The sequence below is a fragment of the Mobula hypostoma genome, chromosome 18 (assembly GCF_963921235.1).
Source record: "Mobula hypostoma chromosome 18, sMobHyp1.1, whole genome shotgun sequence".
NCBI classification, from domain to species: Eukaryota; Metazoa; Chordata; class Chondrichthyes; order Myliobatiformes; family Myliobatidae; genus Mobula; species Mobula hypostoma.
In genome coordinates this window covers 24738225-24882403 of record NC_086114.1, presented here as the reverse complement: position 1 = coordinate 24882403, position 144179 = coordinate 24738225, and positions in this window count along the sequence as shown.

Genomic DNA, 144179 nt, shown 5'->3' with positions numbered 1-144179 from the left:
GCTCGACGCGTACCCTCTACCCCGCATCGCGGATATGGTCAATCAGATAGCACAGTGCAAGGTGTACTCGACCATAACTCTAAAATTCGCTTACCATCAGCTCCCCATCCGCCGGGAGGACCGCCCTTACACTGCCTTCGAGGCGGACGGCAGGCTTTATCAATTCCTGCGCGTCCCCTTTGGTGTCACGAATGGTGTATCTGTCTTCCAGAGGGCAATGGACTGGATGGTGGACCAGTGCCAACTGAAGGCCACGTTCCCATATCTGGATAACATCACCATCTGCGGTCACAACCGGCAGGATCATGAGAACAACCTCCAAAAATTTCTCCAAGCGGCCAAATCTTTCAACCTCACCTATAAGAAGGACAAGTGTGTATTTGGGACCACCCGACTTTCTATCCTTGGGTGCGTCGTGGAGAATGGAGTCATTGGCCCTGACCCCGACCGTATGCGCCCTTTGTTGGAACTCCCTCTTCCCAATACGCTCAGAGCCCTCAAAAGGTGCCTGGGCTTCTTTTCATATTATGCCCAATGGGTCTCTAACTATGCAGACAAGGCACGCCCCCTGGTCAAGTCCACCACATTCCCCCTCTCTGCCGAGGCCCTCGCGGCCTTCAACCGCATAAAAGGGGACATTGCCAAAGCAGCAATGCATGCGGTGGATGAGGCCATTCCCTTCCAAGTAGAGAGTGACGCCTCCGACTTTGCGCTGGCTGCTACCCTCAACCAGGCAGGAAGACCAGTGGCGTTCTTCTCCCGTACCCTTCAAGGCCCTGAAATTCAGCACTCTGCGGTAGAGAAAGAGGCCCAGGCCATAGTGAAAGCTATAAGGCACTGGAGGCACTATCTTGCTGGCAAAAGGTTCACCTTGTTAACTGACCAGCGCTCAGTCGCATTCATGTTTAATAATCAGCAGTGGAGCAAAATCAAAAATGATAAAATTCTGAGGTGGAGAATCGAACTCTCCACCTACAACTATGACATCATGTACAGGCCTGGGAAGCTCAACGAGCCCTCCGATGCCCTATCCCGGGGAACATGCGCCAGCGCGCAGATCGACCGGCTATATGCCCTACATGTAGACCTTTGCCACCCGGGGCTCACCCAGCTTTTCCACTTCGTGAAAGCCCGGAACCTGCCTTACTCCCTTGAGGAGATCAGGATGATGACCAGGGACTGCCAAGTCTGTGCAGAGTGCAAACCGCACTTCTACCGACCCGAAAAGGCACCACTCATCAAGGCCACCCGCCCTTTGAGCGACTGAGTGTTGACTTTAAGGGCCCCCTTCCCTCCATCGACCGCAATGTGTACTTTCTTAACGTAATTGACGAGTACTCACGGTTCCCCTTCGCCATCCCCTGCCCCGACACCACTACCATGTCAGTTATAAAAGCCCTGCGCAAGCTCTTCACTCTGTTTGGATACCCATGCTATATCCACAGTGACAGAGGGTCCTTGTTTATGTGTGACGAGCTGCGCCAATATCTACTGGCTAGGGGAATTGCAACCAGTAGGACCACGAGGTATAATCCCCGGGGGAATGGACAGGTAGAGAAGGAGAATGGCACAGTGTGGAAAGCCACACTCTTAGCCCTCAGGTCAAAGGGACTGCCGGTCTCCCGCTGGCAGGAGGTCCTTCCCGAGGCACTCCACTCCATCCGCTCCCTGTTATGCACAGCCACCAATGCCACCCCTCATGAGCGGCTCTTTTCTTTTCCCAGAAAATTGACCACTGGAACCACCCTACCATCTTGGCTGACGCCCTCGGGGCCAGTGCTGCTCCGGAAACATGCGAGGAGCAATAAATACTCCCCGATAGTCGAGAGGGTTCACTTACTTCATGCGAACCACTAGTATGCCTACGTGGTTTTACCTGATGGGCGGGAGGACACGGTCTCCATCTGCGACCTGGCGCCCGCAGGAGCTCCGGGCCCCTACCCTGAACACTCCGTGGTGACTATTGACCCCGTACCCACCAATGTATGTACCTACGAGACACCGTGCGCCCCAAACCCTATACAGACACCACACGACACTCCTATACCGGGCGCGACGCACACGCACGAGGGATTACCGATGCCAAACGTGCTGGCACCTGAAGTCAGGCCGGAGCCAGCACAACCGCCATCGCCAGTGCAATCACCGCCGGTGCTACGTAGGTCACAGCGACGGACTCGACCGCCTGATAGACTTAACCTGTAAATATACTTCTTGTAAATATTGTCAGTCACTTCACCCCGCGGGACTCTTTTTAAAAATAGGAGGGGTGAATGTGGTAAACCATGTATATATGTTGTAACTCGGTCACCTGTCTGGACACACCCGTCTGCTGACTGCCCCTGTGGCTCCTCCCACAGAGTCCTGTATAAAGGTGTTCACCTTGCCCCTCCCCCTCAGTCCGGGGGCAGACACTCACTGTGGAGGTCGTATTGTACAGCGAATAAAAGCCTTTCAGTACTTTACCAAACCTCAGTCTTTTGGAGTAATTGAAGGTGCTTCAAGGAGACAAACCTTTGCTGCCAGCTCCTCCTATCGCAGGTTGTCAGAATGCCCTATGGAGAGCGATGGGGGGTGAGGACCGGTGTCTTCGTACTATAGCAGGTCATCTTGTCATCCGTACTTGCCTCTCGACTCCAACTAGGTCTACCCTGTGTACCATATCCAGGTCAGTGCAGGCATGCTCTGTGGAGGACTGAATCCACTGCTTATCAGCTTACAAAGGGCAGTCATAAAACAGTTGGATCCTCATACCAGTTCTGCCATTGAAGCAGGTACGAGGATCCAATCTCGAATATATTCCAGCCAATTCCCCCACTTGCTTATGGACAATTTAACTATCTTATTCTTTAAAATATTTAAGGATTCTGCTTCTAGTACCTTCCAGAATGAGGTCATAGGTTAATAGCAAAAGGTGAAATACTTAAGGGGAACCTGAGGGGGAACTTCTCCATTCTTGTGGGTGGTGACAGCGTGGAATGAGTTGTTGGTGGAAGTGGTGGAAGTGGTGGGTGCGGGCTTGATTTCAACACTCAGGGGAAGTTTGTGTGAGTGCATGGGTTGGAAGGTATGGATGGCTATGGTCCAGGTGCAGAATGACATAACTTAACAGAATAACAATTCCGCATAGTCCACAGGGCCTGTTTCAGTGCTATTGTCCTCTATTACTCTAACCTTTGAGGAAAAGAGTTGCCAAGGCTCACATCTCTGAGTCATAATGTCATTGAATCTTACAACCTCCCCACCCAGCTATGTAAGAGGCAGTCCAAGATTCTCATCTAAGCTGGTCTCATATGTCTGCATTTGGCCCATATCCCCTAAACTTTTCCAAACCATGTACTTTTTTGTAAGTACCTTTTACTTGATTAATGATATAACGTACCTGCCTCAACCACTTACTCAGGCAGCTCATTCCATGTACTGACTATCCTCTGGGTGAAAAAGTTGCCCCTCAAGGTGCAATTCAATCTTTCTCATTGCAGTTTAAAACTTTTCCTAGTGGTTCTTGATTCCCCAGCCATAAGAAAAGGATGCATTCCCCCTATCTATGTCTCTCATAAGCTTATACTGTTCTGTAAGATTACCCTCCAATCTCCATTGTTTCAAATGGACAAAAGTCCTAGCCTCCTCAACCCCTCTCCATATCTCAGTCCCCCAAGTCAAGGCAAAACTTAATAGCTTTGAGAGAAAATTACTCCCTCATCTGCATGTTTTATTATTGATGCCCGCCCAAGAGATTCCAAGTACTAGATTTTCCCAACAATTAAACAGCACCACATCCATACTGTTGGGAGCCTACAGATCTTTTATATTTCAATCATGTGTCCTCCCTCTCTTCAAAATTTCAACCTGCGATCTGACTCTTTTAGGTGCTCTCAAAAGTTCAGAGATTTGCATAAGATAGGATTGTGTAGGAGTTGTTATCAAAAGCCTAAGTTAAGTGAAATTACAGAATCCCACTTCTCATTATAAGACTATAAGATCACAAGACATCAGAGCAGAATTAGGCCATTCGGCCCATTGAGTCTTTTCCACCATTCCATCATGACTGATTTATTATCTCTCTCAACCCCATTCTCCTGCCTTCTCCCCATAATCTTTGACATCCTTACTAATCAAGAACCTATCAACCTCTTCTTTACATGGAGTGCCACGGTAGTGTAGCAGTTATTACAGCTCAGGGCATTGGAGTGCAGAGTTCAAACCAGGCATCCCCCGTAAGGAGTCCCTGTGTAATTTGTGGATTTTCTCCCAGTTTCATTCCACCTCCCAAAGACGTACCAGGTAGGTGAATTGGTCATAGTAAACTGTCCTGTGAGTAGATTAGGGATAAATCGGGTTTGCTGGAGATTCCTGGGAAGTGAGGATCAAAGGGCTGGAAGGGCCTATTCCTGCTGTATCTCTAAATAAACAAACAAACAAATAAATAAATAAATAAATATCCCAAATGACTTGACCTCCATTGCCATGTAGCATGAATTCCAGAGATTCACCATGCTCTAGCTAAGGAAATTATCATGCTATCTTTACCCATATAGTAGTGAGACCATGAACCAAAGATAATGGGAGATTGAAGTGGCTTTGATTCAAACTCAAATTTGGAGTCAAAGTGAAGTTTGACACAAGCACAAGTAAATATATGCACAGGTGCAATGAAAATATTACTCGCAGTAGCATCACAGGCACATGGCATTAAAGACAGAGCATTCACAAGGAAGACATAAATTAAGCATAAATTATACAAAATTACACAAGAAAGGAAACAGTGAAAACAAAAAAAAATCTATTGTAGTGATCAAAGTGTTTATTGTGTTGCTACACAGAGGAAGTGGTAACCGTTGTACAGGAGGGTTTAATAACCCAATGTTTTAAGGGAAGTAGATGTTCTTGACCTTGAATCTGGTTGTCGGGGACAAAGCTTTTGTTGCTACTGGTTGATGGCAGCTGCAAGAAGATGGTGGCAATCATTGATGATAGATGTACCTCAGTAGAAGCTTTGGGGAGTTAGGAAATGATCCACCCATCAGACCATCCAGACTCTGACCTGCTTTTGCAACCGGTGATTTAGATAGATTGAATGTTAAAGGGTCTTAAAGAAGGTGTAGTTGAGCATAATGCAATAAAAGCTGTAGAGAGTGGAGTCACTACTCTAGCCTTTGAATCATAAATTGATAATATATTATTGTGCATTAGGGGTAAAATAAGCCTGCCAATAAATGTACTTTTCTCCTTGTCTTCCCTCATAACACAGAACATCTGGTACCAATTATATGCAGTTAATTTAGTTTAAGTTTTGCCTACAGAAAAGAATACTCACTCATCAAGCTTGTTCCAATGTCATTTCATTGAGATAACCACATAAGTAAATGGGAAATTTAATTTTATCAAACATTGTACATTAGGGAAGATTGAAATATTCTTCTAGGCTCTGTGCACAACCCATCAACATTCAAGGAGATTAATATTTCATTAAAATTAAATTTCTATGATGGTTTTAAAAGACCTTTTTTAGAAGATAATATTGGATTTAAAGTAAAAATTATACTGCATCAACTCTTAGCAATTCCCATATCTTTCAGCCAAGTTCACACTGGTGAGATTCACTTAATTCTTTTTCAAGGTGGCTGGAAGCAATGAACAGCCTTTCTGATTTTGTTCTCATTACGCGTTTTTATTAAGAAGAAAAATTTCTTACTCAAATTGTTAGCTGACCAATCAAAGACTGTAATTTAAAAAGAAAATCCTTGCTCCTGTGCCCAGGTATCATGTGCAAGGCTGCACACCAGCGGTCAGAAGCCATTGAGTTCTACCAGGTCTAATTGGGATCTTAATCCATACTCTCTGGACCTAAAAATTAACTTTAGGCACGAGTATGTAATTCCTCCTTGCAAATATTTCAAGATACATTTTTATTTTTTAAAGTTTTTGATATTTTAACTTCTTGTACATGTTCTGATTTTTTTTGGCTTGCTAATTAACTGAATTATTTGTTTTTCCTTCCTGCTTTGCAGTCTACTGGAATTCTCCAACGTGATTGACTGTTCAGCCAGGCTAATTATGTCATTATTGTTGGAGTTCAAGGCTTCTTTCGACCTAGATCCTTAAAGCAGCAGACAAGGAGAAAGGGAAGTCCACATCAAAGTGGTGGCTACTTCATCATGAGCAATTTTCTTTATGATCAATGGGAAGCATAATCACTTAGCTATTCCTGCAGAATTCAGAGCATGAATTTCCCAGAGATGGATTAGTTAGATGGTTTAATATTATCACATGTACTAAGATGGGTGGTGGGGTGGAGGTACATCTCTACCAAAGGAGGTGTAAGGTGCTCCTTCCCTCCACTAGTCTTCAGGTCACCCTTGGGCAAGGTGTAGCATCTGCTTAGCCCCCCAGTCAGGGCCACATGAAGCCATGGGAGCAGGTAGTGGAGCAGGTCTGAACAGCTTGTGCAGCTCACAAGTCCTGGTTATGTGACCACTGACGCCAGGCAGACAATCTCTGAAGAGTATTGATAATGGCCGGAGTCACCCGTCCTGTAAAGACACTGCCCGGAAGAAGGCAATGGCAAACCACTTCTGTCAAAAAAGTTTGTCAAAAACAATCATGGTCATGGATAAAGAAAAGGATAAGATCAACAGCATGAAGGGGGTCTTCCCACAGGCAAGGCTCAGGTTAAAGACAAATGGAAGACCATGATTGCCCACGTCATACAACATGGCACATTATGATGATGATGATGATGACCAAGATACAATGAAATGTTTGTGTTATGTACTGTTCATACAGATCAAATTGCTACACAATCCATTGAAGCAGAACAACACCGAACAAAAACAAAGCCGAATAAAGTGTAAAAGCCACCAAAAAAGTGCAGTGCATGTAAGTGATCATAATAAGTTAGATTGTGGGGTCAAGAGTCCATTTAATCATACAAGAATCTGATAAGAATGGGATAGATGTTGTGCTTGAGTCTGGTGACATGTGCTTTCAGACTTTTGTATCTTCTGCCCAATGGGAGAGAGGAGGAAAGAGAACATTCTGGGTGGGAGGGCTCTTTGATGCCTTTCTGTCACTTATCCTCGCAAGTGGAACAAGTGCCACACCTGTCTCTACACCTCCTCCCTCACTACCATTCTTGGCCCCAAATAGTCCTTCCAGGTGAAGCGACACTTCACCTGCTAGCCTGCTGGGGTCATATACTGTATCCGGTGCTCCTGGTGTGGCCTCTTTGATATCGGGGAGACCCGACGTAGATTGGGAGACCGCTTCGCCAAGCACCTATGCTTCGTCCGCCAGACAAAGCGGGATCTCCCAGTAGCCACCCATTTTAATTCCTCTTCCCTTTCCCATTCCGTCATGGTAGTCCATGTCCTCCTCTTCTGTTGCGAAGAGGCCACACTCAGGTTGGAGGAGCAATATCTGGGTAGCCTCTAACCTGATGGCATGAACATTGATTTCTCAAACTTCCGGTACTGCCCCCACCAGCCCCCTCCTTCACCATTCCCCATCCCCTTTTCCCTCTCTCACCTCACCTCCTTACCTGCCTACCTCTTCCCTCGGCGCTTCTCCTCCTTTTCTTTCTTCCATGGCCTTCTGTCCTCTCCTATCAGATTCCCCCTTCTCCAGCCCTGTATCTCTTTCACCAATCGACTTCCCAGCTCTTTACTTCACCACTTCCCCTCCACCGGTTTCACCAATCACCTTGTTGTTCTTCCCCTCCTCCCCCCACTTTCTTACTCTGACTCCTGTTAAAAACAGTACATACAACAGTGAAACCAGTGGCCTGATTTCTGCAGCAGTAGCTACGTGACAGTGCTACCCCTGACCTAGAGGAAAATTGCCCATAAAGATCTAGCCACCTCTGAGTTGTGGGCTTCCCTTTTTCATTCCCTTGAGGATCCAGCTTGAAAGGAGCTCTGAACTCAAATAACAATGATGTAATCAGCCTGGCTGAATTCATGTTATCCAAATATGTATGTCCGAATTAAATGTTAATGCTAACATTACTTCAATGCTAGACCTGTGGAAAATGCACTTTGCATTGGGAAATATTATTGAAAATTGGGTATGTGACAGCAGAAAAGGTCATTGGCTGCATTCTACCATCATTACTTGTATGTGTCCAGGACAAAGAAGCGGGCAGGAAAATCATTGCAAGCACTATCCATCAAGCAAACTGCCTTTTCCAAAAGCTCCATTCTGGGAAGTGATATAGGACTATTAAAACAAAATCCACACCATCTTAAGAGTTTCTTCCCCCATGTGCTCAACCATTCTAGTTAGCCCCTCCCCCCATACCCTATCTATTACCTCAGTCACTGTACTGCAGTGTAACCATATTAAACATCTTTTTATAATGTTGTTTACATTGTAAATATATGCTGGTATTTATGTATTTATAAACATTTTATTCCATTGCTTATTTCTAAACTTATTTTTATATAATTCTTCACTCTTTATAATAGTTGAAAGTTGTTATTTTTTGTTGCATGTCATGCCAACACACCACAACAAATTCCTAACACATGTAAGTGCACATGGCAAATAAAGTTAATCCTTCAGCTTGATACTTAATCCTTACTGCATACATATTCATACAGCACCTTTGATATCATTTAAACACCCGAAGGTGGTTCATAGATTTTGGAGTTGCAACCAAAAATGAGGAGGGTTTTAAAAATCATCTTTTTGAAGTTGAAGAAAGAAGCAGTAAAATTTAGCGAGGGAATTTCTGACTATTGGGTCTTGGCAGCCGATGGCCTATGGTGAAGCATTATCATTGACTAAGAGCTCGAAGAGCAGAATGCAGATCTCAGGTAGTCATGGAGGGCTTCAGATACAAAAATGACCAAGACCACAGGATCAGGGAATTCAGATAAACACCAATGTGAACATGAGAAATGTGTCTTTTTTTTCAAATTTATTTCTCTAAGTGTCAAGGACAAGAACGACACCTATTGCCATCTCTGATTGCTCTTTGAGAAGGAGACTACTGTTACTTGTTAAGCCATTTCAGAGTTGTTTTTGAGAGTGAAGCATGGAGGGTGGGTGAGGGGTCATATCGTCCAGACAAGATGTGGATAGAAAATTTCCTCCACCAGAAGGTATTAGTGAAACAGAGAGGTTCTTAATAATAAATCATAAACACAAGAGATTTTGCAGATGCTGGAAATCCAGAGTAACACATACAAAAGGCTAGAGGGACTCAGCAGGTCAGGAGAAGTTAAATTCCTCAGATGCTGTGATTGGAATTGGACTTGGGTCCCTAGGTTGCTTCTCCAGGCTTCTCAGTCATTAGCCCAGTGATTGACCATTGGCCAAACCACATCTTTTAGAAAGCATAGAATGACACAGCACAGGAGCATGCATTTTAGACCATGATAATATTATTTGGCTCTGGTGTATTATGTCGGATGTGGCTGCTTAGTTGAGAGTTCCCATGTCAATAAGAGATGTTCTCCTTACAATTCTTTTACTCTTGTTTTTGATCAGTTGAATCTAAAGAAACCCATAGATGTTACACAAATAGAATGTCATAACGGTAGCCCATTATTCATGACTTTCACCAATAAGAATCACTGTTCTGCTATTCCTCCTGCCTTACACATGAGATGGAAGGAGCCACTTAGTCCATCGAGTCTATGCCAACCCTCAGAGCAATCCCATCATTCCCCATTGATTTCTCATTGTTCATTCTCTCACACATTGTCTGACGCTCCTGTCTCTGCCCGACACCATGGATATTTCACACCAGATATTAATCCTTCAGCATGTCTTTGAGGAATGGAAGGAAACCATAGCATCCATGTTAAAAACACATGGTCACAGGGAGAAAATGCAAATTCCACAATGTAAACCATAATGGTACTATATGCCTTGCAGCTAAATATCGATGAAATACGATGGATTAATACGTCTCAAGTACAACAGGTTATTGAGAGAAAATAAATGAAATAGTACTAAGGTGGCTAGCAAAGGGTTAATTAAGGCCATTTCAGAACAGAAAAGATGACAGGGTTTTCAGTTTGAACAGTCTGGGGGGCCATGGTAGCTTAGTGGTTAGCACGACCTCTATTACAGCTCAAGCGTTCTGGAGTTCGGAGTTCAATTCTGGCGCCAATCTGTAAGGAGTCTCTGAACTTTCTCGCCTTGGAATGTGTGGGTTTTCCGCAGAAGCTCCGGTTTCCATCTTCAGTCTACAAACATACAGGGTAGGTTAGTTGGTCATTGTAAATTGTCCCATGACAAGGTTAGGGGTAATCGGGGTTGTGGAGTTGCTGGGGTGGTGCAGCTCGAAGGGCTGGAAAGACCTACTCTGTGCTAAATCACTAAATAAACAAACAAATAAATAATCTTAATGATGCTTAATGGTCTGTGAAGTTTTCTGAGAACATTAACAGAATATAAGTAAACACATTGATAATAACTTAATTAGAAGCATATTCTCCAGTATTAAGATTAGCGAGCTATCAATCAGGAATTGTTTTGAGAAGCTATCTATCTCTGGCAACTAAATTGTGAAGTACAAACTGAAACTGGACTTGCTTAAGATTTAAGAAACAAAGTTGCAAAGTAGGTTTCTCTAAGTCAGGAGGGAGTTGCCTGGCTTTGAAGGGACCCAGGGTCTTAGACCTAATAAATTGAAAACAACAAGACAGCAGCCATTTGTGGGAGAGAGATAAGAAACAATGGGTCCACTCTAGAACATCTCCCTTGGCATCCAAGGCCTCATCAGTAGGCAGCAGAACTAGTTGTTGCTATGGTAATAATAGATAACTAGATGCCTGGGTTAAAGCAGTGAAATACCTGTCAAAAGACTCACGTGGGAAATCGGTCAGGCAGCAATCAATTTCACTCCACTTTCTATCTCAGTGGCTCAGTTGGAATGTGAGGAATCTCAGCATTCTGAAAGGTTGTTTATAAGCACATAAAGGAAGAAGTATCGACTACGTTGGCAGTGACAACTCTTGAGACCAACAGTCAACTGTGAAGAAGAAAAACCTTGGTTCTGGGAACACGAGCAACAGTTAGAACCAATGAATTACTGAGCCTGCATGGCTTGCAAATAAGTGGGAAATATTTAACCCTAAGGTACACCACTGACAGACTACAGTTACTATTTTTTTAAACAAAGAACATAACTTTCCAGAGCTTGGAGTAAACTGATTGCATAAAGTGTTTGTTTTACTCTCATTGACCAAAAGATTCAGATTTATGGAAAATAAGACATAGGAGCTGAATTGGGCCATTTGGCCCATTGAGTCTGCATCACAGCTCCAACATGGCTGACTTATTATCCCTCTCAACCCCATTCTCCTACTTTTCCTTCATAACCTTTGATTCCCTCACTAATAAACCTATCAACTTCCATTTTAAATGTACCCAATGACTTAGCCTTCACAGCATCTGTGGCAATGAATTCCATGGATTCACTACCCTCTGACTCCCCATCTCTGTTTTAAAGGGACATCCTACTTCTAAAATAACAGACAGCGTCAAAGGTTAGGATTGAACCTGGGTCGTCAGAGCAGTGAGGCACTTACACTACCTGCTGTGCCACTTTTGTTTTTAAGAAAGCTGATGTGTGAGGAAACCGGAGCACCCAGAGGAAACCAATGTAGATATGGGGAGAACATACAAACTCCTTACAGATAATGGCAGGAATTAAACCCAGGCCACTGGTGTTGTAACAGTATTATGCTGAACACCATGCCAATGAAGTCAATGCTTCATTGTAACAGCTCAGCTACGAGCAGAGTCCAAACCTGCGTGGATAAACTCCACTGGACTGGACAAGCAGAACCTGGTTGTATGGACCATGGCCATTATGTGCAGTGCAGTGAAAGTCATTGAGTACCAGTAATATGTTAGACCTTGTGATGCCTTTGGACCAGAAATCCATTCCAAGTCTTAAGCCCATGCTCGTTCAACCTCAGTAACTTTGCCCCTATGTCAGTCCACCTACTGCTAAAAGCCTCAGTCAGGCTTTGTTGCCTTTGCACCGTCAATCTATAAGTTTCTTACCTCCCTCAATCCACCCTCTGTAAGCTTGCAGTAATCCAAAAATCTGCTGATCTTTGTCCAAGATCCTTTCAAGTCCTCACTACCCATCACACTTGTGCTTACTTAGATTGTTTTCTAAATGCCCAGATATTAGAATACCTGTTCTTGGAGGGATACTGGAGGAAATAAATACTTCATTACACAATTCATCCCAACCATCAAGCACCTTTTAATTTATATTTATTTAGAGATACAGTATGGTAACATGTTTTACTGACCCATGGTAACAGGATCTTCCAGCCCAATTACACTCATATGACCAAATAACCTACAAACCTGTATGTCTTTGGAATAGACCAGGAAACTGGAGCATCTGGACAAAACCCACGGGATCATGGGGAGAACATACAAACTCCTTACCGACAGTGGTGGAATTGAATGAGGGTCGCTGGTTTTGTAATAGTGTTACATTAACCTCTACACAATCATACACTAATTTTAGCCTAACTCATTTTATTCTTACAGCACGCTGGAAGAGCTCAGCAGGTCGGGCAGCATCAGTGGAAACGATGAGTCGACGTTTCGGGCCGGAACCCTTCATCAGGACTTTTCTTCCTGACTAAGGGTTCCAGCCCGAAACATTGGCCGATCTTTTCCACGGATGCTGCCCAACCTGCTGAGTTCCTCCAGCATGTTGTGAGTGTTGCTTTGATCCCAGCATCTGCAGATTATTTTGTGTTTGTAGGTAAATGGTACCAGCTCAGGAAGGCACCTTGGACGGTATGGACGCCAGACCAAACGGTCTCTTTCAATGCTGCATAATTCTATGACTCTGTAACTAGGAGTGGCAAGGTAGCATAGGAGTTAGCCTAACTCTGTAACAGTGCCAATCATCAGCAATTGAAGTTCAATTGCAGCCACCGTCTAGAAGGAGTTTGTATGTTCTTCCCAGGATAGTATTGGTGTCCTCTGGGTGCTCTGGTTTCCTTACACATTCCAGAGATGTACGGGTTAGGGTTAGTAAGTTGTGGGTATTCTATGTTGGTGCCAGAAACATGGTGACAGCTGTAGGCTACCCCCACCACATATTTGGACTGTGCTGACCGTTGACACAAATGGTGCTTTTCACTGTATGTTTCTATGTTTCGATGTGCAAGTGACTAATAAGGCTTTAACTATTTTTTAACTATTGTAATTGAGGTGAACAAGTTCGACCAGCCTAGCGACTCACTCCTAACTCCAGCTCACAAATGTGGGAGCCACTCAAACTCTCACCCTTGCCTTTTGAATGGGAGTGGAATAATGGAACTTGTAATTTTGAAATTATATATTCTCCTCCCAACGAGATGGACCAAAGAAGAAAAACCCTGGAGCCAGTACCTGACGAGTTCTAAGGGTCATACAGTTATCAAATAATTCTCCTTAATGTTTTACTAGCTGGGGTAGACAGAGCAATGAGAAAAGAAGGAAACCATAAAGATTTAGATTCATTTACTGGAATATGCTTCCTTAATAGCAAGGGAAATCATTGTTGTATTGACTAACCGTGCCACTAATAAAACATTTATATTTCCATGTAATGTTGCAATATCATTATCCACCTGTTAACAAACCTTAACTCGTAATGCCTCATGTCCCTGTGCAATAAAATCATTGAAACGAAAGTTAAGCTGTCCCCGTTCCAGAAAACTGAGAACAAAAATTACTGCCAACACTCCAGCACCATTCGCGGGGACGTGGCACTGATGGAGGTGCTGGTTCTCAGAAGGGTATAAATCTGTAACATTATCTGCTCTCCCCCATGACTATAAAAATCGGCTGCTGTGTTTTCTCAGTACAACAGTGACTGCACCTCAATGTGTGCTGAGCTGATCCGAAAGTCAAAGTTCGTGATTGCTTGCTGAGTTCTGCGTTGTTCTGCCATGCGTTGCGGGCGTGCTATGATGCCTCTGCAATGTGTGGTGATACTTGCAGTCTAACCCAACACTCCCTCAGGGTGTAACCGTGACAAATAAGCTTTAACCTTGAACCTTGAAAAGTCAGGTTTATTGTCATATGCACAAGTAAACGTGCGTGCTCAGGTGCAGTGAAAAACTTGGAGCAGCACCACAGACACATAGCATCAGATGCACAACATCCGCAGAGATAACATAACTATAACAGCAATTAGCATTATTGTCACATGCTTATTGAAACAATGTGTTCATTTATGTCAAATTAAAGCAGCAAGTTCTGTGCTGGGCAGCCCGCATATTAAACATAATTACATACTCTTAAAAGAAAAATACACAAGTAAAGCAAAAAAAAAAGTTATTTGTTGTACAAAGTGTTTAAAGTGGTCAGTGTTGCTGTACTCTGAACACTGCCACGGATGAAGGACCTCCATTGCTGCTCTAACCACCAGCGGTGTAACAGGCAGTAGTAAATATGCTCGTTCTTGTCCAATAAGAGCTATTGAGATTAATGTTACTTACCAACTCAGCCTGTGTATTTCACCAAGTCAGTTGCTCGTTCATGTACATTCCAAGTATGATGGGAGTTCCTGTCTTCTCTGCTCTTTCAGGCATAAGAACATTAACTACAGCTGGAATTAGTAATGTGGCCCCCAAAATTTAACCTGCCATTCCATAAAATCCAGGTTAACTGTTAGCTCAGCTTTACATTCCTGGGTGATCTTCATAACCTGTCAGTCATTTCCCAGCAGGACAAAAATCTACTTACTGCAGCCATGAATGTTCTCAGTTACCCAGCAGCCATGACTATCTGGGGATAGAGAACACCAAAGCTTTACAATCCTTATAGAGAAGAAATCCCTCCTGGAATGTCTGATTTATTTTCGTGAGAAACTTCCATTGGTTCTGGATTCCCTTACTGGAACAAACATCCTCGCAGCATCTATTCTGTAGTCTCCCCATAATCTTATCAGTCTCAGTGAGATCCACTCTTACTTTTTTAAACTCCACAGAGCGCGTACCAATTCCCCGCCATATTTCCTCAGCCTCATTACCACAGGAATCTATCTCATTAAAATATGTTGTGTTACCTCAAGTCAAGTATATTCTCATGCACTGGTTCAGGTGCAGTCTATCATTGTGGCAATACTTCCTTTGTCTTGTTTTTGCAATAATAGCTAACATTTTATTTGCTTTCAAATTGACTTGTTACATGCTAACTTTCTGTTTTGTGTGAGGACATCAGGTATTACCATTATCTTTGTTCTTCTATCTTTGTACCTTTAAATCTAATCTACCTTAATCATATTGTTCATCATCGCCATGCTTTTTTCTTGCTGCTCCCATCAGGTAGAAGGTACAGGTGCCCCAGGATTCGCACCACCAGATTCAAGAACAGTTACTATCCCTCAACCATCAGGCTTTTGAACAAAAAGGGATAACTACATTCATTCTATTTCTGGTGTTCCCACAACCAATGTACTCACTTTAAGGACTCTTTATCATGTAGTTTCATGCTTGTTATTTATTGCTATTTATTTATATTTGTGTTTGCACAGATTATTTACAGTTACTGTTCTATAGATTTGCTAAGTACGCCTGCAGAAAAAGAATCTCAGGGTTGTATCTGGTGTCACGTATATACTCTGATAACAAATTTTACATTGAACTTTGATGTAATTTGCTTTATTTAATTTCAGGAGTTAAATTTATCATGCTCAAACTGAATGTGAAGTTATGTAGGTTCAGTTTTGGTTGTCTCATTACAGGAGGGAAGTGGATACGTTAGAGAGGAACTTTGGAGAGGAGTTTTACCACGATGCTATCTGGCTCAGAGAGCACTTCTAATGAGGAAAGGTTGATTGAGCTCGGACTTTACTCTTCCGAGCAAGAGAGGATGACAGGTGACATGATAGAGGTGTATAAAAAGATAAAAGGCATTGATAGAGTGAATAGCCAGCATCTTTTTCGCAGGAAAGGAATGGCTAATATGAGAGGGCATAATTATAAGGTGATTGGAGGAAAGCATTAGATTAGATTATGAGAACACTCAGTCCTCTTTTATTGTCATTTAGAAATGTACACATGCATTAAGAAATGATACAATGTTTCTCCGGAGTGATCTCACAGAAAACAGGATACACCAAAGACTAAAACTGACAGAACCACACAATTATAGTGCAAAGCAATACCATAATTTGATGAAGAACAAACCATGGGCACAGTAAAAAAAAAGTCTCAAAGTCCCCGAGTTGATCGACGCCGAGTCCCCGATAGCAGGCGGCAAAAGGGAGAAACTTCCTGCCATAAACCTCTAGGCACCGTCAACTTGCCGATGCCTTGGAAGCAGCCGACCACAGCTAACACTGAGTCTGTCCGTCCGTTCAAAAACTTCGAGCCTCCGACCAGCCTCTCCGATACAGCCTCCCGAACGCCATCCTCTGCCGAGTGCCTTCGACCTAGCCCCGGCCGCTGAAACAAGCAAAGCCGAGGATTCGGGGCCTTCTGCTCCGGAGATTCCAGTTACCACACAGTAGCAGCGGCAGTGAAGTGGGCATTTCAGAAGTTTTCCAGATGTTCCTCCGTACTCTCACGTTCGTCTCCATCAAATCAGAATTGTGCACGGTTCCCTACTTGACAGATTACAGATATCATTCACCGGAGGATGTCAGAGGTGGTTGTTTTATACGGAGAGCTTTGACTGTGGGAACATGCTACCAAGGTTGGTGGTAGAGCAAGATACATTAGGGGCATTTAAAATACTTCAGATAGGCAGATGGATGAAAGAAAAATGAGGGTTATGTGGTAGGAAGGGTTAGATTGATCTTGGAGTAGCTGAAAAGGTTGGCACAAAATTGTGGGCCTAATAGCCTACACTGTTCTACGTTCCCTGGAATATCCTTCACTAAGCGGTTCAGTTCGAATTTAGGATTGGAAATAGGGGACCAGATGTAGGTGTTTGTTGTTGTGGATGGTGGCGCTGAAAGTTCTGACAAGTCCAACAGTCCATTGGGAAGGGGTCTGGAGGTATAGCAGAAAGGGGAACTGTCAGCCTGTCAGGAATGGGATATGGATCTTGAGGTGAGGGGATCCTGAGAATAGCAGGTTGGGGACAGGCTGCAGATCAGACAGTGCTGGTGGTAGGCTTGTTTCTGGACAGGTGTTGGTCAGTTGAGAAAAAAAGGCCGGTACAAGGACTTAATACGTCATCTCCTACCCTTCTGACTCCTTGTTTAGAATTGATGCAAGTAAGATTGCATTGTTTCCAGCACCAAACTTGAATAGAAGACTAGTGATTGCAATAAAAATACATGTACCAGGAATCTTTGGAACTCAACTCATCTTTTAAACACAAATTGCCGTAATTCTTTGTGTACGTTCAGTGAAGCACAATATTTGAAATAAAAAAATAGTCAAAATGCATAATTCATACTTTAAGCCGAGGTATTCCAGTGCACAAGGAGTAGTGTGTTATTTATTATCATAAAATGTAACTTTGCAAATTTCAGAGTCAATGATGTTATGATGTCAATTGGAAACTTGTTACTGAAACATCAGTCAGATCTATGTGGTGTGATCTACTGTCTGCTGGAGACTTTGAAATGGTGTAGCCTACGTTGGAGCTTGAAACCACTTTATTAGAAAAGCCATAGCCAGACAGAGATACAGCATGTAACAAGACCCTTCAGTCTGTCCCAATCTTCCATCACCTATTCACACTCGTCTCATTTTTTATCCTCCCCATATCAATTCCTCTCAGCTTCTATCACCCATTCATACACTAAGGGTGGTTTACAGTAGCCATTTCATTAATCAACTCATGCCTTTGGGCTGTGTGAGGACACCGCAGCACTGAAAAGGAAACCCATGTGGTAACGAGAAGAACATACAAGCACAACACAGAGAATACCTCAGGTCAAGACTGAACCTGGGTCATTGACTCTACGAGTCAGTACTTCAACCAGCTATGCCACAAAGAACTAAAATTGTCAATATTGTGAGAAATGATGGGATTACTTTCATTTAGTCCCCGGAGGCAAATTAAAAGGCATTTGCATAGATCAGTGTTTAGCTGCTTCTTCTATATCCTGTCTGGAGTTCTCACTGCCTCAGTAAAGTAGCCAGTATAATCAAATGCTCCACCCACCCCAGACATCCTCGCTTCTTCCCTCTCCCATCAGACAGAAGATGCAAAAGCCTGTAAGTACCATCAAGTTCAAGGACAGTTTCTATCCCACTGTATCAGACTCTTAAATGGACCTCTCGTACGATAAGATGGACTCTGCCATCATGATCTTGTACTTCATTGTTTACCTGTACTGCACTTTCTGGTGCCTTTTTACACTTTATTCTGCATTGTTATTGTTTTACCTTATTCGAGCTCAATGCACTGTGTAAGAATTTGATCTTTATAAATAGTATGCAAGACAAGCTTTTCACTCTATCTTGGTACATTTGGCAATAATAAACCAATACCAATACTATATTAAACGTAAGAGAACCAATACTATCTTGCCTTTTCTTCTTTGCAAAAGTTTGATGAAAAATGGCAGCAATTTTGTGATCTACCATTGCTGAAATACTAACACCGCTTAACTCATTTGTCCTTTCATAGTTTGTAAAATATTCTGGAATTAATTCAAAATAAGGGATGTCAGTGCTGTTCCATTATGAGCAAATTATAAAACTTCAAGGTTCTCTGTTGAAGTATAAATTCAAAGTGAGTGAGGGTTTTATGGCACTGGTGCAAGATATAGTTTGACTCTTATGGAGTATGGACTGCACTTTTGGCAATCTAACTTTTAGCTTCCCTAGGTATTTTCTGTAGCTTTCTAAGTTTTTTTAAAAATTCATTTTTCAGGATCTGGATGTGACTGGCACCCATCAGCCCATTTATTGTCTTTCCATTATTGCTTTTGAGCAGGCAATGGTGAGCCAGCTTCTTAAACCATGTCACAGAAGCCAATCTTTAGCCAATTTGATTTACTCAATGCGATATCAGAAAATGGCTGAAGGAATTGGATGCAGCAAAGGCAATAGGACCTGACAACATCTCAGTTCCAGTACTGAATCTCTGCACTCCAGAATGAGTTGAGCTTCTAGCCAAGCTCTTCTAACATCTATAAGATGATGAGAGGCATTGATCATGTGGATAGCCAGAGGCTTTTTCCCAGGGCTGAAAAGGCTAACATGAGGGGGCATAGTGTTAAGGCCCTGGGAAGTAGGTACAAGGGGGAATTCAGAGGTAGGTTTTTCACACTGATAGTGGTGGGTGCGTGGAATGCACTGCTAGTGAAGGTGGTAGAGGCGGATACAATAGGGTCTTCTAAGAGACTCTTAGATAGATACATGGAGTTCAGAAAAATAGAGGGCTATGCGATACGGAAATTCTAGGTAGTTTCTAGAGTAGGTTACATGGTCGGCACAACATTGTGGACTGAAGGGCCTGTAATGTGCTACAGAGTCCTACATAATGTTTTGATGTTTGGTAATCCTACTGTTGGGTCAGGAGTTCTACAACTTAGAATCAGCAGTGATATTTGTCCATCAGGATTGTGTGCAACCTGGACACAAAGTGGTGCTTCTTTGCATTGGTGACCCTTATTCCTCTTGATTGTGAAGATCATAGGTGAAGGTGAATGGGTGTAGCATGTATTTGGTACATGATGTATACCACAGCCACGGGCCACCAGTAGCAAAGGGAACAAACATTTAGCATGCTAGACAGGTTGCCAATTAAGCTGGCTACTTAGTCCGAATGATATTGAACACCTTGATGACTGCTAGCATGGTGCTCTGTCAGACGAGTGGAGAGTGCTGAATGATAGATGAGCTGAATGCCCTTTATGCATACTTTGAAAGGGAGAATAAAACCATACCTGTGTGAATCCCCGTAGCATCTGGCAACCCTGTAATAGCTCTATCTGAGGACAACGTCAGAACATCTTTCAAGAGAGTAAACCTTGCAAGGGATCAGGCCCTGATGGTGTTCCAGGCAGAGTACTGAAAACCTGCCAGCAAGCTGGCTGGAATGTTTAAGGACATCCTCAATCCCTCACTGCTTCAATTGGAGGTTCCTACCTGCTTCAGAAAAGCATCAATTATACTGGTATCCAAGAAGAGCAGGATGAGCTGCCTCAAAGACTATCACCCAATGGCCTCACACCTACTCTGATGCCGTACGTTGAGAGGTTGGTCAAGGCTAGAATTAACTCCTGCCTAAGCAAAGACCTGGACCCACTGCAATTTGCCTGCCACCATGATAAGTCTACAATGGATGCAGTCTCACTGACTCTGCTGTTAGCCTTGGACCACCTGGACAAATGCAATACCTACATCAGGTTGCTGTTTATTGATTACAATTCAGCATTCAACACCATCATCCCCTCAGTGCTAATCTGCAAACTTCAAAACCTAGGCTTCTATAACTCAACCGGCGGACTCCCTCTGCAAATGGATCCTTGGCTTCCTCATCTATAGACTACAGTCAGTGGAGATCAGAAATAACATCTCCTCCTCACTGACAGTAACAGAAGAGCAGCTCAGGAATATGTGCTTAGCCCACTGCTCTGCTCTCTCTACAGTTATGAATGTGTGGTTAGGTACAACTCAAACACCATCCATAAATAGGCAGATGACACAAATTTTGTTGGCGGAATCTCAGATGATAGTGAGGAGGCATATGGGAGTACGATAGATCGGCTAGTTAAGTGGTGTCACAATAACAACCTTACATTTAATGACAGCAAGACCAAGGAATTGATAGGGCACTTCAGGAAGGAGAAGTTGGGAGACCACAATACAGTTCTCATTGAGAGGATGGCAGTGGAAAAGGTAAGCAGCTTCAATTTCCTGAGTGTCAACATCTTTAAAGATCTGTCCTGCGACAAACATATTGACGCCATTCCGATGAAGGCACAGCAACGACTATATTTCATTTGAAGTTTCAGGAGATTTGATATGGCACCAAAGACTCTAGCAAATTTCTACAGATGCACCATGAAGAACATTCTAACTGGTTGCATCACCAACAGGTATGAAGGCAACATTTCACAGGATTGATAAAAGCTGCAGAGGGTTGCAAAGTCAGCCAGGTCCATCATGGGCACCAGCCTCCCCAGCAGTGAGGACATCTCCAGTAGAGACTCTTACCATCCAGGAAATATCCTTTTCTCATCGCTACCATCAGAGAGGAGATACAGGAGCCTGTGAGCACATACTCAGTATTTTAGGAAGAGTTTTGATGTGTGAAATCAGGTTTGTGGGTTCAGTGAATGGCAATAGAAGACATTCACCACTGGTAAGTAAGTTAACTGTTTATTTACAGGACAATATGGATACTATATATTCAGTAAACACTTTAAGCTAGACTCAGTACAATACTAATCTGTAATTTCACCCAAAGTGGCAGGACAAGACAAACACTGAATGTACGCACAGTGGCAAATACTTAACTAACCTAAGCATCCGGGCCCTCTTTAGTGCTGCACACCTTCACTGTTTACTGTTTCCATGGCACTGCAACCCACAGCCCATTAAAGATCCAGAGAGCGCGTGCTTTGCGCACGCTAGACTTAAACTCTACCGGCACTGTGATGTCATCACCTAAATGGCAGCCGGTGGGAGGGGCTGCAATGCTCCTTAAACAGGCCATTCACTAGCCTGCACAGGGATAGCGGTTTTTGATGAACAGGTAAGATGGACACTTAATGCAACAAGTTTCTCCCCCTTCACCATCCGACTTATTATTGGTCCATAAACCTATGAACACTACCTCACTATTTTACCCTATTTTTGTCCTTCTTATTTATTTCTATCTTATCCTTATTACAAATTATAGTATCTTTTATGTATTGCATTTTATTGCTGCCACAAAACAAGTAATTTCACAACATATGTCAGTGTTATTCTGATGCTGATTCTGACTCCAAGATAAAGGCTGCAGACCTTATCTGATGTTTCATCATATCTACAAAACTTGAGGAATAGCAACAGACAGGATATAGGAGGAGCTCTCAGCAGCTCAGGCAATATTTGTGGAGAGATATGGACAGTTGACATTTGGGATCAATGGCAATTGTTCATTTCCTTCTGGAGATATTGTCTGACCCTCTGATTTCCTCCAGCATCTTGCATGTTGCTCCAGATTCCAACATCTGCAGTCTGTTGTGTCTCTAATTTGGCCAATAACCTAATTGCCTCTTGCAAAGGGACCAATCCATGGTCACCTTCCAGCTCCTTTTGGATTAAACCCCACATGAAGCTAACTCACGGATGGAATAGTTTTGTTGTTATGGATTGAGCTCAGAGTAACTTCTGCCATTCAGACTGAGAAAGATCCTAACAATCCAGCTGATTGCAATAATGATCACTAAGTCAAAGGTGGTGACGAATCAGCATATAGGAGGGAGATGGAATATCCAGCTGTGTCATAACAACTGTTACTCGATGTCAGCAAATTCAAGGAGCTGATCATTGACTTCAGAAAAAGGAAACCAGAGGTTCATGAGCCATTCCCCATTGGAGGATCAGGGGAGGAGAGGATCAGCAACTTTAAATTCCTCGGTGTTATTATTTCAGAGGTCCTGTCCTGGGCCCAGCAAGTAAGTGCAATTATGAAGAAAGCACGGAAGCTCCTCGACTTCCTTAGAAGTTTGCGAAGATTCGGCATGACATCTAAAATTTGACAAATTCCTATAGATGCGCGGTGGAGAATATGTTGACAGGCTGCATCACAGCTTGGTATGGAAACACCAATGCCCTTGAATGGAAAATCCTACAAAAATTAATGGATATGGCTCAGTCCATCACAGATAAAACCCTACCCACCATTGAGCACATCTGCATGAAACGTTATCACAGGAAAGCAACATCCATCATCAGGGACCCCCATCACCCAAGACATGCCCTCTTCACACCAGCAGATTCTCACACCATCAGGATTCTCACCACCAGGTTCAGGAACAGTTACTACCCCTCAACCATCAGGCTCTTGAACCAAAAGGGACAACTTCACTTGCCCACCAGTGAAACGTTCCCACAACCTAAGGATTCACATTCAAGGACTCTTCATCTCATTTTCTCAATATATATTGCTTATTTATTTATTTATTATTATTTCTTTCTCTTTGTACTTGCACAGTTTATTGTCTCTTGCATGCTAGTTGAACACCCAACTTGGTGCAGTCTTGCATTGATTTTGTTATGGTTATTATTCTATTATGGATTTATTGAGTATGCTTGCAAGAAAATGAATCTCTAGATTGTATATGATGATATATACTTTGATAATAAATTTACTTAGAACTTTTTGAACTTTGATGCCTTTGATATTTCACATTCTGTTTGGCTTGATTGACAACGCAATGGTATCTTGCTGCATTGATCCCTGCTGGCTTAGAACCATCACCTGCAGCAAATAAAAGCACAACCCATCTTGTAGAGATATTATGGGTTAGCTTCTCTGATTTATCAATTAACTTAAATGTTTAAAGACTTTCTTATTACTCTGCAAGATCTAGTTTAAGAAAGGACAACGATTAAGAGCTGGCCTCATTGCCTTTAGCTGTTTCACAGTCAAAGGTCTCAGAAATAACTCACTGCCAGTGGATGGTGCAAGCTGGCTTCAACCATAAACAACAATAATTAGGGCTCTTCAAAAAAAAACACAACTCTTTTCCAAGGCATGAAGCTAGCTTGCCAAAGTTCCCTTGGTAGCAGTGAGAAAACTCTCCCCAATATCTTAACCGGTACCTATCCCTAAACAAATGCCACATAAATATTATTCTATTGCCATATCCTTGTGCACATTGGTGGCTATATTCTCAACTCTGCAATGCTGACTGCACTTCAAGAGTAGCTGAATATCGTAATAGAAATGCAAAGCTCTCTTATTTTTCTGTGCAACTTCACGAAGGAGAAAAGTCTGTGGAACCCTTTATTCAAGCACCAGGCAACAGAACTAAAAGTGTATAAATCCTTTGATTCTAATGCGCGTTAATTACTGTAAAGGTGCTGTTATCTGACAGTATCCTAAACCACCACAAGATTCAAACTTGGAATGGGTGGTGAAGAACATGGTGTATTATGGGATCTTTAGGACATTGTTTCTTCTGATTGGTTGGATCATCAGCACTCAATCACTATAATAGGATATAGTATGTGCTTATTGAGCTTCAGAATGACTCTCTACTCAAATACATTATTCATAAGTTTCATTGGTACACCCAATGTATAAACAAGTTAATTCTTAAATCACTTCACAACTTCATTGCTGTCTATCTTTAGAACTTATTCTACTTTTGGAGACAAAGGAAGACTTGAATTTCCACTGTATCATGCGATGTTCCAAACTAATTCACAGGTTTTGAAACAGCTTTGAACTGTGGTAACTTTTGTAATGCACAGCAGCCATTTTGTACACAGCAAATTATCTGGAATATTGTTTGCAGTTCTTTTCACCTGGTACAAGGTGAAAGCGAGTCATTACGCTGAAAAGATCCAGGAGGACCTGAGCTGCAAGAACAGATGGGATAGGTTGGGACATTCTTTCTCCTGGAATGCAGGAGGCTGAGGGATGACCTCAGAGGATTAGAAAATCATGAGAGGTATAAATAACGTGAATAGCTGCAGGATTTATCCTTGCGCGAGGGGGTCTAAAACTAGGTTTAAAGAGAGAGGAGAAAGATTTGAAGGGACTTAAGGGGCAACTTTGTGTCATATAAAGGGTGGTGGGTCAAGGAAATGAACTCTTAGAGGAAGTGGTAGTGGCAGGTACAATTACGATGTTTAAAAGGCATTCGGACAAAAACATGGACAGGAAAGATTTGGAGGGTTATGGGACAAACACAGACATATGGGTTATCATGATCAAGTGCTCTCTACAGGAGGTTGTACAGCAACTCACCAAGGCTCCTAAAGTAGAAATCCTAGGTCTGTGGCCTCTACCATCTCATATTTGAGCAGCAGATTTATGGGATAAATTCTAACCACAAGTTACTCTCCCTGTCTACCTGCTGTGGAGACACATCACCATTTCTTTAAGGAACATTGGACAAAGTCCTGCAACTCTAAAACCAAGAGCCACGATGACCAGATTCCATAAACACAAGAAATTCTGTGGCGTTGGAAATCCAGAGTAAAACACACAAAATGCAAGAGGAACTCAGCAGGTCAGGCAGCATCTATGGAGAGGAATAAATAGTCGATGTTTTTGGGCAAGAACCCTTCATTGTGCCTTGGTGAAGGATCTCAGCCCAAAACATTAATTGTTTATTCCTTTCCATAGATGCAGCCTGATCTGCTGAATTCCTCCAGCATTTTGAGTGTGTTGCCCAGACCCCATGCTTGAATAATAAAAAAATCAACCATGCATACTGATGCTGCTCAATATTGCTGGAAAATTATGGTTCATGTTTGGAATTGGGATAAAATTAGGACTCTAGATTCCAGCGAAGAATGTGTACTCCTCTTGGAAATCTCCTTAATGCTGTTCTTGGGCATGGGCATTGATGTTATAACTTCCACACACAGCAGAAGCTCCTCTCAGTGACGTACACACATCTGGGTGTGAGCTGCTCCATAACTTCTGGATCGTCCATCTCTTAGAACATGAACTGCGACATGATGGTGACATGAAGGTAAACCTAGATAGACATTGTGAAGAGGAAGCTGTTGGATTCAGCAAAATTAATTTCCCAACAACTGTACATAAACCCTTTCATGACCACACTGTCAGAGTTTTCTGAATCGTTATCGACAGTTCTCTGAGATTTCTGCCCTCCCCCAGTATTGGCTTCTTCTTCTCCCCTTTCTTCTGCATTTGCAATCATGTGTTCCGATGAATTAAACTCAAGCCTTTGAATCCACCCCCCCTCAATTTCGCTCCCTGAAGGTGACATCTTTGACCAAACGTTTATTGCCTTTCATGCCAACCATTTCCTTTTCCCTAACTCAAATGTAGTCTGATTGCCAATCACTTTGACATGCTTTACTTTTCTGAGGGATAAATTCTAATCTGAAGGGAGTTTAAGGTGAATTCTCATCCTTTCTTGTTCCCCTGCTTCCTATTCTTGCAAAGATCAAGAAAATGTGTAAAACAGATAAACCTTCAGGGGAATTAGCGTTGCCGGAACTTGAGGGTGTGGGTTACAGGGAGAAGTTGGTTAGGCTAGTATTTTATTCCTTGGAAAATAGAACACTGAAGGATGAATTTAGAGAGGAATATAAAACTATTAGAGGGATAGGCAAGTGAATTCACAAAGTCTTTTTCCCAGGGAAAGGGAACCAAAAACTAGAGGGCATAGATTTAAGGTAAGCGGAGAAAAATTAAAAGGGCCCTGAGGGACTAGTTCTTTCAGTGTGGTATGGCAGTTGTCTCGTATCGGACCGCAAAGCACTCTAGCGTGTGGTGAAAACTGTCCAGCGGATTATTGGCACCCAATTGCCCACCATTGAGAACATCTACCATAAAGACTGCCTGGGCAGGGTGAAAAGCGTTATCAAGGATGCATGTCAACCTAACCATGGACTTTTTACTCTCCTCCAATCTGGTAGGTGCTACAGGAGCCTCCGCTCCCGCACCAGCAGGCACAGGAAGAGCTTCTTCCCTGATGAACCTCATATCACAACACTAAGCAGTATTGCACCCATATTGTACTGTCTCAGTACTTTTATATTTGTGTGCTGTAGCACTTACGTTTTATTGCAGTTATTTTGTAAATAACACTATTCTTTGCATTTCTGGTCAGATGCTAATTGCATTTCATTGGCTTTGTATCTGTACTCGGCACAATGACAACAAAGTTGAATCTAATCTAATCTAATCTAAAATAGCTGGTTGCGTATATATGGAATGGGCTGCCAGAGAAAGTAATGGAGGCAGGTACAATAATAATATTTGAAAGATGTTTGGATAAGTAGATGGATAGGAAAGGTTTAGAGGGATAAGGGCTAATTACAAGCAAATAAGACCAATTTAGGCGGACACTTTGGTCAGCATGGACGAGTTGGACTAAGGACCTGTCTTCCCCTGTTGGACCAAGGACTGTATTTCCCTGTGACCCTGTGACTCCAGCAGAGGACCAGGATCGCTCGATGAGCTGCCATAGGTTCAAAGATTCGAATTGCCCTTTCTATGTCACTTGGAAACATGTCTGACCATTTTATATGTTTATAAATGTCATGTGGTACATGCTTATAGTCCTTACAGTAAAAATACCCTTTGATAATGACATAATATATTGTACACAAAATATGCCAATTTTCTGCGGGTCCAATTTAGAGAAGATTGTTTTCGCAGTGAAGGAATGTGCATTGGCATGGCACTTCGTCACATTTCCAAGAAGCCGTCTCTCATGTACCGTGAAACAATCTGAGGTGCTGTCTCCATCTCATGTGGAAAACTGTGACAGCTGTTTATCACACAGCAAGATTTCACGAACAGCAATGGGCTGAATGAGCAGCTAATCAGTCGCAGAAACAGAAAATGCTGGAAGTAGACAGCAGATCCATCAGCACAAGGAAAGTAAGAGTAGGTTAATGTTTCAGACACATTGGAACTGCTTTCTCAGAATCTTGTTCGAGGTGATGAATCCCTTTTGGTCACAGGCAATGGAAGAGTTATGAGATTGCTTATCGGTTACAAGAGTCTCCTGAGTTCCCACAATGTCTATGTTTGTCACTGAAGTACGGCTTCCGAATGAACAACCATTACAGAAGCATGTTACTACTGACTCTCTGAATCATCAATAACCCACACAGGACTCTTCACGTTAGAAAAATAAGGGGGGATCTCATTGAAACCTATCAAATATCGAAAGACTGAGATAAAGTGGATATGAATAGGATGTTTCCAATAGTGGAGGGAGTCTAGGACCAGAGGGCACAGCCCCTGACTAGAAGGATATGCCATTAGATCAAAGATAAGGAGGAATTTCTTTAGCCAGAGGGATGGGAATCTGTGGAATACATTACTACAGACAGCTATGGAGGCCAAGTCATTGGATATATTTAAAGCAGAGGTTGATAGGTTCTTGATTAGTAAGGTGTCAAAGGTTATGAGGAGAAGGCATCAGAATTGGATTGAAAGGGATAATAAATCAGCAACGATGGAATAGCAGAGCAGACTCAGTGGGCTGATTGGCCTATTTCTGCTCCTAAGTCTTATGGTCATGGTTGTAAATCATTGTCCTCGAATCCAGAGGTAGAAGCAGCCCATATCTAAGAGAAGGCCATCATGACCTGTGGACATTGTCGGTTCTATTGCTTCTTATTGTCATAGACTCTACAGCTTAGAGTCCCTTCAACCCCTTGAAACAGACCCTTTGACCCATCGAGTTTTTACATCCTACAATATATATCCTACATTCATTTATGCATCCTACAATAATTTTATCCATTCCACATTCCACAGCCATGGAGGAATATAGCATTCAGGTCATTGAGTACAGATCAAACTCCAAAGTTAAAAGTAAATATATTATCAATGCTACCATATACTACTCTGAGTTTCATTTTCTTGCAGGCACTCACAGTAAATTCAAAGAAACACAATTGAATCAATGAAATACTGCCCATAGTCAAATGCGGACAAAACGTCAATGTGAAAAAGACAACAAGTTGTACAAAAATATTTTAAGGAAAAACTAAATAATAATAATAAATGAATAAATAATAGATATCGAGAACATGAGTTGTACAGTTCTTCAAAGTGAGTCCATAGATTGTGGAATAATTTCAGTGCCAGGGTGAGTGAAGTTATCCACACTGGTTCAGGGGCCTGATAGTTGAATGGTAATAAGTGTTCATGGTGGGGTACAGGGGGCTCTGGATAGAGGTAGTACCTCTGATGTCTGTCACGCTGCTCCCTACCAGACAGGGTGAACGGGCATCACCAGTCCTCATCCATCTCCTAAATCTCTCACGTGTTGGCTCCAAGCGCCATACCCCCGGTGAACCGCTTCAGCTGTCGGGCTAAACCACATGAGGGGGTGGTGTTAACACGGCAACACTGGGCGAAACACTTCCATGATGAAGTCACCAGCCGGGGCGGAAAGGTTCTCAGATAAACTATAATGGCCACGTGTTCACGACCAAGGCGAGCCACCTAGTTGGAGGAAATCGGCTGTGGTCAAACCTGGAGAGGGGTGGGCTCCACCAGGTTTCTGATGCCCAAGACACGCTGCATGATGAGCACACCGAAAAGCTGGTGCAAAGCTTGTCGTGATGGCACCCCAACGACTGCACCAGGAGTTAAGGGCACAAGTAGAAGAAGAAGTCTTCATGGTGGTGTGCAGCTTAAGGCTCCTGTACCTCCTTCCTGATGACAGCAGCGAGATGAGTACATGGCCTGGAAGACGGGGGTTCCTGATGATGAATGCTGCTTTCCTGCAACAGCACTCCTTGTAGATGTGGTCAATCCACCACCAAGTACCCATTTTAATACTAATCCTACTGTGACTAATTTTGCCCTCCCAATATTTTAATCAACTACCTCCATGTTCTACACTCATCTACGTATAAGGGACAATATAGAGTGGCCAATTAACCCACCAAGCCATGCACTTTTGGGATGAGGGAGGAAACTAGAGCACCCAGAGGAAACCCACACTGTCACAGGAAGAATATACAAACTCCACACAGACCTTTTGTTCAAAGATTCAAGATTCAAGGTACATTTATTATCAAAGTATGTATGCAGTAAACAACCTTGAGGTTCATCTTCCTCACAGACAGCCAAGAAACTAAGAAAAACCATGGAAACAAAGAAAATCTGCAGATGCTGGAAATCGAAGCAACGCACACACAATGCTGAAGGAACTCAGCAGGCCCGGCAGCATCTACAGAAAAGAGTACAGTCGACGTTTTGGGCTAAGACTCTTTGGCAGGACTGACCATAGAGCCCATTCAAAGAAAATAACATCACCCCCCGCGCAAAAAAATAACACATTGTGCAAATGGCAACAAAAGCATACAAGTAAAAAAACAGAGAATATGAAGCACAAGATTGGAAGAGTCCAGACGTATTCAGTTCAGCTCAGTGTTCATTATCTGCAGGCTGCCATGATTCAAAATCACCAAAATAGTGTCATAAAAAGGATCAACCAGAAAACAGAAACACATCATAATGTGAAGGACAGAATCCAAACCATTTAACTGGACGCTGAATCACAAACTGCTCTTATCATTCAGGCCTGTGCTCGCCTTATCCAGTAATATTATCACCATGCTACAAGGGTAAATTACTTCATTAGCCTTGGTGGGTTGTGGGAGCTTCAGAGGGAGGTTGACAGGTCTATGGAAGTGAATAGGTTACTGGGCAGTATGCTGCACAGTGGTTAGTGCAATGCCTCAGTAATCACTGATCAGGGTTCATTTCCTATCGCTGCCTGTAAGGAGTTTGTACAATCTCCCTGTGACCACTTGAGTTTCCTTTGGGTGCTCCGGTTTCCTCCCACATTTCAAAGATGTACGGGTTAGGGTTAGTGAGTTGTGGGCATGTTACGCTGGTGCAGTGTTTTCTTTGTACTTGTCAGCTTCCATCACAAACGCAGTCATTGTGCTTGAACCCACCATCCTCTGGGTGAGAAAGAGAGAACAGAGCGGTGCATCAGCCCTGTCAAATAAGCAACAGCAAGCAGACAATTAATATTGGCACCTTACTCCAGTGAGGCACTGTCTTAATCGTTATGTGTTGAAATCTATCATATAACCTATTTTCACATTCAAGTTTCCCAATAGATTACAAAAAAAAGCCTTTTAATGCTTATATTCTTTCACAGATCACAGCAAAATTTATGTGATGTCTCTCACATGATAGCTTCTTTTGTGATAAAAACAGAAATACTGGAAATACTCAAGTGGATCAGGCTGCATCTATAGGAAGAGAAACAAAGCTAATGTTACCAGTTCAACAGACCTCATCTGAAGCTTCTTTGATTTTCAGCTTCTTCTGCATTCCATTGAAGGATAAGATACTGGTCTTACCAAATTTATGCAAATTGAGGCAAGTGCATGAAAGCCCATTGTTCAAAGACAGCAGGGCCTGTTTCCGTGTCTATGACCCTATGAGATAATGGTTTGCTGTTGCCAGTACGATCTTCTATCTGGTGGTGTGCTGGAGCAGTGGCATCAATGTGGGTGATGCCAACAGGTCAATAAATTGGTTAGAAAGGCTGGCTCTGTTATAGGAGTCAAACTGGAGATTGTGAACAAAGGACCCTACAGAAAATTCTGGCAATTCTGGACAATGTTTCTCACCCTCTGCATTCCACCTTGGCTGAACAGAGAAGTACCTTTAGTGATAGACTAAGACAACTGTGCTACTCCAAAGAGCCCTATATTAGGTCATTCTTACCCTCAGACACTAGGCTCTATAATGAGTCAACCTGTAGCCGGGGAAGTGATGAACCCCTCCTGTTAGACTGTTTGAAGTGATTTTTTTTAATTCTTTCTTACTTCTCTTCTAATATTTGTATATCTGTGCACTTGTAATGCTACTGTGACACTGTGATTTCCTTTAGGATCAATAAAGTAACTATCTATCTAATGGGGCCACAATAGTAAACATGGATGGAGTTGTGGCCACACAAAAGATTCTCCAGATGATGGAAAGTTTGAGCAACACACAATTTGCTGGACAAACTCAGGAGGTTAGGCAACATCAATGAACAGACAAAACATTAATTGTTCATTCCTCCGCCATAGATGCTACCTGACCCGCTGAGTTCCTCCAGCATTTTCTGTGTGGAGTTGTGGCTTCTAAGTGCTAATATTCGCAGTAACAATGGATGCTTTCTTTCATAACCTGGAGTATAATTAATCTGCAAATTTATGAATGGTGATTTAGTATTGGGTAGAGTCCCAGTCTAGATACTGGAATACTGACATGGTGAAACATTATCAGGATGCTACACCATGCTAATGCAGCCGCAGATGGGAAATGGAGGCCATTAGAAAAGGATCATGAAGATAAAGGAGTGTAAACTGTTACAAAACATAGTAGAACATTAGCCCTGGCTACAAGGTGGTACTCGTCAGTTAGCTGGACAAATGCAGCTCCAACAGCACTCTAACATAGAATGGTAGCAGACACCAACAGAATCAACAAACTCATTCGTAAGGCCAGTGATGTTGTGGGGATGGAACTGGACTCTCTCACGGTGGTGTCTGAAAAGAGGATGCTGTCCAAGTTGCATGCCATCTTGGACAATGTCTCCCATCCACTACATAATGTAATGGTTGGACACAGGAGTACATTCAGCCAGGGACTCATTCCTCCGAGATGCAGTACAGAGCGTCATAGGAAGTCATTCCTGCCTGTGGCCATCAAACTTTACAACTCCTCCCTTGGAGGGTCAGACACCCTGAGACAATAGGCTGGTCCTGGACTTATTTCATAATTTACTGGCATAATTTGCATATTACTATTTAACTATTTATGGTTCTATTAATATTTATTATTTATGGTGCAACTGTAACGAAAACCAATTTCCCCCGGGATCAATAAAGTATGACTATGAGTATGACTATATATAGCACGGGAAAGGCCATATAATCAACAATCTTGGGTTGACCTTTTCTCTCCTCTCCCACAGGGCAAGAGATATGAAAATTTGAGCGGTCATACCACCAGGCTCAAGGACGGCTTAGATCCTGCCAGTATCAGACTCTTGAATAGACCATTTCATATATGAAAAATTAAGCTCTTGATCTCCCATTCTGCTTCATCATGGTTCTTGTAAATTTACTTGTTTACCTGCACTGCACTTAGTTTGTAACTATAACACTATTATTTTAGATTTATTTGACAAATGCACATCGAAACATGTACATTCCACCCTTGTCAACATCTTTTTATCAATCTATCTATATATAAGCTATCTTAGGTACTTATATTTATTATGTTTACTTATTATTATTGTGTTCTTTATCTTATTGTGTTTATTTTTGCGCTGCATCGGTGCAGATAAACAGCTATTTCATTCTCCTTTACACTTGTGTACTGGAAATGACATTAAACAATCTTTGATCTTGAAATATACAGTGAAATGCATCGCTTACACCGGGACGTGCTGGGGGCAGCCTGCAAGTGTCGTCCTGCTTCCAGCGCCAACATCGCATGCCCACGGCGTACTAACCCTAACCGGTACGTCTTTGGAACGTGGGAGGAAACCGGGTCACCTGGAGGAAACCCACGCAGTCACGGGAAGAACGTACAAACGCCTTACATCGGCAGGAACAAAGCCCCAATCTTGCAGCTGCCGCTGTAAAGCATTGCGCTGACTGCCATGTTTCTGTGCTGTTCTCTGCATTCTGTTTTTTCCTTACTTTGAAATGCTGATGGATGCAAATGATGGCACACAAACAAAAGCTTTTCACTATATTCATCTGACAATAATAAGCCAATTCCAATTTTCTGACTCATCAACAGAGCTACCATTCTGAGGCTGTTATCCAGGTGGAGGATGAGGTGCTGGATAGCCCTCTGCCTCCTCTGACTGTTCACATTAGATTTTGGCTTCCAGTTAAGGAGATAGAATTGTACTGGTTAATAAAAGTGACAGAGTAGAACCTATAGGCAACTGGGCCATTCAAAGTTAGCCGCGATTCTTTATATATAATTTTCAAGGATATTAAAAGGGAATTAATTCTGCCTGGTAAGCTGGACTGCATGTGCCAAGAGACATACTGATTCTGCGCTGTTGATATTAATAATGAACAAGTTATGGAATTTGTTAGAAATTCTTCTAGCCATTAATTTAACTCAGGCCTTGATTAAGATCACAAAAATAAAAATCATGCAAATATATTAATAATTCATGCTGTGCAGCAGAATTTCAATCCAACAATCTTGTAAAACAGCAGAATTTCTGGTCACTAAACAGAACACAACCCAAGGCACAGACGCTCAATGCTGGGAAGGGGGAGGAATATGTTGTGATATGGATGATAACTTAACGAGCTGGAAAAGGTAACAGTCGGAGAAATGGTTTACTTCCTAAGCTATTTCATTGTTTGGACACTCAATAAAACAAGAGCACAACACAAGTCAGTTTCTAACCGAGAGGCTGTATCTCTTAATTTATTTTTGAAATCCGTGAAGTACTAAAAGAGTTTTTCAACTAGTTAGGATATAGCTTAAGTAATCCTGTGCAGGTCTTGTCACTATGTTGCAGAAAGGATCTGACAGGAGTGGAGAAGAGAGTGAGAAAAGAATATGTCATGGCTGGAAGAGCTTAATGATGAGGAAATGATAGGATGGGTACAAATAGTCATAGTCATAGTCATACTTTATTGATCCTGGGGGAAATTGGTTTTCGTTACAGTTGCACCATAAATAATAAATAGTAATAGAAATAGTAATAGTAATATTATTATTAGTAAATAGTAAATAGTAATAGTCATAGAAATAATAAATAGTAATAGAATAGTAATAGAAAATAGTAATAAATAGTTAAATAGTAATATGTAAATTATGAAATAAGTCCAGGACCAGCCTATCGGCTCAGGGTGTCTGACCCTCCAAGGGAGGAGTTGTAAAGTTTGATGGCCACAGGCAGGAATGACTTCCTATGACGCTCTGTGCTGCATCTCGGAGGAATGAGTCTCTGGCTGAATGTACTCCTGTGCCCACTCAGTACAAGAGGGAGTTAGATATGGCCCTTGTGGCTACAGAGGTCAGGGGGTATGGAGGGAAGGCTGGGGCGGGGTTCTGAGTTGGATGATCAGCCATGATCATAATAAATGGCGGTGCAGGCTCGAAGGGCCGAATGGCCTACTCCTGCACCTATTTTCTATTTTCTATGTTTCTATTATGGAGTGGATGGGAGACATTGACCAAGATAGCATGCAACCTCTTTTCAGACACCACCGTGAGAGAGTCCAGTTCCATCCCCACAACATCACTGGCCTTACGAATGAGTTTGTTGATTCTGTTGGTGTCTGCTACCCTCAGCCTGCTGCCCCAGCACACAACAGCAAACATGATAGCACTGGCCACTACAGACTCGTAGAACGTCCTCAGCATCGTCCGGCAGATGTTAAAGGACCTCAGTCTCCTCAGGAAATAGAGACAGCTCTGACCCTTCTTGTAGACAGCCTCAGTGTTCTTAGACCAGTCCAGTTTATTGTCAATTCGTATCCCTCCTCCACCACGTCCACACTGACTCCCTGGATGGAAACAGGGGTCACCAGTACCTTCGCTCTCCTCAGGTCTACCACCAGCTGCTTAGTCTTTTTCACATTAAGCTGCAGATAATTCTGCTCACACCATGTGACAAAGTGCAACACAAGAGATTCTGTAGGACTTTTTACAGGGGGACAATTGAGAGCATCCTGACTGGTTGCATCACTGCTTGGTATGGGAACTGTACTTCCCTCAACCGCAGGACTCTGCAGAGATTGATGCGGACAGCCCAGTGCATCTGTGGATGTGAACTTCCCACTGTTCAGGACATTTACAGTGACAGTGCATAAAAAGGGACCAAAGGATCATTGGGGACCTGAGTCACCCCAACCACAAACAGTTCCAGCTGCTACCATTGGGGAAATGGTACCGCAGCCTTAAAGCCGAGACCAACAGGCTCCAGAGCAGCTTCTTCCACCAGGCCATCAGACTGATTAATTCATACTGACACAATAGTATTTCTAAGCTATATTGATTGTTCTGTTGTATCTCTTACTGTACATACTATTTATCACAAATTACTATAATTTGCACATTGCACATTCAGACAGAGATGTAGCGTACAGATTTTTAGTCCTCACGTATGTGAAGAATGTAAGAAATAAAGTCCATTCAATTCAATTCAATTCATTTCTGGAGATGCTGGAAATGTTGGGCAACACACACAAAATGTTGAAGGAAGTCAGCATCTCTGGAGGAGCAAATCGTAAACATGAGAAATTCTGCAGATGCTGGAACGCCACAGTACTCACACAAAATGCTGGAGGAACTCAGCAGGTCAGGCAGCATCCACGGAAATGAACAGTCAATGTTTTGGGCTGAGACCCTTCTTCAGGACTGGAAAGGAAGAGGGAAGATGTCAGAACAAAAAGATGGGGGGAGAGGAAGGAGGCTAGCTAGAAGGTGATAGGTGAAGCCAGGTGGGTGGGAAAGGTAAAGGGCTGGAGAGGAAGGAATCTGACAGGAGGGGAGAGGAGACCACAGGAGAAAGGAAAAGAGAAGGGGCACCAGGGGTAGGTAATAGGTAGGTGAGAAGAGGTAAGAGGCCAGAGTGAGGAATAGAAAAAGAGGGGAGGGGGAGGGAATTTTTTTTACAGGAAGGAGAAATTGATATTCATGCCACAGATTGGTGGTTATCCAGATGGAATATAAGATGTGGCTCCTCCACCCTGAGGGTGTTTTCATCATAGCAGAAGAGGAGGCCATGTACCGACATGTTGGAATGGAAATGGAAATCAGAATTTTATGTTTGGCCACCGGGAAGCTCTGCTTTTGGCAGCTTGACCGGAGGTGCCCGCTGTAGTGGTGCCCCAATTTATGACAGGTGTCACCGATGTAGTGGAAGCCGCATTGGGAGTACCAGATACAATAGGTTATCCCAGCGGATTCACAGGTGAAGTGTTGCCTCATCTGGAAGGACTGTTTGAGGCCCTGAATGGAGCTGAGGGAGGAGGTAAATGGACAGGTGTAGCACTTTGGCTGCTAACAGGGACAAGAGCTGGAAGGGAGATTCATTGGGAAGGACGAATGGACAAGTGTAGCACAGAACGATCAATCCCTGCAGAAAGTAGGATCCCTTTGGAGATGGCGGAAGTTGTGGAGAATGATGCGTCGGATGTGGAGGCTCGTGGGGTGGTAGGTAAGGTCAAAAGGAACACGGTCACTGTTTAGGCGGGGTGAAGATGGGTGAGCGCAGATGTTCAGGAAATGGAGGAGATGCAGGTGAGGGTAACATCAGTGGTGGTGGAAGGGAAACATCCCTTATGTCCTGGAAAGGAAAGCCTCATCCTGGGAACAGATCTGATGGAGACAAAGGAACTGAGAAAGGGAAATAGCATTTTTACAGAAGATAGGTTGGGAAGAGGATAGCAGTGGGAATCAGGTTTATAATAAATGTTGGTTGACAGTTTGTCTCCAGGGATGGAGACAGAGAGATTGAGAAAGTGAAAGAGGTGTCAGAAATAAACTAAGTGAATTTAAGGGCAGTATGGAAGTTCAGGCAAAGCTGATGAGATTGATGGGCTCAGCACAGATGCATGATGGAGCACCGATGCAGTCATCGATGTAGCGGAGGACGAATTGGGGAGTATTACCAGGGAAGGCTTCCAATATGGCCACGAAGGAGAATACAATCGACATTTCAAGTAGAGGCCCTTAAACAGGACTGGAGAGGAAGGAGGAAGAAGCCAGAATAAGAAGGTGTGAGGGGAGAGGAAGGAGTATAAACTAACAGGTGATAGATGAGATCAGTAAGCTGGCAGGTGAAAGGTGAGACCAAGTGAGGGGGGAATGTGATTGGGTGGAGGAGGGAGGGTGAAGTATGAAACCAGGAGAGGGTAGGTGGAGGCGTTAAGGATAGATGAAGTGAGACATTGAACAGAGCAAAGATACTTGTCTAAGAGATCTACAATTTGCATCTGGTCTCATTCATTGATGTAGTAGAGACTGCACCAGGAGCACAGGTTACAGTAGGTAACCCCAACAGACTCGCAGGTGAAGTGTCACCTCACCTGGACAACTGTTAGGCACCGTGAATGGCACTGAGGGTAGAGGTGTAAGGGCAGGTGTAGCACTTGTCATGTTTGCCAGAATAAATTCCAGGAAGGAGATCGATGGGGAGGGCTGAGTGGACAAGAGAGTTATGTGGCGAATGATCCATGAGGATATGTTTGGGGGGAGTGGGGTGAAGGGAGAGGGAAAGTTGTGATAAGTAGTAAGATCCCATTGGAGATGACAGAAGTTAGGGAGAATAATCTGATAGATATGGAGATCATGGGGTGGTAGGTAAGAACAAGGGGACACCTGTTATGATGGTTGTTGGATGGAATAAGAGCAAATGTGCAATATATGAGAAATGGTAGAGATGCTGGTGAGAGCAGCATCGCTGGGCCAAAAGCTTAGTAGTGAGGCACCTCCTCAGCTGCCCTGAGTAAGTTGTTCTGAGTGATGGCTTTCTACACCATTTACATCTTTGAATCAATACTTTCTTCACAAAACCACCGCAGCTTGGTCATTCCCTGAGTCTCCCTCTGCCTCCCCACTGCCAAGTAATCAGGCTGAGATTGCACACTGACCCACACCAGCGTTTCAATGCTTAATACAAAGCTTCTTTCTATTCCAGTTTAAACATCGTGGAATCCGCATTCCAAGATCAGAGTATTCAGAGACCAAATTCACCTCAGGAAGTCTTGGCATTGAAGATCTTCAAAAAGCCCTCAGGTGACTCACAATCCTAGTCATTTTGTCTTGATAGGAAAATGAATACCTTTTCATTTTTGTAAAATTCAGAACTACTAGATAACTTGGATTGCAGAGATTTGAATGAAATGTTTATTCTAATTCCCACCATCAAACCAGTTCCACTGGAATAATCCCTGTCACAATGTTTTCACTCGCACATCTTTTCTTTTTGCTGACTGAAATCTTTTTGTTTTTGCTGCAAATCAATCTGATTATTTGTAACAAGCAACTTCATAAAATATGCAACAAGATTTGTAATCAAGTTAACAACAAAAATCTCAATTCTTCATTTATGTAACCCTTAGGCATTTTTCCTTCTCATTTTATTGATAAATATTAATGCCATTCTTTGTCTCCCCACAGTATTATCTTGAAGTGCAAAAACATTCACACTAATTGCAACTCTTCTTTTCCACATGGATCTTTAGCCCCCGATCTCCCCTATCGCCCTCTCTCTTTCGCATTCAAATCTCTTTTCCCCTGATACTTCTACAGGTACCCAATTAAAAAAAAGAAGCACATACATGTTTCTCTTCCAAAAAAAAGTCTTCTAAGTTATCACCTTCTGGCTAGAATGCCGACTTATGCGTTAATGCCCTTTTGAGTCTGCTTGAGTTGGTCTTCAGGATGGAAGGTAATGGTATCATACAGACATACTGAGTGAGCACAGTGTTAAAGAACAAAGAGCATGCACTTATACAGAGAGTTTACTAACCCAGGATGTCCTTATAGAACGTAAGAAAAGCAGTAACCAAATTTTGCACAGAGATATAACAAAGCAATACGATAATGATCAGAATATATCATGGTAATGACCCTTCACACCCCCATGCACTGCTATTTTACACTTGCACCTCATAACAACACCGACACAATCACTGTCCTACTGTGAGTTCATAGGCCCTGCTGCTACCGAGAAGAGTTCCTCCTGCCAAGAGTTACTTTGTCACTTTATAATTTCCTGTCAGTGTCATTTAATGTTCAGACACTTCTGCACCTAGATTCACTTGATGTGCATACAATCAGTCTATGTACATAAGATAATCCTAAGTGCAGTATATACTCAACAATTACTTGTTTGTTGTGCTTTATAGGATTATGTTTATATTTATATTTGTTGAGCTTTAACGCTTATTATGTTTTTTTAGGCTGCATTGGATCCAGAATAACAATCATTTTGTTCTCCTTTACACTCGTGTACTGAAGAATGGCAATAAACAATCTTGAATCTTGCATTTGATCTCGAATCTCATATACCTTAGCTATATTCATGAAGAGTAAATTATTGACCAAAACAGTAGGGACATCTCTCCAGCCCATCGCTAGATTGCACTGCTGGATTCTTTAAAACTGCCAGAGAGGGGAGATGTATCCTGGGTTGAACATCTCTCCTAAAAAAAATAACATTTTCTGACAGTGCAGCAAGTGCTCCCTAGCTTTTCAGTACAGAGTCAAAGTGGGACTTGAACTTCCATGTTTCTGATTTAGGAGTCATTGCTGCCAACTACTGTACAGGGAGTAGGGTTTATGCTTTTGACGTAAGTGTTCAACCCAGAAATCCCATCACACTATTCATAGTTCATGCATGCCACATAGTTCGTGGCAAAATACTCTCCAAGGGATATGCAGGGGAAAGCCAGCAATATTCAACAAGCTTGTTTTAAGATGACTAACTCATTATTTGAAAGTCAATGGATGTTTTACTACAAATGTATAGAATGAATTCAAATTCCACTCCCAACACTTGTGGTCCAAGGACGGCTGACACATGGGAGCAGAAAAACCACAAGATATAGGAGCAGAATTGGACTATTTGATCCATTGAGTTTGCTCTGTCATTCGATCACAGCTGATTTTGTTTCAACTCCATACTTCCACTCTTTCCCCGTAACTCTTAACCCCCTTACCAATCAAGATCCTAGCCTATCTCTGCCTTAAATACAGCTCAATCACTTGGCCTCCACAGCTCTCTACGGTAATGGTTTCCACAGATTTCCACCCTCTATCTGAAGAAATTTCTCCTCAACTCAGTGTTAAAGGAGTGTCTCTTAATTCTGAGGCTGCGCCTTAACTCTGAGATGGTCCTTGCAATGGAAGTATCTTCTGCACATCCATTCTATAAATGCCTTTCAGTATTCTTTAGGTTTCAATGGGATTCCCCCTCCTTCTTCTGAATTCTATCAACTATAGGCTTAAAGCCATGGAACACTTCTGATACATTCAGCTTTTCACTTCCAGAATCATTCTTGTGATCCTTCTCCAGAAGCAGTACATCTTTCCTCAGATGCGGGACCAAAAATATATTGCCTTTCCTTCATTTGGCGCTCGATCAAAAACCCAGGGCTTCTGACCATGGAGGTAGTGCTATTTATATTACTGGTCTAGTAATCTAGAGGTCTGGGCTAATGGTCCAAGACCCACAAGAACACAGGAGCAGAAGTAAATGACTCACCATTCCCACCACAAGCCTGTCCCTGCATGCAATATGATCTTGGCTGATCTACCCCAGATATTTCTCTTTTGTGCCATATCTCTATAGCTCTCAATTTTCAGATTTTTCAAAAATGTATCTACAGTATGTACACTTTAAATACATACTATAGCCTGCAAAATTTTGTAGAGCAGAGAATTACAGAGAATCGCTGCAAGGTGAAACCTCTACATACTTTGGATTTAAATAGCTGATTCCTTATCTTAAAACTATGCCCCCTCATTCAAAACCAAACATACATCCTGTCGTGGCCTTCAAGGATGTTTCAATAAGATTACCCCTTATTTTTGTAAATGCCAATGAATACTGTACCAGCACGTTCAGTCCAAACTCACATCATCTTCAAGTGAAGCATATGATCCTAATGGTGTACCTGACAGGGTAAGGAAGATCCGCATTCGAATGACCGGCTGGAGGGTCCAATGACATTTTCAGCCCATCACTGTTGAAGTCAGAGCTTCCACCAGTTTCAAAAGGGCATCTGTCATAATAGTGCCCAGGAAGAGCAGGGTAAGCTGCCTCAACTACTATTTACTGGTTAACACTCATGTCTTCTGTGATGAAGTGCTTTGAGAGTTTAGTCATGGCTACAACTAACTTCTGCCTGAGCAAGATCCAGGACCTGAGGCAATGTGCTTACCACCACAGCAGGTCTACTGCAGGCTTTATATTTGTAACTTGTTTTTTTTATATGTCTTGCTCTGTACTTGTGTAGCAACAACACATTTCATGAGTGTGAATGTGAAACAACACATTTCACGAGTAATGTTAGTGACAATAAACCCGATCTGATTCTAAGCTCCTAGTCTTCACAATAATGGACAAAAGGCAATTTTCCCTGCTAAATACTTGCTGCACTTTCTAGCTAACTTTCTGTGATTTATGCATAAGAATAACTAGATTCCTCTGTTCTTCACTCATTTGTAATCTCTTTCCATTTAGATAATAGATAGTTTATAAATGTATTGCACAAAGGCAGCTGGAGAATTTAAAGTCTGGTAATTTAATGATCTGGAAAATAAATTGATATCACTAATGATAATTACTCTTCACAGGGTGGAGGAGGACTTTCACATAAACAATTGTGCTTACTACCATCTTCTTAAGGGGCAACTTAGAATGGAAAAGTGTTCAGCAATGCCTCAATCCAAAATGAAAAATTAAACACTAATTAGAAGAATGGAGGTTCAGAAAACAATACTATTATTGGTACAACAATTGAATACAAATTTTGTGGGGAATGGAAATATTTACTCTCAGCTAATATCAAAACAGTGTGATAAATTAATCTTTGAGTGTTCAGTAACTATATTTCCCATAGGAAGACCCCAGGCTTCAAAATAAAAGAATTAGCAAACACTTGTAGCCAGTTCACAGTTCAAAGTAAATTGATTATCAAAGTACATATATGTCACCATATACTACCCTGAGATTCATCTCCTTGCGGACATTCACAGCAGATACAAAGAAACACAATGGAATCAATGAAAAACTACACACAGCCAAAGACAGGCAAACAATTATTGCAATGAAGACATATTGTGCAACTACAAAATAAATAAATAAATATTGAGAACATGAGTTGAAATGTCCTTGAAAGTGAGTCCATAGGTTGTGGACTCAGTTCAGTATTAATGTGAGTGAAGTTACCCATGCTGGTTTCGGCATCGAGGAGGATTAAACCATGGAGGTGAATGCGAAGGAGCCCAGGTCAGCAGTCGGTCTTAATGGGTCAAGCCAGTGGTTGAGAGGCTGCGTCAGGCCGAAGGTCACTCCCCACGGGGGTCCACGTCGAGCTGGAGGTCAGGAGGCCACACAGAAGGACTGAGTTCGAGCTGTTGCTGTCTTCAATGCTGACAGAGGATTTTTTCAAAATTCTGAGACATATGCGATTATTGGTGTGGACTTCAGTTTATATTGGTCTCCTGCAGTTTATCTGTGCTTTCTTTCCTGTTGCCAACTGATGGGTGGGCAATATGTTACTTGTTTTGGGTGAGAGAGGTTTTGGGTGTTTGATGTTATTGTCTCTGTCTTTTTGGGTGAGGGAAGGGTTGGATGATTGATGCTATTGTCACTGTTTTTTTTGGATTGGGGGGAGTTGGGTGTTTTATGTTATTGTCCATGTTTTGCTGTTAAGGGAGGGTTTGGGTGCTTGATGTTATTTTCACTGTTTTTTGTGTATGAGGAGCTTGGGGGTTAGGGGTTTGATGCTTTAGCTACCATATCCACGTGAGTGATCTGTTAGTATTGTGTGAGTGAGGGAGAGTTTGGGGAGAGATTGGGTTTTGCAAATTTTGTTTCTTTTTCTTTTTCATGTGGGAAGTGGACCTCAATGACTTCCGTGTTTTTTCTGTATTTTATGGCTATCTGGAGAAGACAAATCTCAGAATTCTGTGTACATACTTTGATAATAAAATGAACCTTTGAACTTCGAACTTTTGACACTTTGGTGGTTGATGGTTGCACCTGAACCTGGTCATGAGTGATCTAAGGCTCCTCCCGTACCTTCTTCCCAATGGCAGCAGTGAGAACAGAACATGGCCTGGATGGTGGGGGTCCTCGAAGATGTACTGTATGCAACTTCCTTGTGGCAGAGCTCCTTGCAGATGTGCTCAACAGTGAAGAAAAATTAATTGCTCAGTGTCTGAAATGCACAGATGGATTAAAAAAGGGAAAATCTCTCCTTAGTTTAACAAACAAGTAATAATGACCACATTAAAAGCAACCTTTGAAGATGCTTTAAGGAAAGGAAAAGTTTATTTGTAATTTCAGTTCATGCATCAATGTCCTTATGCAAAGAGCATGTATGAACACAACTTCAATTAAGATGTTACATTATTAATTTTATCTGGCTTGTCAGTTCACACATCTGTGTTGATGGAATAGCAGGGAGGTACCTGAAAAAGTGTCAAAATTGGTACTGTAAGGCAAAAGACTTGAAAGTCATGGAGTGATTAGACTAGTCGTTATCATCATCTACATGTCTAAAGACATTCCCTGGTTATTTTATATTAATGTGTCAATTTCCTATGGAAATTTGCCATTGATTTCTAATTGCAATAGTATTTTTGTTGGAAAAAGCCACAGTGAAAAAACGGTATTTTGCATGCCATCCATGCAAATCACTTCATCACATCTGTATATTGAGCTAGTTTGAGTGAAATTCATAAAAGACTGCAGAATAGAGTGTTACAGTTACAAAAGAAGTGCATTTCAGGCAGACAATAAGGGGCAAGTCGATGATGAGGTAGATAGAGAAGTCAAGAATCCATTCTGTTGTACAAGTGGTCCATCTTATAGTCTAATGGCAAAGGGATAAAAGCTGTCTTTTTGAGTCCAATATTGCGTGCTTTCAGGCTTTTATATCTTCTACCCAATGGAAGATGTAGGAGAAAGAATTCCCAGGGCAGGAGGGGTCTTTTGATTATACTGGCTGCTTTACCAAGGCAGCAAGAAGTAGAGGCAAAGTCCACAGGAAGAAGACTGATTTTGGTGATGTTCTGGGGAGTGTCCATAACTCTGCATTTTCTTGTGGACTCAGACACAGCAGTTGCCATAGCAAGCTGTGATGCATCTGATAAAGTAGGAAATTTCCCACAGTGCAATGTTTCAGTGTAGGCCAATTAGCCCACTATAATCTGCCAGCTTTCTGAAAAAGGCTTCTTTTGCTCTGATCTGTGAACATTTTTCTCTTCAAATACTCATCTGATTGCTTTTGGAAGAATAATACTACATCTGCTTTTGCAACTCTTCTATAGAATTCTCCAATTTAATTTAACTAAAACATCTCCTCAAGTCACCTCTGTTCCCACTCTTTGCCTTAAATTTGTGACTTCTACTTATGGACCCTTCTACCACAGGAATAACTTTTCTTTCATTTACTACATCAAAACTCTTCATGATTTTGAATGTCTCTATCAAGTTTCCTTTTCACCATAAAAAGTCAGAAGAACACAATGGGTTAGGTAGAATTTATGGAGGATACTTCAGCTTGAGATCTTCAAGTTTCATCGTTGCAGATGATTTTTTCTTGACCAAAAATATTGACTGCCCATTTCCCTTTGTTTGTCCAGCCACTTCTTATAGCCTCTAATCCAGGCCACATCCCAGTAACACTCTTCTGCAATCTCCCTGCAGCCTCCACATCTTTCTTAAAATGGAGTGACCAGAATAAAATGCAATGCTCCAGATGCGGCCTAACCAGAGGTTTAGAAAACTGCAGTCCAGCTTCCCGAATCTCAAACGCATTCCCTTGACTAATAAAGACAAGTACGTCATGCACTTTCTTTACCACCTTATCAACTTCTGCAGCCTCCTTTTGGGAGCTATGCACTTTGACCCCAGAGTCCACCAGGACATCAACACGGTTAAGGGTCCTGACAGTAACTGTGTACTTTCCGTTTTCCAAAGTGGAACATAAGACATGGGAGCAGTATTAGGCCATTCAACCCATTGAGTCTGCTCACCATTTGACCATGGTTGATAAATTTTCCCTCTTAACCCCATTGTCCTGCCTTCTTCCCATAACCTTCAACACCGTTACTAATCAAGAACCAATCAACCTCCACTTTGAATATACCTAATTACTTGACCTCCACAGATTCACCACCTTCTGGCTAAAGAACTACTGCTACTACGTCGACTCAGGCCTAGGGGAGCGGTGTTGGGCACGATGATGGACTCTCCACTTCTCCCTCTCCCTCATCAGTGTGTTCAGTTCATCTACATTAGCCGTGCCGCTGTGTTCTAGGAGCGCCCAGGGTTCATCCTCCCGTGCTTGGGCTCCCATATGATGACTAGGCTGGCAGGTAGCTCAGGGTGGCGTAGACAGTGCCCCGCTAGTTGCAGCCTTCTCGCCTCGATTTTAGTGGTGAGCATCGGTATGTCATCATAGAGTTCGACGTTCATCATGTGCTGTTGCCAACTCACATCAAGAGCCATCCGGAGCATTCGTGTATAGCAACCATCTAGAGGCTTTCACATAGTCTTGGTGAGTGTCCACGACTCGCATCCATACGTGAGAATGGAGTCTATGACTGCTATGAAGATCCTGTTTTTTAAGCCCTCTGGTCAGGTTCGACTTCCAGATTTCCTTCATGTCGTTCATAACCCTCCACGCCAGCACCTTCTGTATCTTTATGTCCTTCTCTGAACTCATCATTCTTGACCCGAGGTACTTGAAATCAAAGACTTTCTTAATAGTATCATTCTTTACGGTCTTGAGAGTACCTTCGTCGCAATTAAATGCCATGTACTCTGTCTTTTTAGCGTTTAGGTGAAGTCCAACTTTATTGCACTCAATTTCCACTTTTGTCACCAGATGTCCTGAAGAACTGTGACATGGACGACATCTTGCTGGACATTTGTAATACGGCACTGATGAAAGGTGACAAACCAGAACAGTGGTCACTCTCAAACACTATCCCAGTCCCCAAGTCTGGATCCCTCACGAAGACAGATAACTACCACGGTATCAGCTTGACATGCATCTTAGCAAAGTTATGCAATCGGATGACCTTGAACAGGATTCGCACCACCATTGACCCTAAGCTAAGATTCAATCAGAATGGTTTTCGGCAGAAGTGCACAACAGTAATGCAAATACTTGTTCTCTGTAGAATCATCGAGGAAGTCAAGAAGAACAACTTACCAGCCGTGCTTACTTTCATCAATTTTCGCAAAGCTCTTGACTCCATTCACAGATCCTGAAAGCTTACGGAGTGCCAGACCATCTACTGAGAGCAATAGAGTCCAGCTATACCAAAACCATGGCGAAAGTTGTATCACCAGATGGAGAAACAGCAGTGTTCAAGCTCCTAGCTTGTGTGCTGCAAGGAGACACTCTGGCACCCTACATCTTTATAATTGTCCTTGATTACGCTCTACGTCAAGCTACCAAAGATCACGACAAGCTTGGTTTTACCATAAGACCAGGACGAACCAAAAGGGTCAGACCAGTTACGCTCACAGATCTCGATTTTGCAGATAACATAGTCCTGCTCTCTGACCAGATGGAGGAAGCATAGCAGCTACTGACAAAAGTGGAAATTGAGTGCAGTAAAGTTGGACTTCACCTGACTAAAGAAATACCTCCTCATTTCTGCTTTAGAGGGTCGTCCTTCTATTCTGAGGCAGTGCGTTCTGGTCATAGACTCTCCCCCAGTGGAAAAATTCTCAGGTGTGCCCACCCTGTCTGGCCTTTCAATATTCAGTCGGTTTCAATGAAATTCCCCTTCCTTCTTCTAAGCTCCATGAATACAGGCCTGGCGCTGTCAAATGATTCTCATACATTAACTTTTTCTTTCCTGTAATCACTCACATAAACCTCCTCTGTGCCCTTACTGCTGCTCCGCGAGGTTTACTCGTCTCTGCACTGAACTGAGGCTGTGGCCTGCAACTAATGGGACTCTGAGTCATGAACTTCAGTTCTGAATGCTATTTTCATACTTCTATTGTTTGCATGACTTGTTTTTTTTTCTCTTTAGGTTTCTTTGTTTTGTGACTCCCTGTAAGGAGATGAATTTCAAGGTTATATAAGGCATACATGTTTTGATAATAAAATTTACTGTGAAGTTTAAACTTTATACTTTTTGTACTTTGAAGCAGGACATCCTTTCCAAGTTAAAGGGCCCAAAATTGCTTGCAATACTCCAATGTGATCTGCACAATTCTTTATAAAACCTCAGCCTTATGAACCTTATAAATACATCACATAAGCCTGGATTAAACTCCATCTACAATTTCTTGTGATAGGATCTTCTTCTTTCTTGTTAAGGCTACATTCATCGAACTTGGTGGCAAAGGCTAAATTTTCCTCTGATAATTCAACAAAAATCATTACCTTATGTGACAGAAGTCAAAACAGTTTTAAATCAATCTGCTGTATTGCTGAATATGAGAAAGTCCATTTCATTTGGTGGGTTTATTTCTGCTGTTTATTTCTCCTAATACATCCAACTCTTTGGATTCATTGACTTGATAAAAACTCAAAAGATACCCTCAGAGGCAAAGTCAATAGTGCCACATTGCTGGAGTAGACTGTGCTAGACAGAAATGCACATCAGTGGGGAGTGCTGGCGTTTAAGTTTGAATTCTCACTGGCAACCAGTAAATTCATGCTTCAGGAGTGGTGCAGTTTATTTCCCAAGACTATATCAGTTCCAGGGCCATCTTGAATTTTTCAAATCAAATAAAGGTATCTTTATACGTGTAGACATTAAGGAACTAATCATCATCAAAATAATTATGGCGATCAGCTTCAGACCGCTTGTTTCAAGTGGGTCCCTGCTGAGGGCTATTTTATTGGTGAGTGATTTTTGCTTGCACAGCTGAACCTTGTGATTTCAAAACCAGCTTGCAAGTTTCAGTGGAAGTAGTTTTTTTTAGCTAATATCATACCTTTTATGGTATTTACACAATTCGATGTGTTTATTAATGTATAATGACGCTTTAAAACATCATAATACGTTTATTTGGAGGAGTATGTTAAGTGCAAAGGAATGGATTTCAGTGTTGTTTGGAGAAAGATTATGCCCCTATCATTCTCTGATAAGAAGGATGGTGTACTTTCATATTTTAATAAAATAAATATCAGCTTATATTATACAAACATTCCTTATTTTGGTCACATGTATCACCCTGTAATATTATATCATTAAGGAACTGTAAATAAAATGGTGGATCAGAAGCAGGTTTAATATCATCAGCATATGCTGTGAAATTTGTCAACTTTGCAGCAGCAATACAATGCCATACATGATAGTATAGAAAGAAATAGCTATACGAACTACAGTAGGTATAGATACATATATTAAATAGTTATGTTTAAAATTAGTAGTGCAAAAACAGGTCTTTGTATGTTCTCCTCAATATCATGTGGGTTTCCTCTGAGTGCTCTGATTTCCTCCCACATTCATTAGTGAGCTTTGGGCGTGCCATGTTGGCACTGGAAACGTGGAAGCACTTGCGGGCTGCCCTGCACAATTCTTGCTGACTTGATCTGATGCAAATGATGCATTTCACTTATGTTTTGATGTACATGTGACAAGTAAAGCTAACCTTCTTCAGTGATAGTGCCTCATCGTTTTCATTGGACAATGTTGTTCTACTGAGAATAAAGAAGGAATTCGCCAAGAAGAGCAGTTGGCACTGGCCTGTAGATGTCCACCCTGTACGGTCTGCACAGAAAGAAGCCCTTCAGCCCTTCACACTAGTTCTCACTCTTGAATAATAGTGGTGATTGCACCTTCATTCATTCACCTGGCTTAAAATCCTTACATTGCCAACCTCGACAACACAAAGTCTGAAAAGGCGGAGTAAGTGGAAACCATTCGACTGTTGATGCCTGAAATCTCTTCAGAGCAATCCACAAACTGTCACAACGGTGATTGAATTATGCAGCTTGGATGATGAGGTAACTACTGCTAAGAAACTCTCAGTGGAGCTCCCTTTATTGTCCATTACAGCAGTATAATAGTTTTCACAATAAAAGCACTTAGGAAGCACTTGTGTTGTGGTAAACTCCCAGAAGAATTGTGTTAGGAAATACAAATGCGTTAGACTCATTCTGCAAAACGATGTTAACTCTCTGAGTGATTTTATTAGCCTAGTTAACCCTTTAATATTAATTTATTGAATAGTCTTCCAGCTCATAGAAAAGAAAGCCTGTGAAATTCACTCTGATACACAAATTTAGACAATTACTTCCTGAACACACATTTCCCTCTGCGCAGGCTTTATTTATACTGTAAGCAAATTGCCTTCAATGCTTCACACTAAGTAAGTTTTTGAATTTGGCAGGGCCTTTGTTCACTTTTCGATGCTGAAGGCATGATATTAATGGAAGAAGTGTAATTGAAAAGACAACTGAAATTGAAGAAGGGATTTTATGTGTGATTTCCTGAGCCGAGGACCAGTTAAAATGAAAGAGTGGTAGGGTTGGGAGGGGTTCCACTGACAGTGAGAAGGCAAAACTGTGAACTGTTTTGAAAACAGATGCAGGAATTTTCAATGGCTGGAATAAGAGATGATAAGCAGGTGATAAGTGAATACAGAGCACCACAGTCTGAGCATCCATCATCAAGGACCCCCACCATCTTAGCCATGTTTTCTTCTCTCTGCTACAGAAGGCGCAGCAACCTTGGGTCCCAAAGCACTAGGCTCAAGAACAGATATTACCCTTCAACCATCAAGCTCCTGAACCAGCATGGACATCTTCACTCATTGCAACACTGAACTGATTATTGAACACACCCTCTGGACTCACTTTCAAGGGCTTTACAACTCATGTTCACAATATATTTATTTGTTTGCTTGTTTGTTTGTTTATATTTACAGTGCTCGTTCCTTTTTGTATTTGCACAATTTGTCAGTCTTCGTATGTAGTTTCTCATTGATTTAATTGTACTTCTTTGCCCTACTGTGAATTGTCTGCAAGAAAATGAATCTCAGGGGAGTATTTCTTGACATATATCTACTTTGAAAATAAATTTACTTTCAAATTTGAACTTTGAATGATCAGCCATGTTTCGGATGAGGTGGTCAGAGTATTAGGGTGAGTGTTGATATACAATAGGTGGCAATTCAGAAGAATGTTGAAATCACCAGGTCTGGAGGCTGTAACACAAATGCCCAAAGTAAAACGGCACTCTTAAATGCAGAAACAAATGCTTGGATGCATGGATTGCCTCTAGAAAGAACCAGCCATCTGTGATGCACAGGAAATCCCATAGCGAACTAGGGAAGACTTTCAAAGATGGGTGGTAGCGTTAAAGACACTCCCTGTGGATGCTGAGTGGATGGGGGTAATCAGACGGCGATGTAATCCTATTGCACTGTTTCACGCTGATAGCACAGCACCTGTCGTTCTCCAACCTTGGCAGTTTTGATAATCGAGCATTTTAATATTAAAGAACTGTCCACTGCACTTCAGTCACTTGTACTCTGCAGAGGTAATTATCTTTCCTGTTCTGCTGCAGACTGCCTCAGCATGGACCCACTGCTCCATCCATTAGCTGTATTATCTGTGATCATTTGTCTTGGCTCTGTGATAAACCCACCTCAGGGAGCCTGGACGAGCAGCGAGCTGTCCAGGCACCACGATAAGGGGGCTCAGTGTGGAGTGCACAGCCCTAAACGTGGATCTTTAACGCATCTTCACATTCAGCACTGTCAAAATCACAGCAAAAGTCAGGTTAGTCAGCTAGCAAAGACAAGTTATTTAATCAATGCCAGAAGTAGCAGTGTAACGAATCCCAGAAGGAATTCAGTATCAATACCTGCTTAGAATCAGTGGTGTATGTAGACATTCTTACTTTCTGTCTTATTCTCCTTTTGCAAGATATAAGAGAGCTTTCCAGATAAGGGGTGTGTGTGTGTGCGTGTGTATATCAGTCCCTGTGTCTATCTGTGTGTGCACGTGTATGTGTCTGTTTGTGTGTGTGCATGTGTGTTTGCATGTGTGTGTGAGTGTGCTTGTGTGTGTGTGTGTGTGTGTGTGTGTGTGTGTGTGTGTGTGTGTGCATGTGTGAATTGTGATCTGTGTGGGGATTGATCCATGTTCCTTTACATTTACATTACAGAACATAGAACAGTACACTTCAGTCCACAATGTTGTGCCGAACTTTTAACCTGCTCCAACATCAATCTCACCCTTCCTTCCCACATAGCCTTCCATTTTTTGTTCATCCATGTGCCTATCAAAGAGTCTCTTAAACCTCCCTAATGTATCTCCCACTACCACCACTCCTGACAGTGCATTTAATGCACTTATCGCTTTCTGTGTAAAAAGCTATCTCTGATATCCCACCTACACTTTCCTCCAATCATCTTAGAATTGTGCCCTCTCGTATTAGCCATTTCCAGCCTGGATAAAAAGCACTGGTTGCCCACTCTATCTATTTCTTTTATCATTTTGTACACCTTCATTAATTCACCTCTCATCCTCCTTTGCTCCAAAGAGAAGAGCCCTAACTCGTTCAGCCTATCCTCACAAGACATGCACTCTAATCCAGGCAACATCCTGGTAAATCCCCCCTGCACATTCTCCAAAGCTTCCATATCCTTTCTATAATGAGGCAAATCAGAACTGAACACAATACTTCAAGCTTGAATAGAATTACAACAGCCGCTCTTCTTCATCAACTATATAAAAGCATAATTGATAATACATTCACATTTCAAAGATCAAAGTTCAAATATAATATCAAAGTAAATTATGTATATGTTATCATATTCTTCCTTGAGATCAATCTTCTTGTGGGCATTCACAGTAGGTACAAAATACAATAGAATGAATGTGAAACTACACACAAAGATGGACAAGTAACAAAAGTGCAGAAGTAGACAAACTCTGCAAATATAGGAAACACATTTAATACATTTGTATTTAATGTATCAACACACTGTGAGATGTATTAACACAGTTAATACATTTAACATTCCAACAAAGGATTGCGTACTTTTCACAAAACTTCTATTGATTGAGCTTTTTTTAAAAGAGGGTTCCATGCTTTGAAATCTCTGCTGAAGACATAGACCACCTATTTTGTAATTGAATGAGACATCTTTGGTGTGAAAGGATTTACCCAGAACAGGAAGAGCACAGGGAGACAAGGAAATAGTTCCTCCACCTCATCATTCTTCCTATCTCCTGACAAGCAAGCATTGATTTTTCTGTTAGCATCTCTCTTAGTCTCTTTCATCTGTTGTTACGACAGCAAGAAACTGACACATCCTCCACAAATAGTCAATTAGAAGAGAATTTTATTCCTACATGACAGATGCCTCAAGTCAAAACTTTTAAAGTGATTTTTAATAAGTTAATGGCAAAGAAAGACTGCAGATGCTGGAAATATGAAATAAAAGCAGAAATTTTGGAAATATTCAGCAGATTAGAAGCACAGGTAAGAGAAGGACAGATAACATCTCGGGGTGAAGACTTTTTTTATCATGTATAGAATAGAGAAGAAATAATTGTTCAAAGTAAATGTATTATCAAAGTATTTGCTGTATATATCAACATATACCACCCTGAGATTCATTGTCTTGCAGGCATTCACAGTAGAACAAAGAAATATAATAGAATCAAGGGAAAACTACAAATAAAGGCTGTCATAAAACAAATGCGTAAAAGTGTCATGGTCCAGATCGGGGTCCCTTTAAATTTACCTTGTTTATGTTACGATCCGGACCATTGATTCCCTGTTTTCCCGTGACCCTCGACTTTGGTGATTAGAGGCAATTAACACTCAGCTGAACTGGTAGTTTATAGTCTCCAGCTTTTAGCCGGTCGGTGCAGGAGCGTCTGCAAAGTCACAGCGTGCCAATGTCATCTGGCTGGAGCAAGCCTAGTCTCCGCCCAAAGTGAGTGCCGGTAACTCACTTCTCCTCACCGGAGCAACCCTGTCCAGTTACCTCGTCAAAGGGAGCCTGCAAAGTTTCCTCGCGGAGGTGGGTCCGTCAGTTAACCCGCTGGAGGGAATCAAGAATCGCTGTCTACTGTTCCCGGGCCGAGTCAAGAGCTCGCCACTACCCAGAGGCTCCAAGTCAAGTCCTGGCTCCAGCGGCATTCAAGTTCCAAGTCAAGTCCTGGCCCCAGCGGTGTTCAAGCACCAAGTCAAGTCCTGACCCTGGCGGCTTCCCAGTTCTGAGTCAAGTCCTGGCCCTGGCAGTCTGTGATTCCTGTCATACCCCCTTGTCTGAATCCCTTCTCTGCCCCTTTCGCCTCTAGCCCTCATCTGCAGCCCCCACCTGCACTTCGGTCTAGTTCCATTGCTGGAGCTAGATAGGTACTGTCTGGTGTTCATTCATGTTGGTCTTGTCTTGTCTTGTCCTCGCCTCCATGAGGATAAGTCAGGCCGTCTTGCCGTTGCCCCGCGGGGAGTCATGTCTTGTCTTGTTCTGTCCTCGCCTCCGTGGGGTAAGTCAGGCCGTCTTGCCATTGCCCCGCGGAGGGTCATGAGTCCCGGCCCTATGTCCTGTACCCAAGGAGGGGTTCCGACTCTGTGTTCTGTGTATGTGTCCATGGTTCCATGTACCTGCTCCCCGAGACCGAGGCCCTGTGTTCCCACATTCCTCCTCTCCCTAGCCCATGACATGTCCTTGCCTGGTTCTGGGGTCTGAGCCCGAAGCAAGACCCAGGTACTGGGTCCTTGCCCAGTCTCTGGCTCAGAGTCCATACCCTAGCCTCTTCATGTCTCCTCTAGTTCTGGGAGCCAATTCCGAGTCCAAGCCCAGACCCTTGGTCCCAGCCTAGTCCTAGTCCTTGTCCAGTTCGCTATTTCCTGCTCCTGCCTTGCTCTCCTGGTATCGAACAATAAACGAAATCTAAGTAACCTCACAAGATGTGTCTTGCATTTGGGTCCACCCCTGCTCCCAAAGCCCCCGCCATTGTGACAAAAAGAAGTCAAACTGTACAAATACAATAACAAACTACATAAATAAATACAGAACGTGAGTCATGGAGTCCTTGAAAGTGAGTCCATTGGTTGTGGAAGAAGTCCAGTGTTGAAGTGTGTGAAGTTATCCACACTGGTTCAAGAGCAAAACTCTTCTAATCTCATTCCTAAATGGCTGACCCATTTTCAGAGACTCTCGTCTGTCATTGTGATCTCTTCAGTCAGGAGCATAAAACTCTTCCAGGTTGTCAAAAAGACCCAACAGAAAATGAGTTGAGGTCACTGGCAGATCACCTATGGTTGTGAGGCATGGTTAACTCTTCCTGAACTTAGTGGTGTGGTTGAGAGAACTGAGGGAGAGACTCTGATAGGATGGAGAACACCTTATAGAATGCAGACATATGCTAAGGAAGGAAAGTAGCTGTGGAAGAGAGTGTTGGTCAGCATTTTATCAAAGACAAGAAGTGGAAACTGATGACTGAGTGAGCAAGATCAAAGCAACTGGGAGGAATTCCATTAGAAAGGGGCCAAGTTTATTCCAGTGTCATTTCTGCAGTATATATCATGTCTGACGAATCTCATAGAATTTTTTGAGGATGTAACTAGTAGAGTGGATAGGGGAGAACCAGTGGATGTGGTATATTTGGATTTTCAAAAGGCTTTTGACAAGGTCCCACACAGGAGATTAGTGTGGAAACTTAAAGCACACGGTATTGGGGGTAAGGTATTGGTGTGGGTGGAGAATTGGTTAGCAGACAGGAAGCAAAGAGTGGGAATAAACGGGACCTTTTCAGAATGGCAGGCGGTGACTAGTGGGGTACCGCAAGGCTCAGTGCTGGGACCCCAGTTGTTTACAATATATATTAATGACTTGGATGAGGGAATTAAATGCAGCATCTCCAAGTTTGCGGATGACACGAAGCTGGGTGGCAGTGTTAGCAGTGAGGAGGATGCTAAGAGGATGCAGGGTGACTTGGATAGGTTGGGTGAGTGGGCAAATTCATGGCAGATGCAATTTAATGTGGATAAATGTGAAGTTATCCACTTTGGTGGCAAAAATAGGAAAACAGATTATTATCTGAATGGTGGCTGATTAGGTAAAGGGGAGGTGCAACGAGACCTGGGTGTCATTATACACCAGTCATTGAAAGTGGACATGCAGGTACAGCAGGCGGTGAAAAAGGCAAATGGTATGCTGGCATTTATAGCAAGAGGATTCGAGTACAGGAGCAGGGAGGTACTACTGCAGTTGTACAAGGCCTTGGTGAGACCACACCTGGAGTATTGTGTGCAGTTTTGGTCCCCTAATCTGAGGAAAGACATCTTTGCCATAGAGGGAGTACAAAGAAGGTTCACCAGATTGATTCCTGGGATGGCAGGACTTTCATATGAAGAAAGACTGGATGAACTGGGCTTGTACTCGTTGGAATTTAGAAGATTGAGGGGGGATCTGATTGAAACGTATAAGATCCTAAAGGGATTGAACAGGCTAGATGCAGGAAGATTGTTCCCGATGTTGGGGAAGTCCAGAACGAGGGGTCACAGTTTGAGGATAGAGGGGAAGCCTTTTAGGACCGAGATTAGGAAAATCTTCTTCACACAGAGAGTGGTGAATCTGTGGAATTCTCTGCCACAGGAAACTGTTGAGGCCAGTTCATTGACTATGTTTAAGAGGGAGTTAGATATGGCCCTTGTGGCTACAGGGGTCAGGGGGTATGGAGGGAAGGCTGGGGCGGGGTTCTGAGTTGGATGATCAGCCATGATCATAATAAATGGCGGTGCAGGCTCGAAGGGCCGAATGGCCTACTCCTGCACCTATTTTCTATGTTTCTATATAAGAATGTAAGAAAGATGAGCAGGGCAAAGCCAATCAACTCTCCCCACCTCCACCCCACCACTGCACTACCTCCCCAACACCTACCACTACACCCTGCCTGCTGTTTTTTTTTCAAAAAAATGAGCTTTTTCATAAAAAGACATGCATTTATAATGTTGTCCAATTTATACTTCCATTGTGTTTTCATGTACTGTATGTTTGTAATGTTTTCAAGATAGTGGCTTCTATATATAAAGCACCAGTACCACTCATGTGGTCTCTTTGGACAATAAACCGTTCACATGTTTGTGGATGCACAGGACATGGCTCCCCAGTGTACTGAAGTAGAGGATGTCAGTTATTCCCCACAAAACCTTTGAGGGCCTTCATTTTTATTTTAAAAATAAACTTTATTCAATAAAATATACACAAGAAATCCATAAACAATTCTTTCATTCACTGTGTCATTTAGACTATACATTCATGGTGTTATCAGTTCTAAATATTTGTCATGTGGGCATTTTCTATGTATAGATCACTGCTGTCACTCATATTGCCACCTGGGATTGGTCAAGTTTCAACTGTGGAGAGGCTTCTACCTCAGTGTCTAGTGGCAGAAAGATCCTGGACTGTAGTCCATTTCCACAAAGCCTTTGAGATGTTTGCACCGTGTTTCAATGCACCGTCACTCAGTTGGCAAAATTCCCTTTTGGGCCAACTAATTGGACTGGAAAATGACAAGTTCAGAATCAGAATCAAATCTGTTATCACTGACATATGTTGTGAATTTTTTTGTTTTGTGATAGAAATACAGTGAAATACATAGAATTTTTCTAAATGTTGCAAGAAGAAAGTTAAAAAATAGTAAGTAAATAGTGCAAAAAGAGAGTAAACTACTGTTTGTGGGTTCAAGGACCATTCAGAAATCTGATGGCAGAGGGGAAGAAGCTGTTCTTAAAATGTTGAATATATGCCTTCAGGCTCCTGTACCTCCTCCTTGATGGTAGCAATGAGAAGAGGGAATGTCTTGGTTGATGAGGGTCCTTATTGATGGATAGTACTTTTTTGAGGTATTGCCTTTGAAGTTGTCCTGGGTGCTGGGGAGGGTAGTGACCATGATGGAGCTGGCAGAACTTACAACTGTCTGCAGCTTTTTTTGGTCCTGTGCAGTGGCCCCTCCGTACCAGATGGTGATGCAACAAGTTAGAATGGTCTCTATGAGACATCTGCCTTTGGTGACATGCCAATTCTCCTCAAACTCCTGATGAAATACAACTGCTGTCATGCCTTCTTTATAATTGCAGCAATATGTTGGGCCCAGGTTAGATCCTCAGAGACGTTGACACTCAGGAACTTGAAGCTGCTCGCGCTTTCCTCTCCTGATCCCTCAATGAGGACTGGTGTGTGCTCCCTCAAGTTCCCCTTCCTAAAATCCACAATCAATTCTTTCATCTTACTAACGTTGAGTACAAGGGTTTTGATGCGACCAGCTGATCAATCTCACTCCTGTATGCCTCCTCATCACCATCTGAAGTTCTGCCAACAATAGTTGTGTCTTCAGCATATTTATAGATGGTGTTTTCACTGTGGCTAGCTACACAATCATGGACGTAGCGAGAGTAGAGCAGTGGGCTAAGCACACCTCCATCCACGCTGATCGCGATGTATCACTGCGCAGAATTTCTTTGTATCTGCATTAAAGAAAAAAATGATTTTGTTCAACCAGGACCTGCCAGTGGTGCTGCTGGTAGTTGACAGCTCCGTTGACCTGAGTTCAATTCCAAGCTCGGGAGCTGTCTGTTCTCTAGATAACCCTGTCGTTTCTTCCAGATGTTCCAATTTCCTCCCCTGCCCCACACGGGTACATCCTGAGGCTGGTTCTCCATCGGGACTAGTTTGGAAGATTACCTCCCATGAGCCTCCACTTATTTAATTTGCTCAGACATTGTGGATTGAGGGGCATGCTCCTGTGCAATACCATTCTATGTTGAAAGCTCTGTGCAGATTCACACTTTCCAATATAAACAACACATTGTCTAGTTCAGGCTTTTCACTTTATTTAAAGGAAGAATTTTGCCACCTCAGAATGTGGACATACTATATAGTAGGTGCTATCTGCTGGTAGATTAAGTGGCTTCTGGAAATTAACCCCACTGAAGGTAAATGACAACAGAATAAAAGGAGAATTGATGGACATGAGTCAAAGAATAGGCTATAGATCTCCCCCAACTCAGTTTTATAGATCTTCATGAGGCCAATATCCCGCCCTTGCTTTACAGAGAATAGAGAACCAGCCTGTTTATCTTTTCCTAATGGAGACTGCAATTTCACAACCCTTATAAGTAGTCTGTGCTCTTTTCAGTGTCCTTTGTAATTACATGGAACCAGAAATGCATACCATAGCATGGTCTGTTTAGAAATCTTCGATCCTCTCCCTCACAGTTGTGGGTTTTATTTTGTCCCAGCTTCACAGAACTATATTACCCCTTCCACTAATAAGTGTTTGTGCTTCAATTCCAACCTTCAACCCTTTTTACTGTATTTTGTTGTTTTGTTTTCTCATTAGCACCCTCTCACTCTCTTGATAACCCATACTCCCTCCCTATCTAGTCCTGTGTATCTTTCTCAAACATTATTCTACTGCCTTTGCAGTGCATCTCTAAAATCACCCAAGATGGAAGCTTTCTTCAGGGTTTTTAATGAGCTCATGTTTACTTGTTAAAAGATATTGCTGTTTCAAGAGGATGGAGATGAATGTCTTTCCATCATGTGCTTCATTTCTAATCCCAAACTAGCCCACATAGGAAATGATATAGAAACAACCTACGTACCGGAACTAATGCTCATACAAAATGAACTGTACTTCTAGAGGTCAGAACACTCCCCACCACACATCCATAGGCCATCAGACTTAACTACTGAAACTAAAAGTCAAGTGATCACCTGACTAAGTCTTTGGCAAAAGAAGGATAGTGTCACAAGTGTGCAGCAATGATAGACAGTTCATACCTTGACACAAAATGGCTCCAAGTAGTGGATCCAAAAGCAGGACACAAACATGTTTTGTAGCATTAACAAGAATAGAGTTTATTAATCGTTATTAGGAAAGCAGGAAAGCAAGGATTGTTCAGAGGGAGATCAAGGAGTGAGCAAAACAGAAGCCGGAATAAACGTGGCTAGACTTGGACTTGGGCTTGGAACTCAGGACTCGGACTTGGAACTCGGGACCCGGACTTCGAACTCGGAACATCGGAGCCTGGACTTGGAACTCGGAACATCTGAAGCCTGAACTTGGAACTCAGAACATCTGAAACCTGGACTTGGAACTCAGAATGCCAGAGCCTGGACTTGGAACTCAGAATGCCAGAGCCTGGACTTGGAACTCGGAATACCAGAGCCTGGACTTTTCTTAGACAGAGGACATGGAACACTGAGCTGGGGCTCCTCTTAGGGTACAGGACATAGAGCTGGGACTCTTCTTAGACACAGAACACAGAACACTGAGAGACAGGATTCCCCAACTCAGAGTAACGGCAAACAGTCGGACCTACTCAGTGGTGACGAGAACACAAAGAGACAGTTCCCCACTCAGGACAGCAGCAAATGGCCAGACCTACCCAGCGGAGACGAGGACATGAGGAGACAATTCCTACTCAAAGTCGCGGCAAAATGGCCAGACCTACTCAGTGGAGATGGGGACGCGAAGAGGCGGTACCACACAACGATAGACAGTTCATACCTTGACACAAAATGGCTCCAAGTAGTGGCAAGCCCTTGACGTGGCCCAGGATCTACAGACAGTGGCTCCAGTCTCACTCCGGCAGGTTAACTTGACGGACCCGCTCCGGCGATGTAGCTTAGCGGCTCGATCAGGCAAGGTAACTTGACAGGCTGGGTCCAACGAAGAGAGGCGACTTACCGGCACTCGCTTCGGGGACAAGACTTGAGTAGCTCTGGCGATGTAACTTGGCTCGTTCCGGCAGGGTGACTTGCTTGCACTTGCTTCGGTTATGTCCGATGATGATCTAGCCCCGAGTAGCTGTAAGCCCAACACTAAATACTCATTCAGCTGAGACTCAAGTGCCTTTAATTACAGAGCCCAAGAAACACGGGGAAACAATGAATTAAGGAAAACAAGGAGTCAACGGTCCTGATCGTAACACAAAGTAAATTTAAAGGGAGCCAGGGAACGACAGATAATCTCAGAGACAGGTCTTGAAAGGTGTTACTGAGCAGTCTTTAACCATTCTCACTTCAAAAATACTGGCCTTGATGATGTTCTTGTTAGAGTTCAGCAAGATATACTGGACCAGATAACCTTGAGGAGAGTGTGAGCTGATTAACTTGGTACCCTGTTGAGGCATGATCAGCCAGACTAAGATCAGTAGGAACATAGTTCTACTGGCTCTTCTGAGTTGGTCAGCCGTTACATTGTATCCGACTAAGTAGATAAACATAGAGTATCCTTGTTAAGTCAAATATATAACCAAGCACAACCTTGCTGTCGGTAGAGAACTTGATATCATAAAGTTCTCTGTCCAGCTCTTCCGTTATCACCGCTGTCGTCTCAACTGTTAGAACAGCTGCACTGATTTCGGGCCTTGGAATGGTGAGATCTGTCTTGGGAGCTTCGCCCTGCCCAAGATGAATTCAACTTCACTCTATTCAACAGTGCCTGTGACCTTCAGATATACAACAGCAGCAATAGCTTTAACTGGTGCATCACAGAAGATGCAGACCTCTTTCTTCTGAGCTGTGAATAGTGGGATTGTTGTGTAGGTTCATGGAATTTTTATGTCTATAAGATCCTGAAGGGAAGAACACCACTGCTGCCACTGCTTACATTTCTCTTTGGGGAGCAGGACATCCCATTCTCAAGTATCTGAGGTCAAATCTTAATATGAATCATCCCTGGATACTGACTGGAACAGCAAATCCAAAAGGTTCAAATAGGCTGTGAATAGTGGATAGCATGCCACGAAGTATAAAGGGTCTTTCGGCATCAGCCATCTGTAAAGTGAGGGTGTCAGCAACAAGGTCCCATCCAAGGCCCTGTCTGCACTGCATTGGAGGGAGCTCCTGTCCAAGACCAAGATTCTATAGACATTTGACCAGATCCTCAGATTGGAAATGTTGCATGATCTCAGCACTGCTGGATGTGATTTAATGCAATCTGAAATTAGACTGTGCCCAACATGTCCTGAGCTGCTTTCAGCATGCTGACTGCTTCTCCTGCCCTAGGAAATGATTTAAGGCCATCATCAACATATGTACCTCTGTGTTCAGTATCAAATACCTCCCGTCCCGCGATAGCTGTCCTCCTAAGGCTATAGATTGCTACACCTAGTAAGGGACAGTTACCAAATACATGAACTCTCATATAGTACACCAGAATCTCTCTGTCCTGTGGGTGGTCATGACACTATAAGAATCTGAGGTAGTCTCAATGAAGCTCTCTCACTAGGAAGTCACGGAACATCTGTTCAATATCTGCTGTGGACTCAGCTCTGAATCAGATGAGGATTCTGAGCAGACTGAGATTGAGATCTGGACCCCGCATGAGCACGTTGTTCAGTGATACACCTTTGAACTGCGCACTGGAATCAAAGACAATTCATATTTGTGCAGGTTTCTTGGAGTGGTAAACACCAAAGCTGGACAAGTACCAGTTTTCTTTGTTGGGATCTTGGTTTAGCGAACCAGGTGTGCACTGGGACACATCATCAGTAATGCAACCTCGGGTCATTGGGTGTTTCCGGTCTTTAATCATTAGGCACCCTCTCCAAGGCAACCCAGCCAGGGTTGATCAGGCCCAGTTTGTGTTTATCCCATGGACCAAAATAATGAAAGGCATGTAATTCTGAGGGTAATTATATTTTTAAACATCTTTACCTGGTGGACGAGCTAATTCAGCATGATTGTTCCTGAAGAGTCTCTCCATGAACATTTGTGCAATGTTCTTTCATTTCCGGTTTCCTTCTGAATGTCCAGTTGAGGGACATGAGTCACCTATTGGCCTGCACTCTTTTATTTGGTAGGAGTTCTTGTGGAGAACAGAAAGAAAGGGGAACTACCCAACTGTTTGAATTGTCTTTGCTAAACTCTTTGTTCATGATTCGTAGGATGATCTCATCTTTGATGGAAAGAGTCAGCTTACAATCATCTTCTAAGTGACAGAAGATGCATAAATCTGGATGAGCAAAGGAAAGTATGTCAGGGGCTTGGTTTACTTGCCTACAATCTTCTCTTTTATACCGATTCTACTCTCACAGGGTCTGAAATGATGGGTGGCCATTTTCTCGGACATTAGTCTTAAATGTGCTGACAGTAGGCTGATGAGCACCAGGACTTCTCCCACTATGACCCAACTCAGGTCCAGTTGTTGGGCATAAGGTGCATCATGCCAACCATTGCGCTGTTCATATACCTTACGTGCATGGACGGGGTATCTGTCAAGCAGCAGGAGAGTCGAGGTGGGGGTGTAATCATGTCAGCTATGGCCTTAAAATGTGAATGACTGCGTGCAGCTTCAGGAGTTGGGATAATGTTGGCAGGAATATGGTCGCACTCAACAGGGGTTGGTAAGGGTAAGCAGGACCTCCCCTCCTATTGACTCTGTTGGCTCTTCCTCCAGCAACTTCTGATGTTCCAGAACATGTCTTTAGAGTGTATGGGGAAACGGAACTTCGAATACTGAATATGTCAAAGAATGTTGATTTTGCCAAAGACACATTGCTCTGATCATCTAATATTGCATACGCCTTAATATTTAGCTTGGGGATGTCCCTTCGCGTAAATGTTGTCCAGATATATTTTAGAGCAGGTTTTTCCTTGGAAGCCTTTCCCACATACTTCTGTGTATGAGGAAGCAGCTACATCTGATGGATGTTCAACTGGCTCCCTGGTGTGCTGGAACCAGTAACGGTCCAAGGTCTGGCCCTGATTGAAGTGCTGATGGTCACTGGTACACTCAGTATATGATAGCTTTTCAATCTTTTGCTTGCTGTACTGTTGAAGCACAACATTTGAAACATATTGAGTGCTCTTTTAGAAAACGACACCAAACTGCAAACATTTTTTCTCTGAATTCTTTTCAGTTCCTCAAGGGGTGAGGTTTCTTTGAGTCATAGAGAAGTACAGCATAGAAACAGGCTCTTCGGCACATGTATTATGGACAGGGTATTGTTTATTGGGGTTCATGACAGAGTTTTCTACTTCAGTTTTGTTGACCATGATAGGGTGTTGGTTTTCCATGCCTTTGCTGGGGACCTCTCTTTGAATAACACGTTACAAGTTGAGAGCATAAAACAAAGGCAATTTTGCATTTCTTTGTATTGACAGATGAATTGCTCTAAGAGTGAAAATGGCAGATAAGGAGCATGATGCTTCATTTTATACTTGAACCCTTCAGCTACCACTGTTCTGAGGTCTTGAAGGTGCAGTGTGGTTGCGTTGGCATGGCAGGGCCCAGGCCCAGAAACAAGGAATGAGACATTGTTTGGCCATTGCTCGAGAAGACCTGGGGCTGAATCGAAGCATCAGGGCCCGTGCCTGAGAGCAAGGGTCAAGCCAATGTTTGACCGATTTATGTGGCAGGCTAGGGTGCCGAGGCCGGAGGTGAACGATGGGCTAGTGTTCAGCTCGCTGCTCCACAAGGTTTACTCAACTCTGTGCTAAACTGGGGCAGTGGCCTGCAACCAAAGAGCTCCTGGTCTGGCTCCGGTGATGAACTGGCTTCGTAGCCACAGACTCACTTTCATGTTTTATTTGTTTAGTTTTTATTATTTGCAAGATTTGTTCTTTTATTTTCACAAAATGGGTGTTTGACAGTCTTTTTTCAATAGGTTCTATTGGGTTTTTTTGCTTTTGTGGCAGCCTGTAAGAAGACGCATTTCAAGGTTGTATATAGTATATGCACTTTGATAATAAATGTACTTTGATCTTTGAACACTTGCATGTTGTTTTGCAGTTTCACAATATTCCTCTTGCTATGTCCAAGAAATTTGGTCCTAGTAAGTAACCCTCTTTTTTTGTGCCTTGCATTTCTGACAACAGATCTACAAGCTCCAGTAGTTTCTATGGTTCTTTGTGTGAGAGTCTGATGAAGATAGATTCTTCAAATGCCTCTGGAGAGCCATAACATTTGTCCAGGCTCTGCCACAGCATTTGTCAACCTTTAACTGGATTATTAGTATTCGTGAGGTAATGATGCTGTCTGTCTGTCTAGGTACCATATCCGATGCGGACTTTGGTGACCATGGTTTTCCATATAGATCTATCTTTCATTTTTTGGATGGCTTCCATTTCTTCGATGTGTAGCCACCTGGCTATGCTTTTGATGTACATAAGCCGAGGTCTTCCTCTAGGTTTACTCTCCTCAATCTTTCCAGAGAGTATGAGTTTTTCTAGTTCATCTTTCTGCATGATGTGTCCTAGGAATATGAGTTGTCTTTTTCTTATTGTTGGTATGAGTGATCGAACTGCTTGGGCTCTTCTGAGAACTTCTTCATTTGATGTGTGTGTGGTGATATTTTTATACATCACAAATGATGTTAAAAAATACATGGTATTTTTAACATTCTCCTGTAGAACCATAATTCAGCTCTTCTAGTCTCTTTTCCATTGCTGGAGAAACGGTCCAGCATTCACTTCCATAAGTCAGGTAATGATGCAGCTCTATAAAACTCTGGTTAGGCCACACTTGGAGGACTGTGTCCAGTTCTGATCGCCTCACTATAAGAAGGATGTGGAAGCATTGGAAAGGGTTCAGAGGAGATTTACCAGGATGCTGCCTGGTTTAGAGAGTATGCATTATGATCAGAGATTAAGGGAGCTAGGGCTTTACTCTTTGGAGAGAAGGAGGATGAGAGGAGACATGATAGAGGTATACAAGATATTAAGAGGAATAGATAGAGTGGACAGCCAGCGCCTCTTCCCCAGGGCACCACTGCTCATTACAAGAGGACATGGCTTTAAGGTAAGGGGTGGGAAGTTCAAGGGGGATATTAGAGGAAGGTTTTTTACTCAGAGAGTGGTTGGTGCGTGGAATGCACTGCCTGAGTCAGTGGTGGAGGCAGATACACTTGTGAAGTTTAAGAGACTACTAGACAGGTGTATGGAGGAATTTAAGTTGGGGGGTTATATGGGAGGCAGGATTTAAGGGTTGGCACAACATCGTGGGCTGAAGGGCCTGTACTGTGCTGTACTATTCTATGTTCTATTTTCTATGTTTTAACTGCACTAAACCTCTGCACGTTGCTGTGACGCTCCGCGAAGCCACTTACTGAGAAGGTATAGCTCTTCACTGGGTTTGAGATTTCGTCCTTCTTTGCATTGCAAAATCTTGACTTCCAGAATAGATAACTGGCAGACAGGCTGTCCAACACTTTTAGTCCTGCTTTGACTAGGTATCAATGAGCCAGATACCAAGCCAAATTTAATGCACCAGTGGCTCCTGGGAATGAGACCGTTGTAGAGACTGGTTTGCCTAATGTGTTTCCTGGGATGGCTGGAAGCTCTGTCTGTATATATGGGGTTGGCATCAGTAGCAACTCTGGACTGAGGTCTCTGCAGTGGTGGAACTGCAGAAAGGGAGTTTTAGGTCTTTACTGCTATAAACCTTGACTGTTAATACCCGGACTATGTGAAAGATATGTTGACTGTGTGATGCGGACAGCTTCTCCTTGTAGAGCTGGAGCTCTGTCATTTTTATGTTTGGACATATCTTTTAGTAAGATGCATTGGCAGTTGTGACTGATTCTGGTTATAGACTGATCACTTCCCAAGTCCGCTGCTGCTTCATACACCTTTGCCTCTGCTGAAGCAGCCTCAGCTTCAAGCTCTTCCTTGAATGCACTTAATATAACCTCGACATATGCTCTCTGCATGTCTGTCTGTGCTTTCTCCACTTGCATCCCAACTTTGCGCTTAGCATGAGGCGTTCCCATTCTTGCCTCTTCGGCTCTGGTGCAGGTTTGTGCAGTAGCTACGTTAATCATGGATTCATTCAAGCATCGCAAAGATGTGATAGATGTGCCACATTCCGGCCTCAGTTCCAGGTCTTGCTGATCAATGTTACTTAGGTCGGAAGCTGACATTATTGTTTACGACATTCAGATGCATCTCCAGCTGCAGGTGATGCCTTTGAAAATGGGCTATCCTTTCACCCTACTGCCCTCACAATGTGCCTCTGCACAGCTCTGCAGTGAGTTAAACACCTTCTCAAAAATCACTCAAGACAGAAGCTTTCTACAGGTTTTTAAATGAGATTTTAATTAACTTGCGAAACACTATTGTTGTTTCAAAGGCTAATAAAAAGGATCAAAAGAAGCTGCAAATAGTTGTGAACTCAGTCAGTTCTATCATGGGTACTAGATAGCATCACATTCAGAACAGCTTCAAAGAGCAATGTCTCAAAAAGACAGCATCCGTCATTAATGACCTCCATCACCCATGATATGCCCTCTACTCATTCCTACCATCAGAGAGGAGGCACAGGAGTCTGAAAGTGCACACTCAACGAGTCAGGAACAGCTTCTACCACTCTGCCATCAGATTTCTGCGTGGACTTTGAACCCATGAACACTACCTCACTACTTTTTTTACACAACTTATATAATTTAACTATTTTAATATAAATGTATATACTTACTTTAAATCACTGTTTTTATTAATATATATTTCAATATACTGCTGCTACGTAACTGCGAATTTTATGACTTACTGATGATATTAAACCTGATTCTGTTTCAATGTTCTTGTGAAGGGGTTGCCCAACCTGACACCAGCTTTAATATCTATATCTATAAATGTACAACATTGAGTTCACGGGGTTCAAAGAACTTTGTCCACAGTGAAATACTGCCAACTGGCACATTGCAGGCTGCTGAGGAATACTCTGAATCTGAATCCTGAGGCAGCAACCACAAGGACTGTGGAGAAGGGTCACAGCCTAGGGGGTCTGCTGCTACTGGACAGGAAAGGACCAGGTTGGGGGAAAAAGCCACTCAGTTATTGTCGTAGTGTGCCACCCTAGGGAGCCACATAAGTGGCAACAGTATTATCTGTTTTTTTTAATATAATAAAACACTATTTAATGTGTTGTCTATGAATGTAAGAATGAAAAGGCATTGCAGGGTTGATTCTTGTAATTTTTTTTATTATGAATATTTTGATAGAACGGTATAGAGATGTTGAAGAGGCCAATTTGAAGGAGAAGGAGATCTCAGCCTGGAGGAGGTGGGAAGACAGAAACTTTGGAAGTGTTTTAAAACATCGATTTTAGAATGAGGTACCGGCAGGCCTTATCTAAAAGTAAACATCAAGCATAAGGATGGCCAGAGCACTGCTCATCTGAATTAATAAGGACAAGACAGAATGAGGGAGGGATATTGTCCTGTTGTGTCTCTAACAATTCAGCACTGAGCCAAAGTATTAAAGTAGGAAGGGGGCATGGAGGCAGACCTTAAGTTTTCCTTAAACATCTCCATTAGATCATTTAATCTATCCGAGTAAGCAGTTGTTTAATATCTGAGGGACACCACCTCCATTAACTCAGCTGAGACCAGTCTATCATTCTCTCTGATATACACTGTCAACACCACATTCAGAATGTCCTGGCCGCTGGAGATATTAAGCAAAGCTCTTCTGCACCATTTTACCATTCCAGTACTATTTTACCTCGCTTCCTGTCACTGACCAGTTTAAACATATTATTCCAAGTTCACCTAAAATGCAACACTTTTAGTATTGATGAAGATGTAAGTGTTAGTTTATTGACAGATGGTCTGTGTATGGTGACTACCTGATGTTCCCTTGCTGGAGACCAGCCCATTGCTGTTGGAGGGATTGTGAGCTGGAGAAGTGAGCAATGGTTGAAACATGATTTTCTTTTGTCTCTGCAATGAATTGTCCATTTTAGATGTAATTACATCCCTTGATTTAATCCCAGTCATTACAGTGAGAGGCACCAGCTGTTAGGATGGAAACACCATCACACAGATATCAGACTGAGCCGACTGACTATTGTTTCATTGCTACTGGAACAGCCGAACACTTTACGTGATAATCCTGTGGAAGTAATAAGATATGACTTTTCTCATTTGTTTCTAAACTCACTTGAACATAAATTAGCCTCCGAAGACTGAATTAATCCATGTTTTATCAGGTTGATCTGGTGAAATGAATTAATTTTCTTTCTCTCTGAATGTAATAAGCTTGACTTATTTGACCATTCCTCCTTTTGTTTGCATTTTCATTTGCAAGATCCCTGGAGTTCCATCAAATGGAGGCTTGGGTTCGTAGTGTGTTCTTACTTAGTGCTTAGAACAGTTCCTTAATTAAAGGTCAAAAGTAGCAGGACCCTAGAGGTTACATTCCATGTCATCTTATCTCTCTTACTTTCTCTTTGTCTATCAAACCAATATTGGGTGAAAGTACTGCAGATTTTCTTGCAAGTTCTCAGTCTGAGTTTCAATTAACAAAATCTATGCTGTGAAAATGATCTTGAGCTTTTCTCTTTGGAGCAAAGGTGACTCGATAGAGGTGTATAAGATGGTAAGAGGCATAAATTGAGTGAACAGCCAGCACTATTTTTATTCCCAGAGTGGAAATGGCTAATACCAGGGGGCATAATTTAAAGGTGATTGGAGGAAAGTATAGGGGAGATGTCAGAGGAAAGTTTTATAACCCAGAGAGTGGTCGGTGCATGGAACCCAGTATGGTGGTAGAGGCAGATGAATTAGGGATATTTTAGAGAGGCATATGAATGAAAGAAGAGTAGAGGGCTATGTGAGATAGATTGATCTTAGAGGCAGGTTAAAATCTTGGCACAACATCATGTGCTGTGTTGTAGTGTTCTATGTTCTATGAAAATCAGGTGTTACATTTCCGTGCAATTTATTGCTACATATGCAAGGAGAGGTGCATTACTGAATCCCAGGAGGAAATGGAGTCTCAACAAAGCTACACCAGTCCACTAGCTCAGGAATGGCCCAACAGTCTCTTTGACTTCCTACCATCAGGCAGAAAGTATCGCAGCATTAGGACAAGGACCATTAAGATCGTAAACAGCTTCTTCCCTCAGGCTGTGGAAATCCCTTCCACCAAGCTGGTCTCATCACGTGTGAAGTTCTAGTGAAGTTATACAGTTTACTTCTTGACTTGGGTCCAAAATGCACCTCATTATTTCTTAATTTATTTGTGGTAATATTACCTTGTGCATTGTGTATGAGATAGACACACTGTGTTGTGCAGCTCGGTCCAGAGGAACGTCGTTTCATTTGGTGGTAGGAGTGTGAATAGTTGAGTGACAATAAGTTTAAATTTGAACTTGAATTCATATTTTGTGAGTCAGGTTGAAATGCTGCTTCCAGGTACTATTGAAAATGGTGAGGCTTTGGCACCCATTTACAAAGTAGCTCAAGAAAACAAGTGGTATTCTTTCTTGACCCTCAGAAATTTGTTAGATCTTTATTTTCTGAGGTTACTTTATGACAACCACACCCCACAGGAAGAGCTTTATTCATCTGGTGCTTTTATCATAAAAAAGCTTTATTTATAAAGCACTTTCAACATGCTAAAGCACCCCAGAGTAATGCATAAGACATAATTTTACCTCTAAGTATTTTAAGGATTATTTCAAGGTGAAAGGAAAAAGTCAGGGAACCACTGGAGGGTTACAGACTCAAGATCTCATGTTTGATGATTAAAAATTAGCTTTACTTGCCACATGTGCATTGAAACATCAAAACGTATAGTGAAATGCATCATTTGCATCAGTCTAAGGATGTGCTGGTGGCAGCTCGCAAGTATTGTCATGCTTCTGCCGCCAGCATAGCATACCCAGAGCTTGCTAACCCTTACTAAGCTGTATGTCTTTGGAATGTGGCAGGAAGCTGGAGCACTTGGAGGAAACCCACATTGCCACGTGGAGAATGTACAAGCTCGTCACAGACAGCCGTGGGAATTGAACCCCGATCGCTGGCACGGTTACGTATTACACTAGCTGCTACAATACCATGCCATGATAAAGTGAAAGAAAATGGCTGTGCCTCAGACAGCACATTTGAAGGACCTTCAGGTCTGTAAAATCTATAGGGCTGTTTTACCTGCTTGCTTCATCTGGAAATTTGGTGCAACTAGAATGGCCAGCCAACTGACTATTTATCTGACAGGGTTCCTAAAACAAAGCTGTATCAAACAAAACCACTGCTTAGTGCTGCTGAACATATGCCCCCCAAAGGCCTACATTCCAGGTAGCTACAACTGAATGCAATTAACACTCAATCTGCTCATGGCCAATTTCAGCCTAACCCACTGAAGCACATAAGATTTGTTCCCTACCCAACCTGAACTGAAAATGGAAGAGAAGGTTCACTATGTTGTACCTACATTGCCTTGCTTAAGAACAGATACAGTAGATAGAGTACTAAAGTAAAACTGATTATTTATTGAGCTACAGCACAAAATAGGCCCTCCTAGCCCTTCGGATCACATCACCCAACAAACCTTGATTTAACACTAACCTAATCACGGAACAATTTACAATGACCAGTTAACATACCAACTGGTATGTCTTTAGACTGTGGGAGGAAACCCATGTGGTTATGGGGAGAACGTATCGACTCCTTAGAGGGGGTCCTCTTTGCGATATTGGTGGCGCCAAATTTTCTTTTTCACTAGATGCTTTTCCACTTAAGAGAGGAAGGAGTTGTAGAGCTGAACTGAAGAATAGGTTTCTTTTACACAGAGAGTGATTGATATCTGGAATGAACTGTCAAGAAAGGTGGTGGATGGAATCAGATACAATTACTGTATGTTAGAGCTATTTAGATAGTAGGTAAGGTGTGGAATGATATGGGCCAAAGCAGGCAAAAGGGAATAGGGTAGATGGATAGAAATGTTAGCATGGTGCAGTGGGCCGTAGGGCCCGTTTCTGTGCTGAACAACTCTGATTTTACAATACAAAAACATGTTTTTATTTCATTTATTTTTCTTGCTACACACAGTGAACCCTTAAGACATAAGAGATTGGATCAAAAAAGAGTCTGCTCGCAGTGAGTTTAAAGTTAGCTGGAAATATACAAACTTGCCAGATCCCACTTCTGACCCAAATTTACCCACAACCTTGATGCTCTAGACCCCAGTCCTGGCTGCAGTCACACACTAGGTCCACAGTTCGGACCCTGGCTCCAACCGCACTCAGGACTTGCGGCTCGCATTCAAAATGAATGAGTGAGCCAGGCACAAAACTATCAGAATGTTTCAGTTCAAGGGTGTCTGTCCTTCAAATCCCAGAAAGGCAAGTATTGAGTTGCTGTTTGGGAAATGCTGATCTGAAGTGAATCACTTCTGCATAGAGTTGGCTCTGAAGAGGGGGAAACTCACACGAAGAAGACAAGACTCAAATCAGTCAACAGGATAATTGGGAAAAAACTTTTCATCTGGTGAAATCAGATTAAGAGAAGGGAGTATGATCACAGAATTAGAGTGAAGCTGTTCAGGGTTAATGTCAGGGTGTATATTTTGCCATTTTTGACTGGGCACTAACTGAAAAGTTCACAAGTGATTTGATGAATTTTTGTTCAGAGAGAGTATTCAAAGTTTAAAGTAAATTTATTATCAAAGTTCATATATAGTACCACATACTACTCAGAGGTTCATTTTCTTATTTATTTGTTGAGATACAGCCCAAATAGGCCCTTCGAGCCACACCACCCAGCAGCCCCTGATTTAACCCTAGTCCAATCATGGGACAATTTACAATGACCAATTAACCTATCAATTGGTATGTCTTTGAACTGCGGGAGTAAACCGGAGAACTTGGAGGAAGCCCACACATTCACGGGGAGAACATACAAACTCCTCATTGAACCAGGGTCACTGGTATTGTAAAGCATTGCGCTAACCACTACACTGCTGTGCAATAAGATAAAGAAGTACAGATAGAACACAATAGAATTTTGAAAATATTATGTGTAAAGACCTGAATCATCAGTTATGTAGCTAAATGATAGATCAAGATGGAGGGGTGGGTGCTGGGTGCTGGGCAGTGGGAGGAGGGAGTCAATTGGTCTCCTCCAGCTCCGAGAATCAATGAAAACAGCAACACTAAAGGTCCTCTCTCAGTAACTATGGATAAAATGCACTACAAGCAGCAGGAAATGATGGGAATAAATCATTTAACCTTGCTTTATATAGTGTACAATGGAGTGCTATTGAAGATCTTCCAGCAATGTTCTAAAAGATTCCTGGGCATGTTACGGGAGGCGTAGTGTTAAGTAGCAACGTCCTGGGAGTGATTAATCATTTTAATTTCACTGTCATGAATTATCAGTGGAGGACAGTGAGATTGTCTCTAATGACCATGGAATAAATAAGCATCAATCTTTATTCATAGCTCCATTAAAAAGAAATGCTTTATAACATGCAAATTGACTTAAGTCAAGTTGCATTGAATATCCGAGAGGAGAGCAGGATGGTTTTGCAAATTTGTTGTGTTATTTGATTTTTAAGAACACTGAATTAAAACCTAGTAAGCTGACTAATAAAGAGATAATTTAAATGTAAAAAAAGTAATTAACATTTAGATTTATTGCATTTGATAACCAAAGTTCCACATCACACACTTGCCATTATTCTGTTCATAGTATTAGCTCTACTTTAATAATTCCAATTGAATTAATTATGTTTTGTAAATACAGAATGTCTGTAGTGATAATTAAGTCTCAATTTCTCACAGGCAGCACTGGTCTATTTTCAAGAATTAGCTCTTAATTAATTCATTCTGTCACATTATTTCCATCATTCAGGGTGGGCAAAATAAGCCAAGCAAACGTTCTTCGAATGATTCTTCCTAAATAAGACAAGTGGCCTTTTCTCCTTTTTATCCCAATCCAGGCCATCAAGTTACATGTTTCAGTAAGTTCCTCACAATCATTTGGACTGCTTTTATCTGACTGTTATTTTAATCAGCTGCTTTCTTTTATTTTCTTGCGTATAATTTAAACCCAGCCCTTTACCTTTCTCTTGACAATGCCTTGCATATGAGGAATACCCCTTATGCGGTTGCCAAAAGGTTCCACATCGTGACCCCAATGCTGCACTCACATGAGTAAATAACAAGTTCAAGTTCAAGAGGCTGTCACCTCTTGTCATGGCACACATCCAAGTACAACAGTAAATCAGTTCAACCATGTTTACCTCCTTTACTGAGTCATACAGCACAGAAACAGGCCCTTTGCTCCATCATGTCTATGGCAACCAATACATTGTAATCCCATATTTTTGGTCCTTAGCCCACCACTCTTTGGCAATTCAAGAACTCAGATGGATTCGCAGCAGCATGTGAGTATCTGCTTCTGCAAACTCCACAGGCGGTGTTTTTCACTACGCCTTCTAGCGTACCTGTTAGCACAGCACAATTACAGCTGGGGGTGCTCTGGAGTTTGGAGTTCAATTCTTGCACCGTCTGTAAGGACTTTTATATATCCATCCCCCCCCCCCCCCCGTTAACAGCATGGGTTTCTTCCCGTCGCTCTGGTTTCCTCCCACAGTCCAAGGGCATACCGGTTAACAAGCTAATTGTTCCTGTGATTAGACTAGGTAGTTTGTTGAGTGGTACGGCTCGTTGGGCATGTTCCATGCTGTATCTCTAAATAAAATAAAATAAACAAATACATTTTTAAATCCCCTCTAACTCCTTTTTTGAAATCCATGCCCGCTGTTATTAGATATCACTGTCATAGGGATCGTTTTCCTGCTGTCTATACAATGCATCGCCGTTGTGTCAAAGTACCAGAACTTTTACAGTAATCCCAATGAATTAGATGAGAATACCTCCACAGATTGACCTCAGATGTTATAGAAGGCAACTTGCCATAACCTCCTTATGGATAATGGGAAATGATAATAAAGGACAACTTTGTCAGCAAAAATCACCTGCACTTGATGTGATGATAATGTAACATAATAGTCAGTGACTAGCAACTGTGTTTTCATAGACCTTGGGTATCCCAGAGTCTCCTAAGGTTCTATGGTTGAAATATTTGACTTTGAGTCAGATGGCTGTCTGCTTGTCTAACTCGAGAACCATGACATTAAAAATCCAGGCTAATGCTGGCAATTCTAAGGTCGAACTCCAAACTCCCTTGAGTGAACAATCAAGCAAGGTTCTGTCTGTGCTTTGAGGTAAATGAGAAAGGTTCGAAGCCCCTATTTTGAAGGGCAGGGATGTTATCCTTCACCTTCTGGCCAATTCATCCTCTGTAATTAACCTCAAAATAGACATATTATCTAAAGGCTCTTCCATCCAAACAATTAACTCTGCTTCTTTTTCTTCAGGTGCTGTCTGGCTGCTTGAGTGTTTCCAGAATTTACTGCATTTTTTTCTTTTGATTTAAATTTTCTGTTTGTAATCAACATAGCTATTTGTGGGAGCTGCACAATTTTGGCTGCATTTCCCACAGGTAGTGACAACACTTCACAAACATCTCACTGGATGCAAAACTCTTTGGAAACCCCTGAGGTCATGGCATGAGGTGTAGAAAATCAATTTGTACTTTTCTTCCATTTTAAGATGACTGACAGCCAAGAATCAATTTGTCAAATAATAGAGAGCTTGCTTGCTGTGCAATTGGCCATGAAAAGATCAGGACTGTGAGGCTGAGCAAGTTAAACTACCACTGATGTTTGAAGGTGAAACCTCCAAAGCTTTGCTTACCCAGAAATGGCAAAGATCCAGTCCCAACTGGGATACACATATAGAAATGCACCCAGCAAATCATTTCCAATTCAGCAGCATCCCAGTTCTAGCAAACATCAACCCTACTGCAATCTAACAGCAGTTCTCTTCAAAGAGCACACCATGGGACAGACACTTCTCTGTTGTTGCACTGGGTGCCACACTCAAGAATAAGTAGAATCAAGATTTAGCTGAAAGAAAATGGTGAATTAAAAATCTGGTTAAACACAAAACACAAGAATATCTGGTTAAACACAAAATTCTGTTTCTGGGTTCTAATATGCCACGTCCTCCATATGCTTAGTTTTACAGCATATCTTTAGTATTGCACTCTGTGTTTAACAATATTTTATTTGACACATTGTGCATTGACAGAGTCTTGATATCACAATATCATTCATTCCAACTAAATCTGTACTGAATATGATTATATTTCCTGTTGGTCCCCTGAAACCTCTGGGAAATTAATGAGATCACTATCATGTGCTGCCAAACAGTTCAATTGTGATAGATTAATGGGCAGCCATGGACACTATTTCCCTTTTCAGGAGATTAAGAATTATTTCACCAATAACAAATCTTCTTTTGGAGTCTGGCTAAGTCACCAGATTCTGACAGGATCTAACTGTAAATGTCCTGTGAAGATGATTTCTTAATATTAGTGCTTGTCTGAAGCACATCTGAGCTTGTTATGTTTGCGGCGGTGGCTGGGCTGTGGCTGATAGAGGATCTATGTCTTTTTTTTATATTCAGAACAAAACCGAGGGCTCTATATGCCTTGGCAAAGGCATTCAGGATACATTGGAGGTCTTCCCATAAGAGGTGGGTATGCTTGAACGCAGCTGCTTCTGCGAGGCCAATCAAAGCTGCTATTTTCATTTTTTCAGCATTCACAAGACCCAGCTGGACATGAAGAACTTAAAGTATTGCAGGTCTACCACATCAGTGAGTTTCTCATTGGCAGAGAAACTGAAAGAGCTGGACTTGGCTCAGATCGTGCTGCTTTCTACATCAGAGAGGAGTCGGCACGTGAAGGCAGTGTGCAGTCTAATAGCGAGTGACCGTCTTAGTCACTTTTCTTGTGATCACCAGGAGCTACTGGACATTGTTAATGTGCAATGCTGCAAGTCTGATTCACTTGTTTATTGGCAGACGGCAGGGGAGCTGTGTGGCCTCGGTCACAGTGAAGAATATGCCTGAAGCCTGTTTACAGCTGCCCAGGAGAGCCAGAGGTTTCAGAGGCGTTGGAGCCAGTGGCACTAACCCAGAATGCCAGAGGCGGTGTGGCGCAGCGTCCATGCTGCAGTTGGTGCTGCCTTCACCCACCTCCCCTTGCCCCTCCACCCCCCCCACCGTGTTTGTTCGGCAGAAGACAAACTATATTGTGTTTGAATGCGGACTGCTGCAACCCGCATGGACTCAGGGACTAGGACGACATTTTACTGATACCTTACATGTGCTTGCTATCTTATATGTGCTATATTTGTTTTGTGCTGTGTATGACTGTTGGGACTGCATTTGCACCTTGGGCCCAGAATAACGCTGTTTCATTTGGCTGCATTCATGGGTATTCATTTATGGTTGAATGACAATTAAACTTGAAGTTGAACTTCTTCAGAGTGTGCTGCATTGACATCAGTATACTGAATCTACCGATATAATTGTGAATACTTGGGCCATGGTCAGGTCATGGTTTAACTTTATACCTGAACAGATTTCAAACTTCTAAGCATCTGTAGACGGGAAAGGACAGCCAACACTTTCATAACCCTCCAGTCCAGATGAAGCACCTTGACCCAAAACATTGAGGCCATTGCTGATGCTACCTGACCTGCTGAGTTCTTCCAGGAGATCTTTTTTTTTGCTCCAGTTTCCTCCATCTTGACTCTCCAGGTAAGAATGTAATTGATAAAGAGAATGTACGGAGGATACAGGTGGATACAGAAATGTTTAGAGGTCTTGCAATGGTTAGGGCAGTTCCATGGTACAGTTAGAAGTGGCACGGCTTCACAGTTTCACAAGTTCAAAACTGACCTTGGCTAATGTCTTTGTAGAGTTGCACATACTCTCTGTGACTGCATGGGTTTGCTTCAGCAGTTTTCTCCCATATCCCAAAGCTGTGCAATTTGTAGGTTAATTGACCACTGTAAACTTCACATCACATGTAGTTAAGTGCTAAAATCTGGAGTGAGTTGATGGGAATGTTGGGAGAACAGAGGAAAGTTTAGTGCAGTTAGGCAGGAATGCACAGTTGAGGTTACAGTCAGAGAGTGGAGCAAATCTATTCCTCCAACTAAGGTGTAAGTTCATACGCAATCTTGGCCAAGAAGATTCAACGCAGACACGAGGAGATCTGCAGATGCTGGAAATTCAAGCAACACACACAAAAAATGCTGGTGAACGCAACAGACCAGGCAGCATCTATAGGAAGAGGTACAGTCGACGTTTCAGGCCGGGACCCTAGACTACAGGAAACTTTACCCCATGTCAAAAGGAGATAAAACTAGATGGCACAGATTTAGCGGAAGGGGATAGAGATTCAGAGGAGATCTGAGGGGTTCCTGACGAAAGATCCCAGCCCGAAACGTCGACTGTACCTCTTCCTATAGACGTTGCCTGGCCTGCTGCATTCACCAGCATTTCAGATTTATTTATCACATGAACATTGAAACATACAGTGAAATGTGATATTTGTGTTAAAACCAACACAACCTAGCGATATGTTGGGGGCTTCCTGCAAGAGTCGCCACACATTCTTGCTCCAACGTAGCATGCCAATAATGCTCAGCAGAACAACACAAAAAACCATACGCAATAAGGAAAGACCCCATTCTCCTTCAATCAGCATGGGGTCTTCAATATGGACATAACCCTTTAATATGGACATTAAAAGGAAAGCATTCTACAGCCATTTCAGATTGCCAACAATGAACTGGGGCTCAATACTCTGCTCTGGAATGAAGTAATCTACTGATGAAGGCATGGTGGTGCACGATTATAAATGAGAAGTTTTGGAAAACTGACCTTGCAGGAGAAGATAGCAATTTGTCAATGTGCTGTAAATGCAATTTCTCTGCAAACAAAGGCATTGATAATGATTTTACAATCAATAATCTAGTAGTTGCATGATTCATTTGGAGACGGAGCAAAACTAATCACTTAGATAATTTGAGCAGAGCAGTAGTAATTCAATGGCTTGTAGTTTTATGGCCATTTAGTCGGTGGACAAGAATTTGCTTGTCATTAGGTGGTTGCTTAGCAATGGGAGTCGTAGGCTATGTCATTTGCCATTTGTCATTTGACATAACGAAGAGGATAGGAGTTTAGAAATGATATTGCTCACGGTATTTGTGACTACCGTGCATGGTTTTCATGGAAACACGTAATCAGAATCATACAACACGTTCTCTCTGGGAACGGAGGGAACAGGCCTCTTATCGCAACTCCTCCAAGCTCACCAATGGGCATCTTTCTGCATTAATCCAATCGCAGCATTTGGTTCTTAGCTTTCTCTTCCTAAGTGATTCAAGTTCTCATTTGAGTACTTCTTAAATCTTCTCTGTAATCCAGCTTCAACCAGTCTCACCACTCTCTGGGTGAAGAACGATCCCCCTCAGATCTCCTCTGAATCTCTTTCCCCTTCTGCTAAATCTGTGCCATCCAATTTTATCTCCTTTTGATATGGGGTAAAGTCCAGCAGGACTAGTTTACTAAACACAAAATGCTCTGCAGATGCTGGGGTCAAAGCAACACTCACAACATGCCAGAGGAACTCAGCAGGTCGGACAGCATCTGTGGAAACGATCAGTCAACATTTCGGGCCGGAACCCTTCGTCAGGACTGCAGGGGGAAGGGTGCAGAGGCCCTATAAAGAAGGTGGGGGGAGGGTGGGAAGGAGAAGGCTGGTAGGTTCCAGGTGAAAAACCAGTAAGGGGAAAGATAAAGGGGTGGGGGGAGGTGAAGCAGGGAGGGGATAGGCAGGAAAGGTGAATAAGGAATAGGGGAAAACACAATGGGTAGTAGAAGGAGGCAGAACCATGAGGGAGTTGATAGGCAGCTGGGGGAGGGGGCAGAGTGAAATAGGGATAGGGGAAGGGAGGGGAAGGGAATTACCGGAAGTTAAAGAATTCTATGTTCATACCAAGGGGCTGGAGACTACCCAGTCAGAATATAAGGTGTTGTTCCTCCAACCTGAGTGTGGCTTCACCTTTACAGTAGAGGAGGCCATGGATAGACATGTCAGAATGGGAATGGGATATGGAATTAAAATGTGTGGCCACTGGGAGATCCTGCTTTCTCTGGAGGACAGAGCATAGGTGTTCAGCAAAACAATCTCCCAGTCTGCTTCAGCAAAATGATCTCCCAGTCTGCAAAGCCACACTCAGGTTGGAGGAGCAACACCTTATATTCCAACTGGGTAGCCTCCAACCTGATGGCATGAACATTGACTTCTCTAACTTCCGCTAATGCCCCACCTCCCCCTCGTACCCCATCCATTAATTATATTCACACATTCTTTCTCTCACTCTCCTTTTTCTCCCTCTGTCCCTCTGAGTATACCCCTTGCCCATCCTCTGGTTTTTCCCCCCCTCCTCCTTTTCCTTCTCCCTGGGCCTCCTGTCCCATGATCCTCTCATATCCCTTTTGCCAATCACCTGTCCAGCTCTTGGCTCCATCCCTCCCCCTCCTGTCTTCTCCTATCATTTTGGATCTCCCCCTCCCCCTCCCACTTTCAAATCTCTTACTAGCTCTTCCTTCAGTTAGTCCTGACGAAGGGTCTCGGCCCAAAACATGGACTGTACCTCTTCCTAGAGATGCTGCCTGGCCTGCTGTGTTCATCAGCAACCTTCATGTGTGTTGCTTGAATTTCCAGCATCTGCAGAATTCCTCGTGTTTGCATTACCAGGATGCTGCCTGGATTGGTGAGTGTGTCTTATGAGGACCGGTTGAGTGAGTTAGGGTTTTTTTTCTCTTTGGAGCAATGGAGGATGTGAGGTGACTTGATAAAGGTAGACAAGATGATAAAAGACTTAGATCAAGTGGATAGCCAGAGATTCAGGAAAGCAGCACCTGTCTTCCAGGACCCCTCCATCCAGGCCATGATCTCTTCTTGCTGTCGCCATCGGGAAGAAGTTACAGGAGCCTCGGGACCCAAACCACTAGGTTCAGGTATAGTGTTTGTTGTATTTAGTATGAATGCTGCAAGAAAATGAATCTCAGAGTTGTATATGATGACACGTGTACTTTGATAATAAATTTACTTCGGACTTTAAATTTTTGAACTTTTTACATTTTGTTTTAAGCTTTGAATCTTTGAAATTTTTACTTTTTCAGGAAATGGCTAATACCACGGTGCATAATTTTAAGTTGAAGTAAAGTATAGGGGGGATGTTAGAGGCAAGCTTTTTAACACAGAAAGGGGTGAGTGCATGGAACTCACCACTTTGGGGTAGTTGTAAGGCAGATACATTAGGAGTATTTAATAATCTGTTCGGTCGGCACATGGATAATAAAAAAAAGGAGAGCTATGTAGGAGGGTTAGATTGATCTTGGAGTAGGCCGAAAGGTTCACACAACATCATGGACTGAAGGGACTGTACTATGATGTACTGTTCTATGTTTGATGTTCTTTCCCCTCATAATTTTATATGTCTCAATTCTGATGCTTCTTAACCTACTCTAGCTTAACACACCTAGCTTCTCCCATCTCTCCTCTTAACTGAACTGCTTCATTTCAGGCCACGTCATGGTAGAGCTTCTCTGCTTCCTCTGCAGAACTATCCAATTAGTTTGCTCCACGTTTGCTCCATGTTGGACCAAGACGGTGGTGTGGTATTAAGCTGAATGGTCCTTACAAAAGCTAGAATGGGCATCAGTGAGCAAGATCTCCAGAAGTGAATGCTTCTTGATAGCATTGCTGATGACCCTTTCCTTCACCTTGGAACTGGATTGGATTTGTCCCATTTTTGTAAACAGGACACACCTAGGCAATTCTCCAACAAGAGAAAATTTGCAGATGCTAGAAATCTGAGCGACACACACAACATGCTGGAGGAACTCAGAAGGCCAGGCAGCATCTATAGAAAAAAGAACAGTCTAGTTTCTGGGCCAAAATCTGCCAAAACTGGTTGACTACAGCATCGTCTTTCCTATGCTTTCCAACCAGAGGCATAGAAGTTGGCACCAACACCTGTTTGCCTGTTGGACAACAGTTCATGGCGTCCAGCATGGAAACAGTTGTGGCGTCATCCAGTATCTTTCCTAACTTGCTTTCAGTTGACTCTATTACAGGGGATGTGGCATGCAAATGGTGGATCATTGTAGTTATCTGAGACAACTACAACTATGATTGGCTGAGAAACTACAACTAGTTGTTTAGTTGTAGTTATCTCAGCCAATCACAACACTGCAATGCTGGCCCTCCTGTTTTTACTACGTACATCGCAATGTGGCATGTTGGTTGCTGGATTTCCCCGTTACAAATGCCATTCCCACATCAGTTATTTTTCTGCAGTATAAGTTCTTAGCTAGATATCTACAAGTTTCAGTTCAGCATCTTTGAAATACCATTCAAACTTCAACACGAGGAAATCTGCAGATGCTGGAAGCAACACACATAAAAGTTGCTGGTGAATGCAGCAGGCCAGGCAGCATCGCTAGGAAGAGGTACAGTCAAAGTTTCGGGCCGAGACCCTTCGTCAGGACTAACTGAAAGAAGAATTAGTAAGAGATTTGAAAGTGGGGGGGGGGGAGATCTGAAATGATAGGAGAAGACAGGAGGGGGAGGGATGGAGCCAAGAGCTGGACAGTTGATTGGCAAAATTTGATTGGGAAAATGCCATCCCCTTCTCGCAATTCCTCTGTCTCCACTGCATCTGCTCTCAGGATGAGGCTTTTCATTCCAGGACGAGGGAGATGTCCTCCTTTTTTAAAGAAAGGGGCTTCCCTTCCTCCACCATCAACTCTGCTCTCAAACGCATCTCCCCCATTTCACACACAACTGCTCTCACCCCATCCTCCCGCCACCCCACTAGGAATAGGGTTCCCCTTGTCCTCACCTACCACCCCACTAGCCTTCGGGTCCAACATATACTTCTCCGTACCTTCCGCCACCTCCAACGGGATCCCACCACTAAGCACGTCTTTCCCTCCCCCTCTCTCTGCTTTCCGCAGGGATCACTCCCTACATAACTCCCTTGTTCATTCGTTCTCCCCATCCCTCCCCACCCATCTCCCTCCTGGCACTTATCCTTGTAAACGGAACAAGTGCTACACATGCCCTTACACTTCCTCCCTCACCACCTTTCAGGGCCCCAGACAGTCCTTCCAGGTGAGGCGACACTTCACCTGTGAGTCGGCTGGGGTGATATACTGTGTCCGGTGCTCCCGATGTGGCCTTCTATACATTGGCGGGACCCAACGCAGTCTGGGAGATCGTTTCGCTGAACACCTATGCTCTGTCCGCCAGAGAAAGCAGGATCTCCCAGTGGCCACACATTTTAATTCCACATCCCATTCCCATTCTGAATATGTCTATCCACGGCCTCCTCTACTATAAAGATGAAGCCACGCTCATGTTGGAGGAACAATACCTTATATTCCGTCTGGGTAGCCTCCAACCTGATGGCATGAATATTGACTTCTCCAAGTTCCATTAATGCCCCACCTCCCCCTCGTACCCCATCCGTTATTTATTGAAATACACACATTCTTTTTCTCTCTCTCCTTTTTCTCCCTCTGTCCCTCTCAGTATACCCCTTGCCCATCCTCTGGGTTCCCCCCCCCTTGTCTTTCTCCCTAGGCCTCCTGTCCCATGATCCTCTCATATCCCTTTTGCCAATCAACTGTCCAGCTCTTGGCTCCATCCCTCCCCTCCTGTCTTCTCCTATCATTTTGGATCTCCCCCTCCCCTTCCCACTTTCAAATCTCTTACTAGCTCTTCTTTCAGCTAGTCCTGATGAAGGGTGTTAGCCCAAAACTTTGACTGCACCTCTTCCTAGAGATGCTGCCTGGACTGCTGCGTTCATCAGCAATTTCTGTGTGTTGACCATTCAAACTTATTTTGTGGAATGACTGAAACAGCCAAGCAAATGCCCACTGCCTTTTTAATTAATTTACCATTCACTTCTGGTGTACACCATATTGCTTGCCTCTGGTTAGCATTCATATTGTAAATTTCAAGTCCACCCATTCCTGGACCACTCTCATCATTATCATATTTTTCATTAACAGCATGCAGACCAGTCGTCTTCTTGAAACAGTAACTTGACTTTTTTGCTTTTTCTCTTCTTCTGCAGTCCATTTACTTTTTTCTATCTGACATGCTCTTTATATGTGTTCTACTTTGTTACATTTTCTGCATGTTTCAGCTTTAAATCTGTATGTTACCCCCTGGAATAATGGTAACACAATTTGTTCAGCCAGTCAGGTTTCTATTTAGACATTTCAATTTTGTTGACGCTCACTGTCATTCCTGACTGCAACTCAGTTGTGTCTCCATCTGCTGTTTCCATTGATACAGCTATTTCAACCACTCTTCTAAATGAGAGTTGTACTTTTAGGAGGCCATTTTTAATATCTTCTTGTAAGATTCCACAAACTAAATAATCTCTCAGATTCAAGCCCATCGCTGAACTGACACTGTTCAGACAACTTGTTCAATTCAGCCACATATGCTGAATGGACTCAGCTTCTTTTAATTCCACTTATAGGACCCAAAGTGTTCTGCAATCAACAATGACTTTGGTTCTATATGTTCCTGGATTACTTTAATGATATCAGCAAAGCTCATTTTGTGCTGGTTTTGTTGGAGTAGTCAAACTTCTAAGCAAACTGCATGTCTCAAAATCCAATGCACTCAGCAAAACTGGAATTTGTTTCTCATTGGCTATTGCATTTGCCTTAACATTCTGCTTAATCTGTTCAGTGTACATATTCCAGTTATCTTTTGCATAATCAAATGCGTCAATCTTTTCAACGTAGCCTATAACTTCTACCATTTTTTATGACTGTCATCATAATCATTACTCACTGTTTATGAACCCATGAATTCATCTGATTTCTGCCTTTTTTAACTCGTTCCTCTTTCCTTTCGTGAAGAAAATATGCTGCTCCAATGAAAAAACAGTGCTGCGTTTTTTTTTGTAACTCAGCCATTTCACTGTGCTTCAACAGGTAGGATTGGTGTCTGGAGTTCGCTTTAAAACTACCTCAGCACCACTGTTACGTTTTGTAACTCCAAAATATAAAAGCTCATTGAAAGGAAAACAAGGCAGCCAGTAATGCAAGACTGACATCGGTTTTTACTTTAAGTGAAGCCCGTATGTATGATTTGGTAGTATCATTACACATACAATTCATGTATTTTTTTTACATATAACCTGGTAATGAATTATTTAAATGAACAAAAATTACACTATACTTACAATATTCCTGAAACATTAAATACACAACAGTAACATGATGGCCAGTTTGCATACAGCAACCTCCCATCATGATGTAATGATTGAATCAGCTGCCTTCCTGATGTTGCTCCTGGACTACAATGGCAGGGGAGCTCTCCCAGGTTTGTTGCACCTTGCCATATGTAATTTGACTATAGCATTGCAGCCTTGAGGACCCTTCAAATTTACTTCATTAGATCTGCTTAATCCCATCCTAAAGTCATAATGAACAAAACACTGAGTGCCAAGAGAGGTGCCCTTCTCTCGAAAGCATAGTATTGAGCTCAGAACCCTATAGTCTATGTCACCACACTATTCACTCTGTGACACACTATTCTGATTCATTCTAATCAAAGACAAAGGAATGAACAAGGGTTGTTTTAAAGGACTCACGTTTTAAAAAGAGTGTAAGGAAAGTTCCTTAGAGAAATGCTAATCCTTCTAAATAAGAAGTGTACAACAGAGACAGGATAAAAATCGTCTTCCTGTCAAACTACTGTAAGTCTTTTGTGCATTTTCTCTCATAAGCTTGTCCAACATAATCTTATTTACCGGGTTGATGACTGCGCGCGACAACATTAATTGAAGGGGCCTCTCACTCCTCTGAATCTCGTGCCTGATTTCAAATGCACTAGCTGGAGATTAAAAGATATTGTATCATGGCAAGGACAGATACAGCCTTTGCAGACACAGGCAATCTAATTAACGATAATCCCTTAATCTTGAGTTTGTAATACACGGCCGTTTCCCTCTGAACTGAACATCATCCGAATCAAGACGCTTTTGCCTATATTGTCCTGATTAAATGCACACCTCTTTGCCCTGAATAGGTTATCTTACTGTTTCTCCCTCCCCTTTTAAACACTATTAAATTCAGTTTTCTACAGTGTCGTCACCTTGGAGTCCAGAAGAATTAATAGTTTAGCTTCAGGCAATACCCAGTGCACAGCTGAAATGAAACTACACTTTGACACAGGCTAATTTTAACTACAGCACCCTTCTTTATCAAATAGCTTTGTCAGAATTTGGACATCTGAAAACTCTGCTGAACTTCAGGTGATTTTTAAGTCCGATTTCCCAACTCAGTGTGATTTTTCATGTGCTATTTTAAGATCAATGTTGCAACTGATGTCTGAACTTCCCTTTGTGTTATCTCGTTTCATATTCTGTTTGATAAATGGGAATTAAATGACTGCATCTGAGGCAGAAAACATGGTTGACGTGCCTACAAATGTAATAGAAAATTTTCTGCAGTATTTAAGAATCACATGTCCGCTTTAGATACTAACAGACTGGACAAAATGAAATGAAGACTAATTACTAATATGGGCTATTGGAGTAACTTTTAATTGATACATTTCACGTTTAAAGCAACAAAAAGGAAATTTTACCAGGGCCAAATCAGACACAAAAGAATGGATTTTAATGTTGATTATGTTTTTCCCTGTCTCCAAAACAAAATTTTTCCCAAAGCTGCGTATCTTTTTCTCTTGCTTCCACTTTCAGTGTGCTGTCTCACAATCATTTCCATATTAATAGATGTCACAAGATAAATTCACAGTATGTGGACAGGCCGACTAGAGGGAATGCAATATTAGATCTAGTACTAGGTAATGAACCGGGTCAGGTCACAGATCTCTCAGTGGGTGAGCATCTGGGGGACAGTGACCACCGCTCCCTGGCCTTTAGCATTATCATGGAAAAGGATAGAAACAGAGAGGACAGGAAAATTTTTAATTGGGGAAGGGCAAATTATGAGGCTATAAGACTAGAACTTGCGGGTGTGAATTGGGATGATGTTTTTGCAAGGAAATGTACTATGGACATGTGGTCGATGTTTGCAGATCTCTTGCAGGATGTTAGGGATAAATTTGTCCCGGTGAAGAAGATAAAGAATGGTAGGGTGAAGGAACCATGGGTGACGACTAAGGTGGAAAATCTAGTCAGGTGGAAGAAGGCAGCATACATGAGGTTTAGGAAGCAAGCATCAGATGGGTCTATTGAGGAATATAGGAATGCAAGAAAGGAGCTTAAGAAGGGGCTGAGAAGAGCAAGAAGGGAGCATGAGAAGACCTTGGCGAGTATGGTAAAGGGAAACCCCAAGGCATTCTTCAATTATGTGAAGAAAAAAAGGATGACAGGAGTGAAGGTAGGATCAATTAGAGGAAAAGGTGGGAAGATGTGCCTGGAGGCTGTGGAAGTGAGCGAGGTCCTCCAATGAGAGGGAACTTGATGATGGTGAGGACAATATGAGTGAGGTTGATGTTCTGCAGCATGTTGATATTAAGGGAAAGGAGGTGTTGGAGTTGTTAAAATACATTAGGACGGATAAATCCCCAGGGCCTGACGGAATATTCCCCATGCTGCTCCACGAGGCGAGGGAAGAGATTGCTGAATCTCTAGCTAGGATCTTTATGTCCTTGTTGTCCACAGGAATGGTACCGGAGGATTGGAGGGAGGCGAATGTTGTCCCCTTGTTCAAAAAAGGTAGTAGGGATAGTCCGGGTAATTATAGACCAGTGAGCCTTACGTCTGTGGTGGGAAAGCTGTTAGAAAATATTCTTAGAGATAGGATCTATGGGCATTTAGAGAATCATGGTCTGATCAGGGACAGTCAGCATGGTTTTGTGAAGGGCAGATCGTGTCTAGCAAGCCTGATAGAGTTCTTTGAGGAGGTGACCAGGCATATAGATGAGGGTAGTGCAGTGGATGTGAGGATTTTAGTAAGGCATTTGACAAGGTTCCATATGGTAGGCTTATTCAGAAAGTTAGAAGGCATGGGATCCAGGAAAGCTTGGCCAGGTGGATTCAGAATTGGCTTGCCTGCAGAAGGCAGAGGGTCATGGTGGAGGGAGTACATTCAGATTGGAGGATTGTGACTAGTGGTGTCCCACAGGGATCTGTTCTGGGACCTCTACTTTTCGTGATTTTTATTAACGACCTGGATGTGGGGGTAGAAGGGTGGGTTGGCAAGTTTGCAGATGACACAAAGGGTGGTGGTGTTGTAGATAGTGTAGAGGATTGTCAAAGATTGCAGAGAGACATTGATAGGATGCAGAAGTGGGCTGAGAAGTGGCAGATGGAGTTCAACCTGGAGAAGTGTGAGGTGGTACACTTTGGAAGGACCAACTCCAAGGCAGAGTACAAAGTAAATGGCAGGATACTTGGTAGTGTGGAGGAGCAGAGGGATCTCGGGGTACATGTCCACAGATCCCTGAAAGTTGTCTCACAGGTGGATAGGGTAGTTAAGAAAGCTTATGGGGTGTTAGCTTTCATAAGTCGAGGGATAGAGTTTAAGAGTCGCGATGTAATGATGCAGCTCTATAAAACTCTGGTTAGGCCACACTTGGAGTACTGTGTCCAGTTCTGGACACCTCACTATAGGAAGGATGTGGAAGCATTGGAAAGGGTTCAGAGGAGATTCACCAGGATGCTGCCTGGTTTAGAGGGTATGCATTATGATCAGAGATTAAGGGAGCTAGGGCTTTACTCTTTGGAGAGAAGGAGGATGAGTGGAGACATGATAGAGATGTACAAGATAATAAGAGGAATAGATGGAGTGGATAGCCAGCGCCTCTTCCCCCGGGCACCACTGCTCAATACAAGAGGACATGGCTTTAAGGTAAGGGGTAGGAAGTTCAAGGGGGATATTAGAGGAAGGTTTTTTACTCAGCGAGTGGTTGGTGCGTGGAATGCACTGCCTGAGTCAGTGGTGGAGGCAGATACACTAGTGAAGTTTAAGAGACTACTAGACAGGTATATGGAGGAATTTAAGGTGGGGGCTTATATGGGAGGCAGGTTTTGAGGGTCGGCACAACATTGTGGGCAGAAGGGCCTGTACTGTGTGTACTATTCTAAATTCCTGATGCTCATTAAGCCAATTCATAGCAATCGTAGCTTCGTCTCCATGAGCCAAATTGAAATGACCTGATATGCTCTCAGTTAAGTTAGCTATCCAATCAACATTCTATGTGTGTACATCAGGTAGAAGTAGATTTTACCTCATCAAATCATGTCATGAATTGAAGTATCATTGATAGATCTCTCAACCATGGATCTCCACTTCTGGACTCGACTGTTCCAATGCACCTCTCCATCTTCCACTTGCTATAAACGTGAAGTCAATGAAGAATCTGTTGACCTCCCAAACTTGGACTGAGTTCCATTCAGAATGTTCACCAATGCAGTGTACTCAATATGCAATGTTCATCCATTTGTGTCCCTCATCTCTATGCCTAACTTGGCAAGTGGATAGATCAAGCTGTACATAAATCCTGGGTATGTAAGGAACACACTGAGACTTGACCTGACACTGACTTTGCAGAGGATACGCCTGGCTTCATTGCTGCAGAACATTTCTAACAACTGGACTGTGCTGTTCCACTTCTCCCTCATAATAACTTTTGTGCAGTGCAGCACCCTTGACCACAAGTCACTCAGACAGTGGTCTACATGGAATGCCTTTGAGATTCTCAGGGAAAGAAGGTGGTGGATCCCAAGCAGATTGTCAAGGTCATTTGTCAAAATGCCTCATCAGCAGAACTTTCAAGCACCATGACCTGGGCCAATTGTAGGTGAGAAGGGCCCTTCCCATCAGATCCCACATAGACTGATGGGGACTCATTTCCTCCGCAGGATGACCTCCAGAAGGCTGTGGCGGTGATGAAACCACCATTCATCTCCAAGAAGCTTAGATAACCTCTCACCTGAATAATGAATTGATCACACAAGCAAAAGGCTCACTTTCAAGGACTCTACGAATCATGTTCTCTATTATTTATTTACTTTTATTATTATTTGTGTGGTTTGTCTTCTTTTGCACATTTGCTGTTTGTCAGTTTTTGATTATATATAGGTTTCATAAATCCTTTCGTATTTCTTTTTTCTAGTACTGTAAGTGCCAACAAGAAAATGAATCTCAAAGTAGCATATAGTGACATATACAGTATGTATTTTGTAAGAAGTTTACTTTGACTGTGACCTCTGGGACTTGTGCCTGCAAAAATACAGTGGTCTTTCTGGATATTCATACTGGAAAACTGGGTAACACTGGACTTTATGTTCCATGGACTGTTCCTATCCTGAGACAAACAGTGACTATTGTAGGAAGATCATCAACTAGCTGAAAGACACATTTTAGTCTGCCCAAAATTTATTGGAGATGTCCACCACTGAAATACTGTTGACTGGCGCATTCCAAGATTCAGGACAATGTGCTGAGAGTTGGTGTATCTTCTATGAAGCCTCAGTGGAGAGAAGGTACTAGTGGATAACTTCACTGGCCACAACTCTGAGCTGATTCTAAGACCTACAGCCTCTTTTCAATTACTCCTTTATAACTCAGGCTCTAAACACATGTAATGTATGTGAAAGTAAAATATTATAAGATATATCAAAGCCGAATTAGGCTATTTAGCCCATCGAGTCTGTTCTGCCATTTCATCATGGCTGATCCATTTCCCTCTCAACCCCAATCCCCTGCTTCTCCTCATATCCATTTCTGTCCTTACTAATGAAGAATCTATCAACCTCTGCCTTAAGTATACCTATTGACTTGGCTTCCACAGCCACCTACGGCAACAAATTCCACTGGATTATAGTATTGTCATGTAAATCTTGCAACAGATAGATTTGTTCTTGTATTTTGAATGATGAGATGTCCTGTATTATATAATTGCAAATTTAAGAAATAAAATAGATTTTGTCAGATAGAAGCCCAATTTTGGAATGTTTATCTTTGTTTTCAGATTCCTGCAGTCTAGTGTGTGACTTCTTTCAGATCAGCAACCATTACATAAAAAGCTAGTGGTGATAATGTGACAGTCAAAATTCATTTAAATATATGATCACCTGTTAACCAGGCTGAAAAGTAAATTCAATATCAGGTTTGAAATCCAAAGTAAAATCACTGAATGCAAATTCTCAACAGGTCAACATGCAGAGTCCCCGGATAAGCAACTCAAGGAGACACCACTGCACAAGCTACCCAGCCACTTGCCCTGCCAGTCACTGTTGGTGGCAGAGTCGCATTTCCCACTCTGCCTTCGTTAGCCACCTCAGCATTCTCAAGTCATCCACCATCCCAAAGACTTGCCTTAGAAGAAGAGCTAGCTGTGCCTAAAACAAAACTCGCAATGCGTTACATCCTTTACACCGCACATGATTATCAGGAATTGATACATCCACTTTTTAAGAGTTACCCTCAAACTACAACTATGGCTTTAATTGCTTTAGCTTGAAGTGATTTTGTCTGAGCTGAAGGTATCTATGAATACCTGAGGTGTCTTCACCTTTTGAAGTTGGTCTATTAAAAAAAACTCGGAATACAAAGATGAACAAATGGGAATCAAAATGCCAATAAAAATTAATTGCCTACCTTATCCCAAATGATTTTTTGTAGCAAAGTCGGAAGACTGTGGCCCCACTCCTTAACACAATCAGACTCAGTAACCGATATTTAAGATAATAAGCAGCAAACTCAGCTAGGTACTCTCAGTGGCCAATTTATTAGGTATTTCCTGCTCATAATAAAGTGGTTACTCAGTGTATCTTCGTGGTCTTCTGCTTCTGTAGCCAATCCACTACAAGGTTTGACGTGGTGTGCATTCAGAGATGCTCGTTTACATACCATTGCTGTAACATATAGGCATCCGTTAGTCTCATGAGACCATGGATTTGCGCCTTGGAAGGTTTCCAGGGCATAGGCCTGGGCGAGGTTGTATGGAAGACCAGCAGTTACTCATGCTGCAAGTCTCCTTTCTCCACGCCACCGATGTTGTCCAAGGGAAGGGCATTAGGACCCATACAGCTTGGCACCGGTGTCGTCGCAGAGCAATGTGTGTAACATATAGTTATTGAGTTACTGTCACCTTCCTGTCAGTTTGAACCAGTCTGAATACTCCCCTTTGACCTCTCTCATTAACAAGGCATTTTCTCCCACAGATCTGCTGCTCACAGGAACTTCTTTTGTTTGTTTGTTTCTTGTACCACTCTCTGAGAAAACTCTAGAGACTGTTATATGTGAAAATCCCAGGAGATCAGGAGTTTCTAAGATACTTAAATCTCCCAGTCAGGCGCCATAATCATACCATTGTCAAAGTCACTTAGATCACATTTTTTTCCCATTCTGATGTTTGGTCTGAACAACAACTGAACCTCTTGATCATGTCTGCATGCTTTTATGCGGTGAGTTACTGACACATGGTTGTCTGAGTAGATACATACAATAATGAACAGATGTACAGGTGTACTTAACAAACATGGTCACTGAGTGCATTTCTCCATTTCAGAATTGAACACTTGTTTCCCTCTTCCCCACATTTATTACTGAGATATTTGACAAAACAAGAGTTCAATTTGCACCTCAAAGCCATTTTGAGATTATATTCATCTGGGGCAAGGGCGTTTGAAATTGAATGCAACCCCTTGATAACCTTTTTGATGTTTATTCACACAATTTTTTTAATACAGCTCATGCTCAGAGCTTAGATGGAAGTGCTGAGATTCAATTTGTAAAAAATCTGAAACTGGCAACAGCATTAGCCATGGATAAACCTGACTACATGGAGTTCTTCAAATTGCTCAGAGGGTTATGCGAAACATTTTTTCACTATTAATTTAAAATGAAGGGGCAGAATTTATGAAAAATCTTCCTGAAAACTTAAACACAACAAATTTTTCAGGTGCTGGGAAATCTTGAACAACAGATGCAAAATCCTGGAGGAACTCAGCAAGTCAGGCAGCATCTATGGAGGAGAATAAGCAGTTGAAATATTTTGCCAAGGCCCTTCATTGGAAGTCTGTTATAGAATGGTAAGCTGCTGATTTAGTCTTTGGCCCATAGTGCCTGAAATAAGACAGGTAACTCTGATAAATGGGCACTGCTATTATTTTGAAGGTGCCAGGGTAGCAGATTTTCTGGACTGTTGGATATTACTCCTATTATACCGAACTCACTGAATTCTCTTTTTTAGATGTTACACAATAGTATTTTCCAGAGTACAAAAGGGAACATGAGAAATAGCCCCTGTTCTCATTAACAGGAGCATGAAGATTGGAGCTCAGATGAGTTTAAAAGGAACATGGGAAGAGAACACTAGAGAATTTATAGGGAGAGCAAGACTAGAACTAGCAGATCATTGGGTTTTTCCAAACATTCGGACAGCTGATTACTGGGGTTTTCCAATGCATTGAAAGAAATATCCAATTGGTCCAACTTCTCTGCATTTCTAAAAATTGTCTTGCTCATCAAATTTTCAATTGTCCTTTGAAACTGATTATTGAATTGTACCTATAGTGTATTTAATATTTAAGTAAATTTTAAAGATATTGTTTGATTAAGCATTCTTCATTTGTTTACATAATCCATTATATGTTAGATGTAAGACGTACATGAATCACATGTGATTCCACCACCACTCATATGTGAATGCCTCACTAAAGAAAAACTAAGTAGACAAAACATATCTCGACTCGAGTTTTTTTTTCCATTTGGTTTCTGGAGTTACAAAACAGGATCTAATTTCAAGTCATCTGTTCAACAAAATGCTCGGAATTTTTTACCTCTGATGTACCACAATATTCTTCTCCCAATCACCTTAGATCTGTGCTCTCCAGTTGAAAAGACATTTAAAAGCTGTTGGAAAAAGTGGTGGATAGACAAAGAGGGTATCTCAGATACAAGTTTATTTTATTGTCATTCACCCTGCACATGTATGCTACCAAACAAAGCAACATTCCTCCAGATCAAGGGGCATAACTCACACACATAAAACACATAAAGTAACAAACAACGAGGTGCATTTATGATACAAGTTAAAAAGTAAACAGTATAATGCTGCTGGTGTTTATTATGTGATGAGACCCTGATAGTGGCAATAATCTTATGCCTATCAGATAAATGAGGTCCTGGTCTTGTTCTATCAGAAAAATATCCATTGTCTTCAGCCTCCCTCTCCTCTCCTATCTGCAAGTTAAAATTTACTTATTTTCTATATTAATCCAGTTCTGAAGGAGTGTCTTCAATCTGAAATGTTAACTCTATTCTTTATTTTTGCCACTGCTGCCTGATCCAATGAGTTTTTCTAGCATTTTCTGTTTTTTCATTTGTTATTGACAGATGAGGCTCCATGCTAAACCTTGTCTATCATTATACACCATCGAGGCATTCCAGCAGAGAGCCCCAGCGGTACTGTCATAGTCAAACAGGCCTTCTGTGTGCACAAGCACAGTGAGATACAGATAAAATTAAAAATTAATTATCTCTTAAATCGGTTCGGTTGAATATACAGCCTTGGTTACACTTCAGTGGAATACTGAATGCATTCTGTGACTTATTACCTAAGCAGTGATGAACCTTCACCAGAATGGCTCCTGGGCTGGTGAGTTTAGCAGCCGAGGGGACATTGAGTCCATCTCCTATCAGATTCCTCCTTCTTCAGCCCTTTACCTCTTCTACCTATCACCTTGCAGCTTCTTACTTCATCCACCCTCTCCACCTCCACACCTTCCCCCTGACTTGGTCTCACTTAACACCCGCCGTCTTGTACTCCTTCCCCGCCTCCTTCCAGCTTCTGATTTTGCCTTCTGCCCCTTACTTTCCAGTCCTGATGAAGGGTTTTGGCCAACTGTATATTCATCTTCACAGATGCTGCCTGACCCGCTGAGTTCCTCCAGTATTTTGTGTGCATTGCTTCTTACCACCATATTAGCACCAGTCATCAACCACCAAATAACTCTCATCCTAAAGTAATCCCATCTGATTTATCCTCCACACATTCATATCAACTCTCCCCAGATTCTACTATTCACCTACACACTAGGGCCAATTTACAGTAGCCATTTAACCTACTGGCCCAGATATTTTTGCAATATGTGAGGAAACTGAAGCACGCAGTGGAAACACAGAAGATTCCACAGATACTGGAACTGCAGATGCAGATACTCCGATGATGAGTCCTGATGAATGACCTGACTTGGTCCAACCAAGCAGAGTTCACTGCCAAGAAGGCCCACCAGCGCCTTTACTTCCTGAGAAAGCTAAAGAAATTTGGCCTGTCCCATAAAACCCTCACTAATTTTTATAGATGCACCGTAAAAAGCATTCTTCTAGGGAGCATCACAACCTCGTATGGAAGTTATCCTGTCCAAGACCAGAAGAAGCTGCAGAAGATCGTGAACACAGCCCAGCACATCACACAAACCAATCTTCCATCCTTGGACTCACTTTACACCACACGCTGTCGGAGCAGTGCTGCCAGGATGATCAAGGACATGACCCACCCAGCCAACACACTTTTCGTTCCTCTTCCCTCCGGGAGAAGGCTCAGGAGCTTGAAGACTCATAGGGCCAGATTTGGGAACAGCTTCTTTCCAACTGTGATAAGACTGCTGAACGGATCCTAACCCGGATCTGAGCCGTACCTTCCAAATATCCGGACCTGCCTCTTGGTCTTTTTGCACTACCTTACTTTGCCTTTTTTATTTTCTATTTATGATTTATAATTTAAATTTTTACTATTTACTATCGATTTGTACTCCAGGGAGCGCGAAGCGCAGTATCAAATATCGCTGTGATGATTGTACGCTCTAGTATCAATTGTTTGGCGACAATAAAGTAAAGTAAAGGGCCTCGGCCTGAAATGTCAACTCTAGTTCCTTCCATAGATGCTGCCTGATCTACTAGTTCTTCCAACATTTTGTGCACGTTACACCAGAGAAAACCCTGTGGTCACGGGGAGAACGTGCAAACTCCACTCAGACAGCACCCGAGGTTGAGACTAAGCACAGGGCTGAGGCACAGTGCCTCTATACCAGCAGTGTAACCATGCTACTTTACTCTTTGAGCCACTAGTACACCTGACTCTGATTCCCAGAGACGGAGACAAAACTCATTTGCTCTTCTGCATTGACACAGAAGAGCGCGGGCAGACAGACCATGGCTTATAAATGCAGTCCAGGGCAGGATTCAGCTCTCATTCACCTGCTCCATTGAAAATCCAGCAGCAATAAAGCTGTAAGTACAAGAAACTTTCAAGGGAGAAGTAAAGAATTTATATATATTACGCTGCAGCCTTGGTATTCATTTCCTACTTTTCACTGGCATTAAAACAACATTGTGTGACATCTCAGTGTTGTATTTAAAAGTCCCCATCAAGTCTGTTGTTCGGAATTAGTGTAAAACAAATGAGTTTTAGAAACATAGAAATATAGAAAACCTATTGCACAATACAGGCCCTTTAGCCCACAATGCTGTGGCGAACATGAACCTACTTTGGAAATTACCTAAGGTTACCCATAGCCCTCTATTTTTCTATGGTCCATAAAATAGCTTGCAAGTTACTCGTGATTAAAGTCTGGCTACATGTGGCAGCAGCCGTCAACCCTGGTTTGTACAGACCTGAACTTTGTTAAAGACTGAATGCAGTAAAATTGCTTTTCATTAGAAGAATTAAAATAATAACATTGAAAATACTTGGAATCAATTGTGAAGTAATGTATTCATATTTAATTCAGCAAGATGATTGCAATATATGTATCATCTGTTACTGCCGTTGGGCCGTAAGTATTCCTTAAATGCAATAATCCATTTAAATACCGTGGAACTAATTGTTCTATAGAGGCAACAGTGATTAGTGAAGAAAGTGTCAAAGGCAGGGGAAACTGACCTGTGCATCCTTGTATGCTGCTTACTGAAAGTTAAAATGCAAGTACAACAAGAAATAAGGAAGGCCTTTACTGTAGGATGGTGACGTTTATAGTAGGAGGATTTAGGACGAGATTAAAGTCCAGCTCCAATTATATGGGGCTCCAGTGAGACCACATCTGGGATATTGTGCACAGCTGGATCTCTCTATCTAAGGAAGTCACATACTTGTGATAGGGAGAGTGCAGTAAAGATCTAGTGCAAAGTGATTTAGTAGATTGGTCTTGTAATCAATAGAGTTCAGAGGAAAGTTCGGAGTCAAACTACGCTACATTTGCCAGAAAAAGCAGGATCTCCCCGTAGCCACCATTTCAATTACTTCCCATTCCCATTCCGACGTGTCAGTCCAAGGCCTCCTTTACTGCTGCGATGAGGCCACACTCAAGTTGGGGGAACCACACCTTATATACCATCCAGGTAGCCTCCAATCTATTGGCATGAACATCGATTTCTCCCCCCTCTCCTTCACCATTCCCCATTCCCCTTTCCTTCTTTCACCTTATTTATCTCCTTAACTGCCCATCACCTCCTTCTGGTGCTCCTCCCCTTCCCTTTCTTCCATGGTCTTCTATCCCCACCTATCATATTCCCTCTCCTCCAGCCCTTTATTTCTTTCACCAACCAACTTCCCAGCTCTTTAATTCACCTCCTCCCCCTCTCCCAGCTTCACCTATCGCCTACCACCTTGTACTTCTTCCTCCCCTTCCCCCATCTTCTTCGTCTGACTTCTCCCCTTCCTTTCCAGTCCTGAAGAAGGGTCTCAGCCCGAAATGTCAACTGCTTACTCTTTTCCATAGATGCTGCCTGGCCTGCTGAGTTCCTCCAGCATTTTGTGTGCATTGCATCAGAGGAAAGAGAGCTGATTTCATTAAAATGCACCCAATTCTTACTGGCTAATGCTTAGTCATTATTATCAGGAATGATATTTCCACAAGTCTGGGCACCAAGAGCAAAGGTCAGTCTCAAAATAAGCAGTTAGCAATTCAAGACTGAGGTGATAGGACATTTCTTTATCCAGAGAGTGGTGAGTCTTTGGAATATTCTACCCAAGAGGATGACGGATGATCTGTCATTGACAGCATTCGACATCCATATATTTCTAGATATTATGAAAATATAGGAATATAGAATGAATGCAGGAAATTGACACTGAGGTAAAATGGAGCAAAACACAGTCGAATGGCAGACTTTTGCTTGTATCACTCATGCTCATGTTCAGAATGACCTCTAACACTCTGAGCTGTTTCTCTCATGAAGTTTCTTCATCAGTAATTTAAATTGGTGTCTACTTCCACGAAGTTAGAGACTGAACAAGGAAAATGCAGAGTTAATGTTTCTTGCATGCACTTCATCTGATAAAGCTCCTGCCTTTATTCTAAAACAGTAATGGTACTGCTCAAATAACTTGGAAACCTAGTGCTTCTTTTCATATATAAGGCTACCCTTGTGAAAACAGCACATTACCTCTGTCAGCCATGGAGCCTGCCTTGCAGTGAATTATACTTTATGAGCTAATGCCTAGACACTTTTACAAAGAAGCTATTTAGTTCTGGCCACCGAATCAGAATGCTTAACTCTTTCTAAAGTTCCTAAAGAAAAATTTAAAAGGGTGTGTTTGTCTGGATTGCTTAAACTCTGTGCACATGGAGGGGCTGAGATGAGTGAGAAAGCCCCTCAAACATTAAAACGGTGCATCACGCCAGGGAATCAAGTGAGTCCTATGGTGCTATAATCTTTAATAATAAATTAACACTATTGAATGTATTGACCTAACTGGTTGCATCATGGCCTGGTGAGGAAACACCAATGCCTAGGAACCGAAAAGTCAGGAGAAATAGGTGAATACAGACCAGTCCATTACAGGAAAGTCCCTCCCCACAATTGAGCACACTTACATGGAACACTGCCAAAAGAAAACAGCATCCACCATCGAGAAACCCCACCATCCAGGCTATACTCTCTTCTTGCTACTACCACTGGGCAGTAGGTACAGTAGTTTTAGGAAACAGTTATTACCCATCAGACTCCTGAACGTGGGTAATTTCGCTCACCATAACTCTGAACTGATTCTGCAACCAATGCACTCACTTTCAAAGATCCTTTACGACTTATATTTTCAGTATAGTTTATTTTTTTCTGTCAGAACAATTTGTCTTCTTTAGCACTCAAATTGTTTGCCAGGCTTTGTTTATGTATAGATATCCATAAACTCCATAGTATTTCTTTATTTTTCCTGTAAATGCCTGCAAGAAGATGAATCTCAAGGTAGTATATAAGTACATACTCAAAATCAAAGTAAAATTTTTACTTTGACTTTGAATTTGAAATTTATTTTTGAAAGCTATATAAAATAATTCTGTGCTCAAATCTAGCCTCTGTACCTAAGGAAGGATATAAGATAAAGAAAGGAAGTGCTTCAAAGTTTCAGTAGATAAGAACAAAGTTAATATTGCTAGGCTCTACATTTAGTGGCCATTTTATTTGATACTTCCTGCACCTAATAAAGTGACCACGGAGAGGCTGCGGTTGTAGCCCATCCTCTTCAAGCTTCAACATGTTGTACGTTCAGAGATGCTCTTCTGTACACTACTGTTGTAATGTGTGATTATGTGAGTTACTGTCACCTTCTTGTCAGCTGGCCATTCTCCTCTGACCTCTCTCACTAACAAGGAAGTTTTTGCTCGCAGCACTGTCACTCACTAGATGTTCTTTTTGTTTACATTCTCTGTAAATTCTAGAGCCCGTTGCGCGTGAAAATCCCGGGAGATCAGTAGTTTCTGAGATACTCAAACCATGCTGTTTGGCACCAAACATCATTCTATGGTGAAAGTCACATATCATATTTCTTCCCCATTGTGATGTTTGGTCTGAAAAACAAATGGACCTCTTGACCACGTCTGCATACTTTTATGCATTGAGTTGCTGCCACATGATTGGCTGATTAGATATTTGCATTAATAAGCAGGCATTCCTAATAAATTGGCCACTGGGTGTACAACGTCAGGCCTTGCGTTCAGCTACACACATAAAAGTTGCTGGTGAATGCAGCAGGCCAGGCAGCATCTCTAGGAAGAGGTACAGTCGACGTTTCAGGCCAAGACCCTTCGTCAGGAGTCCTGACAAAGGGTCTCGGCCCGAAACGTCGACTCTGCCTCTTCCTAGAGATGCTGCCTGGCCTGCTGCGTTCACCAGCAACTCTGATGTGTGTTGCTTGAATTTCCAGCATCTGCAGAATTCCTCGTGTTTGCGTTCAGCTGGTAGGCTTCTGAGATGAATGTGAGTCCAATGAATAAGTAAGATTGATCTGGATGTTTGCACTGAGAGGTTGTGATATTAAGACAGATTCTGCTAGAAATTCACAGGATGCAGATTCTTGTAGGTTCTGGTTATTTGATTTCATAATCATAACTCGGTGATATGAAGTGCATAATCCAGAGGAAGCATTAAGAAGTACTGCAGCCGATGTTTTATTGATTTAGCTGAAGCAGGACACAAGGGGAGCGTTAAATTAGTCAGCTCCATCATGAATGCTAGCCTCCGTAGCATCTTCACAGAGCCGTGCCTCAAAAAGGCTGTGTCCATCATTAAGGACCCCCCACCACGCAGGGCATGCCCTCTTCTCATTGTTGCCATCAGGAAGAAGGTACAGAAGCCTAAATGCACACACTGAATGATTTAGGAACAGCTTCTTCCCCTTTACCATCCAGTTTCTGAATGGACATTGAACACTATCACACCACTTTTTTATTTCTGTTTTTGCACTGCTTATTTAGCTTAACTTTTTAAAAATACATATACGGCATACTTACTCTAATTCACAGTTGTTTTTTTTTTCTGTATTATCATGTATTGCATTATACTGCTGCCACAAAGTTAACAGATTTCACAACATATGCCAGTGATAATAAACCTGATTCTGATTCTGAAATACCTGGACAAGTGAGGGTAACATGGGGCATGCTATCTTGGGGTTAGCTGATAGTGAGATATTCCGTCTACTCAATGAAAAGCAACATCGGCAACAGATCCACATCAGGTATTCTTTTCCACAGCCTCTCAGCACCCTTTATTTCCCCATTCATGGACACTCCACCAACTGATATCCTCACTGACACAGTCACTGTCCTACTGTCTTTTCATATGCCCTGCTCCTATCTCGAAGAGTTACCTAGCATCACTTCATCTACATCCAATCAGTCCATGTATATATGCTAATCTTGTGGATTTATGGCCACAGTCAAAGTTACTTGCACATTGTGTTTTATAGGATTGCATTTACATTTATATTTATTGTGTTTTTTATGCTGCATCGGATCCAAAGCAACAATTATTTCGTTCTCATATACACTCACGTACTGAAGAATGAGAATAAACAATTTTGAAACTTGAAACTTAAAATTCTCCCCTAAAAAAGGTCAGAGAGTGAGGGGTCAGAGATAACAGGAAATTTTAAAACTTGAGGGAAATTAATTCTTAGTCAATGGTTCAAGGAATATGTATTCAAGTGTAACACCTTAATGCAAACAGGGAGAAGTGCTGCATTCTTGTACTGGTTGTCTTTTGAATGAGCTATTAAATTGAAGCTCTTTCATTTTCCTGGATGGATGCTAATTGTTCTATATCCTCCCATCAAAGAAGAATTGGTGAGGTCTCCATTGTATTCCAGTCAATTTTCACCCTTTAAGCAAGTGCAGAAACAGATTATCTAATCACTGTCATAGTGTGGGAGCTTGCTGTGTATAAATGATACGAATTTTCCAAAAGTAAGTTTACCATTTCATTAAGTATTTTATTGATGCTAAAGTGTTTTCAAATGTCTTGTGATGAGGAAAGGCGTTGCAGAAATCCAACTTTGCTTTAAAGCAGGTTTGGCAACACACTAATTAATGGCCATGAGATAAATGTGCAAGTTTAGATCTACTGACCAGATTGATTCCTGGGATGGCGGGACTTTCATATGAAGAAAGACTGGATGAATTGGGCTTGTACTCGTTGGAATTTAGAAGATTGAGGGGGGATCTGATTGAAACGTATAAGATCCTAAAGGGATTGGACAGGCTAGATGCAGGAAGATTGTTCCCGATGTTGGGGAAGTCCAGAATGAGGGGTCACAGTTTGAGGATAGAGGGGAAGCTTTTTAGGACCGAGATTAGGAAAAACTTCTTCACACAGAGAGTGGTGAATCTGTGGAATTCTCTGCCACAGGAAACTGTTGAGGCCAGTTCATTGGCTATATTTAAGAGGGAGTTAGATATGGCCCTTGTGGCTACGGGGGTCAGGGGGTATGGAGGGAAGGCTGGGGCGGGGTTCTGAGTTGGATGATCAGCCATGATCATAATAAATGGCGGTGCAGGCTCGAAGGGCCGAATGGCCTACTCCTGCACCTATTTTCTATGTTTCTATGTTTCTATGAAACTATGAGTTCATATCCCATCATTGCAACTCTGAAATTTAACAACACAAATCTGGAATTTTAAAATAGCACATGCTTATCTTACCAACAATGACTAAAAATTCATCTAAATAAATATGATCTATATTTTTTGGAGGTAAGAAGAATTGAGAGGTCACCTTATTGAAACAGATGTAATTCTCAGAGAGCATGATAAATATCAACAAGTCCCACTGGAGGGAAAATCTTGAAAAAGGAAATGTAGTTACAAGATTAGGGATGATGACCTAAAACTCAGATGTGTAATAACGTCATCCTACTTAGGGTGGCAAATCTCTGGAATTCTCTGCCTTCTGTGGAGACTACATCACTGAGAAGAAGTAAGACCAGGGGACTGAGAGCTGTCGTAGAAGACAAAACGATACGAGGCCAAGGGTAGATCACTCGTGTTCATATTGAATGGTGGAGCAGGGTTGAAGAAGTTGAGTGGTTGAATCCTGCTCCTATTTTCTCCACTTCAGATGATTAAATCTGCCCTCTTAATTTAGTCTGGCTGATATGTAACTCCTGACTCCCTAATGAGATTGTTTCGTTATTATTAACACAAGCAATCCTGCAGATGCTGGTGTGTGCTTTCCTCATGCCAGGAAATGGGTGTGTTCCTCATGGCCTTAGACATTGGCTGCTTATTCTTCTCTGTACATGCCGCCTGATCTGCTGAGTTCCTCCAGCACCTTGTGTGTATTGGCTCTTTATTGCTTCTCAGTTTAGGGCAATTAGGGATAAACCATAAATACTAATATTCAAGTCTTGTGTACAAATGGAAGCTAAATGAATGAAAAATACATTGACATAAATTCTGACTGTTGGAACAGGCAAACTGGCTCAGAGGTCTGTTCATTCCTTATGTTTCTTACTTTGATGGTGGTCTAATAGAACATCAACATAGAATTTTACAGCACAGTCGGGGCCATTCAGCCCATAATGCTATGCTGACCTATAAACCTACTCCATGATCCCTCTAACCCTTGCCTCCTCTACAGCCCATAACTCAAAGTTCAAAATACAAATAAATTTTATTATCAAAGTACATATATATCACCATATACAACCCAGAGATTTATTTTCTTGTGGGTATACTTAATAAATCTATAAAACAATAAACGTAAGAGAATAAATGAAAGACCAGCCAACTAAGGAGTTCAACCAGACTGCAGAAGATAACAAACTGTTAATAGAAAAGGAAGAAATAACAAAAATAAGTAAATAAGCAATAAATACTAAGAACATGAGATGAAGAGTCCTTGAAAGTAAAACGTTTGGTTGTGGGAATATTTCAATGATGGGACAAGTGAAGTTGAGTGAAGTTAGATCAAGAGCCTGATGGTTAAGAGGTAGTAACTGCTCCTGAACCTAGTGGTGTAAGTCCTGAGGCCCCTGTGCCTTCTTCCTGATGGCAGCAGTGAGAAGAGAGCACATACTGAGTGGTGAGGGTCCCTGGTGATGGATGCTTCTTTCCCACAACAGTGTTTCATGCAAATGTGCTCAGTGGTTGAGAGGGTTTTACCCGTGATGGACCGGGCCATATCCATGACTTTTTGTGGATTTTCCATTCAAGGCCATTGGTGTTTCTATAACAGGCTTTGATGCAGCCAGTCAATACACTCTTCACTACACATCCATAAAAGTTTGTCACAGTTTTGGATGCCATGCCAAATCTCTACAAATTCCTGAGGAAGTAGAGGCACTGCCATGCTTTCTTCATAATTGCACTTATGTGCTGGGCCCAGGACAGTTTCTCTGAGACAGTAACACATAGGAATTTAAATTTTCTAGCCCCCTCCACCTCTGATCCTCCGATGAGGACTGGTTCATGGACCTCTGGTTTCCTTCTCCTGCAGACTATAATCAGCTCCTTGGTCTTGCTGACATTGAGTGAGAGGTTGTTCTTATGGCACCACTCAGCCAGATTTTCAATCTCCCTCCTTTATGTTGATTCATCAGTACCTTTAATTTACCCTATGACACTGGAGTCATCAGGAATGTGGCATTGCAGCTGTGCTTAGTCTCACAGTCACAAGTGTAAAGCGAGTAGGACAGGACATTAAGCACACATCCTTGTGGTGCACCTCTGCTGATGGAGATCGTGGAGAAGATTTGTTGCCAATCCGAACTGACTGGGGTCTTCAAGTGAGGAAATCAAGGATCCAATTGCACAAGGAACCCACCAGTTTTGCTTACATCCACATGTCTAAGAGTCTCATGTACCCATAATGTACAAACAACACCACCACGCTCGACAGGGCTTTCCTGGTACCCACCACTCTCTATGTAAAAAACCTTCCTCTGACACCTCCCCTAAACTTTACACCACTTTCAACCATTTCACCACTTTGAGTTGGGTTCAGCTTGACTAGCAAAATGCTATAGACATTTGACTGTTTCAGGGGCCTTTCATAAAGTGAATTTAAACATGAACCTTAAATGGTAAGGCTGTTCCTGATGTACTATTAACTCCTTAAGAAACTTAAACAGGTGCAAAATAGGTGTAAAATATGTTAAACCAGCTCGCTAGGCAGATTCTGTGGCAATGATATTACCTTCTTGGAATTGAATGGATGGTATCTTGCTGGGTGATGCCATACTTGGAAATGATGGAAATTCGCTCCATGAGCTTAGCACTAATTTCCCTTTACTTGGGAAACGCAACAAATTGACAAGCCACTATTATAGTTTTCCAGAATTTCCCATTTTCATTGTTATATCATATTGGCTTAGTTTTCCTTCTAGATCTAGGCACTGGATCCTATCACCTTATCATCAGTAAAACATTACACAAACTAAGAAGCTTATGTGGCACCAACTGTCCTCATTAAGCCGTTTTGACACGTCCTATCACAGATCTCCCCTTGTTCTACACCCCTCTCCCCTAACTTTTTGCCTACTGAAAACAAACTTGCATCTCTCTACCATTTCTGAAACATTGACTGTATCTCTTTCCACAGGTGCTGCTTAACTGCTAAGTTTTTTTCCAGCATTTTCTGTTTTTATTTCAGATGTTCAGAATCTGCAGTCTTTTCGTAAACAGCGTTCTGTCATGGGTTGGTTATTGGAGATTGCAGAACAAGGTTATTCACCAGCAGTCAGGATGAACTTATTTGGCTAATGAAGATAATATTCACTTTCCGATTGGCTATGGGAAGACAACATGCCTGGAAGATGGACCAATGGCAGAATGGAGGGGATAAGGTGCTTTATGATCATGTATGGGGGGGGGGGAGGTGTCGGAGGTAGGTTTTTTTACACAGGGGGTGGTGAGTACGTGGAATGCACTGCTAGGGATGGTTGTAAGAAGCAGATATATCAGGGACATTTAAGAGAGTCTTAGGTAAGCTCATGGGTGATAGAAAAATGGTGGGCTATGTGAGAGGGAAGTGTTAGATCGATTTTAGAACAGATTAACTGGTACATATAAGGTCCTGTATGTCATAACCACGAATCTGGCTGCACAGCGGATACGGCAATTGCGCTCATGAATATGCACGAGTCAGCTAATTATTATTTCATTGTGATGGTATTCAACTCCATTTTTTTCATCGTAGCGCTTGTCAAGACTTGAGCAAAGAACAGCAATGTTTCGCTGCCTGCTTGCGTTCAGCCTTGCTTGAGAAATTGGACTGTTGAGTCAACTGACTCTGAAGACGACAGTTATTCTTTTTATATTTAGTTATTCCTTTCAACCTCAGTGTTGGCTTCATTTTACATTTAAGAGTTTTAGTTAACAGCCCTGTTTGGCCTAGCATTTACTGTTTTCTTTTCCCTCTAACTCTCTTTGTATTAAATCTGTGAACTGTCAACCCACTTCAGTGTCTCTTGCTCCGCACTTGGGCCATATCCGAACGTGGTGACACTGTACTGTGCTGTTCTATGTTCTAAGAATATGGCATCTGCAATGATATCCAAGAGGGCACTAGGTAAACAAGTTCCTGAGTTCTATTCCTTTCATATCTGTTCATTGTTTCGCACCCTCTGTAATGTATAAATAATTGATTCATATCCACTTATCAATTCCTCTCACCATTTTAAATACTCTTAACCTTTCTACTCATTGGAAAATAACCCAATCTCCTCCAATATATGCCTAAGTATCTGGATCAGAGCCCAGAAATCGTTGCATTTAGTTTTGTTTGCCTGTTCCCTGGAACAGCTATTAGCAGCCACAAGTAATGCTTTGTTTCAAAACAATGAGGCATTATGTCATAGCTCTATAATTCGTGTCTCAAATATTTCAGCTCATTGAATCCTTGCCAATTACGCATGTTCTTCAGATGTATTCCCTGCTTGTTCCTTGAAATTCTTTTGGCCGTTTGTGATAATTGTTGGATCCAATGTTGTTCCAGTCCAGCTGAACGTTGCATGAGTATGCAAAACAAAGTACTGGGATCAGAGCATAAAGCATGTCAGTGTGGCAGTGCTGGTTGTGTCTGGCATAGCATGTAACCGTTAGTGTAACTGTATTACAACCCAGGGACTGGCGTCAAATCTGTGCTGTCTGTAAGGCGTTTGTGCGTTTTACCCATGACTGCATGTGTTTCCCCAGGTGCTCTGGTTCCCTCGCACATTCCAAAGACGTACGGGTTAGTAGGTAAATTAGCCACATGTGGGTAATTGGGAGGCATGGGCTCATTGTGACAGGAAAAACTTTTTTGGTGCTGTATCTCTAAATAAAATAAATAAAAACACTGGGTGAGTAGGCATGGGATTCAAAATCTCTGAGGACACTGATCAGCGACTTCTGCTTCTTGAAGATGTTCTAAAGAGCTTTATAACCAGTGAAGCAGCTCTGTACTTACTGCTGAGATGCGACAACAGCATTTCCCTGTTGTAAATGTTAAAACCTACTCTACAGTATGTGGGAACATCTTGGATTCAGAAGCGCGAGATCAATTTGTACACAACAGCAGTGATGTGACAATGAGGAATAACTATTTCATAATTCCTTACAAGATAGAGAGAGGCCATTTGGCTCATTACATCCTTACCAGCTCTTAGAAAATTCCCACCAATCAAAGTCAATTCAAACTCAAGTTTATTGATATACGCACAGGTACACGTATGCACAAGTGCAATGAAAAACTTAGAGTCATAGAGTGCCACAGCAAGGAATAGGCCCTTCAGCCCATCCGGTCTGCCTGACCTATTTTTCTGCCTAGTCCCATCTGGACCGTAGCTCTCTCTCAGCCCTCTCATCGATGTACCCATCCAAACTTCTCTCAAATGTTACAACTAAACCCGAATGTACAACATCCACTGACAGCCTGTCCCACACGCACACCCCCTTCGGAGTGAAAAGGTTTCTCCTCAGGATCCCTTTAAGTATTTCATTTTTCACCCTAAACCTATGACCTCTTGTTCTAGTCTCACCTAACCCCAGGGTAAAAGCCTGCATTGCCACAATTGATGGTTACAGTTATGTATATAACTTCTTAAATTCTAGATTATGCTTTAACTGAATTTTACTTCCTCAATAACCAGGCTTGGATTTGAACTCTTGGCTGTGTCCTTCCAATTCAAATATTACAATTCTCACAACATAACCAATACGCAATCATCACCAGCAGCAGCAATAACTTTTTCTAATAGTTATTAAGCAGAGGGCATATTTCCAATGCGCAGAAGGATGAGAGCAGGTGATCTTCATACATGGAAGGCTGCCTTCTTTTGCAGTTTATTTGCCCATGTTCAGGGAGCTTCAAAGAAATTTTTGCTAGATTCCAGCAGAACACGTGAACTTATCCTTTGACATTAACAGGTGAACATACATGCAGTACCACTTTATTAGGTGTAAAGATACCTATTAAAATGGCCACTGAGTGTATTTCCACAGGTGTGTGATGTTCTACTGCTGTAGCTCATCCAGTTCAAGGTTTGTCGTGTTGTGAGTGCTGCACAACGTGTAACGTGTGGTTATTTGAGTTACTGTCACCTTCCTGTCAGCTTGAAAAAGTTTGGCTTTTCTCCTCTGACCTCTCTCATTAACAAGATGGTGTCACCCATGGAATGGGACATTCTACTTGTTTTTCACACTATTCTTTATAAATTCCAGAAACTATTCTGCATGAAAATCCCAGAAGATTTTGTGGCCACAACAGGGACAGGAGTGGTGCTTAATGTTCCAGGGTTTCAATGTTTTAGTAAAGATAGAGAAGGGATTAAAAGGGGAGGAGAAAGAGTTGCACAGTTAAGGTATTAAAAGATTAGAAGATTAGTAGTTTCTGAGATATTCAAGCCACACTGTCTGTGGCATCAGCAATCATTTCGGAGTCAAAGTCACTTTGATCACATTTCTTCCCCATTCTGCTGTTTGGTCCAAACAACAACTGAACCTCTTGATTATGTCTGTATTCTCTCATGCTTTGCATTGCTGCCACATGATTGGCTGATTAGGTTTTTGTATTAACAGGCAGGTGTACAGGTGTACCTAATAAAGTGACCATTTATCGGGGAATCTACAGCCCCAACTTGACACTTCCAACAACTGCACCCCAAACAACTTGTGCACTCCCTGCACATGACATTTTCCCTGCTTCCGTTGTTTCAGAAGTTGCTGAGTGGCAGAATACATCATGATGTAAACAGCCTATAGCAGGGCTTCTTCATCGAAGAAAATACTCTGCGAACTATTGCCTCGATTAAAGAATTTAATTAAATTTAGAGTGATACTGATAATTATAAAATTTGCCATAGAGCTAAATGTAAAAAAAACACAATATGAAAGCATATAGACAATTAGAGAAATCTCTCCTGCCTGTGGCCAAATCTTTGAGGACTTTTCCACCAGTCAGCAGAAGTGCAATGTTAATTTTACTTTACAAAGCTGGTTAATTAGATTATATATCACCTCTGGTGACATTTCATTATCCCTTTCAATACTGAATTTCCTCTGCAGCTTAGAGATCAAAGATGGAATATCTATTGCTCGATTCCAAGATCTCATCCTAAAAATTGAACTAAATTATTATTACAAAAAAAGAAGTGGATTTTAGGATTCAGTTAACAACCGGGTTCTTCAGGAAGGTAAATAGCGTTAAGGGAGACTATGCAGCCTGTCTAATTTATCCTTTGCTAACAAACCTAACCGTCTAACAACAGCATCATAAATGATTTCATGGACTGTTTCTCCCTCTCTACGTTCCAATCAAGCAAGTCAGTTCATATATTTCTATTACACCCACACAAATCAATACTTCCTACTTCCAGTTCTGAAGAAACTCCAAAACAGGTTTGGAAAAGGGGCACTCTATTCTGTACTCTGTAATGGGAAGAAGTTTCCAAGAGGACAGATGAAGAGTTTAAAGAATGTACTATAAGCCTTATGAAATGTGTGTGACCATACTGTATGTACAGCTATGAGCAACCCTGCAGCACGCAGTGACTCTATGTCTCAGAGGCCAAAGTCAGGCTTTCTTTCAAGAGGGTGAATCCTCGCAAGGCGACAGGCCACGATGGAGTACCTGGTAAGGCTCTGAAAACCTGCGCCAACCAACTGGTGGGGGTGTCTCAAGGCATTTTCAATCTCTCATTGCTACAGTAGGAAGTTCCCACCTGCTTCAAAAGGTCAACAATTATACCAGTGCCCTGGAGGAGCAGGGTGAGCTGTCTTAATGTCTATCGTCCAGTAGCACTCACATCTACAGTGATGAAATGCTTTGAGAGGTTGGTCATGGCTAGAATCAACTCTTGCCTCAGCCAGGACCTGGACCCACTGCAATTTGCCTATTGCCATAATAGGTCGACAGCAGACACGATCTCATGGGCACTTCACACATGCCTTGGATCAACTAGACAAAACAATTACTTACGTCAGGATGTTGTTTATTGACTACAGCTCAGCGTTTAACACCATCATTTCTACAGTTCTGATCAACTGGGGCTTCTGTACCTCCCTCTGCAACTGGATCCTCTGCTCCCTAACTGGACGACCACCATCTGTACGGATTGGAAACGATATCTTCATCTAACTGACAATCAACACTGGCGCACCTCAGGGATGTGAGCTCAGCCCTTTCCTGTACGCTCTCTAAACTCATGACTGTGTGGCCAGGCACAGCTCAAATGTCATCTATAAATTTGCTGATGACACAACCATTGTAGGCAGAATTTCAGATGGTGATAAGAGGGCATACAGGAGTGAGTTATACCAGTTAATTGAGTGGTGTCACAGCAACAAGCTTGCACTCAACATCAGTTAGACCAAGAACTAATTGTAGACGTCAGAAAGGGCAAGACAAGGGAACACACACCAGTTCTCATAAAGGTATCAGTGTTATGGTCCGGTCCATGAAGTCTGCATTCTGATTCATGTTCCGGCCTGTGGACTCAGGACTCCGGGTTTTCCAGCTGTCCCCTGTTTTGGTTGAGTTAATCATAGGCACCTGATTCCCATCTTGAGGCTTGGAATATAAGTAGCCTTGGGGACAACTGTGGGCTGCTGGTTTGTCTTGTTAAGATCCCCTGGGAGCAACCTGCTGGTGGAAGGCTAGAGCGGCCACTTGCCATCTTTAGGCCGTGTTGGAGAACCATCGCTTCGTGGAGCCTTGCTGTCGGTAGTCGGAGCTGTCTTTGCGGTATGGATTTGGCTGTTTCCCGGGCCAGCTGAGTGGCTGCCAGCCACTCCGAGCTAGGTAGAATCCGGCTGCTTCCGTAACCAGCTGAGGTTGCTGGCTGAACTGCGACTCGGAGCAACCTCGATGCAGAGATGGAACTGTCTGTCGTTCTTCGGTGTTTGTCTCTTCTTGTCCTCGCCTCCGTGGGGTAAGTCAGGCTGTTCTACTGTTGCCCTGTGGGGGGACCTGTCCTGTTTTGTCTTGTCTTTGCCTCTGTTGGGTAAGTCCAACCGTTCTGCCGTTAGCCGACGGATGGTCCTGTCCCACCTTGGTGTGGAGAAGAAGTTGAATCTGGGCTTGTCTAAGTATAAGTCCTGGCTCTATGTCTATGTACTGTCCTGTCTCATGTTGGTGTCAAGTTAAAGATGAGACCTGGCTTTTCAAAGGATAAGTCCCAGCTCTATGCTGAGGTACAGATCGCAGTCTGTCTCCGAGCACCAGCCTCTGAGTTATCAACTTCTGCATTCCAAGCCTCAAGACCCCTGCCTGTCTCCAAGCTCAAGCCTCAAGACCCCTGCCTGTCTCCAAGCTCAAGCCTCAAGACCCCTGCCTGTCTCCAAGCTCAAGCCTCTAGACTCCAGCCACATCCAGTCCTGTAGTCATGTCATGTCCTTGCCTGGTTCTAGGGCCTGAGCCTGAGGCAAGACCCAGGTTCTGGGTCCTTGTCCAGTCTCTGGCTCAGAGCCCGAGCTCAGGCTCCTAGTGCATAGTTCCTTGTCCGGGTTCCCTGTCTTGTCCATGTCCTAGCCCTAGTCTGCGTTCTTGTCCCTGCTCCTTGTCTATATCCTGTCATGTCCCTACTCTAGTCAAGTCCTGTTCCTTGTACTTCAGTGTTTGGGTCTTGCATCTGGGTCTGTTCCTGGCACCCTATTGTGACAATCAGAAGTGGAAAGAGTGAGCAATTTCAAGTTTCTGGGTATCAGTATCTCTAAGGACCTAATCTGGACCCAACATATCGATGCTCCTACAAGGAAGGTAAGACAGCGGCTGTATTTCATTAGGGCTTTGAGGAGATTTGGTATGTCACTGAAAACACTCGCAAATGTCTACAGATGTACCACGGAGTGCATTCCAGCTGGCTGTATCACTGTCTGGTATGGGAAGGCGGGGGTACAGCAAAGGATCGAGGTAAGCTGCAGAGAGTTGAAAAATTAGTCAGCTCCATCATGGCCACTAGCCTCCATTATATGTAGGACAGCTTCAAGGAACTGTGCCTCAGAAATGTGGCATTCATCATTAAAGATCCCCACCACCCAGGACATGCCCTCTTCTCATTGGTACCATCAGGAAGGCCTGAAAGCACACACTCAATGATTCAAGAACAGCTTCTTCTCTTCTGCCATCCAATTTCTGAAATGGACATTGAACTCATAAAACACTACCTCACTACTTTTTTATTTCTTATTTTTTGCACTACTTATTTAATGTAAATATATATTTACTGCAATTTGCTGTTCTTTTTCTCTCTATTATCATGTACTGCTGCCACAAAGTTAACAAGTTTCACAATATCTGTTGGTGACATTAAACCTGATTCTGATACTTTGCTGGCCCCAGAGGAAAGATGTTTTGTTTAGCTGTATACATGTGTATGGTTGAATGATAAAATATTTGAATTCAACTTGAATCTCAGGAAACCTCAAAGCACTTTATAGCCAAAGGAACATAAAATAGTACAGCACAGGAACGTCTCTTCGGCTCACGATGCTGACCATGATACCAAGTTAAACTAAATCTCTTCTGTCTGTACATGATCGATAACCTTACATTCACTGTATATTCATGTGTCTATCCAAAACCCTCTTGCGTATCTATTCTGCTTCCACCTCCATCCCTGGCAGCCCACTCTAGGCACCTACAATGTGTATATTAAAAAAAAATTGGGCCACACATCTTTAAATTTTCTAACTCTCAGTTTGTCCTCTGATGTCGACATCTCTGCTCTGGGAAAATGATTGTGACCATCTATCTAACCTTTGCCTCATGGCTTTAGAAACTTCTGACAGGCCTTCAATACTCCAGAGAAAACCCCCCCAGTTTGTCCAACCTCTCCTTGTAACTCATACCCTCTCATCCAGGCAGTGTCCTGCTAAACCTCTCTGTATCCTAGTCAAAGCCTTTCCAAAGCCAATAAAGCACTGTTGAAAATCTACAAACTGGAGATGCTGCAAGTACTCAGTGAATCAGACAATATTTACAAACAGAAACGGATTTGATATTTCAGGTTGTTGACTTTTCATCGAATCCTGAATACTATTAAGGTGTTGTCACTATGACATAATGGAAACATGGTAGCCAATTTGTGACAGTGATCAGATAACATGGTTTTGGTGGGACTTGGCCCGAAGCATCAATTCTTTGTTCCTTTCTGCAGATGTTGCCTGACCTGAATTACCTGATTTCCTCCAGCATTTTGTGTGTGTTACTTTGTATTTCCAGCATCTGCGGAATCTCTTGAATTTATGTTTTTGACGATGTTGGAGTAGGATGAACTTTGGACCCAGTGGAGTAGAATGAGATGGGAGGGGTGTGGTGTAGTAGATAGCGACGGATTGTGGAGAAACTCTGTTATTTCTTGAAGTAATATCGAGATCTTTTCAACTCAGTGATACCACCTCAGCTTTAGTTATTGTCTGCAAATACAGTGAAGCTTCACTGCATAACAATGGTCAATAAACAACTTTATGACCCCAATGTGTCCTTCCATGACGTCTCCAAGACTTTGCCTTCTACATTTAAGCTAATACTTGCTACTGTTGCTGATATGAAAGAGTCTGAAACATTAACTGTTTACTCCTTTCCATAGATGTTGCCTGGCCAGCTGAGTTCCTCCAGCATTTTGTGTGTGTGTTATATGAAAGTTAATGCATAATCTGTTTTTTCACTTAGAAGAACTCTTTTGGTGCAGAACTTATATTAAAAGCTTAGAACTCTTGCTCACGTTTCCAGAGTGGAGTTTAAGTCTTTAATAATCTGACTAAGAGATGACAGTTGGCAGCATCTGTGGAGTAAGGAACTGTGGAGTCATTGACCCTTCATGCTTTCATTTCACTATTCGGGTAGTTTTTGCAGTCTGGATAATGTTGCTGCTAACTAAGGCAAGTAACAGAGGTAGAACTACCAAGAGAACCATTTATTGAAGGCAGCTAACTCTGAACTAAACAGCAGTAACTGCTGTAAAAACCAACTGAAGTTATGTCACATAGTTCTTAAAGCTATCCTGACACTATACGCTCAGTGGCCACTTCATAAGGTACTTCCTGTACCTACCTACTGCTGCCACCCATCTACTTCAGGGTTCAACATGTGCATTCAGAGATGCTCTTCTGCACACCAAGAAGCGGAGTTTACCAAGATGGTGCTGGCAATACATGGCAAAGTTTAGATTTTTTTTTTAGATTATGAGGACACTCAGTCCTCGTTTATTGTCATTTAGAAATGCATGCATTAAAAAATTATACAACGTTCCTCCAGAATGATATCACAAGAAAACACAGGACAAACCAAGACTAAAACTGACAAGCAACATACATCAAAGTTGCTGGTGAATGCAGCAGGCCAAGCAGCATCTATAGGAAGAGGCGCAGTCGACGTTTCAGGCCGAGACCCTTCGTCAGGACTAACTGAAGGAAGAGTGAGTAAGGGATTTGAAAGTTGGAGGGGGAGAGGGAGATCCAAAATGACAGGAGAAGACAGGAGGGGGAGGGATAGAGCCAAGAGCTGGACAGGTGATAGGCAAAAGGGGATACGAGAGGATCATGGGACAGGAGGTCCGGGAAGAAAGACAAGGTGGGGGGGTGACCCAGAGGATGGGCAAGAGGTATATTCAGAGGGACAGAGGGAGAAAAAGGAGAGTGAGAGAAAGAACGTGTGCATAAAAATGAGTAACAGATGGGGTACGAGGGGGAGGTGGGGCCTTAGCGGAAGTTAGAGAAGTCAATGTTCATGCCATCAGGTTGGAGGCTACCCAGACGGAATATAAGGTGTTGTTCCTCCAACCTGAGTGTGGCTTCATCTTTACAGTAGAGGAGGCCGTGGATAGACATGTCAGAATGGGAATGGGATGTGGAATTAAAATGTGTGGCCACTGGGAGATCCTGCTTTCTCTGGCGGACAGAGCGTAGATGTTCAGCAAAGCGGTCTCCCAGTCTGCGTCGGGTCTCACCAATATATAAAAGGCCACATCGGGAGCACCGGACGCAGTATATCACCCCAGTCGACTCACAGGTGAAGTGATGCCTCACCTGGAAGGACTGTTTGGGGCCCTGAATGGTGGTAAGGGAGGAAGTGTAAGGGCATGTGTAGCACTTGTTCCGCTTACACGGATAAGTGCCAGGAGGGAGATCAGTGGGGAGGGATGGGGGGGACGAATGGACAAGGGAGTTGTGTAGGGAGCGATCCCTGCGGAATGCAGAGAGAGGCGGGGAGGGAAAGATGTGCTTAGTGGTGGGATCCCGTTGGAGGTGGCGGAAGTTACGGAGAATAATATGTTGGACCCGGAGGCTGGTGGGGTGGTAGGTGAGGACCAGGGGAACCCTATTCCTAGTGGGGTTGTGGGAGGATGGAGTGAGAGCAGATGTACGTGAAATGGGGGAGATGCGTTTAAGAGCAGAGTTGATAGTGGAGGAAGGGAAGCCCCTTTCTTTAAAAAATGAAGACATCTCCCTCGTCCTAGAATGAAAAGCCTCATCCTGAGAGCAGATGCGGCGGAGACGGAGGAATTGCGAGAAGGGGATGGTGTTTTTTCAAGGGATAGGGTGAGAAGAGGAATAGTCCAGATAGCTGTGAGAGTCAGTAGGCTTATAGTAGACATCAGTGGATAAGCTGTCTCCAGAGACAGAGACAGAAAGATCTAGAAAGGGGAGGGAGGTGTCGGAAATGGACCAGGTAAACTTGAGGGCAGGGTGAAAGTTGGAGGCAAAGTTAATAAAGTCAACGAGTTCTGCATGCATGCAGGAAGTAGCGCCAATGCAGTCGTCGATGTAGCGAAGGAAAAGTGGGGGACAGACCATCATTTAATGAAGAGCAGACCATGGGCACAGTAAAATAAAACCTCAAAGTCCTGATAGACTCATCATCTCACGCAGACGGCAGAACCTCCAAGTGCCGGTAACTTGCCGATGCAGCACCATTGGAAGCACCCGACCGCAGCGGACTCTGAGTCCATCCGAAAACTTTGAGCCTCCGACCAGCCCCTCCGACACAGCCCCTCCAAGCATCATCCTCTGCCGAGTGCTTCGACACTTCCCCGGCCGCCGAGCAACAAGCAAAGCCGAGGACTCGGGGCCTTCTCCCCGGAGATTCTGGACCACGCAGCAGCAGCAGCAGCGAAGCGGGCATTTCAGAAGCTTCACCAGATGTTCCTCCGTGCTCTCACGTCCATCTCCATCAAATCAGGATTGTGCACGGCACCCTACTTGACACCGGAGTGGCCACTGCGAGCTGTGTCGCGCCGCCATCTTCTCCTCCCGCAGGCAGTTCACAAAAAATATTAGATATTCTACTAAATCAATGTCTGGCCTATTATCACTGCAGTCCGTAGTCTGTAATTTCCCTTTGGAAGGTCTGCTTTTGAACCATCTGACCAGTCAGGTATCTTTGCAGTTTCCTGACATAGTTGGCAGGCTGAGCTCTCAAGAATGGCAGGTTCAGTCATTGGTGCAGCTGCCATTACTGGTCAGGATTCAGGCACCGGACTGAAGCTTCGGGACTCAGGCCCGAGACTGGAAAACAACCGAATTTAGGGAATATAAGTAATGATATGACAGTGGTGGGGCTCATCACCATTAATGATGATAAGGCCTGCAGAGAGGAGGTGGAAGAGCTCAAGGCCTTGGGTCAGGCAAATAGCCTCTTCATCAATGTTAACAAGACAAAAAGAGAAGGTTATCGACTTGAGGCGAGATCACACGAATCACACTGCTCTTTACATTGGCTATACAGCAATGGAAACTGGGAGTACCCATCCCACATAACCTCTCATGACTCCCAAAACATTCCCTGCAGCATCAGGAGAGGTCACCAACACTTCTACTTTCTGAGGAGGTTGAAGAGAGCTGGACTATATACATCTATACTCCTGTCATTCTACAGACGCTCAGTAAAAAGCATCCTAACATGCTACACCTTGGCATGGTAAGGAAACTGCTCTGTAGCGGACAGGAAGACTCTACATTGGGTCGTAAAAACTGCCTAATGCATCACTTACTCCAGGCATACTGCCATAAAGGACACGTACAGAAAGGTGCTGGAGTAGGGCCAGTCCCATCATGAAGGATCCCACCCACACTGCTCATGGACTGTTCGTTTGTCTCCCATCAAAAAGAAGCTACGAGGCATTTTTGCCAGGACCACTAGGCTCAAAGACATTTACTTTCCCAAAAACTGAGGCCGGTCAACACCTCCACCCACTAACCCAACCCTCCACAACATCCACCACCACTTCTTTATCATTTCCTGTCAGTCACCTTATGTACAGACACTCCTGTGCCTAGTGTCACTTTATGGACATACAATCAATCTATGTATATAAGCCATCTTATGCATTTATATTTATTCTGTTTTTTTTCATTATGGTGTTCTTTATCTGATTGTGTTTTTTGTGCTTCATCAGATCTGGGTTAATGATTATTTTGTTTTCCTTTACACTTATGTACTGCAAAAGGCATTAAACTACCTGAATCTTGAATCCTCAATCTTGGGCCAGATTAAAAAGATTAAAGACAATCTGGTGCTCAGTTCACTTCTCCATGTCAGTCAAAATTCCCCTCCTGAGCCCATCCCATCTACCTGGGTTTGACCCATCTCCCTTTTTTCCCACAGCTAACATCAGGCTGGTGATGCAGAAGTCTTGGGTCCATGCTGTCAGCTCCTGGACCCGCTTAACTCACTTCAACACTGAATGGATGCAGCAGTGACCTGCAGCTATTGGGCTCCTGGACCGGCTTCACTCGCCTCAGTGCTGAACCAAGTCTGCAGTTGTGGCCTGTAACCACTGGGCTCCTGGGCCAGCTTTACTCACCTCAGTGCTGACCTGTCTTCGCAGTTGTGGCCTGCAGCTATTGGGTTCTTGGACAGCTTCACTTGCCTCCGCGCTGAACTGACTTCGCAGCTAGAGCCTGGCCCACCCTCACTCGCCTCAGCACTGTGGCTGTAGCCTGCCGCCATTGTGCTCCTGGACCAGCTTCACTCGCCTCAGCACTGTGGCTGTAGCCTGCCGCCATTGTGCTCCTGGCCCATCCTCACTCACCTCAGCACTGTGGCTGTAGCCTGCCGCCATTGTGCTCCTGGACCAGCTTCACTCACCTCAGCACTGTGGCTGTAGCCTGCCGCCATTGTGCTCCTGGACCAGCTTCACTCACCTCAGCACTGAACTTGCTCTGTGGCTGTGGACTCACTTTCAGGAACTCTGTGTTCATGTTCCATGTGTTTTTTTCATTGTTTGCATGATTTGTTCTTTATTTTTGCATATTGGACGTCTGCCAATCTTTCTCTGTAACTATAACATTGCACTGTGGCCACTTTATTAATGTAATGTTCTTTTTTCAAATCTTTTTATTGTTATATTATACAGAAAAAATAACATGAGGACAACTGAGTGATGTTCATGGTCTTCTGCTGCTGTAGCCCATCCACTTTAAGGTTCAGCATGTTGTACATTCAGAGATGCTCTTCTGCACACCACTGTTGTAACGTCTGGTTATTTGAATTATTGTCACCTTCCTGTCAGCTTGAGCCAGTCTGGCCATTCTCTTCTGACCTCTCTCATTAACTAGACATTTTCGCCCACAGACCTGGCATTCACTGGATGTTTTTTTTTGTCTTACACACCATTCACTGTAAACTCTAGAGACTATCGCATGTGAAAATCCCAGGAGACCAGCAGTTTCTGACATACTCAAACCAACTCGACTGGTAGCAATAATCATCCCACGGTCAAAGACACTTGGATCACGTTTCCTCCCCATTCTGATGTTTGGCCTGAACAACAACTGAACCTCTTGACCATGTCGGTATGCTTTTATGCATTCAGTTGCTGCCACGTGATTGGCTGATTAGATATTTGCTTTAGCAAGCAGATGTACAGGTGTACCTAATGAAGTGGCCATTGAATCTATGATATTGTTGTAAGAAATAGAACCACAGAGGTGTACAGCATAGCAGCCACCTCTTCGTCCACCAAGGCTGCTCTCAGCATTAAGCATCTACTTAATATAAGGTGACATTAATCCAATTTTTGATTTTCCCTTCATTCCCATCATCACCACGCCCCCCCCATTCTACCAATAAGGTACATATTAATTTACAGCAAACAATCAACCTACCAACCCAAATATCTTTGCGATGTGGAAGGAAACCAGAGTACCCAAAGGAAACCCAAATTCTCATAGAATTCCACATAGAAGTTACCCAGCGTCAGGCCTGACCACCAGTGCGGTGAGACGGGAGAGCTATTGTTGCTACTATACTGCACAAAGACAGCAGCAAATCCGAGGACAGGCAGCTAACACTGAGAGTAAAGTGGTGATGTACTTTTAGTTAACTTGCTGTGTGGAGAACAGTGCTCCTCTTCGTTGAAGCTGAGCCATGAGCTTGATATGTTTACCAGAAGAGAAGGCGGGTAAAGCACATCCAATGGTTGCTCCTCTCTACAAATACAACAATACAGTGATGTGGACTACAAATTATAACAGGAAATAGAAAAGGCTTGTCAGAAGGGCAGTGTTATAATAGTGGGGGATTTTAACATGCGAGTGGATTGGGAAAATTAGGTTGGCACTGGATCTCAAGAGCGAATTTGTAGAATGTCTGCGAGATGGCTTTTTAGACCAGCTTGTTGTTGAGCCCACTAGGGGATCGGCTGTACTGGATTGGGTATTGTGTAATGAACCGGAGGTGATTAGACAGATTGAGGTGAAGGAACCCTTAGGAGACAGTGATCATAACATGATTGAGTTCACTGAAATTTGAAAAAGAGAAGCCGAAATCTGATGTGTCGGTATTTCAGTGGAGTAAAGGAAATTACAGTGGCATGAGAGAGGAACTGGCCAAAGTTGACTGGAAAGGGACTCTGGCGGGAAGGACGGCAGAGCAGCAGTGGCTGGAGTTTATGCAAGAAGTGAGGAAGGTGCAAGACAAGTATATTCCAAAAAAAGAAATTTTTGAATGGAAAACGGATGCAACCGTGGCAGACAAGAGAAGCCAAAGTTAAAGCAAAGGAGAGGGCATACAAGGAAGCAAAAATTAGTGGGAAGGCAGAGGATTGGGAAGTTTTTAAAAGCTTACAAGAGGAAACTAAGAAGGTCATTAAGAGGGAAAAGATTAACTATGAAAGGAAGCTAGCAAATAATATCAGAGGATACTAAAAGCTTTTTCAAGTATATAAGGAGTAAAAGACAGGTAAGAGTAGATATAGGACCGATAGAAAATGATGCTGGAGAAATTGTAATGGGAGATAAGGAGATGGTGGAGGAACTGAATGAGTGTTTTGCATCAGTCTTCACTGAGGAAGACATCAGCAGTATACCGGACACTCAAGGGTGGCAGGGAAGAGAAGTGTGCACAGTCACAATTACGACAGAGAAAGTACTCAGGAAGCTGAATAGTCTAAAGGTAGATAAATCTCCCGGACCAGATGGAATTCACCCTTGTGTTCTGAAGGAAGTAGCTGTGGAGATTGCGGAGGTATTAGCGATGATCTTTCAAAAGTCAATAGATTCTGACATGGTTCTGGAGGACTGGAAGATTGCAAAAGTCAATCCGCTATTTAAGAAGGGGGCAAGGAAGCAAAAAGGAAATTATAGACCTGTTAGCTTGACATCGGTGGTTGGGAAGTTGTTGGAGTCAAGGATGAGGTTATGGAGTACCTGGAGGCATATGACAAGATAGGCAGAACTCAGCATGGATTCCTTAAAGGAAAATCCTGCCTGACAAACCTATTGCAATTTTTTGAGGAAATTACCAGCAGGCTAGACAAGGGAGATGCAGTGGATGTTGTATATTTGGATTTTCAGAAGACCTTTGACAAGGTGCCACACATGAGGCTGCTTAACAAGATAAGAGCCCATGGAATTATGGGAAAGTTACATACGTGGATAGAGTGTTGGCTGATAGGCAGAAAACAGAGTGGGAATAAAGGGATCCTATTCTGGTTGGCTGCCAGTTACTAGTGGTGTTCCACAGGGGTCCATGTTGGGGCCACTTCTTTTTACATTGTTCATCAACGATTTGGATTATGGAATAGATGGCTTTGTGGCTAAGTTTGCTGATGATACGAAGATAGGTGGAGGGGCCGGTAGTGCTGAGGAAACGGAGGGTCTGCAGAGAGACTTGGATAGATTGGAAGAATGGCAAAGAAGTGGCAAATGAAATATAATGTTGGAAAGTGTATGGTTATGCACTTTGGCAGAAGAAATAAATGGGCAGACTATTATTTAAATGGGGAGAGAATTCAAAGTTCTGCGATGCAACGGGACTTGGAAGTCCTTGTACAGGATACCCTTAAGGTTCACCTCCAGGTTGAGTCGGTGGTGAAGAAGGCGAATGCAATGTTGGCATTCATTTCTAGAGGAATAGGGTTGAGGAGCAGAGATGTGATGTTGAGGCTCTATAAGGCGCTGGTGAGACCTCACTTGGAGTACTGTGGGCAGTTTTGGTCTCCTTATTTAAGAAAGAATGTGCTGACGTTGGAGGGGGTACAGAGAAGATTCACTGGAATGATTCCGGGAATGAGAGGGTTAACATATGAGGAATGTTTGTTCGCTCTTGGACTGTATTCCTTGGAGTTTAGAAGAATGAGGGGAGACCTCACAGAAACATTTCAAAGTTGAAAGGCATGGACAGAGTGGATGTGGCAAAGTTGTTTCCCATGATGGGGGAGTCTAGTACGAGAGGGCATGACTTAAGGATTGAAGGGCACCCATTCAGAACAGAAATGCGAAGAAATTTTTTTTAGCCAGAGGGTGGTGAATCTATGGAATTTGTTGCCACGGGCGGCAGTGGAGGCCAAGTCATTGGGTGTATTTAAGGCAGAGATTGATAGGTATCTGAGTAGCCAGGGCATCAAAGGTTATGGTGAGAAATTGGGGCAGTGGGACTAAATGGGAGAATGGATCAGCTCATGGAAAAAATGGCGCAGCAGACTCGATGGGCCGAATGGTCGACTTCTGCTCCTTTGTCTTATGGTCTAATACACTTGGCTTTAGCTTTTTCCTGCTCAGAAGTGAGATTGAGCCAAAGCCTTCACCTCAGGATGAAATTGGTGTTGGTTTATTGCTATCACATGTACTAAGACGCAGTGAAAAACTTGTCTTGCATACTGTTTATATAGATCAGGTCATTGCACTGTGCATTGAGCTAGAATAAGATGTAAAACATAACAAGAGAATAAGGTGAAAAAGTGCAGTGTAGCTGAATGATAAAGTGCACGATCATAACGAGGTAGATTGTGAGGCCAAGATCACATCTTATCATACAAGAGATCCATTCAAGAGTCTGATAAAAGTAGGATAGAAGCTGCCCTTGAGTCTAGTGGTGCATGCTTTCAGATGGGAAGTCTGTGTTTGTGTATTTTTTTATTGATTCTATCATATTACCTTCTACTGTAAGTATCTGTAAGCAAATAAATCTCAGTAGTATATGGAGACATATACGTGCTCAATATTAAAAGTACTTTGAACTTTCAACTCAAACACGAGGAAATCTGCAGATGCTGGAATTTCAAGCAACACACATGAAAATTGCTGGTGAACGCAACAGGCCAGGCAGCATCTCTAGGAAGAGGTACAGTCGACGTTCTGGGCCGAGACCCTTCGTCAGGACTAACTGAAAGAAGAGCTAGTAAGAGATTTGAAACTCTCTTACTAACTTTTCTTTCAGTTACTCTTGACGAAGGGTCTCAGCCCGAAACGTTGACTGTACCTCTTCCTAGAGATGCCGCTTGAACTTTCAACTTACAACTTTGAAGACAAAATGGCACTTGCACTCTGGAAGGTAGCATTCAACAAATGATTGGCCAAAAAATTCCATTCCAAATTTAATTTCATTCTTTCTTTAGTATATCCTTAATTTAGAGTACACCATTTTATGGTGAACTACATTCAAGTTTTTTTGAAATACATTTTATAATATTTCTTCTATGGGATAATCTGTCCTCAATGATCTCCATTCGACCAATCCCATCTAAACAGGACACATTATATTTACTGTCTGTGCACCATTTGGTGTCACATTTTTCTCCTGAACAATTGCGACTAAACCTCAGAAGTAATTTGTTAGCAGTGAAAGGTTTTGTAAAGCTACAATGGATGCAATCTCCTCTTTTATTATCCTTTTTCTCTTCCTCTTAACTTTTGAGATATCCATCCATCACAATCTTTCACGATAGTCATCAATACTCCTCAGTTCCAACACAGTTTTATGTATTTTCCCTAACAAAACAGTTCAGTTCTCAAACTCTTAAATCATAAAATCCACCCAATTCTTTATTAAATGCGTTCAACCAGGAGTCATGCTGTGTGATTGCGGCTAACACACGGTATATAAATACTGCTGATTTATTTGAGGGCACAGATATCGGGGAAATAAAACCGCCATCTCTACTTGTATTGTAAAGCATGGAATGTATATTTTTTATACAGCTTTGAGTGCTACCTTCTATAGACTCCAATGTCAGGATTTACCCTATTGCTTGTGATAGCAGAAGGATCACAAATGCAGTCCCTGATGAATTAATGCATTCCACTTTTTCTTTATTAAGCATTGCGCACAATAGATTTCAGATTTATTTTAGACAGACCATTACCCCTTATCAGCACAAAAACAATCCAACAGATAGGCAGAAAAGTAATGGTGTTTTAAACTTGAGTTGTGTAGCACTCCAAGATCAATCCATCCATTTGGTAATTGATCTATTAAAAGAGCAAGGAATGGTATACGAGTCCATATGGCAGAAATGTTATTGATGTGTTTATAAGTTAGAGGGTCTCCTTATTACAGCTTTACTCTCACAATGAATGCGATTCTACAAATAGCAACCATAGCTTACCTTTAATTAACACCTTTAATGTAGCAAAACATCCAAAAAGCTTCACTGGAGCCATTCATAGAACAAACCCGGCCCCAAGAGGAGATATTAGTTGAGAAGAACTCGCTCAGAGAGATTCAGAGATTCTATAGAGCATCTTAAACGAAAAGATGGGAGTAAAGAGATTTAAACAGGGGAATGGAGAGTACATCGATAGTAAACTATAAGTCTCATTGAAATGCAACTGTTTCACATGAATTTTAAAGCAGCTGTGTAACTCTATCAAGTAAATGACCTGCCAGAGGGGAACTGTGTGATACTAGCAAAGAGCTAAATTCAAATAACTACTGTTTGATGAAAAGAGGCAGAGTTATGGGGAAAGAGTACTGGACTGGTATTAGCTGGACAGTGGGCCTCGATAGCACTGGGTAAACAGCCATCTTCTCCCCTGTACCGGCCTATGAATTACAGTCAGTTTTTTTCTCTCAGTGATATAAATGAAGAAGCCTCTCCTATCAAATATTATGAGGGAGTGACATTTAATTCAGTATTCAATTAATTCACTGAATATAGTGCCTAGAATCGAAACAATAATTGAATTTTGAATTATTGTATTACTCTGATATTGCTGTGACATTACTACTTGCAGTTCTTTAATTAACAGAAATTCATTTACCTCCTTCTTGCTGTTATTTCATCCTTTTCCAGTAGAAAATATAGAGATAAAAATCATTAACTTATCCCATTTTGCCGTTTTGATCCTTAATTACAAAAGCTTGGATTGGAATTGCAGACACTGAAGTTAATTCAATGGTAATTAACAGATTTATGTAAATTATTGATTATAATTAATGAACTTAATTGTAGAATGAGGTTTAAACTGTTTAGAGTTGAAGTTGCTGGGGTAATTTCTGAAATACTTTTCAGTGATGAGTTATTCTTTTCATGGAGGGGAAACGAGAAAATAATCAAATAAAAAGAGACATCAAGACAAATAACCAAGCCCCTCCATCAATCTAAAAGATCGGGTTTTTGTGCAGTCTCGCAGAGCAATACTGACGAATTATTAACATAAATTATCATAACCAAGACAAACTAGCAGTAAACAATAAAACAAGCTTTTACACTTGACCTTTATTCGAAATGTGACCTCTGACCTATGCAGTGGAATTTACCCAGTGTATCACAGGAGAGTTAGCAGTCATTGAAGGTGCAAATGGGACTCAGGTGGTGAATAATTCATTGGAATTGGAGGGTACTAGCTCACAAAGTGGAAATGTTGCTTCAGGTTTAAGGTTGGGGGAGTGAAGTGTGGGAAGTAACTACTGAGACTATTTCTTTGCAGTTCCCATAGTAAACTCGGAGGTTTCTCATCTATGTTCAGGACAGGGGGGTGGATGCCTGCCTGGTCAGCTTGGACCAGGAGAAAGCCTTCGACAGGATATCACACACGTACATGGCAGGCGTACTCTCCAAAATGGGATTTGAGGAGGGAATCCGGAATTGGATCAGACTGCTCTACACAGACATCTGTAGTGCAGTTCAGGTCAACGGGTGGGAAACAGACAGCTTCCCCATCAGGTCTGGGGTCAGGCAGGGCTGCCCTCTCTCCCCTGTCTTTTTCATGTGCTGCATCGAGCCCTTTGCAGAAGGCATCAGGAGGGATGAGGGCATAAGAGGGGTGAGGCTGCCAGGCAGTGGAGGGACCCAAGTAAAAACCTCCCTGTACATGGACGATGTCACCATCTTCTGCTCTGGTCCGAGGTAGGTTTGTGGGCTGATTAGCATCTGCGAACAGTTTGAGCTAGCATTGGGGGCCAGAGTCAACCGCACGAAGAGCGAAGCCATGCTCTTCAGCAACTGGCCCGAATGATCCGGTGTCCCCTTCACCATCAGGTCTGATCACATGAAGGTATCGCAGATCTGGTTCGAAGGAGCCGAGGCATGCAATAAGAACTGGCAGGAGTGGACTGCCAAGGTGAAACAGAAACTGGGACTGTGGGGAGGGCACTCCCTATCGAAAACGGGCAAGAACCTGGTCATCAGGTGTGAGGTGCTCTCAGGGTTGCTGTTCTTGGCACAAGTGTGGCCCGTCCCCTGCTCCTGCAGCTCAGAAATCACCCGAGCTATTTTCAGATTCGTCTGGGGATCCAGGATGGAGTGGGTCAGACGGACCATCATGCACAAGTCCCTGGACAATGGGGGCAAAAATGTTCCCAATGTCTCCCTCACCCTGAGGGACAGCTTTGTGTGTGACTGCATCAGGTTGTGTGTGGAACCCAAATGTGAGGGCACCAAGTACCACTATGTGCCCAGGTTCTACCTGTCACCCTGGCTACGAAGGATGGGTCTGGCCCCACTCCCGCACAACGCCCCAGTCAGCAGGTTGTTGCCGCCATACCTGTCCTTCACAGAAAATGTTTTCCATGTCAATGTCTTTGACCACAGGGTCATCAGGCAGTGGTTGGCACATAATGTCCTGAAGGAACTGCAGAAGAAGGACGTGATGGACTCAGTGGGGTGTTTCCGTGAGCAGACCGTCCAGTTCATCTGGCAAAATGCCTCATCGCCAGATCTCACCAACAGGCACCAGGACCTCACCTGACTGGCGGTGAGAGGGGTCCTCCCAGTCAGATTCCTCCTGTACGCCCGGGACTTCGTCTCCACACCCCGCTGCCCATGGGAGGACTGCAGTGAGGAGGAGTCTGTGACCCACCTCTTTGCACACTGAGAGTTCACAGAGAAGGTGTGGAGGAGAATGAAAAGGACGGTGTCACACTTCATCCCCAGCAGCTGTGTAACAGAGGACTCTCTGATCTACAGGCTGTTCCCGGGGATGTACACGGAGACCAACATCCAGTGCTGCTGGCAGATCATCAACTTGGTGAAGGACGCTCTTTGGTCGGCCTGAAACTTGATGATCTACCAGCACATGGAGACGTCCGTGGGAGAATGCTGCGGACTGGCACATTCTCGGCTGCAGGAGTACGTGCTGAGGGATGCACTCAAACTTGGTGCAGCCACCGCAAGAGCCCGGTGGGGAAGGACCACGGTTTAGGGTTCTTCTCCTGCGGGAGTGGGAGGGGTCGGCTGGTGGGGAGTATACCCCTCAACAATGGTGTGGAAAGGTGAAACAACAGAGTGCCACGTGGGTGGCTAAAAGTGTGGAAATGTATAGACCGTAACGGAAACATCGATAAAGAATTGACAGTCATTGAATGGTTTATTGTACATAATTTTATTTTTGAATAAAGTATATTTTGTTAAAAAAAACGTAGCACAAAAATGGATGCCTTGATTCCCCATGTCAAAGTCAGGGTTGAAGGCTGACTTGGTGAAGTCAGTGGTTCTTGAACCTGGTGGTGTGGGAGTTTAGACTTCTGCACCTCCAGCCCAATGGTAGCTGCAAGAAGATGGCATGGCCTGCATGCCAATCATTATACATACTATATTTGGTCTGTAGCCTTCTATACTCAGGTGTTTCAAATGTTTGTTCTTGTGCTTCTTAAATTTATATGAGAGTATCTGCCTCCACCACGAGGGCTGAAATGGCCAACATGAAGGGGCATAGTTTCAAGGTGCTTGGAAGTAGGTACAGAGGGGATAATAGGGGTAAATTTTTCACACAGAGTGGTGGGTGTGTGCAATGCACTGCCAGTAACGGTGCTGGAGGCGGATACAATCGGGTCTTTTAAGAGATTCTTAGATGGGTACGTAGAGCTTAGAAAAATAGAGGGCTATGCAGTAGGGAAAGTCTAAGCAGTTTCTAGAGTAGGTTACGTGGTCGGCACAATATTGTGGGCTGAAAGGCCTGTAATATGCTATAGATTTCTATGTTCCACCATTCCCCCAGGCAACACATTCTAGATTACACCTACAATTATGAGAAAGCAGATTCCCGGTTTAGCAAGTGAGACAGAAGACACTGATTATGAACAAGCACGTCAATCATTTATTTACAAACAGTAAAACATTCAACCAAACATCTCTGACACCCCAAGTTACACAACCGCAAAACTAAAATTCAACTAACAGATACTTAGCTAAGAGAGTGTGTTTGCCTTCATTTATCTGCAGTACGCTTTCCCAATGTTCTTCAGCACTGGTCACGACCTCAGCCTGAGGCAGGCCCTGGGAATGAAAGAGAAGCGGCCCAGTCTCCATCATGTGCTATCCTTATACCCCTGAGGTGCCCGAAACTGGACATCAGTACAGTGGCACACAAAGCAACCAATGGGAAAGAGCTGTTGCAACCTTCAAATGGGTCAATTGATGACCAGCAAGGTAGAAGCGGCTTTGGACCGGCAAGTAGACTTACACTCCACATGACACCTGCACTTCAGAATAAAAATTCCCCTCAGATTCCCTTTAAAACTTATACCTCTGATCCTATAGCTATTCTATCAATCTTTAGACCCTTCCACCATGAGGAAAAGATTCTTCCTGTCCACTCCATCTATCCCCTTCATACTTTTGGATAACTCTATTAGGTACTTCTCAGTCTCTTCCACTCCAGGAAGAACAAACCCACCTCACTAACCTCTCCTGATATTGAAATGCTCCAATCCAGACAAAGCCACTGTAAAACAACAAACAGTCTGCTGATGGAACTCAGTGAGCTGAGCAGCATCTGTGGGGAGGGAAGGATTTTTTGACTTTTCAAGTCAAAACTGTTCTGATTTAAGATGGCACTAGTGAAATACAGTGACAGCAGACAAAACTACTAACTACTTGATTAATCACACTTCTTTAGGAAAATGATCACTGCAGTCAATAGCCCATAACTTCCCTTTCGAAGTTGAGCTTCTGAACTGACTGTATGGCCTGGCAATTTTCCGGTTTGAACTGAAATCTCAAAGGTGCAGGACCATTGCATGAGAGCAATGAATGAGCTAATGTATGGCCATTGCTGGAGGAGACTTGGAGCCGATTTGAGGTGGCAGGCCCTGGGCCCGAGGCCGAGGAATGAGCCGATGTTTTATCAATTTAAGTGCCGGACCAGATTGGAATGGTTGAGTATAGGCAGCAGGGTCCAGGCCGGAGAGCGTATAGAAACAGCAGTGCCCAGGTCTGAGAGCAAGGGACGAGCCAAGGTTTGGCCAATTTAAGCTCCAGGCCGGATTGAAAAGGGCTGGGTGTCAGGGCCAGAGGCAAGGGATGGCCCAGTGTTCAGTTCACTGCTCAGCAAAGTTTATTTGCCTCTGCACTGAACTGACACTGTGGCCTGCAACTAATGAGCTCCTTGATCAGCTGTGACTGGCTTCGTGGCTGTGAACTCATTTTCATGAACGTAGTTTTCAATGTTATTTGCTTACTTTTTTATTGTTTGCACAATTTGTTTTTTTTTGTACACTGGTTGTTCAACGGTCTTCTTTTTTAATGGTTCTGTTGGGTTTCTTTGTCTTGTGGCTGCCTGCAAAGAAACAAATCTCAAGGTTGTATATAGTATACATACTTTGATAATTAGTGTACTTTGAACTTTGAATTTTAACTATCAGGACTGGTGTGGGATCTTAACCCAAAATGTCAACAATTCATTTTGTGCAACCCGTCTGAGATCTTCCGACAGATTGTCTAGTTGTCCAGGTTCCAGCATCTTGGTTAATCACCTCTGCACCATTTTCAAGGCAATCACCTCCTTCCTATAGTGTGATGACCAGAACTGCACTCCAGCTGTGCTCTAACCGATGTCTTATAAAGCCATTGACATCTCTGCTCTTATACTCCATGTCGCAGCTGATGTAGGCAAGCATTCCATATGCCCTGTATTACAAGAGCCAAGGTGGCTATTTGTCAAACTGACCCACCACTTCTTTCTCTTTCTATTTATTGCCTGCCATTATAGCACACTGCTGAATGATTCTGTATTACTACAAAATACTGCAGTAATGTACTTTTGTTGGAAGCAGGTTATCTAAGCAGTGAGATGCTGCAAAATCCTTTTATTGTTCTTTTTTGTTGCTACCAGGACTCCTAGATTCTAAAGGTCAATAATAATACATTTTCAAAGCAACCATACTTCATTCTCGGAGAACTTTGATGTATTACTGTCTATGGGAAATGAATATTGTGTGTAAGAGCCTTCAATCTCATGGTCCAGTTACACAATATTATAGGACCATAAGACATAGGAGGAGAATTAGGCCATTCGCCCCATCGAATTTGCTCTGCCGTTCAACGATGGTTGATTTATTATTCCTCTCAACCCCACTTCCCTGCCTGGTTCCCATAACTTTCAATGCCCTTACTAATCAAGAACTGATTGATCTCTACTTTAAATATACCCAACGACTTTCTCTCCACAGCTGTCCATGGCAAGGAATAACACTGATTCACAACCATCTGGCTAAAGAAATTCTTCTTCTTCTCTGTTCTAAAGGGAAATCCTTCTATTCTGAGATGGTGCCTTCTGGTCCTAGATGCTCCCACTATAGGAAACATCCCTTCCACCTTCATTCTATCTAAGCCTTTCAATTCTTCTTTCAATCCCCCCTCATTTTTCTAAACTCGAGCAAGAACATGATTAGAGCTATCAAGTGCTCCTCATAACTTAACCCTTTTACTCCCAGGATCATTCTTGTGAATCTCCCAGGGAACCTCTCCAATGCCAGAACATCCTTTCTTAAATAAGGAGCCCAAAATTGCTCACAATGCTCCAAGTATTATCAACATTATGTTGCCAGCTGCACTGCAAGGTGGCAGAATTGCAGAGAGCTGTGGACGTCACGAGAAACCAGCCTCCACGTCTATTAACTCTTCCTACACTTTTCACTGCCTCAAGAAGGCAGCTGACCATAATCAAAGACGTTCACATCTTGGACATCCTCTCTTCTACTCTTCCATAAGGCAGAAGGTACAAAAGATTGATAACACGCACCATCAAGCTTAAAGACTGCTTATTTCCTGCTGTTATAATGCTCTTGTATGGACCTCTTTTACGATAAAGATGCACTCTTGATCTGACAATCTCGCTTGCCATGGTCCTTGCAACTTATTGTCTAGATGCACCACACTTTCCCTGTAATTGTAACATTATTGTTTGACCACTTTATTAGGTACCTCTTCTGCATGCCACTGTTGTAACGTGTGGTTATTTGAGTTACTGTGATCATCCTATCCGTTTGAACCAGTCTGGCCATTCCTCTCTGACCTCTCTCATTGACTAGGCATTTTCACCCATGAAAATGCTGTTCAGTTGATGTTTTATGTTTTTCATGCCATTCTCTATGAACTCTAGAGACTGTTGTGCATGACAATCCCAGGAGATTAGTGGTTTCTGGGATATTCAAACCACCCCATCTGACACCAACAATCATTCCACAGTCAAAGTCATTTGGATCATGTTCCTTTCCCTTTCTGATGCTTGTTCTGAACAGCAACTGAACCTCTTGACCAGGTCTGCATGCTTTTATGCATTGAGTTGCTCCCTCATGATTGGTTGATTAGATATTTGCATTAACAAGCAGGTGTATTGGTATATCTAATAAAGTGGCCACTGAGTGTACATTCTTCATTGTGTTATTGCTCTTCCTTTGGTACTACCTTGATCACATGGTCATGGGGAGAATGTACAAATTCTTTATAGACAGTAGTGGGAATTGAAACCCCCATCTTACAGCTGGTACTGTAGAGCATCATGCTATCATGCTGTTTCCATCGGGAAAGATACAACTAGTTCAAGTCTTCACTCTTAACTTGAGGGAAACTTCTTTGAAGCATTTAATGCTATGAAAGGGTTCAATAGTTAGGAATGGAATATCTAATCCTGGCTGAGAAGTTAACAGCATATGATGGTACAGTGGCATAGTTAGTGGTCACCTGAGGTCAACTACTGCATTGTCTGTGTGAATTTAACATGTTCTCCCTGTGAGCATATGGGTTTCCACTGTGCTTTTATGCATCACAAAGACAAGTTAATTGGCCACTATAAACAGATTGATAGGTAGATACTTTATTGATCCCAAAGAAAATTACAGTGTCACAGTAGTATTACAAGTGTACTGATATAAATATTAGAAGAAAAGTAAAACATAGAACATAGAAATCTACAGCACATTACAGGCCCTTCAGCCCACAATGTTGTGCCAACCACGCAACCTACTCTAGAAGCTGCGTAGAATTTCCCTAAATTAGCCCTCTATTTTTCTGAACTCTAAGCTCCATGTACCTAATGTACCTAGAAAGAACAAAAAATAAGTTACCACAAACAGTCGAACAGGAGGGGTGGGTCATCACTTCCCCAGCTATAGGTTGACTCATTATATGACCGTTGGTAAGAATGACCTCATATAGCGCTCTTTGGAGCAGCACAGTTGTCTTACTCTATTACTAAAACTGCTCCTCTGTTCAGCCAATGGTGGCGTGCAGAGGATGAGAAACATTGTCCAGAATTGGCAGGATTTTCTGTAGGGTCCTTTGTTCTACCACAGCCTCCAGTGTGTCCAGTTCGACTCCTGTAACAGAACAACTTTTCTAATCTAACTTGCCCTCAGTGTGCAGAAAAATTGTGAATCAAGTGGGTCAAAGTGATCAGTGTAGTCACCATGGATAGATGGATAGTGGACTGAAAGGTATGTTTTCATGCCTTAGCTCTATGGATCGATGAGATGCTCTGAATCAATCCACAAGACATTTGAAGCTTCTTCACTGGAGGGCAAAGAGAATAAAGAACTTAGTCCAGTAAAGAGATAAATAGCAAAGATGCATTTGATGAGCTGAATAAATGTGAGAGAGAAGGGAACAACCAAGTATGTTGCTGGAAAAGACAAAACTTTGTGTAAAGCATTAATAACAAGGATCAGTTTGCACAATAGTCAGTTTCAGTGCTATAAATTAAAGTCACTAAATTCAAAGGAGACATGCAGGGCAAGTTTTCTTTTTACAAAGACTTTGGTAGGTGCCTGAAATGTGCTCCCAGGGTCTGGTTGTGGAAGGCAATATGATAGAAGCACTTTTAAAAACTCTGAAAAGGCATGTGAATGCGCAAGTGGAGGGATAAGGACATTGTGTAGGCAGAGGGATTACTTTAGTTGGGTATTAGATCACTAATTTAACTAGCTCAACATAACATTGTGGGCCGAAGGGCCTGTTCCTCAGCTGTACTGTTCTATATTCTATATTCAAAATGGTCTTAAAGCCGTTCCCCAAAGCATTAACATCAAACTAAGAGCAGAAGAGCAGAAATATACCTTGTAAACCTTGAAATTGGATTTTCCCCTTTCGTGTGCGAACGTAGAGTCACACTACTTAGAAATAAGCCATCCAGCACACCGTCCTTAACGAGCATCAAGTACCCATTTACATCGGTATAATTTTATTCCCTTTACAATCCTAACAATCTCCAACTGCACCCGCCCCCCCCCCACCTGCAGATTCTATCTTTCACTTGTGCACAATAATGCAAACACAACAATCTGCGTCTCCATGTGAACAAGGCTAAAGGGATGATTAGAACCTGAATCAGGTGTATTATCACCGGTAGGTGACATGAAATTTGTTAACTTAGCAGCAGCAGTTCAATGCAATATATAATATAGAAAAAAAGGTAATAGTAATAATAAATAAATAAGTAAATCAATTACAATATACATACATTGAATAGATTAAAAATCATGCAAAAAGAAACAGAAATACTATATATTAAAAAAGGGAGGTAGTGTTCAAGGGTTCAATGTCCATTTAGAAATCGGATGGCAGAGGGGAAGAAGCTGTTCCTGAATCGCTGAGTGTGTGCCTTCAGGCTTCTGTACCTCCTACCTGATGGTAACAGTGAGAGAAGAGCTTGCCCTGGGTGCTGGAGGTCCTTAATAATGGATGCTGCCTTTCTGAGACACAACTCCCTGAAGATGTCCTGGGTACTTTGTAGACTTTGCAGATGATTGTGGACTTCGGGAAATTGCAGGCTGTCTACTCCCTACTACACATCAATGGTCTTCCATGCAGAAAGTCAGGAGCACAAGTTTCTTGGAGTGCACATCTCAGATGATCTCTCCTGGTTCCTGGTTCAAGTGGGACAAAGTGATCAGTGTAGATGGGTGCTACAGTCAGCATTGACAGTGGACTGAAGAGTATGTTTCCACCCCTCAGATTCTATGAGTCTACAAGATGGTCTGAATCAATCCATGAGACTTTGAAGCTTCTTCACTGGAGGGCAAAGAGAATAAGGAACTTAGTCAAGAAAGCTCAACCGTGCCTCCACTTCCTGAGGAGACTGAGGCGAGCAAAGTCCCCATTCCTATTCTAATCACATTCTTCCAGAACACCATCAAGTGTCTCCTGACCAGCTGTATCACTATATGGAAATTGCAAGGCATCTGACTGCAAAACCCTGCAGTGGATTGTGAGAACTGCTGTGAGAATCACTGGGGTTTCTCCCACTCCCCAACCCCCCCCCCCTCCCCAAGACGAGGACATATACCAGAAGTGCTGGATTTGCAGAACCTTCAGCATTTCCAGAGATTCCCCCCCATCTATCCTACAATCTCTTTGACTTTCTGCCGTCAGACCAAAGCTGCCACGATATAAGAACAAGGACTGTGAGGCTGAGTAACAACTTCGTCCCCCAGCTTGTGAGACTTCTGAACACCTTGCTGTCACCAAGCACACATTATTTATGACAGCACCAACAGCAGTATACTGTTGTAAATTTAACTAGATGTTGTATGTGCATTTTATGTCAAGTTGTACATTCACAGAATACTTTTTAAGATCTGTTAATATTATGTGTTGTATGTTATATATGTACTGTGTTTTGCACCTTGGTCCTTGAGGAAGATAAAGCCTAGAAATCTATAGCACACCACAAGCCATGTGGCCCACCATGTTGTTCCAACCATGTAACCTACTCTAGAAACTGCCTAAAATTTCCCTATCACATAGCCCTCTATTTTTCTAAGCTCCATGTATCTATCGAAGAGGCTCTTAAAATACTCTATTGTATCCGCCTCTACTACCGTTACCAGCAGTGCATTCCACGCACCCACCACTCTCTGTGTAAAAAACATACCTCTGACATCCACTCGGTACCTATTTCCAAGCACCTTAAAACTATGCACCCTCCTGTTAGCCATTTCAGCCCTGGGAAAAAGCCTTTGGCAATCCACATGATCAATGCCTCTCATCATCTTATACACCTCTGTATAGTCACCCCTCATCTTCCAAGGAGAAAAAACCAAGATCACTCAACCTATTCTCATAAGGCTGGCTCTCCTATCTAGGTGGCATCCTTGTAAATCTCCTCTGCACTCTCTCTATAGTATCCACATCCTTCCTGTAGTGAGGTGACCAGAACTGAACACAGTACTCCAAGTGGGGTTTAACTAAGGTCTTATATAGCTCTAACATTACCTCACGACTCTTGATCTCAATCCCACAGTTGATGAAGGTCATCACACCATTTACCTTCTTAACAACACTTTAAAACTGTACAGCAGCTTTGAGTGTCCTATGGACATGGACTCCAAGATCTCGCTGATCCTCCACACTGCCAAAAGTCTTACCATTAATATTATATTCTGTCTTCAAATTTGTCCTACTAAAATGAACCACTTCAAACTTATCTGGGTTGAAGTCCATCTGCCACTTCTCAGCCAGTTCGGCATCCTAGACTATCTAGATTATCCTCTAGACTATCCACAACACCCCCAGCTTTCGTGTCATCAGCAAACTTACTAACCCACCCCTCTACTTCCTCATCCAGGTCATTTATAAACATCACAAAAGGATGGCGGGGGGGGCTCCCAGAACAGATCCCTGTGGAACACCACTGGTTACCGTCCTCCATGCAGAATATATACCATCTACAACCTTCTGTGGGCAAACCAATTCTGGATGCACAAAGCAAGGTCTCCTTTGATCCCATGCCTCATTACTTTCTGAATGAGCCTTGCACGGGGAATCTCATCAAAAGCCTTACTGAAATCCATTTACACTACATCGACTACTCTAGCTTCATCAATGTGTTTTGTTACATCCTCAAAAAATTCAACCAGGCTCGTAAGGCACGAGCAGTCCTTGACAAAGCCATGTTGACTAACCCTAATCAGATTATGTCTCTCCAAATACTCATAAGTCCTGCCTCTCACTGGTGCCCAACACTGAAGTAAGACCCACTGGTCTATAATTTCTTGGGTTATCTCTACTCCCTTTCTTGAACAAGGGAACAACATTTACAACCTTCCATTCCTCTGGTCCTTATTGATGATGCAAAGATCATCACCAGAAACTCAGCAATCTCCTCCCTCTCTACTCACAGTAGCCCGGAGTATATCTTGTGTGGTCCCGGCAACTTATCTAAATTAATGCCTTTCAAAATCTCCAGCATATCCCCTTTCTTAATGGAATGTTGTTTCATTTAGCTGAATATACTTGTATGTTTGAATGACAATAAACTTGAACTTAAACCAATGGCTAGATCAAGAATGGTGCTGTTCAATCAATTCTGGAGATAAAAACTGACCTTTCTTAACTAAGCTATTTCTGCAGATGCTTGCTAGTTGTTTTTGATAAATGTGCTTCCTAAATAATATTCCTTGAATGTGTTGTAAAGCTGAAATCAATGCAACTTAATAATCACAATTTAAGAAAATTGAATCAACCGTGTGGAAAGTAATCTATTTGCCTCAAACTTTGCACAGTTCAGAGCCGGCTTTAAGATTAGAAACATCAGCAAAAAACACAGCCAATGCATTAGAGATGAATTTGCTTGTTAATTACTTCAGTTAACCAATTAGTGGCAAACGATGTCAGTACTGCTTCTCACACTGATTATTCATTAGGTTATTACAGCCTAGAACTCGGAGAACCAAAGATTAGGTCACACAAATCCATTCTCAGGGGAGCATAATCAAACTCACCAATGCAGTATAGTTTATATTACTTAAAGGAGGAGGAGATTGTTTCATAGCTAAATTACAAAATCCTATGTAGAATAATCAGTAGTAGCAATGTTATGCCTACAGATCAAGGGTTCAGCATTCTTCACTTCGGGCATTGAGACATGATGCCACAGTTGTGCAAGGTGTTAGAAAGGCAACACCTGGAATATAGTGAACTGTTTTGGGTACCCTGTTATGGGAACTACATCATTAAACTGGAAAAAGTACAAAGAAGACTTACAAGAATGATGCCAGGACACAAGAGCCTAAGTTATGGAGAAAGGTTGAGCAGGTTAGGACTTTATTCCTTGAACCGTAGGAGAGATGGTTTTGTACAGATATATAAAGTCATGAAAGGCATACATTGAATTAGTGTTTTTTCCCAGGGACAGGGAATCAAAAACTTGAGGATGTAGATTTAGAGTCAGAGGGGCAAGATTTTGTCACCACAGTTCGGATATGGCCCAAATGCAGAGTGAGAGACACTGAAGCAGGTCGATAGTTTACAGACTTTAATTCGAAAAAGGGGAAATAAAACAATAAATGCTAGGTCAAACAGAGCTGTTAACTAAAACTCTCAAAAGGGAAACGAAGCCTACATTGCGGCCGAAGAGAATACCTAAACATTAAACGAATACCGCTAGTCTTCAGAGTCAGTTGATTTTGAAAGTCCAATGGTTCAGGAAAGGCCGAATGCAAAACATTATCGAAGCTTTGCTATGCTCTGTCCAAGTCCCGACAAGCATTATAACAACAAGAATGTAGTTAAATACTGCCATGATTAAATAGTAATTACCTAACATGTGCAAATTCTCAAGCACAATGGCTGTATCTACTGCGCTGCCGAATCCGTGGTTGTGACAGATTTAAAAGGGACCCAAGGGGCATATATGGAACAAGTTGCCAGAGTAGGCAGTAGAGGCAGGTACAATATCAATATTTAAACAAAATTTGGGCACATTCTTGAATAGAAGAAGTTTCACTAATTGGTTAACTGAAGTAATTAACAAGCAAGTTCACCTCTCATACAATGGCTGTGTTTATTTGCTGATGTTTCTAATCTTATATCAGATGTAGATTGGGAGACTTTCTCCAGACACCTATACTTCATCTACCAGAAAAAGCCGGATCTCCTGATGGCCAGTCATTTCAATTCTACTTCCTATTCCCATTCCAACATGTCACTCCATGGCCTCCTCTACTGCCACGATGAGGCCACATTCAGGTTGGAGGAGCAACTCCTTATATTCTGTCTGGGTAGCCTCCAACCTGATGGCATGAATTTAAGTTTCTCGAACTTTGGATAATTGCCCACCCCCCTTCACCTTCATGATTCCCCATTCCCATTTCCCTCTCTCTCCTTATCTCCTTACCTGTCCTTCACCTCCCTCTGCTGCTCCTCCCCTTTCCCTTCCTTCCATGGCTTTCTGTCCTGTCCTATCCTATCCTAACCTATCAGATTCCCCCTTCTCCAGCCCTTTCACCAATCGACTTCCCTGCTCTTTACTTCATCGCTTCCCCTCCCCCAGTTTTAGCTATCACCTACTACCTTGTACTTCTTCCTCTCCCCCTTCCCACCTTCCTACTCTGACCTCTCATCTCTTTTTTCCAGGCTTGATGAAGGGTCTCAGCCCAAAACATTGACCTGGCCTGCTGAGTTCCTCCAGAATTTTGTGTGTATTACTTAAATTGAGAGGGATATGGGTCAAATGGGGCAAACAGGACTAATTTAGGTGGGCATTTCGGTTTGACTCCATGGTTCTATTTGATTGAGGGTCTCATCACCAGGATATGGATTTTCAGGATTTTTTTTTACCTTCAGGAGTAGTTTGTCACTCCAGCTAGAAAACTATCCACTGCAGCTGCTTGGAGGTGGAGGTGAGTAGACATTCTCCAGCTTATTCAGCATTGAAGAGTGAGTAGTTGTAGGTTTCAACTGAACTACTGTTTATCAGAGGAAGATGCCATTAAGACACCACACTGTGTAAATATTTATTGAAAAGGACCAGACAGTACAAAATCCAATAATTCTGCTGGACCTTGGACAATATGCTAGATTCCTCAAGTATGACCCTCCCCACAGGACTCCTAGACCTTCTTTGAAAACACGTGTTTTTGTTCTCGATGTTCTTCTCACAAATACGAGGGGTGATTGATAGGTTCATGGCCTAAGGTAGAAGGAGTCAATTTTAGAAAACCTAGCACATTTATTTTTTCAACATAGTCTCCTCCGACATGTACACACTTAATCCAGCAGTTGTGGAGCATACGGATCCCTTCTTTGTAGAAGTAGTCCACAGCAGGGGTGATTGATGAGTTTGTGGCCTAAGGTAGAAGGAGATGAGTTATTAACTTCAAACTTTCTGCATTATCACTCAAATAGTTGAACTGCACATGCATGTAACAAGAGCGTCTTGGACCTCCAGGTGGTCCACAGCAGGGGTGATTGATAAGTTTGTGGCCTTGGGTAGAAGGAGATGAGTTGTACAGCTCTCATTACATGCACGTGCAGTTCAACTCTTTGAGTGAAAATGCAGAAAGTTTGAAGTTAATAACTCATCTCCTACCTTAGGCCACGAACTTATCAATCACCCCTCCTGTGGACCACTTCCTTGAGATCCAAGACGCTGACTTCTACAAAGAAGGGATCCATATACTCCATGACTGCTGGATTAAGTGTGTAAATGTAGGAAAAGTAAATGTGCTAGGTTTTCTAAAATTGACTCCTTCTACCTTAGGCCACAAACTTATCAATCACCCCTCATATAGTGACTTCAAACGATAGGAAGTGGTGGATACAGTCAAAGCCCTCTTTGCCATTGAGTACCTTTACATTGAAGTGTTACCACAGGAAAGTTGCATCCATTATCAAAGACTCCGGCAACCCCACAATCCAGGCCGTGGTCTTTTCTCGCTACTACCATTGGGCAGGAGCCTTAGGTCCCCCATCACCAGGTTCAGGAGCTGTTATTATCCTATGACCATCAGACTCCTGAACTGGCATGGATAACTTTATTTTCCACTACTATGAACTGATTCCATATCTACAAACTCAATTTCAAGGACTCTTTGCAAATCCTGTTCTTAGTATTATGTTTTAATTGCACAGTTTGTCTTTGTTTGCACATCATTTAATTGTAAGTCTTTGTTTATGTATATTTTTTCATGAAGATGTTTTGTATTTCTTTTTACTCCGTAAACGCCTGCAAGAAAATGATTGCCAAGGTAGAATCTGGTTAATTGGACCACTGATTAACCAGGACAGCTGCTTATTTGGGACAACTCTTAAAGGACAAAAACTGATTGAGAAAATAGCCTTTGTTTATTTGGGACACTATGTCTCTTAATTGGGCCAGGAGACCATTGTCAAGCAGTTTCTAATTAGTGTTCAACACATGCACTTTTGTGGCTGTTAGACATTACACTGTCATTAGAGCAAACAATTTTTAAATAGCATCAATTGCATGGACCTGTGTTCAAAAAGCAATAATTTTTGTCACTAACAGTTGGCGAAAAGTAGGCAGTAAGAAAATTCAGAACTGTTTTGCTCACTGCAGTTTCAATCGTTCAGGCTTGAGATGCTAAAAATAGACAGGAGTGAAAATGAAACTGTTTCACTACTTCAGCAAGTTATGAATGATGAAGAATTTGAAGACATCGACAATCATCTTGAATGTTACAATGAAAATGAAGATTTGGTGGATGCAATCATCAATAGGATTGTATGAAGGCTGTCCAGTATCTACAATAGGTGTTTTTTAACTGGTTTCATTTATGTACAGTCAATTAAAAGTATACAGTTCCACTGGATGAATTCCTCCATCAATAACAATTAGGAACTAATAAGCAGTTTTATAATACTGTACTAGTATGAATAGTGTTCTAATGTGTTCTGTGTTGCAATTAAATATATAATGTGTTACCTAGTTAAATGGTAGTTTGTCTTTTGTCTTTTTTCCATGAAACTTGGGCTAATAGCAGATAGCCACTTAATTGGGCCAAAATGTACCGGTCCTGATGTGTCCCAATTAACTGGAACCCTCTGTATATGGTAAAGTATACTTTGATAATAAATTTACTTTGAACTTTGGTTCCTTTTGAAATTTTGACCAAATGTTTGCAAACTACTTTTGTGCATATTCTTGTGTCGACCCAAATTGAAGAGAGAGAGAAAATGGAAGGGGGAAGAGAAGGAGAAAGAGAGAGAGAGAGAAAGAAAGAAAGAGAGAGAGAGAGAGAAAGAGAAAGGGGGAAAGAGAGAGAGAGAGAAAGAAAGAGAGGGGGAGAGAAAGAGAAAGGGTGGAAGAGAAAGGGGGGAAAGAGAGAGAGAGAGAATGAGAACCACCTGACCCAGTGAATATTTTCATCAATGTTCTGTTTAATTTCAGATGAACAATATCTGCAGGATTTTACTTTTGCCCTAACTACTTCACCTCAGTTTCCTTACTACAGCAATAATACTTCTGATATCATCACATGAAGTCTGATTATCAGTAAAATCAATTCCAACTATCCACTGTTCCATATTAAACTTCTTAACCATTAACTTTGTTCTATCATTTGTTTTGCTTGTCATTGCACTGTTAAGCTTATGGTTAAAGTAAAACAGATTCTTCAGTGTTTCACCATATATAACAATGTCATGTGCTGCACATCAAGCTCTTTGGCCTGAGAGTGCTTGCTGTGAGAGGCCCAGACCTTTGCCACTAAGTAGAATTAAATATATGTCTGAAAGTGATAAGTCAATGAGTTAGACGCACTGTCAATTTCAATGCTTCCATCAATTTTCAATACCGCATGAGAAGGAGACAGGCGTCAGTGAGACTGTCCTTGGCTGTCTGTGCACATTCAACATGCCACCATAGAGTTTAGCGATGACTAATGGGATCAACTAGGATAAATTCAATCTAAGATTTTCACTGGATGTCCTGTTTTACTCAGTACTGGAGCAAAAATCATACAGAAGTTATACCACAGAAACAGACCTTGCAGTCCAAGTGATCTATTTTTTTTATCTTCTCCCTTCCCATTTCACCTAACCCTTCTAATACCTTCTTGTTCACATCTTTATCTAGCATCACCTTAAATCCTTCTAAGCTAGTTCTTGCATGTCGCTTCAGTTCAGCCGACAATGTTTAGCCATGATTGACAGGGAGTGATATGATTAAATAATCCAGAGTCACAGTGGTTTTACTGAGTGAATGCGCTTTGCCATTCCACACTCCCCTTTGGGATTCCAGCAGAGAGCATCTTGTATCTGTATCTTGAAGGTTTACTTTAACTGCATAGCGATCAGCCACCTCTGCCCACTTTGAGACAGATATTCTGTCTGCTTTGGATTGATAAAACCATTGCAACTAATAATCTACAATGCTTAAGTTACTGTGCTGCCCATTTAGCCAGGCCCCGCACTTTAAAGGCGCATCTCTCATTACTGCAGTTCAAAGGTGGTTAATTGCTTTTGGATATTGGGAGGAATTGATAAGACATATCCCTCTGGCTGTAGAGAGCAGAATTAGGGTCAGACTCCCATGATAAAAAGTCACCTATTTGGACTGAGATGAAGGAAAACATTTTTACCCAGAGGTTTACTGATCTTTAGATTTCCATGCAGTGGATATTTAATGAGATTGTTTTAAAAGGGTTCTAAACAAAATGCTTTGAAATAATTAAGGGTTGTCAGGATCAGCTTGTCCCACTTGGTGGTGCAATAATATCAGCGCCGGACTCCAGAGCGAAGGGTCCAGAGTTCGAATCCAAGTCGGGTTGAGCCTCGAGCTAGCAACTCGGCCTCGTAAAAACAAGAATAGCTTGCTACGGAAACACCGTCATGATGGTGCCCCGATAACTCCACTGCCGAGTTAAGGGCTATTCTTCTTCTTCTTCAGGATCAGCTAGGATTGTGTTTAGGTTATTCACTTGAAGTATTGGAGCAGGTTCAAGGGCTGAGGGGCCAATGACTCTCTTGATTCTTACGCTCTTGTTCAGGGATTGGCTTCCGCTTCTTTTTATAGACCAGACCTTCTCCAAGGATCGCCAGCTTGTTGTGGTGCAGAGGCTACTGAATTCCTGAAATCCCGAGAGTGATGCCATTTGGACTTCAGACGTCAGGTTGTTAAATGCTGGTAGGGTCTTCCGTGGCGGTAGAGTCAAGGGGAGGTTCTAAACAAAGAGCAATCTGACCAAGAACTCAGTGATGGAGCTGGTAGAAGATGATGACACGTCACAACAGCAGTGACGGTGGGGGAAGGCTACAGCAGTGAATGGTCCCCCATCACCTTGCATTCCATGCCTCTGAACCCTGACTCCGATTGTGAAGGACTGCCCATTCATTTGCTTTCCATGTTAAACAAAGTCACACACAAGTATTCTCCATTAAGGAAAGCTACCCTAACAACCCAGATTAAGTCGTGTGGTGATCAGCAAGCTCCAAAGGGGACAGGGTTGTGAAAGCCCTTAGTCCAGAATATATGGCTCCCTGATCAGCCTCTACAGCTATCTGAAGACCCACCAATAGACATTCCCTTAGGAGAACATTATTCTGAACACGAATGATTGCACAACTATAGACCAGATACATTTAGTTCATAGATAGGTCATTGTTGTGAAACTGTGAAACTTGATGGTTGTGCGGGTATATATTAGTGAAATGTTGATCCAATTTACAATCTCCTTGATTTTGACCACCAGCTCCCTCCCAACCCGATGATTATTAATTAAGTAGACAACTTACAAGGACACACCCTAGACTGATATTTCATAGTGTGACAGAGATTCAGTTTGAGCACCCCTTATCCAAAATGCTTGTGGCTGGAAGTGTTTTGGATTTTGGATTTTTTCGGATTTTGGAATATTTGTATCTACATAATGGGATAGCCTGGGGATGGGACCCAAGTCCAAACCACAAAATCCATTTATACATGAACAGCTTATACTTATACCCTGAAAGTAGTTTTATATAATATTTTTAGTAATTTTGTGCATGAAACTATAATGTGTACATTGAACCATCAGAAAGCTAAACTTGACTGCCGCAGTGGACAGTCAGCAGCTGTTTGGCCTCACCGTCATCCTGACTCTGAATTTACAGTATGTACTATTGGTAAACAGTGTTTGTCTTACTCTTGTTCATCATACATATGTACTTAACAGTAAAAATGATGACCTGCCAGTAATACAATGAAAATTTAACGCCGTACCTTTTCATAAATGTTTGTAACCAGCCTGCTGAATATTCACAATTACCTTCAATTTTCAGTTTGCTATAATAAATCTTTGCTTGTTTCATGATCAGCATACCATTACGTGGCTTATGTTCACTCACATGCTGAAGAATCCACTCTTACAATGCGCATTGGAGATCTTTAGTTTACGCTTTATGCTGTGTTTTACTAGAAGAGTCATAAAACGCCACAGGACAGAAACAGGCTATTTGGCCCATCTGATCTGTGCTGAATCATTAATCTGCCCACTGCCATAGCAGACCATAGCCTTCCATGCCCCTTCCATTCACGTACATATCCAAATTTCTCTTAACTGTTGAAATTGACCCCGCATCCACCACTTGTGCTGGCAGCTTGTTCCACATTCTCACCACCCTCTGAGGGAAGAGCTTCACCCTCATGTTTCCCTTAAACATTTCACCTTTCACCCTTAACCCATGACCTCTAATTTTAGTCTCATCCTCCCTCAGTGGAAAAAGCCTGCTTGCATTTACCCTATCTACTTCCCTCATGATCTTGTGTATCTCTGTGAAATCTCCCCTCAATTTTCTGCATTCTGGGAAATAAAGTCTTAATCTACTCAACCTTTCCCTATAACTCAGGTCCTCAAATCCTTGCAACATCCTTGTAGGTTTTCTTTGCACTCTTTCAATCTCATTTACATCTTTCCTGTGGGCAGGTGACCAAAGCGCCCACAATATTCCAAATTAGGCCTCACCAACATCCTAATTCCTGTACTCAATGCTTTGATTTATGAAGGCCATTTTCTTTATGACCCTAGCCACCTGTGACATCACTTTCAAGCAATTATGGATCTATATTCCCAGATCCCTCTGTTCTGTCACTCTCCTCTGTGCCCTGCCACTCAGTATGTAAGATCAATCCTGGGTGGTCCTCTCAAAGTGTCATCTCAAAGCCTTACCTATGAACTAAATGTATCTGGCCTATAGTAGTGTGATCACTTGAGTTCAGTATGATGTTCTTCTGAGGGATAGTCTATTGGTAGGTTTTCAGATAGCTGCAG